General features: G+C 47.2%; 5 protein-coding genes and 1 long non-coding RNA gene across 8 annotated transcripts; 4 read left to right on the top strand and 2 right to left on the bottom strand.

Annotated features, from left to right (window-relative positions):
- Positions 1-14,109: 14,109 nt before the first annotated feature.
- Positions 14,110-27,440, bottom strand: LOC126538718 (uncharacterized). The gene is made up of 4 exons (XR_007601130.3): positions 27,290-27,440; positions 25,621-25,696; positions 21,227-21,374; positions 14,110-14,245 (listed from the first exon to the last, which is right to left on the bottom strand). It is a non-coding gene; the product is annotated as an uncharacterized lncRNA (long non-coding RNA).
- An 8,651-nt stretch (positions 27,441-36,091) lies between these two features.
- On the bottom strand, positions 36,092-83,871 carry LOC126538719 (2-Hydroxyacid oxidase 1-like). 3 transcript variants are annotated; one of them, XM_055074918.2, is made up of 10 exons: positions 83,650-83,871; positions 66,816-67,002; positions 61,447-61,598; positions 55,597-55,697; positions 53,013-53,170; positions 51,200-51,348; positions 48,781-48,872; positions 41,207-41,365; positions 40,577-40,646; positions 36,092-36,489 (listed from the first exon to the last, which is right to left on the bottom strand). In XM_055074918.2, the coding sequence occupies exons 2-10, from the start codon at positions 66,986-66,988 to the stop codon at positions 36,422-36,424; spliced, it is 1,122 nt and encodes a 373-aa protein (XP_054930893.1). In that variant the 5' UTR covers positions 66,989-67,002; positions 83,650-83,871; the 3' UTR covers positions 36,092-36,421. The 3 variants fall into 3 exon arrangements, with proteins under 3 accessions (XP_054930893.1, XP_050041399.2, XP_054930894.1); XM_050185442.3 differs by lacking the exon at positions 83,650-83,871 and adding an exon at positions 70,305-72,779; XM_055074919.2 differs by lacking the exons at positions 40,577-40,646; positions 83,650-83,871 and adding an exon at positions 70,305-72,781.
- A 7,152-nt stretch (positions 83,872-91,023) lies between these two features.
- LOC140212975 (uncharacterized) lies at positions 91,024-99,048 on the top strand. The gene is made up of 6 exons (XM_072284097.1): positions 91,024-91,074; positions 91,861-91,993; positions 92,526-92,657; positions 95,583-95,761; positions 97,057-97,232; positions 98,898-99,048. The coding sequence occupies exons 1-6, from the start codon at positions 91,024-91,026 to the stop codon at positions 99,046-99,048; spliced, it is 822 nt and encodes a 273-aa protein (XP_072140198.1).
- A 2,259-nt stretch (positions 99,049-101,307) lies between these two features.
- LOC126538686 (sodium-dependent dopamine transporter-like) lies at positions 101,308-116,867 on the top strand. Its single transcript, XM_055074956.2, has 8 exons — positions 101,308-101,400; positions 104,747-104,850; positions 105,270-105,394; positions 109,515-109,627; positions 114,511-114,639; positions 115,208-115,307; positions 116,172-116,272; positions 116,850-116,867. Exons 1-8 carry the CDS (start codon positions 101,308-101,310, stop codon positions 116,865-116,867), a joined length of 783 nt encoding a protein of 260 aa, XP_054930931.2.
- An 849-nt stretch (positions 116,868-117,716) lies between these two features.
- On the top strand, positions 117,717-127,259 carry LOC126538687 (uncharacterized). The gene is made up of 4 exons (XM_055074920.2): positions 117,717-119,251; positions 119,750-119,890; positions 120,770-122,269; positions 124,062-127,259. Exons 2-4 carry the CDS (start codon positions 119,756-119,758, stop codon positions 124,779-124,781), a joined length of 2,355 nt encoding a protein of 784 aa, XP_054930895.1. The 5' UTR covers positions 117,717-119,251; positions 119,750-119,755; the 3' UTR covers positions 124,782-127,259.
- Positions 127,260-131,531: 4,272 nt separating this feature from the next.
- Positions 131,532-140,410, top strand: LOC129386763 (uncharacterized). The gene is made up of 6 exons (XM_055074967.1): positions 131,532-131,663; positions 132,508-132,640; positions 133,963-134,094; positions 136,698-136,876; positions 137,405-137,580; positions 140,220-140,410. Exons 1-6 carry the CDS (start codon positions 131,577-131,579, stop codon positions 140,368-140,370), a joined length of 858 nt encoding a protein of 285 aa, XP_054930942.1. The 5' UTR covers positions 131,532-131,576; the 3' UTR covers positions 140,371-140,410.
- The last annotated feature ends 3,769 nt before the right edge of the window (positions 140,411-144,179 follow it).

Below are 144,179 nucleotides of genomic sequence, written 5' to 3'. Positions count from 1 at the left end.
CGTGCGCCTGTTGGTATGCATCACGCCCTACCTTTTCTTTTCTTTTTTTGCTTCTTTATTGTGGTTCATTCTCACAGAAAAAATGAATAAATTGAGCTATGCGTGCTTGCAATCTCACCCTCGATGAAGACCGGGCCCCCGCCGAACTGTCGAGATTAAATGTTTGTATTTTCCTCGTCAACGTGCACATGCGCTTTGTTCATATACACAGGGTGGTTCAGCGAACACTTTCGAAAATTCTTAAAGGTTGCCTGTGGCAGGATATCGCAAATGTATTTCGCGAGGCGGTCTACTATAAACGGCGGATACCATTTGCAAAGAAATTAAAATGCATAATAGACTAATTCACGAAGATTCGCTAATTGACATTCTAACTAATTATCTCGCGACCCACACTGGAATTTACAAATTCTAGCCGAGTAGTTCGACAGGCGGATCCACTTGGAACGAATTCTTAGCATGACACCAGTTTGGAGATAATTCCAGAAATTTGAGGAGAAATGCACTGGCATTTATTGCCGTTACTTTGGATCTTGAATGCATTAAATGACGTCATATTATATATATATATATATATATATATATATATATATATATATATATATATATACCTCGAGCGTCCAGGCGCGCGGCAATTTTGCGTGTACTCGCGGGCTTCTTTCATGCTCGGAAAAAGCACATTTGTGTAGCACCACGTAATGATCAACAGAAAGCTGTATCGGGACTATTTCATGTTGCTCTACAACTTTCCCTTTGGCACTTTTAATCTAATTATAGTGTGAGAAGTTGACTACTAATTGATTAAGACTTATGTAATTAGGCAGAACGCAAAAGATACTCTGAGTATCTCCAAACGAAGACAAACTAAGTTACCTTGCCATTTACGTAAACTACCTAATTACCTAAATTAGGTGGCAATTGCATAACTCAAATCTTGGTGCATGGTAGTTCATATATGCAATTTACTCCCGCACATGTAGCACTTAACCGAGGATGAACCTCATTTGGTAGCACTATGCTTACAAGTACGCTAAAACATGGGACCTTTTATTAAGGTATACACATTTTCACATTTCATAAATAATCGGCAAACTTTTATCATTTATGATGGCTACAGCTGAAAAGTACGAAGTACGTTCTCATCCTTTTTATTTAGCTCCGAAGATGAGCGTTGGTGATATGCATGCACTACATGGGCAAGAACTACGTTGCGGCTTGGCATCACGTTGTTGTAACTAGATGCCTGGCGCCATTGTTAAAGGTCACCTGCAGCAACATTTCTCAAAAGCTTAGTTGTTTTTTTAGTGGCGTATGCGATTGAATAAATAGAACAACTGCAGGACTGGTAATTTTTTCTTCTTTCTTCTAATATGGCCCATTAAATAGCACTTAAACGACACGTTCATGTGGTTGGCGGATACGACGCAAATTCCAAACATGGCCCCCAAGATTTGTAGCACGCTGTGTGCGCCGCCCAATCAGCACCACGGAGGCGGGCTGGTTTCGAACATTCCGTATTAAGCGTTGTATGTAAGGACCACCCGTCGCGAAAGCATTATCTTTATACAGGATAATGCACATAGAAAATGTGTCACGCATCAGGTAGGTGTCAGGAAAATCTATGCAGCGTCTGTAGCAGCTACTCACCTGTAGAGCGAGGTCTCTGAAGAACTGCTCCACGTCGTCATGGAAGCCACGCTTGGCCTTTTCAGCGCTGCCACGCATCTTCCTGGCGAAGGCTTCCAAGAGCCATCTCCATTAACTTCCAATTATCCAGGTGGTGCTTCAGGATCACCTGCTAGCGAGGCAAACGTTTAGGTCGTGCAACCACATCAGTTAATTCCTTCGGTCACCTTCAGAGAGTCAAGACGTATTTAGCTAATGTAATGTATTCAACGAATGTAAAAGCGCTCTTCTTTTGTGCTTTAAGTGCATGTAGAGAAACCCAGGTGGTCCGAATTATTTTTTCGTAGCCCCCACAACGGGGGTACCTCATAATAATATTATTGCTTTGCCATATGTGAAACCACATTTTTTTCCTGTCTTCGCCGTGCCGTTAGACCCCGTACGTGGCCTTCGGATGCTAGACGCTACGATTTCCACTGTATCATTTATTCTGCAAAAAATGCAGAAGCGCAAGAAATAATGACCTATGCAAATGTTTTTCCGCGGAATGTGTTCATCTCCAGAAAGTTGTTTCAAATTTTACGCAAGACGACCACATTTTAGGAGGAGGCACTCGGAATCACTAGTTATTCCCCGGCCAGTGGAAGATCTCACTAAACCAGGATTTCAAATAAAAAACCGCTAAGTATATTCTTTTCAATTTTGTGACACCTTGTTGAACTACCACGTTATATAGGACTGAGGCGAAGATGGTGTAATCGTCTGAACACAGAAAGAAATAGTACCTTAATTGGTGTGTTTTCCCAAGAAAAAAGCCAACTTGGTGGTGGCTACACTGAATAACACTTTAGTATTTATGTTGGCCAATGTTTATACAGGACGTACGAAATGGAGATGGAGAAAAATGGAGATCTAAAACTTAAAATCTAGTGATTTATGGTTTTAAATGTTTGATTTAGATCACCAACTTTTTATTAAACATTACAAAAAATCGCAAATTTTCAGAAAACGAAACTATCAAGCTTACAACTCTACCTCGGCAATGATAAATGATATCACAATTCCCTGAATTGCATCTACTAGCACATCTAAATCGAAAAAAATTAATATGTTACACATGATTCTAAAAAAAATGTAGTAATATGGGAATACAGCTATTGCAGAGCCCTTGAACACAACGTGACCAATTCACGTAAGATACAAAATGACCTATATCATTTGTCCGCTTTCAATGATCTAATGCGTGCCGTTTACATAACCGCGATATCTGTTCTTGATGCTGAGCTATTATTTGTAAACTTTGTGCTTCTATTCTTTTTTTTCAAGCTCTCGAAATTAAAGAAATATTTTTAACAAAATTCTGCTTCCGACAGTCACTAGAGCTTAACTTTCTCCCTCACATCCAACAAATTTGATTAAAATCGTTCCAAGGGTTATCTGAGTAAAACGTTTTTGCGTTTCACGTGTATATTAATAGGCTGCGTCGGAAATGGGCCTGACCTAAAGCTTCGTGGTAAGAGTGGAGCGCGAAAGCATTCAAAGATCCCCGATTGCTTCTCGCGCTTCCCAGTAACTGCACCTTATGTTACCGAATTGTTTACTGGCAAACGCTGGCGGCAAACGCTATGCCCGAAGGCGAGCCTCTTGGGCTGGCCGATCCTGGAGGTTGTCCACGGCCCCGCCAAACAATTGCATCGTTTTCGCGTTTCTGTTAATGTTTCGCACTTTTAATATTTAAATCTCAAATATAAAAGGCATGCGCTATCGGTGTTTTGTTTCATGACATTTGTTTGTGGGCTGTCATTCTCAAAATTCCGAGGAACAAGCCCGACAGCACGACTTGGTCACTGGGCGTTAAAAGCTTCAAGAATACAACATTTATGGTCCTATAAGAGTTCGGCGCCATGCACCAAGACGCCGATTCCCTATCACATCATCCCGTGGACCCTCCAGACTCCCCTAACAACGATTCCGGCATCTGCGTCATTACCGTCTCCGGCTTGGGTGATATACGCAGTGAACAGCTCAGCGATGCAAACTTGTGGTCCGTCGTCGATCGTCCACGCTCTAATCACTCCGACCGGTCCCTCAGCTGTTCGTGCTCCGCGACAATATCCTCTACGGTCGCAGTACCAACTCCGGCGGTCCCGAGCTTCTGCTCGTAGGGGCTACGACCTTCCGTACTATTCTCCACCAGCTCCACCTCGGAGTATCCCGTAAATACGCCCGCGTGCGGTGTTGGTTCTTCTGCCCAGGCCTTCACTGTTCTGTGCACCGATACGTTGCTAGTGGCGAGTCCTTCCAACGCCACAAACGTTCGCGCTTGGAGCGTGCCGGCCCACTATGCCTATACACATTCCAGCTAGTCCGTTCTACAGCATCGGCCATGTCGTCGTTGGACCATTTCCGACAAGCATTTCTGGGAACAAGTCGATCACCGTAGCTACTGACTACGCGATACGATGAGCCATCACACGGGTACGGCCGATTAGTTGCGCCCCTGACGTTGAAGATTTCCTGCTTCACGACGTCATCCTCCACTACGGCGCTCCACGACAGCTGCTGACAGATCGCGCTCACAAGTTTTCCGATGGTACTCTTCGCTTGCGTTCCACACGTTATAATCTAGCCACTGCCTACCACCTGCACAATGTTGTTTGGCCGCTATCCCCGTTGTATTTTGAGACACTACTTCCATCATCTACGCACGCTTTTGCAGAACATTCCCGTGACGCTATTGCTCGTACTCAAACGGCTCGTCACATGACTGAAAAGGCACGTTACGATAGCAATCACAGAAACGTTCATTTGAAACCAGGCTCCTTGATTCCTTCTGGACGCCTCGCCAGCACGTCTACCCATCTTCGAAACTTTCCCGTACTCCAGGCCCTAACAGGCACCGCGCCAGCTACGCCAGAGTTCACATACTAAATCACTCCGTTGGATGGTCACTCGTCATTTTTATTTTCGTCCACCGACATCGTGCGTGTGTGCCGTATCAAGTCGTACGCTTCAGCCTAACACCCTTTCCTTGTAAGTGCCTAGACGGCATTCTGACCTTCGGCGGTGATATCCTACAGGCCATTCCCGCATTCTGAAGAAAGCGCTCGGAAGGACGACGAAGATATTCGAAAAAGCACGTTTGCGTTTGTTGTGCCATCTTGTATGTGAATTTCGTGCATATATTTGTAAATTTCGCCCACTCTTTATGTCACAATATAGGTACATATAGACAACATTCTTGCAACATGGTTCGGACGGCCTTTGAACGGTGGTGGGAACATATATGAACGAGTATTGTTTAAAAATGATTCACAACTCCTTTGTGTCCATAAAAGGCAGTGTTATCAAAGTGACTCACCGTCGACGGTTCCCTGGAATCCAGCGATCACGATTAGCAATCCACCGAATATTGCCTTCATTCCGGCCGGCGGTTCCTGGTTGAGAGAAAGGCGGGTTGTGCTTGTGAGAACCGCAAACAATGTTCCAAATTTCTCACGGTGATGACGGCGTTGAACTATGTCAGCGTAAACCAAAACCTTGGTGCGAGCACACGGAATAATTAACACCTTATGCCTAAGATCTAATTTGCTTTAAATATCTGCAAAACAACAGCTTTTCTCCATTTGCGTCCCGCACGAATACCGTCCCTACTGCCGGCAATGGCCATAACAGCGACCCTTTGTTTCTCAGGAAAATGCCACAGCCATAAATTTACAGCGGCGTATCTTGCATCTTAGTACCAGGAAATTATTTCAAGAAACGCCTAATAATGGTTAGGCGGGCAAGCACATTTCCGACTGCACATGACTGCCGCCAGCCGAAATTAGTTCCTGCAATAGAAACACTAAACAACGCTTTAGTTGGCATGCATCCTGAAGCATTTTCTTTCGGGAAATTGTTGTCATTGAAGGATCCACCGACCGCAGTGGCACAGGGGCTATAAAGCCTTTTCCTCTTGAGAACAAGGCTGGAGATTCAGTTTATGGCCTGGGCACCCACATTTTTACGGCTACAAGAGTGAAAAAGAAACGCTCGTGTACTTGGACATAAATGCACGTTAAGAACATCTGGCGGTCCAAATTGTTCAAGAGTCGCCAACTGCGGCGTTTCTCGTAGCGTTGTGTTGCTCTCAGACGTGAAACCTGATAATTTCAACTGCATCATTCAAGCCTGCCAGCACCAAGGACAGGCCCACGCAGGAGACTTGCCGATGTCATAGCGCGTATGTCTAGATATTCCTACATCAATTTGGGGGGCTACGTGCCTTGATTTGTATTATTTTCCCGCGAAGTCTCAATGAACGCTGATTCACACATTTACGGGAAAGCTATTTCGTCCCCGTAGTTCAGGGAATGGCCTCAGGATTGCCACTAAGCGGACGCCGCTAGAGCAGCGATCGATGGAAATTCAACATTAAACTATTTTCGGAATAGTAAAGGTCTTTTTCCCGTGATGCAATTTGGCCAGGCTAATGGCGGCATAGCCGCTTTCTTTTTGCAAACACCGTGCGCGAGTTCAGTTTCCTTCTCTGGTGACGTGTAAAGTGCTGTTGTAGGTGTCGTTATGAAACGAGCCTATTCAAGGGACACCAGCATGTGCAGCTAGTACTTATATTTCGTTTGAACCACGACAGGTGCTGCCATTAGTAGGGCAAGTATGCAATGAATAGAAGCGCACTTGCGAATTAGGAAAACGGACAATTACAACATATCTACGAAGCTCTTTCGATGGAACATTTATTTCTTGAATTCTTAAGTGCTGATTACTAAGGATTGATATAGTCTTCGTCCTCGTTTCTATTCCATAGCAAAAAAGATGGACTCGTAATCCCTACTCTACTGTCATTACGGTCTTAAAGTAACCAATGTTTGTAACTATGTAAATAGGTAAAGATCCAAGTGTAAGATACTAATATGCAAAATAGAAATTAGCCCTGTCTAGCCAAAGGGTGGAAATTATTAGGACATGTTCAGCAGATGGACGTCTAACTACGTCATATGTGCACTCGACATGTCAGAGTCATCCATAGTTAGGCAGGCGTTTAGGAACGTCACTTATAAATACCCACAAAAAATAATTGTTCACTTTCTATCTCTCTGCGCAAAAAAAACAGACACGATAAGCATACACAAAAAAAAATGTGCGGGAAATTTTCCGCAATCTAGGAAAAGCACCAGGCAGAAAGCTGGGATGGCCTCAACCCAACGTTTGGTATAGCTTTGTTTGGAATTTCCACAGACAGCTCTTGTCTTTTCAAAACAATATGTGCACATTTCTCATTGTTTACACTGCAGCGGGAGAATTTGATTGATCTGACCATTTTTTAAGAAAAAGCTCTACGCTCTTGCCAAGCTTCTTCCTCACCATTTGTGCCTGCTCTAAACCCAAAAATTATTTTGCTGCCTGTCACTCGCTGTTCCACAAAGACTTTAGTCATAAAATGTGGCCTTAATAACGGACTTAATCATCTTTTGTGGATTTTTGTAGAGACATTTCAGTATTTAGTACCCAAGTGGAAGCATATAGACGACGATATAGTAGAGAAAGAACTGGCTAACTTGTTTTGTTTAAAAGAATGTTCAGTTAACAAACCGAATCTTTCAGAAAGCCTTTCAGAAAGCACAGCAGCGTAAACAAATTCTACAGGGCCCTTGCACCGGCCACAGGGCACTTACAGGAGAATTTTTACACAGAAGTGTCACCGACACCACGACCCTAGGGCTGCGAAAAAATCGAAACGACCTTGCAAACGCCAAGGACACACATCTCTGCGAGTTGTACACCGAACGTTTCCCAAGTTCATAGCCGTAACTTGAAACGTTGACAGAGGCACCTTAGTCTCCTAGGTGCGTTCAATGCAAAATAATTCTGATTCTTCCGCGCGATATAGGATATAGGAGCGATATAGAATGGGTGACCCATTTTTTGGGGTGTGAGCCAAGTCAATTACAGGAGGGGACCAGGTCGGTTTCGAACTCAGTTTTCGAATTGGCCAAAGTCAATCTTGGGAGTGGGCGACAGAGCTTTTGAGGGTGGGCCAAGTCAGATATAGGAGTGAGCCAGGTCAGCTTTAAAACATGGTTCAACTGCATTTTCGTATTGGTCTAAGTGAATTTTGGGGGTAGGTCACCCAAATTTTGGACTTGGGCCAGGCTGGTTTGGAACTTGGGTCAACTCTATTTTCGAATTGGGCTAAGTCATTTTTTATGGGGGCCAAGTCAATTTTGGAATAGGACCAGGTCGGTTTGGAGCTTGGGTCAACTCAATTCGCAAATTGGGGAAAGTCAATTTTTGCGTGTTGGGCCCGGGGTGCGTCCGACGCCGTGACTGTTCATCGTGGGATTTCGCAGTGCCACCCGCAGAAGTTTCAGCGCCAGGTGCGTGACTTCGTCACTTGATCACTGGGTTTTTTGTACCATCGGTTGTTATCGCCGGAAGGACGCCCTTCGGCTTCATGGGGAATATGAGGCTTTCGCATTAAAAGATCGCGCGACCGCCACCGGGAGCGACATTTGCTTTCCGGCAAGCGTTCAGGTATGACATGGCAAATACGAATTGCGCACTTCGAGTGTTTGTAGCTCCGCTCGTTAGGCCTGTTTCACGTATTCGTTGTAAACCAGTCTTGTTGCGGTCGCAGCACCAGCGTCCGCCAAACCTACCCCTCGCATTCCTTGGCTCGCGGCACATGAACCAAGGGAACGTGCGTTCCCTCCAAACCCTCCTCATCCACGCCCTCTCCTGTTCCGCCTGAAACCAATGCGCGCTCCCTCCTCCTTTCCACTTGCCTGGGAGGTAGTGAAGGGCTAATGGTGGCACAATCATTTCGCTGACCTCGGTCCATAGAGGTGAACGAAATTTCGCATACACTAGTTTATCCGGTACAAAAAATTACCGACGATTACGTTACTTCCTAATGCGAAATTTGAGCGCAGCAAATAAGCTGTTTCACCTTTTCGATAGATTGAGGCAAAGAAATCGAGCAACACATGTATGCGCTATCACAGAATTTTTTTTTTTATTTTTCACACGTATTCCTTTAACAAAGACTCCACTAACAGTTCTTGACAGTCATGAAGGAAGCTTTGTGGTCGGAGAAATAGACTGATATATGTTCGACTTGGTACACCAATGCTTGATTCTCAAAGGCGAGATCTATACAAGTGCCTCGCGAGGTTGTCACAGCCGTGGGACGCGTTACGAGCGAGAGGAACGGGATGTTCTCCCGCATAAGTGTTAGGAAATTGCTGTTTGTCTTTATGTCAAGCCGCCACCGATCTGGCTCTCTGATTGCCACCGCACAGGGCGAACGGCAGCGGCAATTTCGGCTCGGGCGGTGCACATATACAGATCCGCCGCCACCGATCTGGCTCTCTGATTGCCACCGCACAGGGGTTGCATTGGAGGAGGAGCGAAGAAAGGAATTAAGTTCGAGCCGGCGCTTTGACAACCGGAGACTCGCAGGAAGAGGGGGGAGGGGGGCGGCGTGTACACCCAGCGGCAAACGATGGGGGCAGAAGCGCGCGCAGCAAGCGGACAACACGATAAAGGGAGGAGGGAAGAGATAGCAGCGACTGACTGATGCCGCTGACGCCGATAGTGAGTCAACCCCAGCTGCGGAGTTGGTTTCAGGGACAACGCCGCCGATGCCGACACAAACAATATGATACCCTCGCTTCCGCAGCGCTAAGAAGCAGGTCTAGCCGTGGGAAGGTGGTCACGTATTCGTCGACGTGCCGGGGCCTACGTGAAATAACCGGCGCGTCGGCAACTGAAGAGCACCCTATCCGCCACACAAGAACAGGGGGGGGTGGGGGGGGGGGGACCCTTTCCTCCTCTTTCTGCATGGCGGCGACGGTGTTCTATGCAGTCACGTTATCTTGACTCTCTAGCGGCGTCAGCGGCATCCAGCGGTATCAGTCGGTCGCTGCTAGCGCTGGGGGGATGAAAGGGGGGCGGAGCTGGTTACGAGGCCGACGACAACGCCGACGACGACGCGAAACCCAGGAACGGACGCCAAAGAGCTGCGCTCTAAAACACGACAACACAAGCCTTCTTAGAGAAGGCTCCCTCGAAGCGAGACATTTCTCGTTAAGCGAATTGCAAGGTATTTTTTGTCTGTTCTAGGAAGCCTGCTATGTTCAGGGCTCCAGAAGTATTCATACACAAACGACTGCTATCAGGTGCTCCTGCAGATGGCTCCGCCCAACAGTTGACGGTGCTGATGACACGCCAGCTCACTGATGCATCTGGTTTACAATCCGCACCAGCGCTTTACTGTGGATTACGCCGCACTGGAGAGGCACATAAGTATAAGTGTATGAGACACGCACGATGCGTGCGGCGAGTTCTGGGAAATTGAGTCAGATCTATGACCCCGAGAAACATTACTAGTTTAGTTACTAGTTATTACTAGCATTAGTTTTCAAAAAAAAAGCACGTTAATCAATGTCGACAAATTTTATTTTTATTTATTACCCATGACACTAGAAGGCATTACAGCGAGAAAAACAGTCTACTGCAATGGCAACTGTTGGTTTCACGTATATTTGCAACTAAAACTACTTGTAAGCTGCACAAATTCATGCACAACCCGGCACAAATTGCGCAGAAAAAAAGAACTAAACAAAAGTAAATTCTCAACGTGAGAACTTCTAGAGGCGCAACTAACACCTACGGAAACTGCGCGCCGTTATTTGCAACCATGAAATATTCATGTTGTATATATGGAAGAATATAATGCACATGGACGTTTCCAGGTCGAGAAAATGCCATTCAGAGGCACATGGTATAAGAACAAGATGAAAGAGGCAGTTGATATTAGCACGACCAAAATCTTGTAATAAAAAAAGGCGAGAAAGTTTATAGAACCTACGTTTATCTGCGCATGCCGCAAGATATAAGTAATCAAATGTGGATCCTTTTTTTCTGCTCAAATTCATCCTCACCAATACTATGCCTGCGAAAGGAATTGGCCGGGAGTAGTTGCCCCACCAGGTGAGCTATCCAAAGCACTAGCATTATTTCACGCGAGGTGAAAGTCACTGGCTCCTTGAATGTACGAGTGTAATTTTACTTTCAAGAGCGAATGTACACAATACATTTATGCGATCTAGTCAATGTGCTCTCATCACGAAGAAAACAGTCCTCGTTTTAACGCCATTTTCTTCTCAACCATTTTGTAGCATTCATGTAACCGCTTCACCAAAATTTCAAATCACTCATATTCCAAATGCTGGATGGGGGTAACGTTCTTATACTGCTGGCAATTCCCATAACAATATGGCCATTGCCAAGGAATTGTGAATTTGTGTCCTCCTCAGCGACAGAGCGTTATATCCACTGGGTCACTCGAGCGGCCGTACAAATGATGTCCCTGAAGTATTTATTTATTTTTATTTATTTTTTGTTTTCAAATACTGTTGGCCGTCTTGGCCGTAACAGGGTGGGTACAGCAGGTTTGCACAAAGCGTAAAAAATGTAAACACTTTAATTAATTAATTATGGGGTTTTACGTGCCAAAACCACTTTCTGATTATGAGGCACGCCGTAGTGGAGGACTCCGGAAATTTCGACCACCTGGGGTTCTTTAACGTGCACCTAAATCTAAGTACACGGGTGTTTTCGCATTTCGCCCCCATCGAAATGCGGCCGCCGTGGCCGGGATTCGATCCCGCGACCTCGTGCTCAGCGGCCCAACACCATAGCCACTGAGCAACCACGGCGGGTAATGTAAACACTTTACAAACGTAAATAGGACATGAAGCAATGAATGCTGGAAATACAATGCAAAACAAATAACGAAATACAAATACAATAGTTTGGCTAAGAAATACATGTTTCTAACATTCTGACAGTGATATTGGAAGCAACATAAAAGAAAGACTATTGTATGTATTTCTAGAATAGTGTGACAATGTTTGCAAGGCACCATTATTTCACAATAAATAAACCTGCATACGGGGATGTGGGAAAAATTTTTGTCTCAAATTGTGCCTCAATATCAAGACTGTTCAACACGACTCGCACGCAACCACCTCATCTTTATCCTCCTCGAAACTGCGTAGGTGGACGGGAAGCAGGTTCAGTCGGCCCATCAAGTGAGCTTGTCAGAGCTCTAGCAGTTATGGTCATGTGAAGGTCCCTGGTTCATTGACTGCAGTAGTGTAGATTTACTTTCAAGCGTACAAATTTGTTTCAGAGGAACCCCTATAAAACATTCTATTCCCTATAGTTTCTTGTGATGTAGCCGGGATGTCAACTTGCCGTTTGACCAAAGGGCTTAAAATGTTCAATTAATACGATACTCACTTCTTCTCGTTCAACTCTTCCGCCAAGCCTGAGCGCTGCAAACGAGTGAAAGAGCGAGAGGACCGGCCGTAATGGTGAGCGAGGGCTCCACAAAGCCTAATATGTAGATACTGAACACGAAATAGATAATAAGTAGCATTAAGACATAAGCAACAAAGATTGTGTTGCTGAAGGGGACTTTTTGACAAGTACGTTTGCCGGTGTTGTACTCTTATGCGTAGTTGACGTTCCACCATTATTACATAGGTGAAGAAAAGAATAATCTGCTGCATGGATAGAATGAGGGAAGATATAGCGGTCAAAAAGAAAAAAATTCCGGCCGACCCCAGCTTACGATAGTTGTCGACGTTAATGGCAGTAGTAATAAAGCAGCCAAACGACACACTGTACTGCATAGATGCCATTGATCGAATTTTGGCATTCGTAAATTTCCGTGGTAGTGGCCCACAGAGAGCCAGGAGGGGCGCGTTGCAATTTTTATATTTTGATATTAAGCCTGCTCTGCCTCCTTTTGAGGGATTCGTACGCCCTGCATTAACAATCAATTACCGTTAGGCATCGGCACATAAGCAGCAACAGCAAATGTGGAATATCAAAGATGACAAAAAAAACTTTTTTCATAACACAGACTTTTTCGGCTAATTTGATGTTGCTAATTCCACCTGTTCTATAATAAATTATCTACTTTAGGAAGAGTATAAGCTAGCTGAAAGCAACTGGCCCCATTTACGTTATCTACAGATTTTCCTTCATCTTCACGTCGCAATTGTTTCGGAAGTTGAGTCAACACAATTATTTCAGTCAACTCGCAACCACGCTGTCGTAACTGCCTCCTATGTGGCTATGTGCCAGTCCTTTCGGCAGTATACGAGTATTTAACCCGATTGCGATTTCAACCCATGTGGTGTCCTGCTCACTCCACATGGAGGGTGGAAAGTCTCATACATGTTTCGCCAATAATAATAATAATAATAATAATAATAATAATAATAATTATTATTATTATTATTATTATTATTATTATTATTATTATTATTATTATTATTATTATTATTATTATTATTATTATTATTATTATTATTATTATTATTATTATTATTATTATTATTATTATTATTTGGGTGAGGCGAATGTTAGCGAACGGTATATCGTTATCATATATCGCTGTTGGGACTGATCGATGTTCAAACGCCGTCCAACGACGTTACCGAAATTTTGTTTATTAGTACGAACTCGTGGGATTATGACCAATGGAAATATCCGAAATCGAGCTCCTTGAAAACCCATGTTGTATATGACAAATGCTGTGCACAAAATAACGAAGGCTATAAAGCAGACAGTCGAACAACGAAGACTGCGTTAGAGGCAGCGAATAAGATTCCTACGTTAGTTACAGCAAAATACTGAAAACGACGGCGTTAGAACCTCTAGTTTACAAAGAACTCTTCATAGTCTATCCGTGTTCGCACATTCTTACGCACCAAACTAGCTCGTGAAATGCCTACCTAATTCGGTTTATTTTTCACTGTCTTCGCTCTTGAACAATACTTGTATGCTCATCCTCACGCATCCAAAGTACGTCTGCGAAGGATTTCCGCGCCAACGCTGAAGGCTGCCACACATTGAGATTTCGTGCCGTAAGAAGCACGGACTGTGCGTCAACAAATGAGACAACGATCCTGTATTTATCGTACCTAGACCTTTATCGCGACCCGTTCCTTCTTCCGAGTGTGCCAACATCCTGAAGAAATCGGAGCCCATTGAGTTGCGCACATGTCGATATGACATTCAAACGCACGTAGGGCTTGTGTGTCTCATCGTTTTGTGTCCTCATCTGTGCGCTCTATAGCGTAAAACACCGGTGTGTTTATTCACAGAAGCCTCTTACGCAGCAACTCATCGTAGGAGAAAACTCCAGCAAACCCATATGCTGGACATACTAGATAAAATGAGCTAGCCAATGGCAAAAAAGCAACGGCAAATGCAAATCATAGCGAATTAGGGCAGAGCTGCTGCAGTGAAGAACGATAAGGTACGGCAAACACCGCGATTTATGTTCCGCTCCGTTTGCGTTTTCCGTCTCGGCTCTGTGCGTACATACATGTTGTATTAGAATGAAGGCCAAACTATGGGACATCAGCGTTAGCTACGCCTACCTTGCGGTACGTCATTATTTGGCACCAACAAGGCGTCCAAGCGCCGGTGGACACTGATGAAGGCTTGTTGCAAGGTATAAGTTGCAGCACCTCCAGGGGCTAGTGGCATGGCCCCTGGAGGTACAAGTGAACATCCTTCGCTTCGCAGCAACCTGTCGAGAGAGGAAATATTCCGCAAGCTTCTATTGATGCCTCCTGCTCTGAGCTGTTCATTTCTACAAAAACAACATTCCTTACTACGTACACACTGTCGTGCGCGCTCGTTACAGACTTCCGGCGGGGTCTCCAGTGTATATCTATAGAAGCATCTACACTCAGAGCGTGTGTGGAGCTCAAAACACTGCGCAAATTACAATGCCCCGACGCCTCACTAAGCAGCAGTGGTGAGTGCGCCCAGCTCCCCAGTCCATATTATACTATATATATTAAACTTCACAAATAAAGTAGTTCGAACGTTAGCTCCTTTACTGCGGCAAGAAACATTTCGAAGCTGAGTGTACGCTGCGGCGCTCTCTCCGAAATTATCTGTGGATATATATATATATATATATATATATATATATATATATATATATATTGTTACGCGCGAACGAGACCGTTTATAACCCTTACGGATGAAGGGGACCGTTTACTTTAGGTCGCGAAGGTGATCGCAAGAGCAGCCAGCTGGTTAATCAACTGAGCGTCGTCCTCTTCTTCCTTCCTCCACTCGGGACCGCAAGCACGTTCACCGTTCACCGTTCACCGTCGCAGACGAAGCCCGCCGGGCTAGTCAATCCATGTGTCTTGACGTGAACAATTTCAAGCGGGCGACATGGACCACTTGTGTCTTGGCAGCTCTTCTACCGCTCGCCGTGAGGCGAGCTATGTTATACGTGACTTCCGTGATTCTGTTAATAATAACAAACGGTCCATCGCAGGTGGCCAAAAGCTTTTGGCATAACCCGCGTTTCCGTACTGGAGTCCACAGAAGACTAAATCACCAGGGCGATAGGTTACCGGACGGTGGCGAATGTCGTAGTGTGCTTTTGATCTGTCCTGCGATGCCAAAGTGCGCAAACGAGCAATACGACGAGTTTCTTCGGCGAGGCAGAGAGTCTCGGCGACAGTGGGATTTTCGTGACTGCAGAAGGGGAAAATAGTGTCGATTGTGTACCGGGGTGGCCGTGCGTACAGTAGGAAGAAAGGGCTATAGCCGGTGGTCTCGTGCTTGGCGGTGTTGAACGCGTACGTGATAAAAGGCAGTACGTCATCCCAGTTCTTGTGGTCGGATGAAACATACATAGATAGCATGTTTACAATTGTTCGGTTGGTGCGCTCCGTAAGCCCATTCGTTTGTGGATGGTATGGTGTCGAGTGACGCAAGTTGGATTCACACAAACGAAGCAGCTCCTCTACAACGTCCGCTGTGAATTGTCGCCCACGGTCGCTGATGATCACGCGAGGCGGACCATGTCGCAAAATCACATATTGCAGCAGGAATGTTGAAACGTCAGTGGCAGTTGCGGAGGGCACGGCCGCCGTCTCACAGTAGCGTGTGAGGTAGTCGACGCAAACAACTATCCAACGGTTTCCCTTGGCTGATTTTGGAAATGGGCCTACGAAGTCAATGCCCACTTGTTGGAAAGGCGTGCTTGGAGGCGGGATCGGCTGCAGGAGACCAGCTGGAGCAGTAGATGGCCGTTTGTGGCGCTGACACTGCATGCAGCTGGCCACATACGTCTCAACAGAGTGTCACATTCCAGGCCAATAAAAGCGTTCCTGAATCTGGTAGAGCGTCCTCGCCGAACCCAAATGGCCAGACGTAGAGTCGTCGTGCACAGCACTCAGAATCGCTGTGCGAAGGCTCTCCGGTACCACTAGGAGAAAACGTGCGCCAGTGCCGGAAAAGTTCTTATACAGGAGTCCATCACGTACACAGAAATGGTTTGCTGTCGTCGAAGCGAAGAGCGGTGTTAATTTCTTTTAAAGCTGTTCGGCTTTGAAGCAGTCGAATTCTGGAAAACGCGGCGACACAGAAGCCACGAGGTGATCGAAGTCGTCGGCGTCACAGTCCGTAGTGCTAAGTGGCACGCGCGATAGGCAGTCCGCATCCGCGTGTCGTCGACCGCTCTTATAAGAGACGGTGAAGCTGTATTCTTGCAGTCGGAGCGCCCAGCGCGCAAGGCGGCCACAAGGATCACGAAGATTCACAAGCCAACACAATGAGTGGTGGCCGGTGACCACTGTAAAGGGGCGTCCGTACAGGTAAGAACGAAACCGCTGAACCGCAAATATTACCGCGAGGCATTCTTGTTCCGTGACAGTGTAATTCTGCTCGGGCCTACTTAATGAGCGGCTTGCATATGCGATCACGTGTTTGCGGTCACCGTAGCGTGTAACTAGGACGGCACCAATACCTATGCCACTGGCATCCGTATGGAGTTCCGTCGGAGCTGAAGGACTGAAGTGTTGAAGAACCGGTCGTGACGTCAGCAGGAACTTCAACTGACGAAAAGAAGAGTAGCACTCCGGAGTCCACTCAAAGGGGGCGTCCTTTCGTAGCAGGCATGTCAGCGGATACGCAACGTCGGCGAATTTAGGAATAAATCGGCGGAAATAGGAACAAAGCCCCAGAAAACTGCGGAGCTCCTTGACAGAGCGCGGTACACTGAACGCTTCAACGGCTGCGGTTTTCTGGGGATCAGGGCGGATGCAATCCTTGTCGACGAAGTACCCAAGCACAAGGGTTTGGCGTTCACCGAAGTGGCATTTCTTAGAGTTCAAAACTATACCAGCGTTTGTGATGCAGTTCAGGACAATATCCAGACGCGAGTTGTGTTCGCTGAAGGTGCGGCCAAAGATGACGACGTCGTCGAGGTAGCACATGCAGATGTTCCACTTCAAGCCGCGCAGAACAGTGTCCCTAAATCTCTCGAAAGTTGCCGGAGCGTTGCACAATCCAAATGGCATCACATTAAATTCGAAGAGCCCGTCGGGGGTTACAAAGGCAGTCTTCTCGTTGTCGTCAGGATGCATCGGAATTTGCCAATAGCCGGATCGTAAATCTACTGAGGAAAAGTAAGCGGCGGAATGAAGGCAGTCTATTGCGTCATCAATACGTGGGAGTGGGTACACGTCCTTTTTTGTTACAGCATTCAAACGCCGATAGTCGACGCAAAATCTCCAAGATCCATCTTTCTTTTTAACAAGAATCACTGGAGCTGCCCACGGACTCGCTGACTCTTGTACGACTCCCTTTTTCATCATTTCGTGCACCTGTTCGTTGATAATCTGGCGCTCTGACGGCGAAACACGATATGGCTTTTGTCTAATCAGATTTGCCGAACCAGTGTTGATGGTATGGCGCGTTCGGGACGCAGGGATTGGAGGTATTTTGTCCTTCTGCGCAAAGTCGAAAACCGAAATGTGGTTCGAAAGCACACCCACTAACGTTCGGCGTTCACTCGTGCTGAGCGATTTATTTACCATCGACAAAAAGGCCGTTTCCGAACTGTGGCCATCAGGTGCTTCCGGCACATCTGTAAGTTCAGCCACTGATAAGGATGCGTGCTCCCTGACGAAGGCTAATTTCATGCCGTCTGGTAGTATAACAGGCTCCTTAGAACAGTTTACGGTCCATAAGCCAGTGCGTCCGCCTTTGATCGACACTACACAATGTGGCACCAACACATTCTTCTTCACACAGTTAAAGTGTATCGGTTCTACGGTAGCTTCGAAGCTGTCGTAATCGGCGCCGCAACAGACAACGGGAACGCAAACGGTAGATGATGCAGGCATGACCATATCACCACAAACACACAGTGTAGCTTCGCGATCTACAGGGTTCTCCAGGAGTCCTGATGGAATCTTACCCCCTTCCCTGTGCGGCAATCGACAGTAGCACCACACTCCCGCAAGAAGTCCATGCCAAGAATAACATCATGGGTCGACCGAGGAATAATTACAAACTCTGTCGTAATAACATGGCCTCCCAAAAACACGTCAGCACTACACACACCAATAGGTCGCAACGGCTCGCCACTCACTCCACAGAACTTTGAATCTTCGTCCCATTTAAACAAAACCTTTCGCCCTAACACGTGTTTAAAAGAGACACTCATGACCGAAATTGTTGCGCCTGTGTCCACCAGAGGCATCACAGGGACATTATCTACAAGAACGCGTGCTTTGTTTTTCAGCATCAACACAGGAGGTATTTCTGTCAGTAGCACGTCACCAGCGACCTCACCTCCATCGGCCGCGCTAGATTGCTTTCCGTTGACGAAGGGGACGTGGTGCGACGCAGCGGTGAGTGAGAACGGGGAGCACGACGTTGCGGTGGGGGTGTCAAACTCCTGTCAGATGGCGGGGAGCGATTCCGGGAGCTTCTCGGCCAATACTCGTCGCCAGACGATACGTGTGCTGGCCACGGGGCACCATGTGGCCGTTCGGAGGGCCGAGAAAACTATGAGGGCTGGCCATACCACGTGGTCATACGCTTGTTACAAAACCGCGATATATGACCCGGGACACCGCAGGAATAACACACCGGGAGAGGTCGAAACCTTTGCTGTTCGTCGATGAAGCGGATATTATCATTTTCCCGCGTGTAGTGGGTTGGTTCGTGGCGTGTGTCACGAAGATACATCGGGCGTCGACAAGGCGTGCGCTGAGCGCGTTGGTCATAGCACGGAGTCGGAGGGCGTGTTGTCATCCTCGACTGTGGGGCTGCGCTGTAATTTACGGCCGCTGCGGTAACCATCGGTTGCCAAGGGGCCGAATGTGGCACCGTCATAGCCTCACGTGACGTGTACACACCATGGTGGTCAGCAGTTGAATGCAACAACTCTTCGCGGTGGGAAAGTTCCTCGCGGACAATCTGTCGGATCGTCGAAGGAAGGTCGAGGCAAGGACTCGTGTCCACACTGGCAACCGTCGTAACGTTTGCCAACCGACCAAACTTTGGCGCAATCCGACGCATCTTGAGCGTTTCAAAAGTTCTGCAGTGCCGAATGACGTCGGACACAGAACTGAGGCTCTCCTTTCCAATTAGAAAATTGTGCACAACGTCAGCCACTCCTTTCAGCAAATGTCCAACTTTATCTTCTTCCGACATGCGAGCACTGACCACCTTGCACAGCTTTAACACTTCTTCGATGTATGTTGTGCATGTCTCACCTGGTAGCTGCGCCCGTTGCGACAGTGTCTGCTCCGCACGCTTCTTTTTGGCGACTGAGTCCCCAAAACACGCCTTTAACTCGTCAACAAAATTTTCCCACGTCGTCAGCGCGTCCTCGTGGTTCTCGTACCACACGAGGACGGTATCAGTCAGGGAGAATACCACATTGGTGAGCTGAGCGGTTGCATCCCACCCGTTGGACTTGCTCACTCGTTTGTAGTGGACGAGCCACTCGTCGGCATCTTCCCCCGCTTTGCCTCCGAAGGTGGGTGGAACTCGGTAGTATGGCAGTGGACTGCTCGACGCTGCCCTCGGAGCGGCTACTTCTTCTGGCATCTCGAAGATGGTCACGGCTGATGGCGGGAGGCCGGCAAGTCGACGGCTTCGACGAAGCTGCGGCGGTGACGGTTCCGTTGTTGTGAGCGCTACCTCGCACCTCCACCACTTTGTTACGCGCGAAGGAGACCGTTTATAACCCTTACGGATGAAGGGGACCGTTTACTTTAGGTCACGAAGGTGATCGCAAGAGCGGCCAGCTGGTTAATCAACTGAGTGTCGTCCTCTTCTTCCTTCCTCCACTCGGTACCGCAAGCACGTTCACCGTTCTTCGTTTTCTTCATGCGTAACAATATATTCTCAAGACGACACCCGTTTTGAGATATTAATGCCAGAACGTTGCGGAGAAATGCATTGGCGTTCGAGTTACTTTTGCGCTTGAATGCATAAAATGCCGTTTCATTCAAAACGATATATATATATATATATTTACCTCGAATGTTTAGTCGCGCGGCAATCTTGCGTGTATTCGTGGGCTTCTTCCACGCTCAGAAATACACTGTGTGTAGCATGTATTGAGCAACAGAAAGTTCTATCGGGAGTTTTTCATGTTGCTCTACAACTTTCACATTGACACTTTTTATCTAATTATAGTGTTTGAGAAGTTGACTAAATAATTGATACTCATTACGTAATTAGGCAGAACGCAAAAAGATAATCTGAGAATCTCCAAGCGAAGGCGAACTAAGTTACTTTGCCATTTACGTAAACTACCTAATTACCTAAATTACGTGGCAATTGCATTACTTAAATCTTCAAGAAAAATGAAATTATGGGGTTTTACGTGCCAAAACCACTTTTTGATTATGGGGCACGCCGTAGTGGAGGACTCCGGAAATTTCGACCAGCTGGGGTTCTTTAACGTGCACCTAAATTTAAGTACACAGGTGTTTTCGCATTTCGCCCCCATCGAAATGCGGCCGCCGTGGCAGGGATTCGATCCCGCGACCTCGTGCTCAGCAGCCCAACTTAAATCTTGGTGCATAGTAGTTCATATATTCAATTTTCTCCCGCGTATGTAGCACTTAACCGAGTACAAACCTCCTTTGGTAGCACTATGCTTACAAGTACGCTAACCGGCAAACTGTTATCCTTTATGATGGTTACAGCTGAAAAGGCTCTGACGTTCTGATCTTTATTTAGCGCCGAAGACGGGCGTTGGTAGTAAAACACTACATGGGTAAGAACTATGTTGCGGCCTGGCATCACGTTGTTGTAACGGGATGCCTTGTGCCATCGTTAAAGGTCACCTGCAGCAAATTTTCTAAAAAGCCTAATTGGTTTTATTTGAGTGGCGTATGCGATTGAAGAAATAATACAACTGTAGGACTAGTAGTTTCCTGTTTTTCTAATATGGGTTATTAAATAGCGTTTAAGCAAACGACACGTTCATGTAGCTGGCCAATACGACGCAATTTCCAAACATGGCCCCCGAGATTTGTAGCACGCCGTGCGTGCCGCCCAATCAGAACCAGGGAGGCGGGCTGGTTTCAAACATTCCGTATTATGCGTTGTACGTAAGGACCGCCTGTCGCGAAAGCATCATCTTTATACAGGTTAATGGGCTTAGAGAATATGTGTGACGCATCAGCTGGTGTTAAGAAAATCTATGCAGCGTCTGGTAGCAGCTACTCACCTGTAGAGCGAGGTCTCTGAAGAACTGCTCCACGTCGTCATGGAAGCTATGCTTGCTCTTTCCAGCACTGCCACATATCTTCCTGGCGGAGGCTTCCAAGAGCCATCTCCATTAACTTCCAATTATCCAGGTGGTGCTTTAGGATCACCTGCTAGCGAGGCAAACGCTTAGGTCGTGCATTCGCATAAGATCACTTAGATCACATAACATCATTTGGTCACTTGCAGAGAGTCTAGAGGTATTTAGCTAATAAGGATGCCGAGCCTATAGACCAATTCTGGACGTTGCCCAATGTCTATGTTCTGTATTTCGAAGGTAACATCACATCATCATCAATAAACTTTCTTTCCTTTGGATAGGAGGAGTACGGGACTAAAAGCTTGAGCAGCTTGGCGAAGTCCCGACCCCGTTACAGTTGGCAAAACAGCAGGATCACTGTCAGTCATACACAAAGAGTTCAAATAAATCGGCGACTATTACATAACATGCAGTAACACAAAATTTTGCAACAAAGCGCGATGCAATACAACCCATTTGCTTAGGCTTGAAATGGCATGAACATAAAAAGCAACATCCTTGGACAGACATCCTCGGACATGTTCTGAGGATGTCTGTAAAGCTATGCTTAACTGACACTTAATTATCCCATCAGTCAATATACTAGACTAACTATACCGCCACGTTGGCTCGATGGCTACGACGGTTCTGTTGCTCAGCTCGAGGTCACTGGTTCGACTCTGTGCTGCGGCGGTAAAATTGCAAAAAAAGAAACGCTCGCGTACTTAACGTTCAGGTGCATGGCTATGAATATTAAATGGTATAAATTACACCGGAGCCAATCCACTTTGTCGTCTACCCACGGTAGCCCAGTGGCTACGGCGTTGCTCTGCTGAGCTCTAGGTTACGGGTTCGATACTGGCCGCGGCCACCGCATTCCGACGAGGGCGGAATCTAAAAGCGCTCTTCTTCACTGCTTTAGGTGCATGTAGAGAACCACGGGTGGTCAGAGTTATTATTCCGTAGACCCCACTAAGTGGTGCCTCATAATAAGATTATGGCTTTGCCATATGAAAGCTCATACTTCTTTTCCCTCTTTCGGCATGCCGCTAGACCCCGTATGTGGCTTTGGGATGCTATACTCTACGATTTCCACTGTGTCATTTGATACGCAAGAAATTCAGGAGCGCAAGAAATGTAGACCTGTAGCAACTGTATTTCCGCACAATGTGTTTATCTCCAGAAAACTTTCAAATTTTACGCAAGACGACCACGTTTTAGGAGGAGGCACTCGGAATCGCTATTTATGCCCCTGCCAGTGGAAAATCTCCCTGAATCACGATTTCAAATAAAAATCAGCTAAGTACATTTTCTTCAATTTTGTTACATCTTGTTGAACTATCACGTTATATAAGATCGAGGCGACGATGGTGCAATTATCTGAACACAGAAAGAAATAGTATTTTAATGGGTGTATTTCTTTCCCGAGAAAAAGGCCAACTCGGTGGTGGCGACGCTGAATAACAATGTAGTATTTATGTTAGCCAATGTTTATACAGGACGTAGGAATTCGTCCTCTCCCGTACAGTACGGTTGATATCGCGAAAGCACTTAGAGCTACGACTTCACGGCGCTCTCATGTACAGCAAGCTTCTCATATACAACACCTTAGCTTCGAGATGGGTTGGTAACGCAAAATCTTGAATTCTAAAACGTTAAGGTAGTCCACGACCAGCAATATCAAAATAAAAACTTGAAGTACACTTTACCTTTGCCTTTAGGTTGCCTTTAAGAGAAAGCTTTAGCTCGGGTGCTCCTATCTAAATACATGGAAAAGGAGAATTCGTTTTTCTCGGCAACCACTGCGCCAAATGTTTGATTTAGATCTTCAACTTCTAATCAAGAACTGGAAAAATTGCCAATTTTCAGAAAACGAAGCTATCAAGTTTACAACTCTACCTCGGCAATGATAAATGATATCACAATTCCCTGAATTGCATCTGATAGTACATACAAATCGGACAAAATTTATATATTACACATGATTCTAAAAAAATGTTGCAATATTGTAATACACCTATTGCAGAACCCTTGTGCACAGCCTAACGAATTCACGTAAGATACAAAATGGCATATATAATTTGTCCGCTTTGAATGATCTAATGCGCGCCGTTTACAAAACCGCGATATCTGTTCTTGATGCTGAGCTATTAATTTAAGCTTTGTGCTTCTATATTTTTCAAGATTTCGAATTTTTAAAAATTTTCTTAACAAAATTCAAACCCTAAATCGATAATCTGCTTCCGAAAGTCACTAGAGCTTAACTTTCTCCCTCACATCCAACAAATTTGATTAAAATCGGTCCAGGGGTTATCTCAGAAAAAAACGTTTTTGCGTTTTACGTGTGCTTGAATAGGCGGCGTCAGAAATGGGCCCGAGCTAAAGCTTCCTCTTAAGAGTGGAACGCGACAGCATTCAAAGATCCCTGAGTGCTTCTCGCGCTTTCGGTAACTTACCGAAAGTTACCGGTAACTTACCGAATGTTACCGTATTGTTTACATGCAAACGCTGGCGGCAAACGGTATGCACGAAAGCGAGCTTATTGGTAGAAACGCTGCCTCTTTGGTTGGCCGATTCTGGAGGTTGTCAACAGCCAGGCCAAACGACTGCATCGTTCTCGCGTTTCTGTTAATGTTTCGCACTTTTAATATTTAAATTTTCTCAAACATAAAAGGCATGTGCTGTCGGTGTTTTGTTTCATGACATTTGTTTGTGGAATGTCATTCTCAAAATTCCGAGGAACAAGCCTGACAGGACGACATGGTTACTGGGCACTAAAAGCTTCAAGAATACAGCATCGGTGTCCCATACAAGTCCCGCGCCATGCACCAAGACACCGATTGCCTATCACATCATCCCGTGGACCCTCCCGACTTCACTGACAATGATTCCGGCATTTGCGTCATTACCATCTCCGGCTTGGGTGATATACGCAGTCAATAGCTTGGCGATGCAAACTTGTGGTCCATCGTCGATCGTCCACGCTCTAATCACTCCGACCGGTCCCTCAGCTGTTCGTGCTCCGCCACAATATTCTCTACGGTCGCAGTCCCAACTCCGGTGGTCCCGAGCTTCTGCTCGTAGAAGAGCTACGACCTTCCGTACTATTCTCCGCCAGCTCCACGATGCCCCAACAGCCGGACACCTCGCAGTATCCCGTAAATACGCCCGCGTGCCACGTTGGTTCTTCTGCCCAGGCCTTTACCGTTCTGTGCACCGATACGTTGCTAGTTGCAAGTCCTTCCAACGCCGCAAGCGTTCGCCCTTGCAGCCTGCCGGCCCACATCAGACTACACATTTCAGCCAGTCCGTTCTACAGCATCGGCCATGTCCTCGTTGGACCATTTCCGACGAGCATTTCTGGGAACAAGTGGATTACCGTAGCTACTGACTACGCGATACGATGAGCCATCACACGGGTACGGCCGATTAGTTGCGCCCCTGACGTTGAAGATTTCCTGCTTCACGACGTCATCCTCCACTACGGCGCTCCACGACAGCTGCTGACAGATCGCGCTCACAAGTTTTCCGATGGTACTCTTCGCTTGCGTTCCACACGTTATAATCTAGCCACTGCCTACCACCTGCAGAATGTTGTTTGGCCGCTATCCCCGTTGTATTTTGAGACACTACTTCCATCATCTACGCACGCTTTTGCAGAACATTCCCGTGACGCTATTGCTCGTACTCAAACGGCTCGTCACATGACTGAAAAGGCACGTTACGATAGCAATCACAGAAACGTTCATTTGAAACCAGGCTCCTTGATTCTTTCTGGACGCCTCGCCACCACGTCTACGCGTCTTCGAAACTTTCCCGTACTCCAGGCCCTAACAGGCACCGCGCCAGCTGCGCCAGAGTTCACATACTAAATCACTCCGTTGGATGGTCACTCGTCATTTTCATTTTCGTCCACCGACATCGTGCGTGTGTGCCCTCTCAAGCCATACGTTTCAGCCTAAAACCCTTTCCTTGTAAGTGCCTAGACGGCATTCCGACCGCCGGCGGTAATATCCTACAGGCCATTCCCGCCTTCTGAAGAAAGCGCTCGGAAGGACGACGATGATATTCGAAAAAGCACGTTCGTGTTTGTTATTCTGCCATCTTGGATGTGAATTTTCTGCATATATTTGTAAATTTTGCCCGCTCTTTATCTATGTCATAAAATAGGTAAATATTACGTTTCAAATATCTAAGTGCTACATATGGACAACATTCTTGCAACATGGTTCGGACGGCATTTCAACGGTGGTGGGAATATATATAGTCGAGTATTGTTTAAAATGATTCACAACTCCTTTGGGTCAAAAAAGGGCAGTGTTATCAAAGTGACTCACCGTCGACGGTTCCCTGGAATCCAGCAATCACGATTAGCAATCCACCGAATATTGCCTTCATTCCGGCCGGCGGTTCCTGGTTGAGAGAAAGGCGGGTTGTGCTTGTGAGAACCGCAAACAATGTTCCAAATTTCTCACGGTGATGACGGCGTTGAACTATGTCAGTGTAAAGCAAAACCTTGGTGCGAGCACACGGGATAATTAACACCTTATGCCTAAGACCCAATTTGCTTTAAATATCTGCAAAACAACAGCTTTTCTCCATTTGCGCCCCGCACGAATACCGTCCTTACTGCCGGCAATGGCCATAACTGCGACACTTTATTTCAGAAAAACGCTACATCCATAGATTCTCCGCGGCGTATCTTGCATCTTAGTACCCTCGAAGCGAGACATATCTAATTAGGAGCATTTCAAGGTATTTTTTATCTGTTCTAGGGAGCCTGCCATGTTCACGGATCCTGAAGTGCGAATACACAAACGACTGCTACCTGCTGCTCCTGCTGATCGCTCAGCACAACAGTTGGCGGTGTTGGTGGCACGCCAGATACGGTTTCGTTGATGCATATGGTTTGCAATCCAGAGCAACGCTTTACTGTGGATTACGTCGCATTGGAGAGGCACAAGCGAATATATTAGTGTACGAGATGCGCCCGATGCATGCGGAGAGTTCTGGGAAATTGAGCTAGAACTATGGCCCCGGGAAACATTACTAATTCATTTATATAAATACACCAAGAACACAAATTCTGGGCGTAAACAAGAAAAAGGGTGAATTTCTCCCGTGCTCTTTCTTTACTTCCTGTTCCTATTGGTCGCAAATGGTTGCTTTAGAGTTTACCGGGGTAAAATGTGATAACCTGTAGAGTAACGCCATGCGGAAGGAATAGCTTAGACATGCTAGAACACGTATAGGTAATGAAACAGGCTTGTCGTCGTGCCTCTCATCAAGTGCAGACTTGAACTACTCAAAGTTGTGCGCGGCCACAACTGCCACGCCCTGTAGAAAGGTAGGAGTTGTGGTTTTAACCAGGCATAACGTACGTTGCACCTGTTTAAAATTTTGGTCGCGCTACAGATGAAAATTATAATCGGCTAGCAGAGTACTGGTTTGAGCGAGTTGGTGCCATTTTATTATGGGACGCTTCTACACACAAACTACAAAACCAAGAAAAGAGACTGTTGCGCTTGTCTACATGTCTACAGTTGTCTATTTGTCTACATGTCGACATGTCTACACTTGGTGCACGAAAGCCTACCGCGTAGGAGACCGCCAGTCTAAAAACGCGAATCTTGAGTTTTCGACGTATTAATGCATGCTATGAAAGTACCGATTGAATACTCTTCAGCCTCCAAGACAGTACGAAAATTTCGCTTCCTTATATTCGATAGATTTCTAGCACCGCAATGACTACTAGTGTTTACTACATGCGAACGTCAAGGTGGACCAGAAGTGACCTGAACTTACACAATGTAGTCTGAAGTGATGCTTTCAGATGCTTCGCAGTGTGCCCGTTATGAAAAATCACTGTGAAAGACTCATGAACGGTCACTTCTGATTCGCTGGTTAAGACGAAGTCGCCGTCAACGAATGTTGACGCTTATTTTGAATGGAAAATGTACATTTACAGTAGGAGCTTGGCTCGGTCACCAATCAGAGCACACTGACCTGGATAGGTTTGCATAGTACATCAGGCATGGCGTCCACGAGGTACGTGGAATGATTCTCGACAGGCTCCTGGGCAATGCTGACGCGATTCTTTGTAAGGATGCTAAGGAAAGAAGAATAAACAATACAAATACGGTTGACACGTCGCAAAATATCCGATATGGTTAGAGTAAAGAAAGAGAAACAGGCAAGGTGCAAGCCAACATTCAGAGATCCCCATAATTAAAGAAAGGCCAGTAACCCCATGCCATATATGCATCCACTGTCAGGGACATGCAAATGCCCTGAACGTTGCAAGTTGCGAACATCTACATACACCTGTGCCCGACCGTACGCAATGCGTTTAGCCGATCCAGTTTGTGAGCCACGAGAACGAACAAATCGGCGCGGCTCCGCGACTTGAAGTAAGACACGGACCACACCGCACGATGTCGTCTTTTCGTTTCAGCGCAATTTTCTCATCGATCGTTTCGTAATATCTATATAACCGCAGCACCAAAATTTCACATCAATCATATTCCCAAAGCCGGATCAGCGTGATTTTCAATATACTGCTTTCAGTACTCATAACAATATGGTCATCGCCAAGGAAATTGAATCCGTGTCTTCATTATTAAAGCTTTCAAAGCTTTTATTATCCTACAGTTTCTTGCAAAGTCACGAAGGGGTTAACTTTCTGTTTGTTTCACCATGGGGGCTTAGGACGTTCAGTTACAGCTATATTCACCATTTCCTGGTCAAATTTATCGGCGCGGCTAAGTGCTACGAACGAGAGAGAGAGAGAGAGGAGGGTCAGAGATAATGGAAGAGGGCTCCCCCGATACTATAGATAATTAACACTATATAGATAATTCACAGTATTAACATATTAATTTGCAAAGATTCTGTTGCTGGAGCCGACTTCTTGAGAATTGTCTGCCATGGAAGCGACCACTTTCCTGAACATTGTACTCCTTGATGGTCCATCGGTATCACTTAGGCAAATAAATATAAGCTGCTTCATGAATAGAATAACGGAAGAACGAATGCCGGCGGACCCAGCTTACGATGGCTCTAGGTGTTAATGCGAGCAATAATCCAATTAATGAAGCAACACACTGTACCACACAGCTGTCAATCTTCGACCGGTAAAATTCTCACAATTCCGCGGTTGCGACACAGTGCTGGGGACGGAAGGGGGAGTTAAGGTGTTTCCATAGTTTTCTGTGGATCAAGCTTGCTTTGAACACACGTATCTTGAGGCGTGTATATGCACTTTAATGACGATCATTTACCTTCAGACATTAGCACAGAAGCAGCATCAGCAAGGGTGCAATAGTAGAGACCGACGAAGTAAGGCATAGTTTAGTAACACTAGCTTTCTGCAAATCCGATGTTTTCAGAACTTGTTTTTCAGAATCCTTGTTTTCAGAACATTTAACTTAGGAAGTGTACAAACCAGCTCGAAACGAATGCCCCTCTCGCCCGTGCAAGTTATCTTGACATATTCTTTACCTTTATCTTTAAAATATTTTGTCAATCTAATTAACCTAATATTTTAGCCAAATTACAACCGCTGCCTGAACTGCCTGCCTAGGGGATATTTCTCAGTTCTTTCGCCAGTATACTTAACCTGATTGCGATTGCAGTGATTGCCGGATAATCGTTCTCGCACATTCTAAAGCACCAGACTAGCTCGCGAAAGGCATCGTTGATTTGATTCCTTTTTCACTGTCTTCAGTCTTTTTCGCAACACTCTCATATACCCATTTCTATACAACTAAAGGATGTCAGCTAAAGATGTCCGGGCTAACTCTGAAAGCTGGCACATATTTGGATTTGGTACTGCAGAGACTTTGTCAACAAATGTGACAACAATCTTGCATTCCACATGCCTAAACGTTTATTCCGACTACTTTTGTTCCGGGTATGCAAAAAGCACAACTCCGAGGCTATTGAGTTGCGGACTAGTCGGTACTACATTGAGACGCACATAACATGTGTGTGTGTCACCTTTCTTGCCCTAGTCTGCGCACTTTTGCGCTAAACAAAAGTGTGAATTCACAGGAACCATTTATGTAACAATTTAACGTAAGCAAAAATTCCAGCAAACGCTGATGCTGTACATAATAGTAAATTCATCTAGCCAATGACAAAGAGCACTTTGAACTCAAAGCTTTGTCAATTAGTTTAGAGCTGCGGAAAAAACAAGTTACGGTTAAAGCGAGAACTCGATTTACACTCCGTTGCGTTTGTCTTTCCTCTCCGTCTGGGCTCTGTCGGTACATCCATATTAAAAACAAAGCCGAACTCGGATATCAGCGTTAGCCACGCCTACCTCGTGGCACGTCGTTACTCAGCACCAGCAGGACGCCCTGGTTCCGGCGGAGACTGACGAAGAATGGTTGCAGTGCAGGAATGGTGACACTTCCAGCAGCTCGTATCATAACCTTTGCTGTGACGTTCCAACACTCAACATCCTTCCCTTCGCCGCACCCTGCCAAAAGAGGAAATATTAAGCAAGCTTATCTTGAGCCCTCCTGCTCTGAGCTGTTCCCTTCTACGAAAGCAACACGAAGTCAAAGTTGAAACCTACGTCTTCGTAACAACAATATTCCACTTGCTAGGCACAGGCTGTCGTGCTCGTCCATTGCAGCATACTGGCGCCGAGGGTCTCTCATTTATCCAAATAGACGCAACTACACTCAAGAGCATCAGCGGAGCACAAAACCCCGCACAAGTTATAATGCAACGATACTTTCTTAAGGTGCAGCGGTGAGTGTGCCCAGCTCCTCAGCGCACCTTTTCACATGCGCGTGAGTTCGCATCCCTTTAGCACTCACCTACAAAGTTCTGTGCACACATATATTGCGAAGAACACGCGCCTCTGGCCAGCGGCATCGCCAACGCTCCGCTTCGCTCTTCTCGCGCTTCTGGTTGCTGGTGTTTTTCGAGTCGGTGCCTCACGCTGCTTTGCCGTTTCTGCTCCCAGCGTCCTTGAAGTAACGCACCGCCAATAAATCTCATCAATTGTTGGATGTTACTGGACTTCCCCCGTCGCACCCTGGAGCTTCGCCGCGAACGCTTCCGCCCATCATGGCCGACAGCACAAACCCGCTGGCGCCTTCGACCCTGTCCGTCATTTGCACCAGGGGTCCTCTAGAACGTGATCCGAAGGTCCTCAGTGGTACAGATGACACCGACGCGCAGGACTGGTTTACACCTTACGAACGGGTGAGCGCACATAAGTAGGACGATGCCACGAAGATGACAACCGTCATATTTTATCTGAATGGCGTTGCTCAACTCTGCTTCCATAATCAGGAAAGTGATGACCGGACGTGGTCAACTTTCATGACGTCCTTCACGGACATTTTTGGTCGACCTGCTGTCCGCAAACTGCGAGCTACGTTGAATAACTCGTCAACCTTTCTAAACGTATGAACGCTGCCATGAATGAAGTTGCTAAAATTCAGCACATTCTGGACAGCGCATTATGACAGCGCATTCCAGACGTTCCTGGCCAGGAATCCGCGAAGCGTTCTTGAAGTGGTCACCTTATGTCAGAGCTAGGATGAGCTGAAGGAGCGACCACCTTGACTAGGAAGCTTCGGTCAAACGCCGACTAGCTGTCGTGCCTTGTTACCGTTCCCGAGTACTTTCCACTACTTCTCCAGATCAAAGGTTTCGCGCGCGAGGAAGTTGCCCGTCAACTTTCCTTGCGCCCTTTCACTCAGCAGCCTTCTTGCCTAACAGCTACGCTCCGCGCTGTCATTGCTTAAGAGTTCGCTCGAGCTGCACCCGTCGCTCCCCACCAGCAGCCTGTGACCGCCCCTTTTACCTACCTATGCACAGGCAGTGCAGTCTGTAGCAGCGCCTCTTACGCATGCGCAGCTAGTGCGTGGGCTTCCCCTGCCGCCTTTCTCGACCCTGAAACAATATGGTCCTCCCGCCCCTCTTATTGCAGCTCGGGCCGGGCCGAGAGTAAGCTTGGCGGACCCCTGACCATCATCCAGTTTGTTACGCCTGCTGCTCTTCAGGACACGTCGCTCGCTATTGCCACCGTCGCCTTCAAACTGCCAGTGACGCTGCCCCGCTTTTCCCGTATACGTCATTCAGCCCATGCGGCAATCCGCTCCTGGTCCCTCACAGCGGTATAGCTGTCCTGACTTCCCTAAATTTCTGTCACGCCGCTTTTGATCTCGTCAGCTATCGCTCTCTCCAATGCGCCACCAAGCCACACCCTCCAGCCAGGAAAATGAAGCGCCGCAGTTCTTCCAGAGGCAAGAACTGCGCCGTCTTCGAACTGCCCAAGTCCTCACGTCTCTTCTTCTAACATGGTCGAAACATCTGTCGAAAGTATTTCAACTTTTGCGCTAGTTGACATCGGCGCCGCTGTTGCTAGTATAGCCGCCAAACTCTGCCGTTAACCGCTCTAGCTGACCACGCCGCTCTCTGGACTGTCTGTTCACTCGGCGAGAGTGCAGCACGTTACACCTCTCGCAGCCTGCACTGCACTTGTGCTTATACAAGGCATTATGTACACCCTTGCAATTTTTTTAACAATAGCACGCGAGCGTTGACGGTAAGGCGTGTCCGCGGCCTTGTAGTGGCCAGGGACGGCGGGATTGGCAACTTTATGTGCGGTCGTGCAAGGCGAACTCTAGTTCGAATGTGTACTGCTGCACTGTTAGCTTCAGGAGTGCCCCTCACCGCTGCAAGGCCACTGACACGTCATGTGGTCGGCGCTCGCGCGTTATTGTTAAAAAATTGCAAGGGTGACATCGTCGAGCTTATTGTCCTTTCTTGTGTGCTCGCATGACGTCATTTCCGGATGGGACTTCCTTTCTCGTCATAATGCCGTCATCGACTGGGCACGCGCTGAAGTTCAATTCTCGCCGCTTTGTGACGCACCATCCCGCGAAGCTCTTCGTCGACCGGCTAAACTGGTCGTGCACGAAGACACCGACATTCCGCCTGGCTTTTTTACCTTTGTCTGAATCTGCTGCTGTGCCGTCCCTGATGCTGCGGTATTCTTGACGCCGTCCGACATCTTCATGAGTCTCAAAGCCCCTCCACTGCCTTTTGCAACGCTTGACGTCGCCGCCAGCGTCAGAAAAAGATTGCCGTTAAAGTGACGGCTGGCTTTTACAGTCAGCACTCTAAAATGTGATCCTTCTTCGCAACTTTAAAAAGAACAGTGCCGCGCTAAACGCCCTTCTTTTTGTCATTGATGTGAGGCAAAATATATATGTCGCTGCATATTAGACACGTAGCTATAGCTATGTGTCTATAGCCAGTTAGCGCAGGTATGCGAGACAGTAGCCCTATAGGGCTACTGTCTCGTGTACCCGCGCTAACTAGCGGGCAGACGCCGTCTGCAGCCGCTAAAGAAAGCTATGGGTAAGACCTAGAACGGGGTGTCATGTAGATGAGCATAAACGGGATAACATAAAGCTAAGGCAGTGAATATTAGTAAGCACTCACAGTTGAACGGGGGCAGCATTGGATTGAGCTGGGCGGCGCGCACTGGATCACAGTGTCCTCCTCGCGCACAGTTCACGCGCTGACCACACGCGTGAACGTGCTCCAAAAGACGACTGCGATGCCAAGCCTAATAAGACAACGCGCAGAGAATGTTGCGCACACAGTGCCACGCACTCGCTAATTCTTTCGCGGCCAAAATTGTGCTGCGCATACGCGTCAAAATCATGACAGCACGACAACGACAACTGCAATGGCTGGAGCGCACCTCAAGCGTCCGTAAATTGCTACTGCAATAAAAGTGACGCTGCATGGGACCAGCGAAGAAAACGCCATCTCCTGAAATACGCCGATTTTGCCGCGGCGGAGGGTCGCTTAGATGACGCTTATTCGAACCGCAATGCTGTACCCGTTAGGCCTACCCCCTTGCATTACCGCAATCTGCAGCCGATTGTTGGCCCGCGAGGCCACTAGGGGGAACAGAGCATCGTGCAGATGGATGAGAAAACAGAAAAGTAAGCTAGCGCGAAAGACGTGAGCACTCACCCATAATGGTGTGAACTTGGCGACGAGCCGGGCTGCGCACTCTCGGTCGGATCGCCCGTTCGGCTCTCGCGCTGGCACCTCGCGCTGACGACACGCGTATCGCGCTCTGATAGATGACGATGATTGCGACGCTGGCGTGAAAAGACAGCGCGCGCACAACGCCACCTGTACACTCGGTCGCGCACCCACTGATGCCTGGAGTATTAAAAATTATGCAGAGCCCACACGCGGTGCGAATCAGTGTACGCGAAGCTTTCTTTGATCAGCCAGCAAGGCGAAATGGCGCACCATGCGACGAGAGACGCGCCGCGCACTTAATGATGAACGATTCCCTCAGCCACCATAGTGTAACTTGCAGGGGAAGTGCGAGCTTTAATTATCATTAAAACGCGTTGAATCTCGTGGCACCATTTGCTCGACCTTGTAGAAACGCCCCAACGCAGCTCAGTGCTATGAAGAGCCGCACAGCAAACGTCGGCGACCAATGTGTTCCGTAACTTCCATGTCCATCGTCAGCAAAAAAAAAAAAAAAAAAAAAATACGCGCGCTCACTTTTTAAAGTAAATTGCTGCCATGCAACATTGCTTAACGCGCCAAGGATCTGAAACCGCTGGGTTGCACGAAGGAAACGCGTGCAAACAATTGCCCAGTGTAAATAAACAAGATGCCTTGCCGCAACGCACACCAGAAGAAAAAACTTTGAGGACACTTAAGCTTCGCCTTTGAGAGTGGAACGCGGTAGGATTCAGACTCCCGACTGCTCCTCCCGCCTCCCGGCGACTGCAGCTTATTTAACGGTAATGTTTACCGGGAGACGCTCGTGGCGAACGCTATGCCAATGCCTCCTTTGGCTACGCACGAAGGCGAGCTTTCTGGTAGAAACGTTGTCTGTCTGTTGCGTGGGCCGATCCCGGTGGTATGCAGCAGCCTCGCCGAAGAAAAATTCATCATTTTCACGTTTCTATTATTCTTTCTCCCTTTTAATATTTCATTTTGAGAAGATTTAACTTAAAAGGCACTTGCTGTCAATGTTTTGTTTCCCGACATTTGTTTGTGGGCTGTCATTCTCGAAATTCCGAGGAATAACTTTGTCAACATTGTAAGACATGGTCGAGCGTAAGTTTGGGCATGTTGGTATTCCATAACTTTTGCGGTTTCAGCGCACGAAAAGGGACGAGAGACAGAAGTACGACGCGGACATAGCGCTGTGTTCGCGTTGTACTGTCTCTCATCCCTTTTCGTGCGCTAAAACCGTAAAAGATATGGTTGAGCAACTTGAGGTGTAGAATGGTAGGAAAATATTACCCGTATATACCACATGCCATATAGCAAGGCGTCGCACATAGATATACATAACATATATATATATATATATATACATATATATATATATATATATATATATATGTAAAAAATATATATATTTATATATCTTTCTTCTAGGGCAAATCTATATTTGCCCCCCCCCCCCCCTTACGTAAAAAGTGTGTGCATGGCACTAGCTGTGACACTTGGTAAATACGACGTTGGTTGGCTGCTTAAAAGAAATGTTTCGCTCTTTCAACGCCTGCCTCGATGACACATCTTACTGTCTTTAAATACAGATGCTTTGGATACGTGCCAAACAGTCCTTTCTTCATTTTTTTTCATGTATCAACTGTATGTGCCAACACGGGACATGCATTTTAGGGTACGCAGAGGATCGCGTTGGTATTGAACGCTTCCGTAGGAACTCGCGCTATAGTGACAGCTGGAGAAACGAAGCTTCGTGAGTGCAGGGCTGACGTGTTCGAGAAAGAAACAAAACTAAAGAAAAGTAGGAGGAAATGTCACCAAATTACCTTGACAGTTAGACCATTACTGTATGCAATGTGCCACGTAAACTGGTACTACAGTGTATTTTTCTCATAACACCGCATATATTCAGGGATTACCATTCGGTTCGAAGATAACGACGGTTCGATTCCTGCAGCTATTACTCCGCTCAGTTGCTATCTGGATTTGTCGGATTCTAGTTATATATATAGTCTAGCGTTCGGTCTTTCACGCTCATTGCATATCTATCTCGGGAATTTTACGCTAGTGCAAGAAGGTCATGGTATTCTCACAGGCAGTGTATAGATGCACTTGCTGCTTCTCGCTGGCCTTCGCTGGACTGCGAAGGAAACGTTACTCAACGTGCGCCCGTTCGAAATGGCACGAACTGGCAAGTGTAAACAACAGCCACATCCATCACTACCTCGCGTCTTTTCCAGCCGTACTATCTGGTTGGAAAATGAGACGACATGAAGTCTTGGACGCGCTGAGCTCTAAGTCCCTGTATCGAGAAACGTATGCTCGTCCTCACCTTCCGTGCGACTCTGTTTTTAGTGAAGCTGTGCAAGCGTGAATGCGATGCATTTAAAGCGCGAATGGCTGCGTCTTCGACTGTAACTATGGCCGGTGTTTGGCAAGAATTTATCGCGCCCAGCTATACACTGTTGTTACCACCGAACGCTCACGAACGTCTGGTTATTTTGATCATGAAGGCGAAGCGCCTGTCGCACCACACACGAAGCGCTAAGCAAAAGCATTTAAACAGAGTATTTGCATTATCTGAGCATAAGAGTATTTCAAGGCTACTCGAACATTTGAATAGAACGTTGGCTCAATTATTCATTGACTATGGTCCAGAACCTCGCGCAATTCGCTCCTATACACGAATATTCCCGATACTCCACGCTCAAAACTACCCCTCCTCCCTCGCCTCCACCAACCCCCACCCCTGCCAAGAAAATTGGAACAAACTCGTAGTGCAAGTTTTATATTCGCTTTATTTATTTTTTATTGTCATCAGTCATGGCACTTTACTGCATCAAGACGGCAAGTTGAGCCAGTTGGTTAGGATTCGTTGTAAAGTTCGTAACGGCGCAACGCAAGACACGGACAAAAACAAGGCAAAAACACACAGCGCTTCAGCGCCATGTTGTCCTTTTCACCTTCTTTTTGTCCGTGTCTTGTGTTGCGCTGTTACGAACCTTACAATGGCGCATTACGCCTCGAAGACAGGTGGTAGCAGAAGTATATAACAAGAACGACCATAGTCGTTGTTCCAGGGCCGTCGTGGAGACTGGCGTGCACCCATCACAGCTTAGCTAACCGTTCAAGGCGAACTACCATGCCCGGGTGAAGTTCGCTTACAGAACGGCAACCTGGAAGCAGAGAGAAGATATTCTGCCTTGAGTATGACGAGTGGCATGAACCAAATGTTCTATCACATGAAGACACCGACTGTTTTGTTATATATTTCTGCAAGGACGCATATAATCGGTGCTCAGTTTGTGAGGTCTCAAACACTCACCAGACAATGAACGAGTGATGATATGAGCGTGGTATTGCTGGTACCACCACACTCGCATGAAGCAATACGTAATATAGAGTGCGGAGAAGACCGGGGCAAGGAAATCGGTCTTTCTGTTATTTCTTTGATAGACGTATTTCATCACATCGCCACCACTGCAGTAAAGCATCCCGGTAGTTGAACTTCTTAGCATGCTCAAAGGTAGATATAGCAAAAGCGCATCGACTTTTAAAGCGAAACTTTCTTTGCCCTTTCTACTCACTTTTTGGGTTCTGGCTGCTGCTTTGCACGACTGGCCGGCAACGGACATGTGGAAAACGAGGCGGCCCGAAACGGCCGCTGACGCAAGTAAGCGCGGATGTGATCTTCGACACAAATATGTCGCTGTCGTCATTCCGCCGTCATTCCCAATTCATCGCCTTCATGTCATTCTGGTCATTCCTTCGTTGCCATGTCATCTTCATTGCTCTGCCGCCTTCGCTCTGTCGCCCGTCATATCGTCAGCATGCTGCTCTCGTCGAAGCGTCGTCACCGTACCGTCGTCATTGTTCAATCGAAGTTATTCGATTGTCATGCCGCCGTCGTCATTGCTTATTCCTAATAGTCACTGTCCCACTGTCGTCGTCCTGCCGTCCTGATCTTTTCATCGCCGTCATTCTGTCGCAGTGATTCTACGGTCGTGATGTCGTCATCTGTCGCTCTGTTAGGATCGGTTTGAGAGAAACTTTCACTGGAGTTTCCGAAGAACGCTGTTTATGTTTAGCGACAATTTTAAGTAGTGAGCACAGGACCAAGTCGAAATCATTTTGATGCGAAGTATCATATGCTCCATTACGCGAAAATCTGTCGTGGTCGGCGGCGTGACCGAATGATGGTACCAAAATGGCTGACGGCACAAAGAAATAAATTGGACTCCAATCCAGGCTCTGAAGGTGGTTGGCCCACGAAGCTGTTGTATCACCTGGTGCACGTTCTACTCCCGTATGCCACGAGAGTGACGTCCTTTCTTTATCAGAGATGTTCTCTAAACTACTTCTGCAAAATAACTTGGCTCGAGACATTGTCGACATTCGATCATTTCAACAGGCAGTCGCGTGTCGTTTGAATGCTTCAGAGTCCTGTCTTGGTGCATTAGAATGCTCACCTAATAACTCTAGTTCAATTTGTCAATAACTTGCAGAAATCAGCTCCTTTTAAAATTACCAAGCTGGTCTTCTGAAAGAGCGCCGCTCGGACAGCGACTGCCTCAAGGGGAGTTCGAAGAAGTAACTGCTGACAAGCAAAGCCTTTGTCCACTATGATTGCGACACCACCCGACGAGGCGAGTGCGTCATCGAGGTCTTTTCGGAAAATGGCGCATTGCCTAAGGAAGTAAGTTTGTGTTGGTTTCAGGTGGTTCTACTGAACACACAGCACCTTTGGATGGTATTTGTGTAGAAGCTCTTGAATGTCATCGAGGTTGTACATAAGACCTCTCACGTTCCAGTGTAATATCTGTGTATCCATATTGTTTGTACTTTTGTCCCATGTGTCAAGAGGATTCAAGTCGGCTTACGGATGAAATCACTTTCAAGTCGGCTCGCAACACAAGTGAAATCGGTCGCTAGGCGAGTTCTCTTACATGTGAAGGTGCAGTGACGTCCCTCCCTGCTTTGTATGCTACAGTTTCCGCTTCGTGGCAACTTCAGCTTATGCAGCCGTAATCTTTAGTGGGAAATGCTTGCGGCGAACGCTGTGCGCGATGGCGAAGCTTCTGGTTCTATTCACACGTAAGCAGTCTTAAGTCTGTATGCCGAATTTTTTTAGTGCGAACCATGTCGCCGAACATCAACTTGTGCCGCTCGATTATGCACATCCCACGCTGAATCACGATGACGATCATACGCATCTCACGAAGGAAGGAGGATGGGACCCAACGATGACGGCGTGATGACGATCTGACAACGCAGTGACGATGGCAGAGGGAAGACGGTCGATTGACGACGATGCATTATAACGAAGGAATGACTGCAATGGCATGAAGGGCATGAAATAGCGACGATGGCATCACCATGGCGGCATGCTGGTGCTGGAGATTACATCCGTGCTTACCGGCGTCACCTGCCGCCCTAGGCTGCCTCGGTTTCACAATTCCTTGTGCCTGTTTGCAATATGACCGTTAACGACGAATCGTGCAAGACAGCAGCCTACAGTCAGAACCGAAATGTTGGAGGGAAAGGCAGAAGAAAAATATTTGCTTTAAAAGACAGTTACACCAGAGCATACACAATGTGAATGGCACAAAGAAAAAGTTCATCGTGGTGTTCACGTCAGGAAGTTGTGCCTGGTAAAAGCAGTACACGCCACGAACAGATAAGGTCACTATGTACCATTGAGCAAGATTTTTCACAACTGTCCTTTGTTTATACGCGCAGGAATGGCACTCTTGAGATTTCCTTATAGGTAATACGCACTTATCAAGGATGTCAAGACAATCACAAATGCTCTACCGATGACCACAAATTGTGTGAGTTCAATGGGTTTGCGCTCTACGGAAGCGCCGGGGCTACCGCAATATACGCAATCTGAAGAGGGCCCTTTACGTATTCGACATAAAACGCGGGCTTTGCGCCAGTTGGAAACGCAGACGATGTAGGAGTTCGCATAGCGCCCGTTCTATATGGCCGTTTAGTCAGAAGCACATTAAATGGTCCATTTTGTGCAAATGAGGCGATTTTGTCGTTTCACCGAAACACATTGCGTGTGATCACTTCCGCACTAGTTCCTGAAGTACTGTTTTGTGTCGGGTGTAGCAAATAGTGTTGGTGTACGTTTATTCAAAGTATCCTTCGCAGCAGTCATTCTGTCAGTATTTCAATACCCGTTATTCCAATATGGCTTCGGATTCACTGCAAACGAATCTTATGATCGGAACAAGAGGCTGGGTGCAATATTTTTTATTAACTTAATTGAAAATCCAAGACTTGTCACCTTGAAAATAGCGTTGCATTACTGCCTTCAACGTTGCTTCGGAGTCAAAGTGGTGCGTTCAATTTTGACTGTGAACGCTTTCGACCACAGTTATCGTTGCTTGTATACTACCAAATAGTTTGGCTGTTGTACATGATGTTTTGTAAAACAGGTGATAACTTTTGTTTGATTGATATGAAAAGATGTAAAATGCAGCCATCGAACTTGCATCTCTCGTTGGTTCACTTACGAAAACGATCCCTTTGTTCTCCTGTATTCGCTTGCAGGAGCGCCAGACATTTTGCTCCAATGGATGACTTGTATACATAATTTCTACACGAAGAGCTTGCAGCGTCGTACCCTCCAAATAGGATGATTCTTGCGCATGTGATTCTGTTGGTGCCCTTACTGTGTCTTGCCTCACTACGCAACCACACACGAAAATCACACTATTTTGTTCTCCTTCAATCATGCGCCAGCGGTACAAGTTCACAAAACTACAGCATTTGCTACGCATTATTTGCTTCTAGCATACCTACGCCTGAATAGCTTCTACTCGCAAGTTTATCCTTCCTTGATATTCATTCTGTTACTGTAATGTAACTGCTTCAGTGTGACACTTGTGCCCAAGTTCACAGTGTACAAAGTAAATCGCTGTCAAGAACGCGAGAATGCCGGCCTGTTTTCTCCTCTAAACTCCCCTGTAGCTTCCATCGCTGCGTCTTCTACATCTTGTAACAAGCACAGTCGTAGTCTATCCTGCGGGTACTTGCTGTTCTTTTTCTTGTGCTGTGTATTCTTAAAGCTGTAAACATATTCACAAACTTCACTGACAAGAAAACACTCCCTTCGCCGTAATACCCGATATGAAATTGATGAGAGCTTTTTAAGGTGTCTAGTCAAAAAAACAACAAATTTTTATGCATCTGGGTTATATACCTACCGCCTAACAGACAAGAGGCAACAAGTTAAACGCACAAGTTTCTTACCCATAAGAGCCATGGCACGGTCCGTCTCTGCCCTTAAAATTTCGAGAACCTTGAAGGCGCCCTGCTCGCCCTGTTGAGGTAATCATAAAAGAGTTGTACGCAGGGTGTAATTCCTGAATTTTTTTTAATAACACTGCAGGCAATATTAGTCTTTGCACATTAGACAATTACTCATAACCAATAGTTTATAAGGAATATCTTATTATCCTTGCTTTTTCCAAACATAGCCACTGTAACCGACTTGTCCTCACTCGCCACCGCCTAAAGTTCCTCGCTATTATAAGCGCCTTGACCTACAATCTCGAACATATCGAATACGTTGACGTATTAACATTTCGGCATCCGTCACAAAACCTAAGGCGGGCGAAATTCAACCGGAACTTCCCACAACTGAACCATCCATTGACAAACCGCGTAATTTCGCTGTTACCCCACAAGCTATATTCTCGCTTCGCTTTTGAACGTTCTCAATCTCCATACTCAGTGGATTTATCAATGATTACGCTGGCTTTTACTGCTTATCATTAGCCTATTTCTGAAGTCTTAGTTGCCCAATAGACAAGAACAAAACCAACGATACTAAGCAATTCGGTACATCTTCGCGAGAGGAGGGCGAGATTAGGCACTCACCCTGTAAGCTAGGCCGTAGAGTACAGGCCTTCCAACGAACACTGCGTGCGCGCCTAAAGCGAGCGCCTTGATCACGTCGGTACCGAGGCGGACGCCTCCGTCAACGTACACCTGGCAGCGGTGGCCCACGGCGCGCACAATATCAGGCAGCACATCAATCTGAAACGCAATGCGTTGTTTTTTTAAAAAGATTTCCATGGTTAGCGAGAGTGTATGCTACACACGGTTGGCTTACAACGATGTTTCGAAATACTGGGTGATTCTTTTTAAGTTTTACGAATTTTACGAATTTTTCGGAAAGCGCTCGCGGTAGATAGCACTATTTTTTGTCGTTGGGCTCGTTTATTCGAAGAGGCGGTCATTACTCGCACGAGAAACTCAAACACATATTCAACTAATTAGTGAAAAATTGACTAATTAGCTTCTTGATCATTTTACGGCAGATATTGCAACTTACGAATTGTAGCCAGGGAATTTGCAAGACGCAACCACTTGAAATTAATTTTCAGGCTGTACCAGTTTCGAGATATTTCCTAAAGTCTGAGACGAAATACATAGGCGATCCAGCTACATTTGTTCTTCAATGCATAAAAGAGCGTTTTGTTAAGAAGTAAGGGAACCAACAGTGCATTCTTACGGCGAGTTTGATGGCGCAAATCTCCAAACTGGTGTCAGTTTGAAAATTCGTTCAAAATAAATTCGCCTAGTAATCTCGCAGGCTATAATTCTTAAATTGCGATATGTGCCGTAAAGTAATTAATAAATTATGAGGAAGATAGGGAATTTCCCATAATTAGTTGAATACGTCTTTCCATTTTTTTCTGTTAAGTAATGTCCGCCTCTATGCACAAACCTGCTCAAGAACTAGAAATATGGTATGTTCAACAGGCGATTCTTAAAAATTCCATAAAACCTCATAATGATGACCCTGTATACGTAATAGAAGCAGCTATTTCTTTTTACGCGCACGGTGTTTTTTTTTTCCTTTCCTATATTCACTACAGGCGTGCTGTCTCAGTGCCCCAAGGAGAGCAGAAGCTCCGGTGGCTGGGGCCCAGTCAACGAGGACATTTTCAAATGTACGAAGCGCTTTCCCTCACGTGTCGGTGATTTCGTTTTCTGAAAGCTTTCAAGCTAATGTTAGCCACAGGCGCGCCGCCGCTGCAGTAGGTCTGAACCTTCGAAAGCCTCGGTACATCTGCCCTCGATCAAGCACGTGCTTTGCTCTCGTATTCACAGGTTTCGCGACTTGAAGTAATATGAATCCTCCTGCATGCAATTCCTCTGGCTGCAAGTTCACTGCAGAGACCGATATGACCAATATGCATTGATGTGCGCCTGTAGGAGCCAATATATCATGTACCATATGGATTCTTATTATTAATTAGTGTTTTATGGCGCAAGGGCTACGACGGCCAAAGAGCGCCAGCAACGATGTTTAGTAGTGCGGTAGAATGTTATAAACATGTCAGTGGGTATAATGGGTCGCAATGCCTGTGACGTACTGCGGTGGCTGTAAAGGCCTAGGAATTAAAAACATAAGGCTTGCATTTCTTGGGAGAATTTAAGATGATTATGTCGGATTTTGGGTAGCGTAGGGAAGATGAGATTAAAAGCGGTAAGATATATTCTTCAAAAAATTCACATCATTAAGATAACTTAACAGCCGGTCGAGGGGGAACATCGGCTCAGCCGATAGGAAAAATGCAGGATGCATAGGTAAATTGGTGCGGTAAAATTCAGGAAAATATTTTTTTTTCGCGTGGCTTCCATGCTAGGGCATTGTATAAGAACATGGATGACTGTGAGTTGATTTCCACATCTAATGCAGACCGGTGGTTCAGTACCGGCTAGCAAGTATGAGTGTGTTGCATGTGTGTGTCCTATCCTCAGTCTCGACATCATCACTTCCTCCTGTCTATGCCGGTGTACAGGTGTTTGGGTAATGTAGGGTTGGATGATGTGAAGTTTGTTATTATTTTCTGTGTCCCAAGCTTCTTGCCATGCGTCACGCAGTATTCCTCGAACGACAGGTTTCATATCTGTACATGGAACATAACTTACATCTATTTGGGGCCTTAGACCTGCTAAGGCCGCATTTGCGTCTGCCGCTTCATTACCAGGTATACTAGTACGGCCAGGTACCCAGCAGATTATAATATGTAGCCCTCTCTTGTAGGCTGAGGTTAAGCTGCTGATGAGAGTGTTTATCACCGGATTCTTTCTTTGTTTCCCAAGGTGTATTGACCGGACCACACTTAAGGCATCTGTATATATTATCGATTGATTGATCTGTTTTGTTGTTATTTCTTTAACTGCGAGGAGTATAGCGTGTGCTTCAGCAATGAAGATACTTGTGTATTTATTTAATCTTAAATGGGCTACAAAATCTGGACCGATTGCAGCACATGTTGTTTCAGCAGTTTTTGAAGCATCAGTGTGAAATTCTGGACACTTGTACTTACTCTGTAGTGATAAGAAGTGTTGTTTTATAGCTTCTTGGGGTGTATGCTTTTTGTTTGTTTCTGCGAACGAGAAGTCACAATGTATGGTGACTGATTCCCATGGTGCTACTAACTCGTTAGTGGTATGTAGGTGAACGTCCGACAGCAATATGTTGTTTTCTTGACATAGCGACAGTGCTTTCAATGGAAATGGCTTTGCTAATGATGGCCGCTTTGCAAAGAGGGTTTGCGTTTCTGTGCTCTTCAACATTTTGTAACACGGGTGTTCTCGGTTGGAACTAATCTTAAGTGCGTACATAAAACTACAATACTTACGTTGTCGGTCTAGGTTCCACTGATTAGCTTCCACGTGCAAACTTGGAACAGGGCTAGTACGGAATGCACCTAGGGCTAGTCGCATGCCAAGGTTATGTACAGGATCCAGGATTTTTAAAACAGAACGTGAAGCTGGTTGGTAAACAATGTTCCCGTAATCGATACGTGTTCTAATCAAACTGTTATACAGCGAGAGCAAGCATTTCTTGTCAGTTCCCCACGACTGGTGTGAAAGAATTTTGAGGATATTCATAGTTTTTAAGCAATTCATTTTTATGTTTCTTATATGTTGCACAAACGAGAGCTTATCATCCAATATAACGCCAAGAAATTTCTGCTCCTTTTTTACACTAAGCACATACCGGTTCATCGTAATATTCGGTTCAGGATGTATGCCTCTTTTCCGAGAAAATAACACGCATGTCGTCTTTTCTTCATTAAAGCGAAAGCCATTCTTGTCAGCCCATTTTGAAAGCCTGTTCACTCCCAGCTGAATCTGCCTCTCGCATATGGACAGATTGCATGATTTAAAGCTTATCTGTATATCATCTACATAGACTGAGTAGGATATAAATGGTGGGAGTGTTTTTTGTAGTGTGTTCATTTTAACTAAGAATAGTGTGCAGCTGAGCACTCCTCCTTGTGGTACACCGTTTTCTTGCACAAAGACTCTCGACACTGCAGTTCCCACCCTTACTCTGTACTTTCGTTCGGACAGATAGCTTTTTAATATGTTAAACATGTTGCCTGACACGCCATACGACGCGAGGTCTTGCAATATGCCATAACTCCAGGTAGTGTCATAAGCTTTTTCGAGATCAAAAAATACTGATAGACAGTATTGCTTATGAACAAATGCGTCTCGTATATAACTGTCAAGTAGAACTAGGCTATCTGTTGTGCACCTTCCTGGTCTAAAACCGGCTTGGTGGGGATCCAGAATTCCATTGTATTCCAAAAAGTACATTAATCGGCGGTTTGTCATATTTTCAAATACTTTACATACACAGCTTAGAGCGATAGGCCTGTAGCTCTGTACACAGGAGGGGTCTTTTCCATGCTTTAATATTGGTACTACTATAGCTTCCTTCCAACAGGACGGCAATCGACCACTGCAGAAAATTTTATTGAACAGGTATAAGAGGCATTCAAGTGTTTCCTCGGGTAGGTGCTTGACCATCTCATAATTGATACTGTCAAATCCTGGCGCAGACTTTTTGCAGTTGCGCAAAGCTATTTTTAATTCTTGCATCGTGAATGGGCAATTGTACCCATCGCTATGGGATTTTCGGAACGAGAAGGGTATTGACTCAGCTAATTTTTTATATGTGAGGAATGCTTTTGTGTAATTCGCGCAACTCGATATGTGCTCAAAGTGTTCTCCCAAGGAATCTGCTTGCCCTTCTAATGTAGTAGCACTGTCATTTACCACGGGCAAGGGTAGTGTGGTATTCCCCTTCAGCCTTCGAACCCTACTGTACACTTTCTGGCTATCTTTGTATGAGTTTACTGAGCCGATATAATTTCTCCAACTAGCTCTCTTGGCTTCCCAACGAATACGTCTTCCATTTGCTTTTGCACGTTTGAAATTTATAAGGTTTTCTTCTGTTGGATATTTGGAAAACGTACGCCATGCTTTGTTTTGTTCCTTTCGTGCTTGCTTGCACTCTTCATTCCACCAGGGCTTAGGGTTCACTATATTACCAGAGGTTCGTGGTATAGTTTGTTTCGCGGCATGAATAATGTGTTCAGTTATATAGGTGGTCATTTCTTCAATGTCAAGCTGCCTTATGGATTCAAGGGATATACATGCGAGTTCTTTGAATTCTGCCCAGTTTGCAGCATTTAGCTTCCATTTTTTTGGATTCACAGGTGGGTCATACGTCTGTATCGCCTCTAAGAGAACTGGAAAATGGTCGCTTCCAAAGGAGTCTGTGAGAGCTCTCCATTCAAACAATGGCAGAAGTGTTGCAGAACCAACCGCCAGATCTATTGAGGAGTAGGTGTTATGTGCAGTGCTATAATAAGTCGGGAACTTTTTGTTAAACAGAGTTGCTGCAGAGCATAGAAGGAATTTTTCAATTACGCGGCCTCTTGCATCACAGCGTGAGTCCCCCCAGAGTCCACTATGAGCATTAAAATCACCAACCACAATATACGGCTCAGGAAGCTGGTCTATTAGTTTTTCAAACTCATTAATGTCGATCCGTTTGTCTGGTGGAATGTACAAAGAGCATACAGTAACAAGCCTATTAAGCAAAATAGCTCGTACGCCTACTGCTTCATAAGGCGTGTTAAGTTGGAGATTTTGGCATGCAACAGTCTTTGATAATATAATTGCCACGCCACCTGATGCAGCATGTCCGTCATCACGGTCTTTACGAAAAATTCCAAATTGAGTTAGAAAGTTCGAGTCACTTGATTTTATGTGTGTCTCCTGAACACAGAACACTCTAGGCTTATACGTAGATAACAATTCTTTGATGTCATCTAGGTTATGCAAAAGCCTTCTGGCATTCCATTGCAATATCTGAATACCCATTATGATAAAGGTGTTTTTGGGAGTGTTCTGTGTAGAGTGATAATATTATTTTGGTTTTGGTGGAATTATTCGAGGGTTTTTTTTTCTTTTTTACGTCCCTCAAGCAAGCTACGTTTGTCTTTTGGTGCCGCTGGCACCGATGTACTTGCGTCAACCTCCATCTCCTTCTCAGAGGCGGTGGAGGCGGGGTCACGAGGCTCTGGGAGACATGTCTCGGGCCTCGGTTTTTGCACAGTAATGCAGCCCTGCGAGAGCAAGGTCTGTGAGTTGTTGGATTTCGCAGCACTGGGTGCTGCCTTTGTGGGGGCAGAAGAAGTCCCCCGTGGTTCACTGCGGGTGACCAGGCCGGGCTCTTTAGGCCGTTGTGAGAGGGCCCCCTGCCTCGTCACTGCGGCAAAACTTTCGTTGCGAGGAAATGTAAGTCGCTTTCGCGCTTCATAGAAGGTAATGTTTTCATTGATCTTAAGTGTAGGGTAGCCAACCGGGCTCAGTCCTGGTTAACCTCCCTACCTTTCATTTATCATTTTCTCTCTCTCTCTCTCTCTCTCTTAAGGGCAATAATTTCTTTCTCTTTTTTTCAGATTGGGCATGACCGTGAGAATGCAGGATGATCCCCTTCACAGTTCGTGCAGTGTGATACAGCATTGCAATTATCAGATGGATGATCGTTAGAACTGCATTTGGCACACGTTAATTTTCCTCGGCATGTCTGAGAGCTGTGCCCGAACCTCTGGCATTTGAAACAACATCTAGGATTGGGGATATAAGGCCTCACACGGATTTTCACATAGCCTGCTTCGACTGAGTCTGGTAATGTGGTGGAGCCAAATATTAGGATTACATGTTTTGTGGGAATTTCGGTGTCATTCCGACGGATCATGATTCTTTGAACTTTGGTCACATTCTGTTCTGCAAAACCTTCAAGCAATTCTTCCTCACTAAAATCAAGCATGTCTTCATCAGAGATTACCCCACGAACACTGTTCATCGAACGGTGCGCCGTGACAGTTACTGCTATGTCACCAATGAATTTGAGGTCTGAAAGCTTTTTAAGTTGTTCTTTGTCTTTGAGTTCCAGAAGGATGTCGCCACTAGCCTTCCTTGTAGCTTTGAAACCTGGGCCTAATGTGTCTCTTAGGCACTTCGAAACTTTGAAAGGAGATAGTTTTCTGGCTGTTATATTGCCGTCACTATGGATCACATGGTACTTTGTAAAGTTGTCATAGTTCTTGAAGAAAAATCGAGTGGTTGCTTCGTTGCGCCCCCTTTTTAGAGGACGATCAGTTTGAGAAATGGAAGGAGTAGCCATAAAAGTATTTGTCTTCGGCAGCAGCGCCAGCCGCCCACCACCGAGCCCAACATGGGGACGCCACAAGGCTTGTATCTCAAGACTTGCGCACGCCAGCTGTACGCCACCACTATAACCGTACATGGTGTAACCAAGGCTGGTTAGCCACACAAGGTTAACCCTCGCCGCCAGGAAATTAGAGTGGAAAAAAAAGATAAGGAAAGGAGTGGAGAGAAGGAAAGGTGCAGAAGAAAGATTATAGATGGAGAGGGGGACAGGAAAAGGCGACCGCCGATTTCCCCCGGGTGGGTCAGTCCGGGGGTGCCGTCTATGCGAAGCAGAGGCCAAAGAGGTGTGTTGCCTCCGCCGGGGGGCCTTAAAGGTCCAAACACCCAGCATCGGCTCAACCTCCAGGATCCCCTTTTCCCCAGACACGGCTAAGCCGCGCACGGCTACACGCGGGAGGGTCCAACTCTCGTGTGCTCGGGTACGTGGTGTCGATATGGATTCTTTTGCGCATCGAATTATTTTAACATCATATACCCATGTTTCTGCTTTTCCATATTACACATCTTTGATTTCTATGCATACACATTGCTTCTGTAAGACGCTTTCATCTACACCTAGAATGTAAATTACATTTACATTTTCCAGCAGATGACGGCTTGGAATTTATAAAATTATTATGTACCATGTGATCTTGATACAATATTATTGCGTTACAAGCTTTGTTCACAAATACTGATCTTCCGTCTGCTGCCTGTTTGGTCAAAAAACGCAAACCGCTTAGAGCAATTAATTGAATGGCGTCTGTAAAAATGATATCTGATTGATTGAAAGGTTCATTCATTGATTCATTGTGAAGACTTCCGCAGTTATGCCTGCCATCGTACCGGCCTCTAGCTACAGCAAAATTCAAATGATGCAGTGAAATGAAAGCGCCCTTTGAATTAAGACAACTTACGGTTGCCGGAACACAGTCAAGTTGACGCCCTCCGTGATTAGACACCATGATCGCCGAGGCACCGTGTTCAATGGCTTCAATGGCCGCTTCGACTGCGCAATGACGTGAAGAATTCACAAGTATCGTTGTACTTACAATCAATACAATTTATGACCAAACTCTAACGAGAGAAGTTCACGAGTAATTATTCTAAGCATTAGTTACTCGAGTAGGTGAGCTAAATTGTGGGTGTTTTGCGATCAAGCAGCGCTAAACACATCACACAGAACAATAAGGCACACGACGCAGCGCTGACAACCAGCTGACAAGCTTATTTCGGGAAGAGTGGGGGATATAAACTTTAGAAGGGGACGAAAGAAAAACGGGGAGACGTAAAAGCCCTTCATTAGAAATTAGAGGCATGACAGCTGCATTAATTTCATAGTAAAGCAAATTCCCTGTCAGGAAAGCAAACATAGGTAACGGTGACACGCGACGACCCGCTGCGATGCATAGCGAACGACGCAAAAAATATCCCGTGGACGTTGCTCGTTAATATAGCCAATTATGGGTGGATTGCGAAACTTTACCACACTACCGCATCTGGAACAGTGGCTAGCCGCACTGCTGCCTGTTTCTGCTTAATCGCATTCGCGCGCTCGCGCTAACCGTCGTTGCCCTGTGTAAGAACGGCCGCGCAAAAGTAGAACTGCGTATACCACACTCGTTTTGAGCGGGCCGAATTCCCGAATGTGGCTCTTTCCCCTGGTTTTACGGGACGAACTGGTGGTATTAACTATTGGGAAGAGTGATCCAAGCTTGTTCTTGACAGCGATAACTATCGTAACACAACTCCACGCTACACTATGACAACGTCATCCTTTAACATGAGAGTTCACGTACTGCGCGTTTTGCACAACTTTAACCACTTTTCCAACCTGATTACCCAGTAAAAAAAAGTGGCCAAACACGCCTCACGATAACTGTCGACGGTAATGTGTTTAGCGTTGAATCAATATAGCGACACAACGTCGTGCCACCGTCGAAACGAGTTATGTACGAGGCGAATACTGCAGCTGCACTCCTCTTTGTCGCTTTGCAAGGAACACTCGGCGCCATCTCGCGCCGCGGCCTGGAAGCCTGCGCGTGGCCTCAGAAATGCGTGGTGCGCCGGTGCCAGCGAACGCTGAGAATTCTTCGCTCGCTTACCGCACACTCAATAGTACGTACTCAATGATCCAAGTTGGCGAGAGACTCACTGAAGAGCGGTACATAACCAGAACATTCATGGTACACCTCGCTGAAGCTTTGGCGTGAAAGGCGTTCATTGCGGCGCATTTTTGCCCAGTGAATTTGTGGCGCGGGTGCCACTGCTTCGGGTTGCTGTGCCTGAAGAACCCGTGTAACGTGGTTTCGATTCAGCTCAGCTCAGCACTTGCAACGACCACAAATGACACCGTGACCAAATTTTAAAAAATAAGGGAAGACGGTTATGGCAAATCTGTATGCGAAGGCAAATGTCTGCGGAATAAATACTGCTTTTGTAAAAAAATTTCTTAAGCAAGGGTTCGTAAGTGTCACGCTAGTTATTATGCTACGCTTCCGGATGTCCTGAGATAACCTCATTATTGTTAGGTGGAAAGAGGGGTCGTGCTGAGTGCAATGTTTGACGAAACCCTAACGTTCCTGGCCTGATTAAAAGCGCTGCAAATAATCACTAAACCCTTATTTTCTCTCTTTTCTTGCATTATACGAGGTTCCTAGTAGAATTCCCCGGTTGCCACAGTGAAAGAAAAAGGGCACCTTGTTTTATTTGTTAGGTACGAGGGGAACGTCATGAATAATATATAGACGAACTTTAATCTGCGTTGACAAATTACGACCTTAGCTTCAAATTACGTATAGAAGCTATCCGAAGCGTACTAAACGTGTTTTACTAACAATGCAAAATTGAACCTGCTGCCCAGAGGGAATAATAATAATAATAAATGCCACCAACACCCCACTAGTAATAGAGAAGAGGGGGGGGGGGGGGGGGGGTTATATCCAACGTTCTCGCAAAGTGACATGTGTGTGGATGAATTACGGCCTCTATAAAAATTTTTAACAAGTGCTGTAAAGCGGTATATGCAGGCAAGTTTTGTAGCGGAGCAGTCATAAAAAGCGTAACGTCATAAATTGTGATTTTATCACAGGCCACACACATCCTTATTGCTACTGCGCGAGAAAACACAAAGCTTCGCTGAAAATTGGATTGTGATTCTGCAATGTCGAACAAGTACGCTGTTTCCTTTTTTTCCCCTCAATAAGGTCATTATTTTGTGTTATACATTAGCATAAATACGCAATTTCATTGTTTACAGTCGTGTTTCTACGTTTTCTTTGTTTACTTCAGCAACAGGTTGCGCTCGCCCGCCGCCCTTCCCATCTAACCGCCTACCAGTAAGGATTCCTTTGACGACCAGGGGCAGCTTAGTGAGGCTCTTGAGCCAGGCGACGTCGGCCCACGTGGTCTCCGGATTCATGACCTCGTGCGACGGAAATCTTCCAGCAGAGTGGGTGACGTCCTCTTCTATAAAGTTGGCGAACCTGTGGCAAATAGCAGAGAGACGAGAAAGCAAAGACGCTGTGTGAGCAAGAAAAATGTTTTGTTTGCGGAAAGAGAAAAAAAAAATGTCGGCCTGGGCGCCACTGGGCTCTAACATGCAAAGATGAAAGTTCGAGGGAGAAACGTCATTGCTTATCAAATCATGCGAGCCTCGGAATGTGTCGCGCACAATGGTGCGTCAAAAGAGAACGCGCGAGTACATCACACAGCGTGATTGCTGAAGCGTAAGACTGCGATTACGACAGGACGCGAAGGAGGCAAGACAACACGTATACCGCTGACAAGGCGGAGCCGTTCTGCAGCAACTGAAAAGCCCCGTACGGGTTTCCTTTGCAGCTTCGCGCTATGATCGGGTGGAAGGCGATTGTTCTTATTTTGTGAACCCTCCTACACACTGCAGCATTTCGTAAAACTGTTTTGCCATATTCGGTGTCCCTGCGCTTGGAGTTGTCCGTTGCTCTATTCTTGTGCTGCGATCTGCTTGCCCCCCTGGCGAGCTCAGGTGGCAGTTTGGCGTTGGCCCCGTGTTGCATGCTTGGACCGGGACGACTTTTTCCTGCAACTACGAAGTTTCCTTTGTGATAAACCCCACATGGGTTAACTTTCTATCACGGTGCTGTACTCTAGTGGACCGCAATTTATTCCATTTCATACGGATGAAAAACAACCAGAACCTTGGCCACGGGTATAACGTATAATAATTCTATTCTAATATTCTTCTTCATGCTTGATTAATTGTCCGAGCGGCTCCCAAGTTGTCACCGAGATCGACTAGTCGGGAAACCTGTATAAGGAAGGAATAGATTCGGGCAAGAGGAATATTTCCGTTCTTATACTGGCCCTTTGTTCGATGAACGGGAAATGTGCGCGGAAAAAAACGCACGTTTACCATAAATTTTCCTTTTGCTTTTTAATGACAACCTCACTGAAGTCCTATGAGCATGCCTGTATGTGATGGTAGGAGGTACGCTATACGGTGATCTTGTGCTAATCAGTTTACACGACCTTGATGACAGACTGGGTTTTATCAGAGCTACGAGTGTGATCCAGAGTGGCCGCGCCTGAGAAACCTAAAATGGTCTTTGTAGCCATTTTGGGGAATTTCATATCGTTCTGCCATTCCTGGCTCGATAAGGAACTGTGTGCGTGTAAGAGATAAGACGAGGGAGGAGGTTACATCGCTATAGTCTTTGTTAATCTAGCTGGAGTGAATCCAGCGATAGCATTTCCACAACTTGCGTTCACCTTAAACGAAGCGCACCGTGCGTGAACTGCGTTCTCTGAATGCACTGCCCGCTCACTTGCAAGGGTGATTTAGAATGACCGTGCACTCGTCAACCCTCCAACTGCCCATCCGCTTATTTGCTTTACCAACTCAATTACCTTGACTGCAGTCGGAGCGAATTAATTCAAGTACTCGGGCCTTCATAATACCATATTCCATGTATAATACCAGTTGGAGATAAGGAACGACACGCGAAACGTGATCAATGGTTGTCATCGTTGGCCGTCGGTCTATGTCAATTTTCCATGCAATAATTCACTCTAGCAGTTCTCGTATATTAGAGCACCTTCGTATAACGCGCCTTGAAGAACGTATCAGGAAATACAAGAAATAATTCGGCAGAATACGTTACTAGATTACCTGAGCTCCTTTGAGTAATCTCTGAGGAAGTTTCCAAACGTCGCGGTGTTTGAGCCACCCACCGGTATGTCTGCCGTGTAGACGATGGCGCTGTAGCCAGCGCGCTCTGCCCGCCTTACCAGTCGCTGCGTTATTGCACGGTCCCGAAGAATGCAGAGCTGCAGAAAATGTCAAGAGGAGTAAAACTGAGCAACACTTTTCTCACAACGGCTTCTACGACTACGTTGAAGTGGCAAGGCTAGCGCGTAAGATGCATTCACATGGTGGCGAAATGTCGATCAACAATATGGCTGAATTGTCTTCCATCACAGTTCTCAAAGGGGAAACCCGTGTTGCCCTGCAGCTCTAAGATGTTCACTAACGTCTTGATACACAAGCGCACTGATATGAACCTCTTTGTAAATTGCTGAATTGATGCTAGGCTTTATTTATTATTTGATGTCCTACAATAATGCAGACAACGGGTCCAAGCAGGAGAGGATTGTACCAAAATATATTCAGTATAAAAAAGCAAGAAATTTTACAATGTTATTTAATGGCGGTGAAGTTCGGTGCACTGAATTCCAGTTTGTGCAGTCAAGGGCCTTTGCAACGAAGTTCTTAGGACCTTCGAAATCATTTGTTATGTAAAGTCGCGCACTGTAACGCTCATTATAAAGCATGATATGCCTGCATTCAACAAAATAAAGCCTTTATGTAGCATTAATTCAAGAAAGTCTTCGTCAAATAAGTTGCTGCGTTCTATACGCACCCTGTGTCGGGCCGAATCTGACACTGCGCAAGGGTCCCCAACATCCTCCGCTGCGAAACACAGGAACTATACGCAAACTAAAGTCGCATATTGTCGAATGTCGCTATCGCCTCTCTTGCCATCAAAATGCTTGATTCTTTTGCACGATATTGATCACTGTTGCCTTCGCTGACATTCACGTCCTTTCGGTCCTATAGATTACATTGAAGGCGCCATCAGCCATGAATCATCAGTTATGATTGCACCATCATGTCGTCATGAACTACGACAGATTAGTCGCCGTCACACCCGCCCATTCGTTACGATATGCAGCATTCGCGATAGCCATTCCTGGAGCTGTGCAGCAGGACCACTTCTGACACCGGCACGACCGTCAAGCGCCCGCTAACGCTAGGAAGCTTTTAAACGCACATGCGCTGAAGCGCTGCTGAGGGCAGCGGCGACACCGCTACGTAGCGCTCATTGTCAAGCAACAAATTAGCTGTCAGGGGCGCCTAAGTTTCCTCGTTGTGTAGGGAAATTCGTTGTTCTGGTCTTTCTTAAAGAGGCATTTACAACACATATGAGAAACAGGAATTCGGCCGAGACATAATCAAACCTTCGTTATACACGTCTTTTCGCTGTAGAGGCGTCCCGCTGTAATTGTTCGCGGGGAGAATGAATATTTGAATGAGCTAGGTATTGCAGGCACAGGTTGCATGCGACGGCTATGTTTATGGCGCGATGCTCAAGCGGTATATTTGACTACGTAATCCCGTGGCTCAATTCCAAGCTTGTCAAAATGCAACGTGGGCAAGAAATTTAGATGAGCAGTTTTCTCTTCTTTCGGCGGGATATTCAAGTTAGTCTGCAGCATAGCCGTCTATGAGTCGTGTCGTTTGAAGTATTTGAAGACATAGCATACTGCTAAATACAGATTTTTTTCGGTATTCGCTAGAGTAAATAGTTCTAAAATAGCACTACCATGCTTAAGAGAAGCTCTGATGATTGTTTCATAAATCGTCAGCCTTATCGAAGTAGAGGTAGCAGCCTAATTTGTGATTCAAATTTAATTTCTTGTGGGCAATAGAACAAATATCGTCGATATGTCTCATCAAGTTTAAGCGACTGTTCAAAGTTTGTTACTTTGCGCCGGTGAAGCTAAATGTAGCGCAATCTCAAAATCAGTTGACATGGCTGGCGTGTAAGCGATAGCGTTGTGAGCACCGAGATCAGTGTGATTTAGGAAGCTAAATCAGACCAATATCGGCGTTTTCGTTTTCTCTTTTTTTATTTTCCTGCATATGTAATCATTTCCTCGCTCTTCTTTTGTCTGCTGTCGTGTCCGTACCGTCGTTTGATAAGGAGAACTAGGAGGCTGGGAAGGCCCGGTGTAAATCAAACGCGCGTTTGGTTTGCAACCTACTCTTCATTTGACCTTCTAGCTCAGCAAAAAACAAAATCATTTACAATCGAGGATGAATTTTTGTTCATGTTTGGTTTTGCAGGCCCACTCCTTCACTGTCAAGTAGACAGGAACCGCTTTCCCTAAGAGATGCCGCATAGCATCCTACGGCAAGTTGTGGAGCCACCTGACCATGGTCGTTAGACTGCGCTGCAGAGCTCAAAGCTGTGGATTCAATCGAGGCCACGGCGGTCCCACTGAGCCAAGTTAGGGTACAGAGTTTGCGCAGCGTGGTGGCAGCTACTACTCAAGTGTGCGCAAAGTCGCCCGCGTTCGCGCTCTCTGAAGCTTTCTGATACGGTTTCTAACCCCTCTGCGATGGCACGCACAGCCAACTTTCTCGCTCACTGCTTGCGCGAGAGAGCAATGAAGCGTTGTTCTCGACAAACCTGAAACCAAAGAATGGCGTTGGGCGCGGCCTCCCTGACGTCCTCCATCGAAGTGGTGCTCGAGATGCTGACGACCATCACCGTCCCCGCCGCATCCGCAGCTGCGAAGGTGCAACGAAACCATTAGAACATCCTGGATGACGCAAACCAGTATCTGCACGGAGGCATTATTGCTCTTCCTCTAGTGGCGAGACACGCCGACATGGACTCAAACGCGTAAATTAACGGAGTGACGTGAACTGAACGGGAGTTGAGCAGCAAATCAAAAATTAAAAATCGAGCCCCTCGATTTTCTTTCTTCTCGTTCATTACATTACGAGGGTCTCGAATCCGGCAACATTGATGCCTTCAGGTAGCATTAGTGGGTTTGTGGACCGTTTGCCTTCACCCAGAAAGATCCCGTACTCGTGCTCAACTCCAGCGAATGCAGCTACGTGGCGTATGAGCCGTGTTTTGAAGTCATAACAGCAGCTGCGCGCATTCGCTGGAGTTGATTAACACCTTGGCCTAACGCGCGAGGACGCGCTGCTTGCTGCCATTTCCCATAATCAAATCTAAGTGACAAAAATGTTCCCGTGACGCCAGAGGCACTGCCCAAAATAGTTAAAGAAAAAAATAAACCGCAAAAGACACTGTTTCGACTGGGAATCAAACCCGGGACCGCAGCGTGGCAAGTAGACATCACTTTACCGACACTGCTGAACATTGCCGATCTGCTATTCTAGTTGTCATATTAAGCTCTGCCTCAAAATATTTAGCGCTCTTCCCGCATTATTAAGGCGAAGCTTTGTCTGCGAACCTTCCCGGACTTTCCTGACCTTGATTGCCACTGTCTACTGGTGCTGCTGGCGCTCGTGCATTATCGTCTAATAACTCACACTCGGATGGATCGATGGATGGATGTTATGAGTGACCCCTTTGGAACGGGGCGATGGCTTGCGCCACCAAGCTCTTGCTATTATACTCCCTAATGTTCTAACTAGGTTAAACACTCGGTTGCAAAGCGGCGGCGCCATCTAGGAGCGCTTGGCCACACTACTTCGCCCGCAGCAGTGGAAAGTAGAGGCAAGCTGTCTTACTGGTGAAGCAGCGCACTGACACGGACACAGTGAGGACACACACGAAAAGACGACACTCGCTGCTGTGTCAGTGCGCTGCTTCACCAGTAAGGTATGATGACTCATCACCAACTAGCCCAACTTTCCACATTACAGAGGCAAGCTGGCCTGCGCAGGCGCATCGTTGGCTGCTGGTGGAGAGGGTGAAGGTGCCGTTATGCAGGGAGACGCGATGAGACGGGAGGGGACAGAGGGAGCCGACCTCACGTTGCGCATGCGTTGCACCACCTGGGAATAGCATGCACGGTCGTCTCTTCGCCTCAACGGGGAGGTCCGGTGCCACAAACAAATGGCGCTTGCTAAAGATGTGTGGAGATGCAACGCACAGATCGGAATATATGTATACGCAAAAGAGAGAGAGAGAGACACTAGAGAGTAAAAAGGCATGATGACGATGTATGGGATCTTAAGGCGCAAGGGTTAAATACGGTCAAAGAGCACCATGCACGTGGTGGTGAGGTTTCGATGAACCATTCATAAAAATGGGGAGGACGCTTAATCTTCACCTTTAAGAGTGGAACGCGATTGCATTCAAAGATCCCTGACTGCTTCGCACGCTTCCCGGCAATTGCAGCTACGTAACCATAATGTTCTGGAGACGCTGATAGCGAACGCTATGCAAGAAGGTGAGCTTTCTGGTTCTTTCTTGTCCCCTCCCCCCTTGTATGGCTCCGCCGCTGCCGGGGATGTGCGGAGGCGAGCGCCATCTGGATGGTGTTGCAAGGAACCGAGCAAGGTGTGCCGCTCAAAGTAAGAGCGATCTCAAACGGCAAGAGGAAAGTGGTCTTTGTTTCAATTTCCGCGTAACAAAATTAGGTTTTCTAATACATTCAAATTACAATCCCACGCTATGATGTTTGGAGCTTATGTGTAAGTCGTACTTTATGAATTTTCTTGCACATTTGACTGAGAAATTATATAGTTCAGTAACGCGTCTGCACCACGCAGAGAGCCTGCGTGAATCGGGATGCGTGTTTCGCGATAATTGTTTTCATGCAGACAACGTCGTCGGCACCGACGCCGACGCTGGATTTTCCGCGACACAGGGCCCTTTACGCTATAGCGTTAATAAAAGTATGAACTGCGAATGGTGCCTGTAGCATGACTGTAAAGAGGCCTAAAAATTCACTCACAGTAACTTGCGTCAAATATATCAGTAATAAAATAATCACAATGACTACGGATGTGTGATATGACTATAAATGTCTGTTGCGAAAGGATGATTTAGTAAAACGAGTTGGTGGCGGTAGCACTCGTGTCTTGAACGCAACGTCTGAGAGATACATACTCTGCAAAAATGCTATCGCAGCATCAGTCTCTGGAGAGAGGATGCTCTACGAATAGGAGGATAATTACCAGTCAACGGGTGAGAGTGTGTGGCATAAATGTGGCCAATTTCGAGACGGCAAAGGATGATCCCAGTTCGTCGTATTTTTGTTATAGGCTGTCGATTTCCTAGGTTGGGCTTAATGACGAAGTTTATTAAGTGTTTCGCTGTCCCACATACTCTCACAATGAGTCCTCGATTTCTTCCGTATAGGTAAGGCTTGAAATTTGTGACGGGTAGCTACGGAAGGGGCGCTATCTCTCGTTGTTGTAGACGTGGCAATACTGTCCGCAGGAACATTACCCTCGAGGCCTCTATGCCCAGGCACCCAGCATGTTGTGACTTGTTTAGATGTGTAAACAAACCATATTGATGAATATTGGTTGGCAATCGCGGGTTTATTATGTTATTGTGGTAATATTACAGATTTAACGATGCTTAAGGAGTCGGTAAATATTACTGCCTGTTGGAGTTTAATTCTGTTGCTGTGTTTTACCACCGATAATACAGCATAAGCTTCTCCTGTAGAGATGCTTGTTTGGGGGTGGAGTAAAATGCACGCTGAGAAGAGTTGACCCACTGCCGCATAGGAGACGCCAGCGTTTGACTTCGATGCGTCCGTGGAAAATTCAGGTCAAGGGCACGTTGATTTCAATTATCACAAGTGCATTTGGATGTGTGCATCTGGTGCGTGTTTTGTGATTTCGATAAACGATGCGTCACATTCTATCAGCTGCCACTGCCACGGCGGTAGCAGCTTGGATGGATTCATGATGTGCTACTGATGTACGGCAGCACGCATTTCTTCACTGAGCTAATAAAAAGAATCCCCTTTTCCCCGGACACTGCTACGCCGACCACGTTTACACGCGGGAGAGCACGACCCCCATGTACTTGGGTCCGTGGTGTCGCAACACACCAGACGTCTGCTGACGCAAACGCTCCTGCGAGGAACATAAAAAAGGCAGAGAAATTAACCATACGCACGTTCGATTGGCTACCCTGAAGAATGGGATACATAGAGACCAAGAGATAAGGAAAGGAAAGAACACAAGGTATAAACTATCACAGAGACCTGCCGATTTTATGTACGCCAGTAACACTCTTCAACGTGAAATATTTAGCGCGTACAATCGACAAGGACACAGTGAAGGGGGACACACGAGCGCTTGCTCACAACTGTTTATTTTCGGAAAGATACAGAACATGAATACCCCAGCTATCAGAACTGAGCATGTGCAACAAGAGTGGTCAGTATGAGCAGAAACAGATTAGAAACAGATTAAAAAGGTTCAACCAGTATTTAAAAAAGCAAATTCATTGTCAGTGATTCCGCGAAATATTTCACTATGAATTCTTACCAACTCGCCCAACTATGAGTTCTGCTGCACTAACACTACTTGCTTTCAGCGCAAGTGATGAGCGGCTACCGTCCAATGATCTTCGCTTACGAAAATGGTGTTGAATCTAGCCGATTCAATGCTATCTGAAAGGAAGCGTTTGTTATGTGCTGTGTAATCAATTGATTGTCGCGTCAATATGATTGTAGTTGCGATTATCGAATCCTGGCCATGGCGGCAACCTTTCGGTGGGGGGCAAGATGCGAAACTTAGATTTAGGTGCACGTTAAAGAACCCCAGGTGGTCAAAAGTATTCCGGAGTCCCCCACAACCGCGTGCCTCATAATCAGATCGTGGTATTGGCGTGTAATACCCATAATTTATGTAGCCGCGATTATATTTTGTAGCGCCTAGTGCTTGCCGTTACGATTGTCTTTTCCTATGACCCGCAGCGGTAGCTTAGCAGCAATGGTGTTGCGCTGCTACTCACGAGGTCGCTGGGTCAAGTTCCGGCCACGGCGGCCGCATTTCGAGGGGGGGTGAAATGCAAAGATGACTATCTCCCGTGCATTGGGGAAAAGGTAAGGATCCCCTGGTGGTGCACTAAAGGATCCGCAGTCCCCCATTACAGCATGCCTCATAATGAAATCGTGGTCTTCGCGCGTAAGACCCTAGAATTCAATTCTTTTCGAGTGTTTCATGGTCTTTCGTCTGTCTTCGTCACTGTGTTGTTTCGTCATCACACAGCCATCGTCACACATTTCGATCGTCTTCACTCGATCGTCATAATGCTATCATCGCCATTTCACCGCCATCATACAGTCGTCAACATGCATTCGTGGTCATAACATCGTCGCGTTGCCACCGTTCCATCGTCGTCATGTGGTCGTCACCATATCAGATTCGTCATCCTATTACCGCCATACTGTCACCGTTCCTACCGTCGGCATTTCGTCGTTGCCCTACAGTCGTCGTAATGCCGTCGTGGTCATTCAATCTACATTCTGCCCTAATTATAGCAGTGTCGTCATGTCATCGTGATAATTGCGTTGTCTTCAAACAATCGTCGTCATACTGTCGTCGTCGTTCTGTGCTCGCGATTCCATTGTCATCCCGCTGTTCTCGTGTTATTGTCATCACTCTGTCATCTTAATACCGACGCCAGCATTCCATTGCTGTCATTCATTTGTCGGCACGCGTAAAAGGTGCGTGATGGAGGGCCACAAGTTTATGTTGGGGCTAGGCGGTCCCTGTGAAATTGTCCCGAAATTTGTCATGTGATTTGTGCTTGCAAATGGTCGCTGAACAAAAGCAGCACTCTTCGCAAACACCTATAAAAGTTTCGCTTAAAGGGATTTCCCACAACGCGTGGAATCCACAGGTTTTTATTAGCTCTGGGAAATATAAATCTCGGCCAATATTCGCAGCTTTCAAATGAAATTCACTCAGTAATTCGAATGCTGCATACATGATTTTCGGACGCAAAGAAACCTTCGCTTGCGCAAACGCACCAAAAATGTGCTCGCTTGGAATTTAGTAGCACACCAAAAAGCTTCGTTCCTCTCGCAAAGCTGATAATTAGACAATTTCGACTGCATGTTGCTCGAGTTCTACAGCCAGTCCTCTTACAATATGGGACTGTAGCAGCATAGCCATCGCCTACATGTTGCTCCAGAAGAAGGCAATGCAGAAGCCATGCGTTGTGGCAGCAACAACCGATGCCACATTGAGCCCACCGCATCAGGGTTCCTTCGCTGATCCTGGCCGGGGCTTCCACTACAATGGACGTCTACCGCCACCCACGAAAAACTGAATCACACTCGTTTCCGGAACTTTAATATTGTTACGTGTGGAAAGACACAGACGAAGGAGGCTATTTACAGGCTATTTGCACTGGAGCCAGAGAGCCAGGCCGACACTCGCTCGCGCCAAGGGCACATGCCCACTTCGTCGTTCTCGCGGCGGCTCGTCGCTTGGGCATCTCGCGGATAATATCGTAACAATATCAAAGCACCAACACACTGGCAAAACCGTTTACCTACGCGGGCATGTCTAGAATACTCACCTTTCGCAGTGGCGGCTTCTCCGTCGGGATGGGCCATCTTATGAAAAGCTGTGGGTGCTATGCCGATGGGCATAGAGACGCGCTGTTCCAGTAATACACTCTCCAAGCTTCGGTGCGCTACGCCCCTCAGGAGCCGCGGCAGAAGGCGGAGCCTGCATAGAGGACGAATACATAAATATCACCGCATGACCTAAGAAACCTTCCACGCGGCGATACTTTGGTGGAGCGTAGGCGAACCCCAAAGCTTCACCGGCAGAGCAACCCGATAATAAAGTGAACCTTGTGGAGTGAACTTTTCTCCAAAAGATGTTCCGAGGCGAACGTTGTGGGGACACTCGACCCTCACGCGTCCTCTGCTGTTTTCCCCACATGGCTCCCGCGTCATAGCTCTCGCGTCTTAGCTTAGCGCCGGCGGCGGTCGGTGTGGTTACGGCACATTATGAGAGATGGCACGAGTGCTGCGCTGCTAATGCTACTTAACGGTGGGGTTACTGGGGCGCGATTACGAGTGGGCTCTCCCTCTTTGACCCTCTTTGACTTTAACCGCTCTTTGAACAAAATTCTTGCTTTCCACAACGTGATCACTGCATTTGGGTCGTGTGGATTGTCTTCCAGAACATGTCCATCACTTGCCTTTTGCAATAATGGACCCTCAGCTTTAGTTTTTCGTGAAAAGGCACTCGTTCCATTGAAGACGCACTAGCTTCATGCCGGGGCCGCTTGGGGCGCTAGATGCATCCAGAAAAGCTGGATATGATGATGGCTGTGATGACCACGGTGCTCTGGAGCACAATCTCAATGTGGAGGCAACCTTGGTTCACCATGGTCGTGGAGCCTATGCATCATACAGCGGATTTCGGCCGGTTGCAAGTACATTTCGAATATTAAACTGCGTTCTAGAAGGCTATTTCTCAAGCGACCTAACTTGTAAGTCGTTTAAATACCGCCAGTTGTTCATTGAAGTCACTAAATAAAGTCGCTTATTGCTAAATAGAAAACTCTGTTGTCAACAGACCAAAACGTCACTGAATCGCGCAATAAGATCGCGAAATAGCAAAACCAAGTACGTGTAAATTATAAAAACAATCTGATTTTATGTTTTCGAAGATGATTACGTTAGACAGCCCCAAGAAACACAGGATGATGCAAGAGATGGTAAAACGAAGTTGTTTTGGGCTACCCTACGACAGCTTTCTCAGCAATTCAGGCTTGCAAGGCACGTCTCACAGCCGTCTCGCACCGCAAAGAGCGGTAACCCTTAAAGGGCCCCTCACCAGGTCCGGCCATTTTGAGCTGACAAGCGCAGAACATACAATGCGCTCTAGCGATCGTGTATGCAAAGTATTACATCGCTACGCGCCGCGGAAAGATCTGAAATTTCAAACCGAACACCGTTTTTCCTTCTCGTAGCGGCCACCGCGCTCCAAGCCGGAGGATGACGTACTGGCGTCTCTGTGCCTACGTACTCTTGTCCGCAGTGTGACGTCGCTCGTAGTGACACGTGAGTTCGAGTATTATTCAAGTCACCATCTGTTATTTGTGTAACCTGTTGCTTGAATTGACGAATTGAAGTTTGGAAAAATAATAAACCACACAAATGGAACGTCTGCACGCTTATTCTTGCTTTACTTCGCACCGAAGCAAAAGATGTACTTCCGCTTAGTCTGCTTGTTCCCACGGTCGTGCGGTCACGTGCGCAGGTACCGAAACTATGCCATATTCTACCGTGTTCCAGCACGTGATCATGCTCTGCAATCCGCTTGTTCTGCCTCAGTATTCGTGTAGAACTGAACACATGCCACTAGTCATGTGTCCTTGTGCACAGCGCGCAAAATCGTGCGCTGCGCGAAACGATAACAGCTCGCGCGCAACGCCGCCAGCAGAAATGCGCATCGCCGAAAAGGGAACCGAGGAGAAATAAAAAAAGTGAAGGCGGGGCCCGTGCCATATGTGTCACGCCATCCTTGATATCCGGTCCGACTTGGGAAAACGCAGGGAAGGAATTTCGCTTGCGAAGGCTAGACGGGGCGAGTGGAGAGGGAGTCTCGCTATGCAGTGGAGCCCGCCTGCAGAAATCATAGGTTGGTGGCACTGAAATATTTCTATCTCGGCAATTAATGAGCCGACATGAAAACATTTTGCTACAGAACGATCCCTTGAGGACAGGTAACAACTTCCAGCGTATAACCAAAATTTTCCATGGGGCCTGGTGAGGGGCCCTTTAACTGCTTAGTGCGGCCAGCCGTGTGTAATCTACTACAGCACGTGAAGGCGACACGCGAACAACAATCCTGGCTGCCCGAGCAGCGGATACGTGATAAGAAGTCGTACCTATGTGGGCGTAATTCTGAGCGAAAACCTGGCATACGCTGTCTTGTTAGATTTGTCGATGTGCAGGTGACAGTGCCCGCTTTCAGAAGTGTGTGTGTGGGTGTGTAGGGCGGGGGGCGCAAATGTCCTACTTTACCTTTCCACTTCTGACTGGGGGAGGGGTGTTAGAGGCATGTCTCCCCACGAACCGGCAGATACGTCTTACAAGCATGGTGCCATGCAAGCACAGGGAAATATGAAGGCATCTCCCTCGATAACCTCGAGTACTCGCTGCGACAACGCTGGCGGGATGAAAAGAGCTGGGAGCGAAAAGTGAGCATTTCGTGCTGCCTCAGTTTCACCGCGAAAACACCATTGACGGCCAAATAATTGAAAACAGTCTTGAAACTACTGGGAACTTTAATTGCACTATTGAGGTTCAGTTGTACTACTGACCGACCAAGTAGCCCAAATCAATGCCTAGGTCAAGACTTAAAGGACTATACTGCAGACTTGCATAGGTGGCGAAATTTACCATCTGGAACCGAGGTGACCCTGTGTCCAACATACATACTGGCAATGAGTGCCCTGAAGAACCTATTTATTTATTTATTTATTTATTTACCCACAGCGCCACAGTGGCATTACAGCGGAGGTGGGGGGGGGGGGGGTTGTACAAAAGAAAAAATATTACAAGGGCAGTCACAATGACAATGCAAACACTTCATTGTCAGTAATATTAACAAGAAATGAAGATAAAGCATTCCATTCCAGAACAGTGTGAGGAAAAAACGACATCTTGAACATATCGGTTCTTGACCTGAATTCACGCACTTTATGCTTATGATCAACCCGCTCGGATCTGTAGTGTGGATGAAAAATGTACTTCTCCCTAGGAATAGCAATCTTATCGTAATATATGTTATGAAAAAATTTAAGCCTTAGCTTTCTTCTTACTTCAAGGGGTTACCATTCTAATTCCTGTTTTATGCCAGACACACTAATGTATCTGCTATAATTCCCAGAAGCATAGCGGGCCGCTAAGTTCTGGATTCTTTCTAATTTTTGTCTGTCGGTCTTTGTCGGCGGGTCCCATACAGTACAAGCATATGCCGACGCGGACCTAATATACGTTTTAAATAGTAAATCCCTAGAGTCTTGCGGAAACAGTCTCGTGTTACGGCGCAAGAAACCCAACAGTTTGCAAGCTTTCCCAGCAACATAATCAACATGTCGATGCCAACATAGTGTTGAGGTGATGTACAGTCAACAGCAAAAGTTTACGGGATGCGGTTTCCCCTTGAAATGGGAATTACTGCACTGTTAGGTCATGACACTTCTAATTTAATGAATCACTGTTTAGGTGTCGAAGGCTACTACATGCTGGAACATTTAACTCGAGGCTGTGTGACCACGCTTCGCGAGAATTCGGCTTCTTGGCAGATCCTGCGTCCCATAAACTTTTGCGGTTGACTGTACACACCTAAATACTTATATTCGAGAACAGTTTCCAATAAGTGGCCGTTTATGTTATAGACGTAATTAGGTACATTCTTTTTCCTCGTGAAACACATGTGCAGTGTTTTTTGCAAATTCATACTCATGTGCCATTGTTCGCACCACCGGTGCAATGTATTTAGGTCTTCCTGCAAAGTAAGCGAATACTGGGAATTTTTCACTTCTCTGTAGACTACACAGTCATCAGCGAAGAGTCGCATGTGGGAAGTAATATTCTCTGATATGTCATTAATGAACACAAGAAAAAGCAACGGTCCCAAAACTGACCCCTGTGGGACGCCTGACGTGAGGCAAGTTACATTTGATTTGGCTCCGTTTATTGTGACATACTGACACCTAAAACCCTAATATTCCCTAATCCATTCAACAACCTTCTCATTCACATTTAAACAGCGCAACTTGTGGACTAAGAGACCATGATCTACTACGTCAAAAGCCTTTTTAATATCAATGAATATGCAGTCAATGATGCTACAACGATCCATAGCTTCGCATACCTCATGAACAAACTCGGTTAGTTGTGTAACACAGGATGTCCCTTGCCGGAAGCCGTGCTGATTTGGATTTAATAAGGGATTGAGATGATTCATTATGTTCGTATATAGGATGTGCTCTAGAGTTTTACAGACATTACTTATTAAGTATATAGGACGGTAATTAGAGACCAATTCCCGAGGCCCGGTCTTATGAATAGGGACCACGCAGGCAACCTTCCAATCTACAGGAAGAGAACTAGTGAGCAAAGATTTCTTGAATAGGAGAGCTAAAAAGGAGATACAGATTCGGCACACAACTTTAAAAGGCCATTGGACAAACCATCAGGGCCTCCAGCTTTGGACACATCTAGTCGTTGAAGTAATGCAGTAATTCCCCTTTCATCTATTTCTATGGGTGCCATAGGATTAACCAGCTGGTGGAGAGGCCAGAGCTCCATTATCGGAGCTTCAAGTGGCTTTCTGAAGACTCGAGTGATCTTGGTCGGGACTTGAGGCACTGTATTCCCGGCTGACACTAACGCGAACAAAAACAAATTACGACGGAACCCCGTTTCACGTGGTCGCATCGTTGCTCGCGATTTTTTTTACCTGCGACGCCGCAGGTGCGGTAAAATGCACCGTCAACTTCCGCACTCTTGCGGCTTTTTTTGTTGGCAGTTGCTCCACTTTCGAAAACACTCGCGTCGCCATGAAAAGAAAAACTAATAACAAAGCGGCTTGTATGACACGACAAGGTGACCTCTCAGCCTCGTAAATTTCGGTCTGGTGGAATTCCGGATTTGAACAGGAAATTTTTCTGCGCAAATACTTTTCATTTCTGTTGATTTCTTTCCGCCAAAGAGGAGTGAATAGGCCGACTGCAACAACTAGCGCGAAAAATGGCGAACCTCGAAAATCTCTTCGATCGCTGCAGGCATGCCAAGCCTCCAAGCGCGCTTGTCGCCGTGCACTGAAACGCAGTGCCAAGATCACTTCGTGTGAACCGGACATTGTTTGCATTGATAAAGAAGAGAATAATGGGCTGAGAGTGCACGAGAAAGATACCTCTTAAAGGCGTTTACGTTCTCCGCCAAAGTCTGCTTCTCGTCAGCACCCATGCTGTAGTAGAAACGGGGTCCGGGGCAGAGTTTTGCGAGCCCCATCCTCTCGATGTCGGCCAGGCTTCTGACAGGCTCGGGACTCGTCGATGGAGAAACAGAGATGCTGTGGTTATCCATGGCCGGAGTCTCGCCTGTCATAAAAGTATGAAGAAAGGACGTGCTATGAGACTCTTCTACGATTGTACATGCAGCGGCCTTTACAACGTCGTTCAATTTAACTGTTCATCCTATATGTCCTGCGGTTTTTTGCGAACATACACTCCTAACAGTGGCGCGACTGGGGAGGAGGGGTGGGCGGACCAATAAGTGCGCAGCGCTCGGGAGGATGCAGCTAGGTAGGAAAAGGGCGGGGGTTGAAATGACGAGAAGTATTCGTCAAAGAAGCGAAAAGACACTGAGTGGCGCAGTGGCACTTTTCTCTGACTGCACAATAGAAAGATGAACGGAAATTTGTAGGAGGGTGCCCTTAGCAAAGCTTCATGACTTTAGGTACTCCAGGGCGTGGAGTATAAATGAAATATAAAGTAGAAGCGTCGCCCCTGAGACGTGCATTATATGTTTCGCAGGTACACGCGCGTAGGGCTTGTTGTAACTGCTGTAGAAATACTGTCCGCCACCCTCTTACCGAGGTTCACTGCGCAGCAAATAATGCGAGATGAAAAATGAATAAATGTGTGTTTAGTGACGCAAGGGCCACGTATGGCCAAAGAACGCCATGCCAGTGTTAGTGATTTCGCAGTGGAATGATGAGTTCCATGAAGTTGATGTGACGTGGCTGTAAAGGGGCCTAAAAATAGCAGCTGTAAAATGCGCAACGTCTACGTGTAATATGATTATAGCGATGACTAATTACGTGTACTATGAGCCTTAAATTGCATTGCGAAAAATACGATACAATATACAAAACATGCCGCATGCGAAAATTGCCTAGAGCACTACTGCCTCACCAGAAACGTACGCAAGAACTTGTTTTCGTGGACCCACTTGGACACTTTGTTCAAGCCTTCTTGTACCTGTCTCTCACGCACTGCAAGGTTGTGGATTTGAAGCCTATTTGAATGTCGTCCACATAGATTGAAAAACAATTTTCATTTTCACGATAAAGGGCGGGCAGCTAAGAACGCTTCCCTGGGGTACACCAGTTTCTTGTATAAAAGGCTGCCACAATACGCATGCATGCATGCATACATATCACATTGCCTGTATCACATTGCCTGTATCACATTGCCTGTATCACATTGCCTGTACATACATACATACATGCATGCATACATACATGCATACATGCATACATACATACATACATACATACATACATGCATACATGCATACATGCATGCATACATGCATACATGCATACATGCATACATGCATACATACATGCATACATGCATACATGCATACATGCATACATACATGCATACATGCATACATACATGCATACATGCATACATACATGCATGCATACATACATACATGCATACATACATACATACATACATACATACATGCATACATACATACATGCATACATACATACATGCATGCATGCATACATACATACATACATACATACATACATACATACATACATACATACATACATACATACAGGCCCCTCGTGAAATGTACGTGGGGAGGCTTTGTGCGTACTAAATCATAACCATTTTGACTTTGATGACAGCCATAATAACCGCGGGGGTTCAGCGCCCCGGGTGCCGTTGACCCTTACGACGCCACCGACTATTAGGAGTAAAGGGACCTTTAACTAATTTTTGTGAGAGGAATGTCTTATACTTTTGACGCCGTTTTTCAGGCGTTCTACTCGTCGGTGAAGTTCAGTTAACTCTTCTTGAATAGCAATGGAGTCAATATGCGCCGCCACGAAGTGTGCAAGCTCTCGAAAGCAGAGTTAACTAGGGAATCACCTACTGCTAAGGCATGCCTAACCAGCCCCTGTGACAATAGTCAAGAGGAGAGAAGAGTTTATGATATTAATTACATTTGAACATTAAAGGGAAGCTGAAGAGTCTGTCGAATTCAATAAGACGCTCATATACGGATGCGGGAACCTTATAAACCATGTAGGTAAAATTTGGGGTTTTTTTTCAATTAGGAGCGACGTAATCGTCGGTTAAAATTGCGCTGTAGCTCCGCCCCCCGTCGAATGCCGCGCGCTGCTGCTGACGCTGACGATGCGAGCGGAGACCGGAAACCGCGGTGTTGTGACGTCAACACTAGTGTTCCGTTCCTTCGCAGCCTCCGCGACCGTGCCTGACCGTGCTTGTTTCTGCGTGCGTGCCATCGTAATCTGCTTCGATCGACCCTGCATTCCTTTGTTGGTGCGTCTGCGTGTATGTAGAGGGGTAGTCAACGTGCGCAGCATCAACCGAAGTGGTGGGCCGATCATGCCGGCTTTCCACCAGCGGCCGCGAGGATGTTGTCCCCTATTACTTCCCACAAGACAAGAAGCTTTTAACGAAGTGGGAGGCTGCTGTGAAGCGAAAGAATTTCAAGCGTTCAAGAACAACAGTGCTGTGCTCCAACCACTTCCGTGACGACGATTATCACCAGAAGTTATCATTAATGCGTGCGTTGGGTTTGCCAGTCAAGTCGGCTCGTCTAAGGCCCGGCGCAGTGCCGTCAGTGTTCGCGTACACAAGGAGCTCGTCACCGCTGTCAAGGCCAGCTTTCGCAATTCGGCCTGCGCAGTTGCTGTATATGGCCACAGAATGAGAGAGGACTACTTGCCACTAGCAGGCTTTCTAAACGCAGCGCGAAAAGATCGGAACAACGAAAACAAAGACGGCACGAGTGCGGACTCACTGATAATAACTAGGGTTGGAAGGCCTTATGAATACACGAACTCGCCGAAACCTGGATTTTGATTTACTGCGAGCTCCTTCGTGTTTGCACGCCGAACGGAAGGTGCATGTTTATCTCCCGCCCTTGACGCAGGTTTCGTCGCAAAGCGCCACGAATTTTCTATTTGCACGTGTGTTGTAAAACAGCCTGCATGCAGCTACCATAACGCAGTGCAAATGTAGAGTTTGCATGTGCTGGAAAGCCGGCGCACGCCAGGACGCTACGCTCCCCACTTCTCTCGCGCACAGCGAGAAACCGACCGTCTCACGTAGCCGACGGAATTCGCCGCCTTTACGACTTCGGTTACGAGTAGTGTGCGGATGGCGCACAGATGAAGGTCACTACACGCACTGCATGAACCGGGAAGCTTTTAACGCGTTTAAACCGTCTTTGTAGATTGCCGACAGCTTTGGACAGCGCACAAATGCCGACGATCGCATCCCCCCTTACGTTCCACGAGGAGGCATGCAGGAACACAACACTACAGTTGTTTGACCGGAAACGAGCTCACTAGATCGGCGAAAGATCGGCGAGATCACTAGATCGCTTTGCAAAAAAACATACTCACCAAAGAGCATTTCCAACACGAGGAGATCCCAAGACTTCGCTTTCGTTCGCGTGGAAAGCACTGCTCGCACCAGCATCGTTTGCTTCTTCGAGAGGCCGGCTCTTCGCAATCGGCTCGTACATGTAGGGAGTAACGCCGAACTCCTCAGAAAAACGCAGCCTCTCTAAGTTTTCCATTACGATCTCAGAAAAACAGCACCAAACTACCTGGCACCGCGCTTCATGTGTAGCGGCAGCGGTCGGTTCGGACGAACACTAGTGTTGACGTCACGAGGCACCCGACCAATCACAGGCGGAAACGAGACGCGCGAGCTGGGCGTGTCCGCTGCTACACTTTTCGTCGAAATAAAATATATTTGCGCTTTCTTTCACTCAATTTCGATACGATATTCGAATTCGGAGGGTTGAAAACCATTATGTACAGATGTTCTCATTTTTTCTGGAAAACCTTTAAGCTTCCCTTTAACCCACGAAAGGAGTCGCCAGCGCCAATTTACCTATATCATGTACATTATGCTGAATTCCTGCAACAACCTGCAATAATCCATCCTAGTAACCTTTTCTTCTTGTATATATTAAAGATTGCCTAACATACCAACATCTCAACGGAAGCTTTTCGCTAACGACTGCGTCATATACGAACAAATATGACCTTTCTGATTGTCATGACCATCGATCAGATCTTAGTAGTATTGTTGGTTTGTGTAATGCGTGGCTCATGAATCTGAACGTAAATAAATGTAAAGCAATAAGAATGACATTGAAAGCCAATCACTTTACTGCATTTAATTATCTCCTTAATTTCTCTCCACTTGCGTAATTTAACACATATCAGTGCATCCATGTTTTTACATGGTGCCCCACATAACATGAGCCAAGAATTTAAAAATGAAAGGCGCGTCAGAAGGGAATTAACCGAACGCATACTATTCGCAATAGCCTATAGTAACACAGATGATTTTTATTTTCCCCATAACTCACGAATCAATTAAGTTTAATTACCCAACTTTTTAATTATTGGCTGAGGACCCCCAGTATTATACGCACATTGGTAAAGTACCTTCAGAAATCACCGGTCAAGTTGTTTCCCTTACGATACCTCTCGCGTAGTCCCTTTTTCTGGGTTGCAAATAAATCCCGCGAAATATGAAAAAAGCAACGTGATGGCGCACTTGCGCAGTGGTATTGTGCTTCTCCAAGCGTGCGTTCGGTGAACAAAGTCGCCTCCCGTAGGATGACGGAGAAAGTGCATGCGGCTGGCCGAGCGCTGCCGATGAGATAAAGAACGCCCTGCCGCTTCCTCGTCGCCAGTCACGATGCAGCCGCATCGTGAATAGCGACCATCACCGACTGGCGTCTTCATTGCCGATTCTTCAACCTTCCAGCATGCTTTAATTGATCATATTGTTTAACGTCCAGGAACGTGGAAGCGCGTCGAGCGATACAGATAGCGAGGCCACTGAGTTATGCTCGAACAGCTACGACTCCTCGGACGATGACTTCAAAGTCGTGATGAGTAGAACAGCAAAAAGAAGACTACTGCTGGCACCTTCTAAAGGCTTGTACTATGAAGAGTACGCCGCAGCTCTGGCCGCACACTGTGCTCTTCATGCCCCTGGACCCGACGACCAAATTGCGGCTCTTGAACAGACAGCTCCCCCATTCGTTGCTCGAGAAAATGGCACCAAATGAGATTAGAGACGTAAGAATAAACACGCGACATGCCCTAGCAGTTGGCGTGTTACACCGTAGCACCATAGAAAGCCTACTTAATATAACAGATCGACAACGTAAAGGTGCAATCAATGATGCCTACAGGCGGCGATTGTAGTGCGGGCGTCATTTGGCACGTTGACGTCGCCATCCCGAATGACGACTTACCAATACTGATCAAACCAACGACAGAAGGCACTTCCATTACGAAAATTTCCAGATTGTGAAACACACGTCGTGTGGAGGTGTTGTTTCAGGAAGCCAGCCTTCCTTCTTATGTCAAAGTAAGGCATGTCCGCCCTCCAATACGACCATTCGTGCCGAAGCTCCTCTAGTGCATCAAGTGTTGCAAGACTAGCACCGTAAAGGGGGTGTGTGAACAACGTCGTGTGCCTGCAGTCCTCTGTGCCACATTCAGAAGACGCCTGCCGCACAGACATTCTAAACTTCCCTAACTGCAGTGGTGCTAACAAGGCCTCATCTAAAGATTGTCCGTGGGTGCGGAAGGAATTCGCGATCCTCAAACGAATACTGCGGGACAATTCAACGAATCTAGAGGCTGCTGCCGCTCTTCGGCGACGTCGGCGTCGACACCGAAGACGTTCACGAAAAACAGCAGCTGCAGATAGTGACATGCCATCCACCGTCAGAAGGGGTTGTCGCACCAACGCCGTAGCACCACCAATGCGGATACAAGAAAACAAAACAAAGCGGTAAGACTCGACCGCCCAGAAGAAAGGCCGGAGCTACCGAGAGCATGCACAACGCCATTCTAAGTTACCTCAAAACGCACCGACCTCGTGGCTTCGGCAACTGTTGAAACGACGTCGGCTGATAAACTCCAGGTCATCAACATGTTGCGGTCTCTCATGAGTGCCATTCGCGCTGAAATAACCAGCATGAAATCATCTGCGCAAGGCGCGCTACAGGGGCTGGATAGCATTGCTTGGACACCAGCGCACTAGTCCACTACTTGCAGCGCTTAGTTGAAATCATGGTAATAAAATGGAATGAAATGAAATCTACCGCTCTCACTTCGTTGCCGTTCCATTTGCAAGTTCTCGCTAAAGCTACGTCGATGCACAGCGCAGCTGTGCAGAAAGGTGCCAGTGCCACCAGCTGCAAATGTGGGTGATTGTACATTTGCCGGATGATATCATCTCGCACGTGCTTCACACTCGTTTACTTCCTCTAAACAGAGAACTTGGCTGTAAACAAGTCTTCCGCGTCAGGCTCGTTTCCCGGTGTTAAGCCAAGAACAGGCGCCTCCAAGCGCTTCCTGAATTCTCCGCGGTAATGCAGGTTAGACGCACCTCGTCCGTACTTCAACATTCCAAGGAAAATATAACGCACTCGCATAAAGCAAATTATTCTCTATACCGAACACGCGACTCTTACCGACTGATACTATTGTAACATAACTCAGTAATATTTAGCTTGACATTGGTTATAGTTAACTCGAGGCGCCCGCTGACATAGCAATGAAACCATAAAGAAAAATGGACTAAGGTAGGCCGGCACAACCTCGCGCATCTGGAACGCCATGCTTAGTGACGCTAACAAACACTTAAAAGCACAAGCACGATTCAGTGTCATCCACCACGTCTGCTTAGTGGCTATGGTGTGGGGCTGCCAAGCACGAGGTCGCGGGATCGAATCCAGGCCACCGCGGGCGTGTTTTCGATGGGGCGAAATGCGAAGACACCTGCATACTTAGATTTAGGTGCACGTTAAAGAACACCGGGTGGTCCATATTTCCGGAGTCCTCCCAACTACCGTATGCCTCATAATCAGAACGTGGTTTTGGTCCGTAAAACCCCATAATTTAATTTTTTTTTAGGGTTCAGTGCATATTGAGCATACTTGTGACGAAAAGAAATCAATTCTTAGAGCGCAGCTCTTAGGTGCCCGTTCCTACGTGGAGCGTCGGCGTGTCTGTGCATCGTTACTCGGTGTAGTCGAGCGAACGAGCACAGCGAAAGATGAAAGTGAACGCGGAGTACAGCGGGAGGCGAAGAAGAGCGAGCGAGGAGGAAAGGGGAGGCGGAGATTACAGTGAAAGCACGAGGCGGTAAATGGAGGAGGAGAGTATGGCGAAAGGGGTGAGGGGGGAAGCAGAATGCCGCACGAGACTACGAGATGGCGCCGTAGTATCTGTAATCTAATGGCATACGCGTCGCGATTCGTGTGGTACTTTCTGAAAGACACGCGATTACGATGGAACGTTGGACGAGTCACGTAGAAAAATCGACGCGCTTCACCTTGTAGATCAGACTTTCCACGATCGCTGACTCTGCTCGCCGCTATCGTAGTGCTTGAGTGTTACTTGTTTTGCTGGGCACAAGTACGCTCAATAAGGAGTTAAATTTGTAACTCACAATTTCGACACTGTGTCGTTCTTCACTGTCACTACCACGCGACAGTATAATCGTAATACAATATAGCGTCAGGCGGCTCTGCCTGGAGAATGAACGGCGCGACCGGTGGAAGTGCGTCGGTGGAAGTTTGCAAAGGAAGTGCTTCGTCGGCCGCAGCTGGTAACCGAGCTGCCCGGGCAGAGGCTCAGCGGCGCCGACGTCAGAATCCAGACTTGCGCGGCACCAAAGCAAAAGCTAAGCGCCCTCGCCGAAAATAGAGAATTATCTGCAACTCTACGTACATACGTGTCTCTCTCAAATTCCTTGCTTCAGTACACATATAGCTAAATAAATACACGTGTAAAGCTGCGTTCAAATTTCGCAATAGGGAAATCGTAATCGGCGGAAATTTTTTCTTTGTTCTTTTCTCCGCTGCAGACAACCTCGTTTGAAGCCATCACAAAAATTTCGTTATAGGCGGAACCAGATATACAGAATCATTCCTTTTTTTTTTTTTCGCGCATAAACCTGTTCGTTACAACCGGGCCCTACTGTAGCTTCGTTTCGGTCTGTGCTTCTCAAATGAGCGAGCGCGACGTGTTACCTGAGATGCTGCGAAGATCAAATGCGTTCGCCGGTCTCCACCAAGAGTCGGCCTGCGCAGACGAAACTTCCTCACTTGCAGCTGCGAAGTCCAGCGTCAGGGTCGCAAGCAATGCGGGTTGTTCTCTGACGCTGTTTTACCCCTCTTGCCGGTGAGCAGTACGGATGCAGTAGACGTCCGTGCTGCGAGTATGCTTTCCGCATTCCGTGACGTACTTTTTGCGATGCAGGTTGGGAGACCCAGCCCACTATTCGCGATGTGGCGCCGTGAGACTGCACGTCAGCGCGTGACAGCTGCCTATCGAATGCTGCAGAGGCAGCCGCCCGCTTGAAAACAAGTACGGTGTTACTGCTCAGCGCGTGCAAGTGTATTTATTAATTTATTTAAATTAGTTACTTATTTATGCACAGGGTATTCTACGTAACTTGTGCCAAGATTAAAAAGTATGCGAGTGCCACGTAGCCGAACAGAACAAAGGTAATGCTGTTTGTCGTCGCTTGGAGCAAGTCATTTTATTTCGCCTAGTTACGGTATTAATTGTTGCGTATTTAAATTTTCAATTGTTGAAATGAGAGCAAAGTTATCAATTGGAAAATGTGTGCGCGTACTAAGCTAAGCTTTATTACTAAACTTGAGTACTAAACTCCTCGGACGGTGATCTAACTATACGTAGGTCTGACTAACGCGGACGCGACACACGCGGATGCTGCGAAATTTCTAGGCACCCTCTCCTCAAGCAAAGAGCGCGCCAAGGTACACGCTCCCTGCGTACCTTGGCGAGACGGGCCCCGTGGCCCAGCTCTAAAGCACCAGGGCTGCCTCAGCCTCGTCAACCCCTGATGGCGATGCTGAAGAGGGGAGGATGACGTGCTTTAACAGCTGCGTTGCAGCGACAACCTTAAAAGCTTTAGCATGCCGAATAGGACCAGTAATGACATCGCAAAAGCGCTGCTGCGATGTTCGTAAAGAAACGAGCCAGTAAAAGGGCATGGTTTTCAATAATAAGAACTGCTACCGTTCTGCACTTTCAATACTTGTTAGGTCGAGAAGATCTAAAATCATGGCCATGCGCCGTGAATGTTATGTTTCCTGGCCTGTGTCTGTGGGCTGCCATTTTCAAAATTTTGAAAAATAATTTAATCATGAGCGCACGTCCTGGTTTGGGTGCCATTGGTGGTTGAACAGTATAGCATCTACCTTGCATGTACCGCACTCATATAGTGTATATGTACCTGAATATATGCGGAGCCTCACGGAAACGCTGACGGCCACGATGGCAATAGGTTTGTCCAGAGCGTCCATATAGTGGCTATCGCAATAATATTAAACTTTTCATGCACAAATTCACGGTACACGGGTGTTATGGCATTAGAGATTGGATCCCGTGATTTCGTGCTTAACAGCGCGACGCTACAGCCGTTAAGAGACCCCGGCGGATACCCCGGAAGGTAAAAAAGCGCGACATAGGTCGCACGACCGATCGTGACTGGAGACCAAGGAGCGACTCGCGGTGACAGTTCACACCGGCAAGCTCGACATTCCCATCGTCACGTCGTGACACAGATTACACGCCGGTTTATCGTCCTTAGAAAAAAAAATTATGGGGTTTTACGTGCCAAACCCACTTTCTGATTGTGAGGCACGCCGTAGTGGTAGACTGCGGAAATTTCGACCACCTGGGGTTATTTAACTTGCACTTCAATCTAGGTACACGGGTGTTCCTGCATTTCGCCCCCGTCGAAATCCGGCCGCCGTGGCCGGGATTCGATCCCGCGACCTCGCGCTTAGCAGCCCAACACCACAGCCACTAATCAACCACGGCGGTTGGTTTATTGTCTTTTCAAATAGCTTACACACACAGCTGTCAAAGCATTGAGTCATTAGCTGCTAGATAAGGACGCGTGCTTTGCTTCTTTAAGTGTGGCGATTGCTATAGCTACTGTCCAAGAAGATGGAAGGTACCCGCGGCAGTCCACGTGACATTACAGGACACTAAAAGCCAGGGCACAGGTATGTGCGTGCGTGCGTGTGTGTGCGCGTGTGCGCGTGCTTCACCATTTAACAGATGATGCGGTCACCACCTGCTGCCAAGCTGTTGCAGCAAGTGAAACAAGCGTAAGTTCAGCTAAGCTAATAGGGGGTTATAATCTTTATTTCGTGCACATTTTCGATCAAGGGGCTGTCACTCTGCGCTTTCTTTCAACCTCTGGAATGTTTGTGTGTAATGGAATGCGCGAGAGATATATTCAAAGTGCTCGTCCAGACACTGTGCCTGATCTTCCAGGCTCTCACCTTGGGTACTTCCGAACAGTGGTGGGCTTACCTACAGGCCCTTTAATTTTCCCACCCTATTCCAGAATTTCGCCTCGTCCGTGTAAGAGTTAACGCCCAGAGATGCTCATCTCCCGACTCTCTCTCGGTCGTATTGAGCACCGTACTAAATTCGGGAATGGCTGACGTCAGATATCTCGGCCAGTCAGCTAGCATAGAATAGTCCATGCGCAGCATTTAGGTGATTCAACCAGGTGCTGCTGCCCGTGAGATTAGATTCTGTCCATGAATGCAAAACAGGAAGGTTTTGTGAAGTGCTGTCCATCCAACGGGCGTCGCACTGCTGCCGCTGCCAAATGTAACTCAGTCGTTAGTTGCTTCATACAAAACTGCGGAACACGGTTTCGCCTCACCTCGTTGGCAAGGGGCTGTGTTTTATCGGAATGGTTGCAGGAAAATGCTTCTTTAACACGTTTATTTTCTCCCAGGCAGATTTTCGACATTGTGGTTGCTTGAAACATGTGTTAGAAAGTAGGTACCTAAGAACAAGGATTGCTGTTACATGCTGCAGATGTCATCGTTGTTAGATTTTTCATGAAAACTGCGCACATTGTTTATGAAGCCGGTTTACGCCTTGACGCTGTGTGACCAGACTTACCGCACAGAATGCTTTGTTTGTTTGACGGATGAGTGCCTTCTTGCGGGTGCATTTTGTACTCCACTGAATTCTTTTTTGTTTATCTTTGGCGGCGTAGGAATGCGATGCCTACGCCGCAAGGAGCTAAACCCGTCCGTGCCGCCGGGGCCCGCCAACCGTGGTCGGTGCTACTCCGCCTTTTAATATATCGTGTGGCTTCGCTCTTTCATAGCTGCAAAAATATTCAGAAGTTTGTACGACTACGCTTGTACGTTTCCAAACATGTCACTAAGTGACTTTCAAATTACGAAAACTGCAGCGGAGAAGGGCAGTTCGTCGACATGCGTAGCGGTGTCGCAGCCCTAGCTCGTGTATTCACCTGTGCCTTTGGTGACTTTATTCACTAGTGTGCCCAATTACTCTTCTGGAGCCGACTTTGATGAACTTATGCGGCGATCCCGGCCACGGCGGCCGCAGTTCGATAGGGGCGAAATGTGAAAGCACCCCTGTAGTTAGATTTAGGTGCCCGTTAAAGAATCCCAAGTGGCCAAACTTTTCGGAGTACCCCACTCCGGCGCGCCTCATAATGAGATCGTGGTTTTGGCGCGTAAAACGCCATAATTCAATTCCTTTACCTTACCGACTACGCCGGAACTTATTTCCTGCCGAAAGGTAGGGAATAAAGGGAAGGGAACTCCCTTTCTAAAGGCAAGGAGGCCAAATTGTCGATACTTTCCGTCGAGAATATCCTCCTGCTACATGTTGCCCCAGAAGTCCTCATCACCGACGGAGGACCGGCTTTTTCAGTGGAGCTTACCCAAGCGATTCTGCAATACATCCGAACAAGCCACAGGAGGACAGCTACCTACCACCTGCAGACGAATGGTCTAGCAGAGAGGCTGAACAAGATCCTAGCCGAAATGCTGACAATGCATGTCGACGTCGAATACAAGACGTGAGATGCCGTCCTTTCATATGTCAGCTTCGGTAGCAACACGACGGGGCAAGAAACAACGCACATCACGCCGTTCAAACAAGTTTACAGATTGAGATTCATTGATAATTGACAGCTTTCTTGATTCGGTAGATGGGCGTGCATGGCCGTTCTTAGTTTGGAGCGATTTGTCTAGTTAATTCTGATAACAAACGACACTCTAGCCAATTAAATAGGTGCGGGATTCCCAGCAACTTACAAACTTCTTTGAGGCACCAGCGGCTTCTAGCCGCGCAAAACAGAGCAATAACAGGTCTGTGATGCCCTTAGATACCCGGGGTCGTACGCGCGCTACACTGAAGGAAGCAGCGTGTCTTTATCCCTGTTCGAAAAGACTGGTTAACCCGTGAAACTCCTTTCGTGAATGGGATAGGGGCTTGCGATTGTTCCCCTTGAACGAGGATTTCCCAGTAATCGAGTCATAAGCTCGCGTTGAATACGTCCCTGCTTTTTGTACACACCGCCCGTCGCTACTACAGACTGAATCATTTAGTGAGGTCTTCGGACCGGTGTCCGCTGTGGCCTTTCGGTTGGGCCGGTCTGTTGGAACTATGACCAAACTTGATCATTCAGAGGAAGTAAAAGTCGTAACACGGTTTACTTTGTAGCAGTTGCTACGATTAGGTGGACGTCTCATTTTCCCTTAATTACTTCTTTCCACCTTGCGGGTTTCCGTAGAACTAGTACGTCAAGTAAAACAGCACAACGTGTGAGGGAGGCGCATCAATATAGGCGAAGTATATGAACGCACCTTTCTGCACACTTTAATATTGGCATTGTATTGCAATTGATAGCGGCGTCCCTGCCCCTCCATATAGTGGGCTCTGAAAAGAGATATTTATTCATAACGATAATCTCAAATAGAGTTGTCTTTTCCTTCCTCGTCATGCGTATATATGTAACTGAGTAGGAATTTCATTTTTGTTTGGTGAATCAGCGTCTCGTTTGAATTAAAAAGCGCTTTTCATCTTTCCCAATGTTTGTTCCCTCCTGACATAGTCAGGCTTCAATCGCTGCACCCATAACCACCCTTGCTGACGTTGCTGACAATTGGTTCTGAACCGTTTTTCGCTCGGATCGACCTTGATTAATATGTAGAAGCCGGCGCGCTTGACCCATTGATAACATTTTCGGTGATCGCCCACTTTGCTCACCGCTATTGTTGTGCTTGAGTGCTACTTGTATTGCGGGTCAAAAGTTCTCCATATAAAGGGTTAAATCTGCAGAACCCACGCACGGTGGTTACTTAACAGCTATGGTGTTCCGCTGCTAAGCACCAGGCCGCGGGATCAAATCCTGGCCGCATTTCGATAGGGGCGATATGTAAAAACGCCCGTGTCCCGGTCGATGGGGGCAGGTTCAGGAATCCCTCTGGGTCAAAATTAATCCGGAGTTCCGCACTACGGCTTCCCTTATAATCATTTCGTGGTTTTTGCACGTCAAACACCAGAATTCGATTCAAGTTTGCAAAACTCACCTTTTTGACACCGTGTCGTTTCTCACTGTCACTACAACCTAACATGTTGGTTTGTACCAACAAAGTCTGGCTATTATTGGCATGCAGAAACAGTACTGCTGCAAGTGTAGAATTAAAAAGAACGATTGGAATGCTGAATTATTCAACATAACGAAGAGAATACGTAACACGAGCATCACTTTCTAGAAGTGAGATTCGTCGCGATTTTCTGCGGTATCCACCTAGCACGCATTGCTAACTCCGGTCCACACGCATACAGGCCCTCACCTTTACTGCAGATGTTAACACTGAGGTAGCGGTCAGGCTATTCAAAAAAGGAGAAAATCGCAGCCGCGAGCTTCAGCCATCCTTGCTGCAAGGTGTCGTCTGCTACTGCATCCCGAGTGTACTTTCAAAGCGCCCGCTGGGTGGCTACCAGTGGCGCCTCTATAGAAGGTGCACTATGCGTATAGCACCAAGCTACAGAGGGGAAACAGCCGAGAAACGTGTCCGTGTGTTGATTATGATGATAAGATGATGGTGACATCTATACTTCTATACAACTGCCCATACCCACGATGGGGATTGGCTAAAACGCGGGCGTTAAGGCGACAAATGCGTACAACGGGAAATTAGCCGTAAGCTGGGCGGTACCTATCCTGCCAACGCCCACTAGCTCTTTGAGATGATCACCGCGTGTTGATGGTGATTTTAATTTCCATACTAGAGCCCCGCTATAAAAAAGATAGGGGGACACTTAAGCTGCGCCTTTAAAGCATTCGTCCACGTACCTGTAGCTAAATTCCTCTTGAATATTTTGATGATAACCTGGGGGAATACCGACATCCTTACGCAGTCATAAAACTCAGACCTATTGATGTCCATATGTGGATACAGGTATCAGTATATAGATTTAATGCAAGTACACTGCGTAACACTAAGTATGGAAGCATAGAAGCTGTAACCTTGACAAAAATGTTGTCGCACTTTTTATCAGAACTTCGGACTTGTTCACAGCTAGCTCAGCAGAAGAGAATGATCTGTTGCCTAGCCCATTACATGAATGAGAAACAAGCGTAAGAAATGCACTTGTGAACAAGCAATGAGATGTACACATAACCTATAACATTCTAACATGGAAATGCTTAGTTAACTCTCGCTCCCCTTATATGGAAGTAAAAAGTAACTAGAAAGCATTCTTGCACAGAGTAATCTTTAGGACACAACGAAAGCACAACCTCTTAACATATGTTGAAATACAGCATAAGATAGTGAAAAGAATTGCGTTATAAGCATTAGCTGCGTGACTATAAGATGTGAGACGTGACAACAAAAGAGAAATGCACTGAAATTCACACAGCATAGTCTGTCAAATGGCCCGGTACTTTCCGCTGCCTTTTGGAATGGCGACGCACACGCGTGTAGAAGTACGGGCTTTTGCCCCTTTTCCGGAGCCGACATAAGCTCAGGCATTGGCAAAGTCGAACCTTCAGGCTCGACTAAGCACTCCCCAGACAATGCTGGGAGTGAACATGACTAGAAAAAGTCAGTAGGCTCACTTGAGCGCTTCTCAGTAGAAAGTGAGGGTGAAAACTCATCACATACTGCATTTGAGCTCGATGGTTCGGAAAAAATCTGTTATTACAATAAGAAACCTATGCGTGATAGCTGGGAAAAACAGGCATTTCTTTAAAAGGTCCTTTGGAATACATTGGTTCGGTTACACGCCCATTTGGCCAAGAACTGGAATCAGTTTGACTGAGCAATTCAGCCGAACATTGCGCACTTGCTTCGACAAAACCTGCTGGCAGGGTTAAACACCTCTCAGCTGACACTGCGAATGACGCACCGAGACTGGGTACATCTGTTAGCATTACCAATCGCTTATCTCTATTTTGCCTTTCGGCCGAACGTATGACTGCTGTACAGGAATAGTGATTCGAACTTGGTTAAAACATGTTGGCGGGCTGGCGGGGTTGAATTCATGATGGAATATTTAAACGCGACTGAACGAGGACGTAGAAAGCAACATACATGCAGAGACAGCCACTACTTTCAACAATGGGTTTCATTTCCGCAGGCATCGACAAATAAGTACCTAACGAGCGGAAACAAACGCGACAAAAGAAACGTTCAGTGGCGCATGTCGATGAACCGTACAGGGGTCTACGGCATGATCAAAATATACACTGCAATAGTTACAGCGATAAACCGAGGAATCTTATCGCTTTTTCACATAGCGACACTGATGGCATGCTTCCATATCTTCCAATTTTGCAAGTTCGTAGGCCTCCACAATCTTCCTTGTAATCCTGATATAAACCCTATACAAAATAACAGTACTTTCAAACCTGCGTTCCTAAAGACAATCTCGGCAATGAATGCCCAAATGGCACTAGCGATTACTCTAGTGACGTTATACTGATAGTGTTTGTCTCTTATGGATGAATCTGCCAGTTTGACCGACATACGTTGTTCCGCAAGAAATGGGAATGGCGTAAGCAACGTTATAAGTGCAGGTTACAAATTCTCTGGACGAATAGAGCATGCGTTTGCTTTGTTCTTCTCTGAATTAACCTGCTTGTATAGCTTCTGAAGACGCTCAGGGGCAAAAGAAACCACGTCCACCCAAAGTGGCAAATGCATCAACCAGGGACTAAAAGAGCATGAGTATAACGTCACTAGAGTAATATCGGGCCATTTGGCCATTCATTGCCGAGATTGTTCCTGCAAACTAATGTTTGAACGTACTTTTATAAGGCTCATATCAGGATGACAAGGGTGATTGTGGAGGCCTATGAAATTGCAACATTAGAAGAAAGGTGTGTGAGCAAGCCATCACTGTTGCTGCGTGAAAAAGCGGTACGATTCCTCGGTTTATCGCTGTAACTATTGCAGCGCACGTTTTGACCATGCCTTGATCTGGTGTGCGGTTCATCAAGATGAACCACAGAACGTTGTTTTTTGTCCCGTTCGCTGCCGCTCGTCCTGTATATATTTATCGCTGCGTGTGAAAATAAGATGTATAATTTAAAGCAGCACTGTCTTTATGTGTGTGTTTCTTTCTACGTCTTCGTTCAGCCGCACTTCCGCTTTCTCTCACTGATTCGAGATACTTCAGTAACTGCATAGGAAAATATCCACGAATGAAAAGAACCGCATTACTATGCGGTTTTTCCTGAAGTAACAGCTGAAGTATTTCCTCACTGCTTGACAAAAGAACTAACTGCAGTGACATATGCAATTATAACGCGTATGGCAATAGAAAAACCTAGTATCGATACAGTCAACACGTGAATCAGTTCACAGTTCACCTGATTTTAGAGCGCAGCTCTTAGGCTTCCGTTCCTGCGGCGAGCGTAGGCCTCGGGGGCAGCGTCGTCGGCGGCGTAACCGTGCTCAGCGAAAGAGCGAACGCGGAGTGGGAGATGAAAGACTCGAGCCGCGAACGGCGGAGACCAACGAGAGCGGCCCCTTCAGTGACGGGCACACTGCAAACTGGCGCAATGGGGACCCACCCGACCACTCGATGCGCACTCGCATCTGGTATCAGCCAGACTGCTCGTTTCGTACTATCGTACACTCGCAACAGCTCTCCCTCGCGTTTGTTTGGTTTGCTTCGTTTGGTCTCGTGTGCGCTGTTTCCATTGTCATGGTTTGCGATTGCTTTGTAATCTGATTCTATGCACGACGCGAATTGTGTAGCACTTTGTGGAAACCACGTGGCACCAGCGATCACACTGGAACCTTCGATGAGTCATGTATAAAATCCGATGTGCTTGACCCGCAGATCAGATTTTCGATGATTACCGAGTCTGCTACATGTCTCCATCAAATTATTTGCCTCAATACCTCGCGAAATAAAAACACGCATAGAGCTGCACTCAAATTTCGCATTACGGAGCACCGCAATCGTCGATGAAATTTCTGCTGAGCCTGTGGTTGCCACATTTGACACTGGTTGACGTTCGCTAGCGTTGAAAAGTCCGCTGCACTGCATAAGTCCACTGAAGTAGGACAAGGTCCCGACACTCGACACTGCTTCGCTCTCACTGATGTTGAAGTCAGACAGGCCTTGTTATGCTGTATATTTTCAAAATCCGCTGCACTGTATAAGCCCACTAAAGTAAAGCGACATTCAGTCCACTCCGAAGCGATGTCAGAATCCAGTGGAGTTCTCGGCGAAACATGCGCACAGGACAAGGTCTCTCCATAGATGATGATCTTCAATGCTTTGATCGCATCAAGTCTAAGGATTGAATAGCGCTTTTTGGTAAAAAATTGGAGGCTTATCAAGGTTAAGCCCAGTGGATGCGAAGCATCCACTGGGCTTAACCTTAGCGTATCCTTAGCGTTTGGAGGCATCTTGACCGCATACACGCCCGGCGCAAGGACGCTGGCGCGGTTGCGGGCACAGAGACTGACGCGACGGCGGGCGCGCGCCGCTTCATCCCTGGCGTGACGTCACATATCACGTGATGCAGCGATGGTGGCGCCGCCGCCGCGTCGCGCGCGACAGCGCGAACCGATGCGTGGAGGCCTCCGCCGGGCGACGTCCGACGGCGCGATATGAGGCCCCATCTGCAGCCGGTGTGACATCATCACGTGACGTCACATCATGTGATCTCACTTCAGGGTCAATGGTGGCCACCGCCGGGAGGCGACCGACGGCGCGATATGAGGCCCCATCTGCAGCCGGTGTGACGTCATCACGTGACGTCATGTCACGTGACCTACTTGAAGGTCAATGGTGGCCACCGCCGGGAGGCGACCGACGGCGCGATATGAGGCCCCATCTGCAGCCTGTGTGACGTCATCACGTGACGTCATGTCACGTGACCCCACTTCAGGGTCAGTGGTGGCCACCACCGGGCGTCGCGCGAAGGCCCGAAACCTACGTTAATATGCTTCGCATAATAGAACTTGATCGATGCAGGCTTGTCTTGATGCTGGACTGTCACCTTGAAAAGCCACAACTTGACTGCTTGCTCAGAGCAGTGACATTTCTTGCCGTTTTTCTTTCGACTACGCCGTGACTTTGTGCTGAGCGTAACCGTGTTAGGGTTCGCGCGGCGAGGCATCGCTCGCCCGCCTCTTCTCGTCGGAGGATTTTCCACTGATTTTGTGATGAAGTGTGAGGTGGAAGGGGAGTTTTTAGACCCCTAGGACTTCACTAAAGAACTCCAGGAGGCAGCTCGTCGCCGCCAGACGTTTTTCAATAAGAATGAGAAACGCGGCCAATGCCTGTGCCGTCCACGTTCAGCATAACGCCGGTTCCAGCACTCGGGGCCGCGCCGACCACGCGGGCAATAAAGGCAAGATCATTCGAGGGGCCAGGATGCCTCCGATGCCCAAGGAAGAGGTAAAGATCGTCGCGCGACCCAGGGCAGGCCTGTGTGTCAGCAAGTTCGGACCTACCGCACTCGCCGACGCCATACGGCAGGCTGCTGCGCTTGACTCGACGTCGCGGGACACCGACACGATGTGTCCCTACTTTTAACAAAATATAATGGTGATCAGCACACCGAACAGGGACAACGCTGCACGCTACGTCGGCAATGAGGGCATCTCCGTCGCTGGTCAACAATTTGAGGATAGCGCTTACGAAGCCGCCCCCCACTCCACGTGCAAGGGCGTCATCCGAGGCGTCTCCCTTACCGACGGGCCCGCGGCGATCGACAAAAAATTCGTCAACCCGAGAAATCCCACGGCGCTGGGCGCCAGAAGAATCAAGAACCGTGGTGGTCCTGTTCGAGGGGTACCGGGTGCCAAATTTTGTCTCCTACGGCGGCACTATCGTCAGGTGCACTTTATTTCGCAAGCAAATGGACGTGTGTTACAGCTGCGGGAGACTCGGGCACCGCTCTGACGTCTGCCCTTCGCCCAACGACGCCATCTGCAGAGGATGCGGAGAAGCAAACCCCGACGCTCAGCATAGATGCGATCCGAAATGCAAGCTGTGCGGAGGCGACCACCTTACCGCCGCCAAGGAGTGCAAGCGACGGTTTCAGACGCCATATCTCGTCAGGCGCAGACGGGGGCAACGCTCCCGCGCCCTCAACGCCGAACATTTGCCGCCCATGGAGAGCGCGAATCAAGGCCGGCAAGCATCGCCTGAACGCCAATACGATCGCAGCCGCTCCCGGTCCAGGGGGAGATCCAGGTCTCGTGGCCGCTCTAGCGGTCGCACCAGGAGCCGCTCCGTCTCCAGGGCCAGGTCGAGGTCAAGATCTCTGCTGCGATCCAGATCCAGGTCCAGATCCTGTTCCAGGGGCCTCCCGGGTTCCATAACCCAGCCAGCATCCGGGCCTCAGCCCGCCTCCACACGTTGCGGAAAGCAGCCTACCCTTCTTTGGGCCGATCTGGTACGACCCAAGCCCGGCGCTAATACCAAGGCTGCTCCGGCACCTCGTAACGACCCGCCCTCAGAGCAAGCTAGGGACGCGAAAGTCATTCGCCTAGGCAAAGAGAACGACGAGCTCAAGAACACGATCAAGAGGCTAGTTAACGAAATGGCAGAGGTCACGAAATTTGTTTCGAATATGTCGGGTAACCGTGCGTAAAACAGGGCCACAGAACCTCCAATCCCAGCTCCGGTAGACGGTACTGCGACGTGCTCCAAAAGCAGCGCAGTAGTCAAACAAACAGGTGAATCGTGAGCGTTGTCCGCAGAAGTCAACGAGATTAAGCAAACTCTCATTGGGCTGGCAGACGGCCTCAAACAGGCCATCGCTAGCATCAGTTACCTCACCAATAGCGTTCGCCAAATTCAGGTTGCGCTCGGAGACCCCAACAGGGGCCTCGGACCTCTCGCAGGTCTCACTGACGCCATTTAGGCACGAATGGCTTCATCCGCCTCCGTCGTACAACCGCTAACCGTTCCCGCCATGCGAAAGGAAGCTAGACTTCAGTATCCCCCCAGCACGCTAACAGGAGGTCTCAGTCTTTGCGCAGCCCTAACTGCCCGGTTAGGTAGTTGTCCGTCCGGTTCGCCATAATGAATTGATCTAAAGAGAGTTTTCGCATTTGGCAATGGAACTGCAGGGGGCGTTATAACAAAAAAGCCCCTCTGTAGCAGTTTTTCAGGTCTTTCGCTGTCAAACCTCAGGTCATTGCTCTCCAGGAAACGTTAGTCTCCGTTACCTGTCAGGTCATGGTGCGCGTTGTCCTCAACAGGCTTAACGGGTACCTCGAAGACAACGAGCTGCACATGTACAACATGACCGGCTTCCGCGCCGGACTCTCGACGCAAGATGCCATGAAACTAATCACGCATCAGATTGTGGATGGTCGTTCCAGAGACGTCAAGGCTCTGCTCGGTCTGGACCTCGAGAAGGCTTTCGACAACCTGCTCCACAACTTCATCGTCAAGACCATTTCATACCTGGGTCTCGGTTCCAAATTCCACAGCTACGTCAGCTCTTTTCTAACTGACAGGAAGGCCAAGCTTCGCATGGGAGACTTCCGCTCCGAAGATGTGCCCCTCGGAGAGCGGGGCACTCCTCAGGGCGCCGTCATCTCCCCAACATTGTTTAACATTTGTAGGATTGGTCTTTCCGAGAGGTTCGCGAGCGTCGAGGACGTCAAGCACACCATCTACGCCCACGAAATCACCATATGGTGCTCCGGCGGCTGCGAGGGCAGAGTCGAAGAAGCCATGCAGGAGGCGATCGACGTGATCGAGGAGTATCTCCGCCCTACCAGACTTCGATGCTCCCCCACCAAGTCGGAGCTCCTGCTTTACAGAAAAGATAAGGGAGGCAGACCCAAAGATTGGAAGCCAGTCTCCGAAAGCAGCATCATACTTCGCACTTGTGGCGGGCGGGCGATGCCCAGGGTCGACGTTATTCGGGTCCTGCGCATGTTTGTCGAATTCAACGGCGGGAACGGAACTGCTCTCCGCAAGATCATCGCAAAAACGGACAACGCTTTCCGCCTCGTTTGCGGAATCGCAAACCAGAATCGAGGCATGAAGGAAAACAATCTTCTCAGGCTGATCAATGTCTTCGTACTCTGCCACCTCACATACACGATATATATGCACAACTGGCTCAGATCGGAGCAAGACAAGCTCAACGTTTTCATCCGCAAAGTACTAAAGAGGGCTCTTGGGCTACTCATCAGGACCCATACCGCGGATCTCTTGAAGCTGGGGGACATAACACCGCCGACGAGATTGCCGAAGCCCAAAAACGCGCGCAACTCACTCACCTGACCACCACAGCAGCAGGTAAACGCATCCTTGAAAAGCGGGGTTACCACCCTGCGGGATTTCCGATGGTCAGTACCCCGATCCCTAGGTGCATTCGAGACAAGTTCGTGGTGGCCCCTGCGCCCCGAAACGGTCATCACGCCCACAACGAGGGCAGACGCAAGGCCAGAGCAGCAGCCATCCTCAAACAGATCAAGCAAAACCACATTAGAGCAAGCTTCGTCGACGCCGCAGAGTACAGTGTGACGGGTAGACCTTTGCCGTCGTTGTGGTCGACTCAAGCGGCAAGATTTCCAATAGCGCCTCGATTCGCACTTCAGACCCCGGAGTCGCCATCGCCCTCGCCCTGCTACATGGTCGTGGGTCCGAAATCTATAGTGATTCCAAAACAGCAGTTAGGGCTTTTTAGAAGGGTTGCATCGCCAAGGAAGCTGTTCGTCTTCTTAGAGGCTCGAGTCCATAAGCTCTCACAAACCATTCAATTCACTGGTTTCCCTCTCACGTAGGGTCGGTCGAGGGTGCTCCCCCGAACCTCAATGATTCTGCTCACGAGGCTGCGCGTAACCTCACCGACCGCGCTTCCTCTATAAGGAGCACTGACTGCCCTCCTCTCTACGGTCACAGGGACGCTCCCGCTACTCACAACGAGATTATTAAATATTTCTACATGTCCAGAAGGGTCTTTCCACCCCCTCACCCCAAGTGGAATAGGGCGCAAGCCGTTTCGCTTAGGCTTCTACAGACCAGCACATATCCGCGTCTGTGAGCTCTCCACGAGGCTTACCCCGACGTGTATCGCGACGACGCTTCCCCGTCCTGCGGGCAGACCTCTGCTCTAGGTCACATGCTCTGGGAGTGCGGGTCGACATACCCCATGTTCATCAAGGAGGAGTGGAACTCGCTTCTGCGTAGCCCCGCTCTAGAAAAGCAAATCGTGGCCGTTCGGCGTGCCCACGACCGGGCCGGTGGGCTAGACCTGCCGGTCCTGACGTGGGATTAGCCGGCTGCGCGATGAGTTCGCGCCCTCGCCGGACCGCCAATAAAGTTTTTTTCACTCAGTCACTCACGGGCCCTGTCGCCTGAAGTAGCTAGCGAGTTCAGCGACGTTATCTCCGCTGCCCGTGCCGGCACACCGTGCGACCATGTCAAGGCGGTTGTGTTAGCACGCAAGACTCCTTCGGAGCGCAGGCGTCTACCACGGCTGCTATATATGGAAGAATTTATTTTTTTTAATTCTCATGAGCACATGCGTTCCTAGAGGAACCCGAGCATGGCGCAGGAGCGTGGTCAAATGGGACAGCAACCGATGATGACGAAGGAGCCACTATAGTAACTCCGGTACTACTGTCTTTCGGAGCGTTTGTGCTTGGGCACTCACCGAGGAATGTGTGCACCGCTATGGAGAAAAATTATTATTTGATTAAACCGATTTCGTTGCTGACAGAATTATTCATTTTATTCTTCTCTTAGTGCCTCAATTATATATACCTGTTCGTTGTCGCTCTCTCTCTCTCTCACTGTACATTTTTTTATATTGAATTACTGTCTACTGAACCGTCTTGGACATTATAGATTTCTAAATTTATTCCTTTAACAGATACGTAAAATATGCCCCACTCTTGACCAATCCCCGTGAGTGGGTATGTGCCAAAGGCATTAAGGTTATCGTCATCATTATATACTAAATATTCGCTTCTGCAGCGCAGCGTTGAAACGTCGAATACTGTGCTGTCATGGCGTATGCCCTTCATGAAGCATTTGACCGAGGTTGCAATTTCTGAAATTGCTTCATATAATGCGATAGATAGATAGATAGATAGATAGATAGATAGATAGATAGATAGATAGATAGATAGATAGATAGATAGATAGATAGATAGATAGATAGATAGATAGATAGATAGATAGATAGATAGATAGATAGATAGATAGATAGATAGATAGATAGATAGATAGATAGATAGATAGATAGATAGATAGATAGATAGATAGATAGATAGATAGATAGATAGATAGATAGATAGATAGATAGATAGATAGATAGATAGATAGATAGATAGATAGATAGATAGATAGATAGATAGATAGATAGATAGATAGATAGATAGATAGATAGATAGATAGATAGTAGGTTACCAATGCTTATCGCATAAGTAAGTTGTAAAAATACGACATAGAAGGGTCCAGTTTTTACTTTTTTCTCCTGCAGTTACTGTGTTGAGCTTCATTCCTGTAGTTACTACTATTTTTATGCGGGTTTGTTGCCGCCAGCCAACTCCCGGCCCACGCACCGTTGTTGGCGCGTGTCAAAATTAAAGGCTCATCATCGTCAACGGTTGCCACTGCTGCCTGCGCGTGAAGCCACGGGGTCTTTTCTCCTGCTGTCAGAAGAAGACTGCCTTCCAGCGTGTCCCCAAGCATTCTGTGGGCCATTCTTGGCATGTCCTCAAGCTGCGCGCCAGAGAATACCGTCGCCATGACATCATCAAAGCTCACGAGCCCAGCCGACAATGACCAGGAAAGTAAGGTACGCTTTCTGTCAGTCTTCATTGTACTGTTTCGTTTATTATGTGGGGGCTGGTAAATTGTGCCAGAAAACGCTAAGGCGGTCACCGAGAATTGATTGATTGATTGATTGATTGATTGATTGATTGATTGATTGATTGATTGATTGATTGATTGATTGATTGATTGATTGATTGATTGATTGATTGATTGATTTTATCGTTCCTGCTTTACGCGGATGCTGTAAAAGATGCCATAGTGGAGGACTCCGGATTCACCTTCACTATTTGGGATTCGTTAACGTGTAACCAAACCACTGCGCTTCCCCATTCCGCCAGTATTCCAATACTGCCACTGCCACTTCGAATTCAAGCAGCGAACTCATATTGAACAACGGCACATAAAATTAGCCACCTTCACTAAGCCACCGCCACGAATCAGCCGACGAAGAAACGTCAGCACGTACGCCGAGTCACGAGAGATGACACGAAGCGGCTGGTGGGATCGAGAACTGAGTCTAGCCTTGCCTTTACAGAAAGGTGCCCGTTATGCTTCGATTACATAGTAAATTTTATTCGCAGTGCCGCCTTTATATGCCTATTCCGACTCTAGGACAGAGAATAGGTTTTAAAGCGGTATTCCACGCACGAAGCTATTCACGCTCTATTCTCAGCAGAGCTATCGGTAACTGCAGGCTTACAGTTATCATAGGCTTGCAGCCATCATACCTGTGGGTATGTTGGTTGCGAAGTGCCTGCGAAGCAATGCTAATGAATCGAGCACGCCGCTCTTTTCGCCGCATCGACAGGGACAGGCGGAGGGGCAAAGCGACACTGCCCGCTTCCACAGCCGCGCTCACAAGCTGGCCACGCTCATCATGATGACCACGGGAAGCGCGAACGCGGCCATGTTTCCCATGATGGTCATCTTCTACGGAGGAGGTGGGTGCCACCACTCGCCACCACGTTCGGGCAAGCACCGAATTCATGCCGCATGAATTAAACGCCAATTGCAAAGAAAGTTCAGATTCGTTTAATTCTTTGAAGTGAGCAGTATATGTAACTGAAACAATCTTGGCAAAGCAGCTGGCCTACTAATTGCATAGCTTTGTTGTTAGCAGCCGTTAAATAGCACCTCTGCGGATGACGCGCGCACATGGTGGTTTTCTATATGACGCAAGTCCAAACACGCCGCCTCCGAGATGCTGCTCGGGAAGTAGTATTCTCGAGCAGCATATAAAACGCTATCATATGTACCGATAGTTGATTCGGCTCAGTTTTCTTTCCTCTCGCAGTCCCTGTTGGCTCAGGTGATTTGCTTCGGGTATGTGTACATTTTGTTATACAACTGATCATACCGGCCAAGTCGAAGAGCTACATTTAACCGATAAGCGGCCTGAGCTGCTATACTTCGCATATCGCGGTCATCCTAAATCGGGGCACTGACACAACCACCCACTTCGCGCACGCGCAGTGCCGTTCCTGCTGGCGTACCTTGTCGTGCTGGCGACCGTGGCGATGCCCATGCTGCAGCTGGAGAGCAACCTGGCCCAGTTCGCCGGAGACGGAAACTGCGGCGTCTTCAGCACCGTTCCGCTGTTCCTCGGTGAGCGCCGCAAGTAGAGAGTCGTGATTATCTCACATACAAACGTATAACCGTATTCGTGCAGAATTGTGCGTCACACGTAGATGATGCACATTCATGGCTTCCGGCTCCCGACCAAAAGAGAAGGAGCTGTTGATCCAGTGAGAAATAAAATCGGACCTATCGTTGCTTGGGGTCATTGTAGTCGACTGCAACAAGTTACAAAAGTTTGTGCACATTGACATTGAAGAAACCAACATTCTTGCTATACGTTTGTTCGATTCATTTATCTTTTACTGTACTATCGAGGTACTTCAAAACCTTGAGCAACTCTCCGACCAATCGTGACCGCGGGCATGGCATTACTAGTATTGACCTGCCGATCACAAGAATATGTTTTCATAAATTAAGGGGCTCACGAATTCAGTCCCTCTTGCCCTGTGACGCGCGTTTTAAGATTGTGTTTTAACGTCCAGCGACCCAATCAGTCAAAGTGCACATTTTGTGTTTCCCCGTTTGTAAATTTCGAAGGGCACCGCCGAATAATTTAGGCGATGCGTCGAATCGCGAGTGTGAAATTTTCGAGATATGCCAAATGGCCAAAATTTTTACTAAATCGACGAAATCTGAAACTGCAGTTTTCAAGCTACTGCTCTTCGCGGAAAAATTGGGCAGCGCATTGAGAAGCCATCTACCAATAAGTTCCATCAATTTTCTTTATCACGGTAACATTGGCAAGGTTGAATAAAAAAAAAATTATAACTACGACGGTGTGCATGTCAGGCAGGTAATAAATTAAGGTGATCCCACGCACTGTGGGAATCGATGTTATTCTAAGCAATGTGCAGGTAACTTGCAGGTAACTTGCAGGTAACTTCAGCAAAGCGCCGCCAACCGGACCAACGTGTTTGGGTTAGGCGGGCATTTGCGCGCGACACGAGGCAGCGTGACGACGGCTACAAGACGACGACGAGGCTGACGATGATCGTACATCGGCGACAGCGTGGTTTCTACTGTGGCCGTTTTACGCGATTTGATTACATACCGATTATTCGGGTCCCGCATTGTTTGTGCTAGGTACCAGACGGGCGTCAGGGAGAGCAACATAGATTGTGACGTCATCTGCGACTAAGTGTTCTGCAAGCTACGTTCGCGTCTACATGCAATGCAGCCTATGCAATAACGGCGATCGCATTTGTCCTCCGGCGAAAAAAAAAGCGTCATACACTGTTCGACCTGGGCCGATCATTAATGCAGTAAAATGTCGCACATCTTCAACACAGTGTTAGCTGCTACGATGAAAGTACTGGGGAATGTGGGCAAATCCAGAAGGCAGTGCAGTTGAACACACCATCTCAATGCACTACCTGTGGACAGGGAAGAATGCGAGACAACGAGACACACGCGCCAGACGTCTCAAAAAGAACTAAATCACTTACGAGCGAGAGGGGTATGTGGGCGAGGGTGGATAAAGAGTGCAAAATAAAAAAAAAAGGATTTTGCCTAATGAATAAAGCATGGAGCTGCTGCACTGAGAGACAGATCATCAATAAGGCAAGAATCATAAAAAAGGTTTGAAACGAGGCGAGGCAGGAGCCTACCTATCTACCACCAATTGTCTGGGATGATCCAAGAACACATTTCATGTAATGGTAGACACATAAAGGATAACGAAAAACACAAACTTGGGAGAAATATTTCGCCGTTTCGCCCGGAAGAGGAAACACCGATTGCGATAGCAAATTTGCGGACAGCTGTGCGAAATGCGAACTAGTTTTAGGGGCCCTATAAACTTGTAAAGATTCACTTACTAACTAAATTAACATAAATAGAAAGTGTAAGCGTGACTGAACGACGACGTAGGAAGAAGCAGGCACGCAGAGGCAGCGTTGTGTTTGTGAGTGTGATTCTTTCTATGTCTTCGTTCAGTCGCACTCACAAATTATATCATGGATTCAAACCAACCAGCCCGTCAACGTGTTTTAACTAAATTAACAAGCACGGTGTCTCGGGCGCAGAAGTGAACATTATCACACCTTGCTCGATAAGCGCGGAAACGCGCTGCGAAAATGCTGGAGCGAGGAATCGCGGCAGCAGCTGCGATCGAACTGACCCTTTTGCCATATGTCGCCTCGACGCGAACGAAACTTCGCAAGCACTGCGCATACGAAGCTACCGGCACTACGCGCACTCCGCAAATATTGCGGATCGCTGTGAAGATGAAGCCCGCCTGGGCGTGCACTTTGGCCACGTCGCCGATTGCTTTTAAGACACACGAGCACCGGCAACGCGTCCCTACGGCGCCCGCCAAGGGCGTCTACTATGCTGTCCGCCATTCGCGTGCCCAACGCCGTAATAGACGCCGCGGTTGTCTCCACTCTGTATGGAGTGGCGGGCGAGGAGGACATCGATGCGCCTTAGCAGCCGCCGGAGAAGAATGTCCTCTCCCCTCGCCTGACCACCCTGCCTCGCGCGCCACAGGAGAGGGTGCGCGTCCGAGCCGCGCTCCTCGCTTGCACACGCGAGATTGAACCGCGTTCGCCGGCTCGCCGTCGAACGCTTTCACTGACACATACAGCATACGGCGCGTGGCGACGGTTTTATCGTCCTTGCACCTTATACGCAACCTCACGGTGATGCCGACGCCGACGGCAGATATGCGTTTGGAGCGTCCACATAATTGCTATCGCAATAATAAATGCCTGAAGCCGCAAGAAAGAGCAGCCTCAATGGCACTGTGGGCTTCAAGAGAAATGCGAGGAACGGATGTTGGCAGGGCTGAGCCTGCTGGCCAGGACTTCGGAGCCGTGACTTCTCCGTTAGTTCAATCGACTATGCAAATTCTAATGTTAATGTCCTAACGTCAATGTCCGCGTCGCACTTCTTTAGTTTGAAGCTTTTCGCGTAATAGTGCCGGCGTCGTGGCGTCTTCTTCACACGACGCAGGCACGGGCTACGCGCTGACGTTCTACGTAGTCCTGCGCGTGGTCGCCGACTCGTTGCCCCTGTCCGACGTGCTCCTGCAGATGGCCGGTGTGGGAGGCTCCACCGTCCCGTGGAGCGGGTCCTGTCCCGGCGGGTGGACGGCGAACAACCGCACCTGTTACGCCATCAAACAGGGATCGGTGAGCACGCCTGTTGGCTCAGCTGTTCCCGAATGGCGCAGACGCTGCGTGCTTCAGACCCCGGGCAACAAAGAAACACCAGGCGTCCCTAGGGCGCCACGTCCGCGGCTGGCGATGGACACACCAGAGAAAACTATACACGGGGTGACCATTTCTAAGTTTTATGGCATTTTGGATTTATGGAATTTATGGAGTTTTATGGAATTATGGAGTTTTTTGCACAAAACGCCCTTTTCTGCATGAAAGCACAAAAGTAACTGGAACGCCCATGTGTTTCGTTGCACACTTTAGGAAATAACATCTCGAAACCAGTGTCATCCTGGAAAATTATTTGAAGTCGATGCCTCTTGCAAGTTCACCACCTACAATTTGCAAACTGCAATATGTGCCGTAATCTAATTAATTGATCATCATCATCATCACCCTGGTTATGCCAACTGCAGGGCAAAGGCCTCTCCCATACTTCTCCAACTACCCCGGTCATGTACGTCATGTAAGTTAATTAGTAATTTTTGTTGATTATTAGAATGGGTATTTCAATGTCCTTTGCAAGTAATGTCCGCCTCTCAGAACAAACCAGTGCAAGGACTAGAATTATGTTGTCGGCAGCAGGCGATTTTTTAAAATCCCGTGAAACGTAGAAATTATCACTGTATACGCAGATCCAGCGCACATTTTGAAATATGTGTACCCAAGCTATTGTGAAACGGTTACGCGCTGTAAAACTAAATGACATATTTACAGCAATCTTTATTGCCATCCCCGACAATATGTGATCTTTAGCGATGCTCATGTTCATGCTTATGCTCAAGATGCGATGCTTAAACAGGCTTGCTACCGGCGCGTTTGTGCGGCCGATACCCACGCAGTACTTGCCATATATCTTCTTTGGTCACCATGCTCGTGAAGCGCTATTTCCAGCCGCTGATTTTTCGGGTATGATACTTTTCCTTTGAATATAATGACGTGCCATTCAACGAGGCACCACACTGGAGTCCCGGTCATCCTGTTGGTGCAGTCTAAAACTATGCAACACGAAAACAGCGCTAACCGTAAGCATGCCACTACTTCCATTCACTTCACACGGGCTTTGCCAAACTGCGTATAACTAAGGCGGCGTCCCCAAAAGTAACTTAAGAAACTATGGCCCCCGTTTCGTAAGGTTCTCGCTACATGTCTTTCTCTTCTCTTCCAGGAGCTTTTTTTTTTGACTGGCAGTCACACTACGAAGTGGTAAACAAAATCGTACGATTCCGCAGTCACCGCAGTCGCCTGTGCTCTGGTGACTCGCGCAGGTCCCGTGCCGATTGTTGCGCGGTCGATTCGTGGACTCGTTCCGACGCGTGGCACTAGGTGAAGGCCTGCCTCTGCTGCGCGGCGACCACGTGGTGCTGGTGCCGTCCAAGTCCTACCACCACGACGCCGCCGGATGCATGCCCGACTTGTACACACAGGCGCCCACCTACGACTTGTAAGTGCCGAAACAAAAAACGGCCGATAATGTCACCGGTCCCCCCATGCCGTTACATTATTGCTTTACAGGTATAAGTGTTATGGCCGCACTCCTTCCAGCTGTCGAGGCACCTTTCGCAGATGTACTATATGGTTTCCTCATTGATGCGCAAGAATTAGTATAAATGAGACAATAATTTGCGGCAAGCTGTACATTCCTTTCAACTGTGTATACATTTTGACTGCAAGTACCGAGTACTATATACCTGAACTTCGGAGCACGCAACTGGCCAAAAAGCCTCGTCAGTGCTACGTCAGAACATCAGTGATGCTCGTGTCGGTACCCTCGACATGCAGTCAGCCCTCATTATTTAGTACAGCAAGCATATGAAGACAATGCTGCCAACGAAAGCTTTCCTATCATTGGTTTGCCGTTGGCGTCGCCGACGGACCAGCTCTCGCTGTATGTAATGTCGTGTTGAATGATTAGTCACGTGTATTCCGGGTGACAGCTAGTGTTTACGCCGAACTAGGGAACAATCGACGACAAATATCACATTATGACAAATTTCAAATCAACGTGCAACTTATGTTGCGCACGATTTGTGTGAAACGAAGCTTACAGGGGCGGGGTGGGCGAGTCAGAATTTTCCATGGTTTAAGCGAAGCTTCATTTCGGCAAAGTGCACAGCGTCAACTATGTAAATAGCAGTGCCACCACTGAGGCTAGTTATTTGCACATTGCATATGTTTAGCACAACTGGTGAGTTAAAACTTAAAAGAAGACACGGAAGTGAGCGCAAACAAATTATGGTTTTAGGAAACGCTAGTCTTGTATTTATATGTGCGGATGCCGACCACAGGCGTAACCCTTTCTCCAACAACCAGAAATTGATGCGCATACGCATATGTAAATACCAGAATAACTGCATGTCCTTTCCTAAATGAGCATTTGTTAGCTTGCATTCCTTCTAATTTCTTGTCCTATATTTTTTTTAATCTACAACTGTGCGGTTAATCACCTTCAATGATGGGACTGTCCAAGAATACTTTTGATTGAATTTATTCATTTATCCATTCTCCAATCCATGAATGTTCGTTTTCGCCCTTTATAACTCCTCGTAAACTAACTATACATTTATGTAATAGTTGTGAAACTATCGCGTGCTAAAGCACGTTTAGTGCACTCATTCGAGTGTTTCGCGGCCAGTCTGTTTATATGGAGTTCCGGAAAACCAGACCTTAATTATCCAAGCAGCAGGTAACGAAGAAGCCTAGAAGATTAAGTTTGGTTTATCAATAATTTTTCGTAATGCAAATATCCTTCATCCGCAACCGCCACAAGCATGAAAAAAAATTATGTAACGACTTTTTTAATATCGTCCAAAAGACCTCGTCTGGTCTTCATATATATCGAGTGCCAGAACTATGGCTCGGGCCTCGCAGTTTCCAGTAGTAACTGATAATAGCATCGACGCAATAGCGGCAATGAGCTGGCCATCGACATCGATAAGTGTTGAACAAATTTGTTCCGAAAAAGCGCCTCAAGTGGAACGAAGGTCACGTAATATTGTATTGTCGGCTGTGCGCCCATTGTGCTTTCCCGTGAAATAAGTTCCTTGCAATTTTTCTTCATATTCCAGGCAACTTCCTTTCCAGTATTCTTGCTTATTTATTTTTGCAGCCGATGTCAGCAGAGTTGGGCGGAGCCCACGTTCGACCACATCCGGGCCCAGCCTCTGCTCTCGATGGCCGCTATCTGGGTCCTCGTGTTCGCACTCGCCCACGGTGGTTTCATCAGGCTCAAGAACGTGCGTCACGAGTCCTTAATTTGAAACAATTCATAATTTATTGTGACTGGACCTCCATTCGGCGCACTTGCATTATTTTCCTGAAGTCAATCACAAAAGGAGCTTCCCACGAAAACTTCTGCGCACGTGTGACACGCTAGAAAGCGCTGTCGCCAAAGGAGTCGAGCAAAGGATGCCTGTGCGCGAGTGCCATAGTCGAGAGAGAGAATAAACGTCTTTATTATGTGGATGTAGCTTTCGAGAGGCGTCCTCATTCCAGAATGCCCTGAGCTCGAGCCGCGTCGTGGTCCCTCGCGACCAGCCGTTCTTGATCCTCGAGGTCGGAGCTGGCCAAGGCTCTCTCCCAAAGATCGTTGGTGTGATAAGCGTTAGAATGTTTTAGTGGTGCCAGTTTGCAACCCCCTACTATATGCCTAAACGATTCGCGTTCTTCGAAAAAGCGGCATTGCTGAAATAATTCTGTAAGGGCCATGTGGTGACTTCTTTTTGGTTGGGGGAACGTACTAACTAGTAGAGCTCGGAGGAATCTCTCCTGCTCTCTGCATGGTGGTGACTTGTGGGGGGGATGGCATTTTCTGCGGGTTAGCCTATAATGTTGCCTGATCTCTGGGTACGAGACTAGAGGGTGTATACGTTCGGACTCGGATTCCTCGACGTCTGTTCGGCGGGTCAAATCTCGAGCCACGATGTTGGCGATCTTGTTGTCCGGAATGCCGTGGTGAGCTGGCATCCTGATGATCATGACTGGTCCCGTTGGACGCTTTTGATTGACCATTCTGAGCATGTTGGTATCAATTTTGGCGCTAGCGAAGCTGCGCTTGTTTATCACTGTGACTTCAACTTCCCTTTGGGAGAGCGCAGGAGCTGTCGCCGCTTCCTCTGCTTGGAGGCGATTGTTTCGAGGAATGAAATGCTTCACCGATGTTATTTATTCACAATTATGGTGGCCGTTGCGACTGCTCCTCCCGGGGTCAGACGCTGCATCCTTGCATCCTGGAGATGGTTGACTCCCGTATTGCTTGAGCACGTCCCGGGCCCGCTACTTCCTTCACTGCATGCGATACACTGGGTGCACGTTGCGAGGTACTAGAGGCATGGTGACGTTGCTCCGGATGGCATGACGTAAGCTTAGTCTGAGGCGGCGGATGGCTAAGTAGGACAGAGAGCCCCAGGCGTGAGAGGATGGACCTCCCCGTTTCCTCGACCGCCAACTTTGTTCGCTGGTTCGACAGATGTGCCTCGAACAGCTCTTCGTCCGTAATGCGCAATCATAGGTGGAATAGGCATTCCGTAGACGTATTTTTCAACAGACCCATCATCTGCTTATACGCCTATCTGATCATTGTTCATTTCTAAACCAGCTTTCTCTACATAGATGGTGGCGTATTTCGCAGCAATTTGTAGTAGTAGTGCGATTTGCCTCTTATATTTCCGGTTTAATCGTTTCCTTTTCCAACGCTTCAGCAGGCTACGCCGGGCTTCCCACATGTGGAACAAGCTAGCGTCAATGCATAGAGTGCTGGCGGATGCTTATAGTAATTTGGTCTCTGCCTTCACATCGTGGTGAAGCTCTGTGATCGAGACTTGAATGCACTGATGCTGTTGGCAGTGTTGATTTGTAGGTTATTATGCCATCGTCGAAATCGGTGCGAATCTTCGGTATCCGAGTGATGAAGAGAGCTCAGCTTTGTGGGCTCCAGTTCGACTAAAAAGCCGGTGATTTGCAGCATCCTTAGAGCGTGCCCTTACCTGGAGCTTTTTCTTACGCCAACAAAAGGATCTTGCACCACTTTGTTCAGAATGGCTCTAGCTATTTGTGTGACAAAGACAATCTGCACTGTCGCAAGGATTCGGTCACGGCACCTACGCGGTGTCAGTCTTCAATGTCAGTCTGCGATGTGTCAATCATATGTATGAAGGGTGCGCTGGGATAAAGCGCTGTACGAAGGTCGGGCTTAAAAGAACGAGTTGGGTCATCATTTAGATGCCGGGAAAATCGCAATACAGGTTAGTCGACCACTACTGAAAAATAATTCGCTCCCCACAGTCTAGTTCAAACCAGCCTCGAAATCCATCTTTTCGAAAACAAACACCCACGTTAGCAAAAAGGCTTCTCTTCATATACTGGCAACATTCGTGGACTTTCTAAAGATTCATCAGCTACCAAACCAATATTTTCATTGTCGCTCTGCGTGCTTATCTTACGGACCCTATTCGTTCACGCTTCCGCGTTTCGTGCAGTTCTTCTATGTGATGCTGGGCCTACACGTTACAACCGCCATCATGCTGCTACTACGGGCCTTGGCCTTGGAAGGTGCCATCAGAGGACTCCACGCGTTCGCCTACGCAGACTGGAGCCACGTAGTCAGCGTGGAGGCAAGCAGTTCTGTTTCATACACTGCCAAGCTGCGATGTAGAGATGTCGCTACCTGTATATATTTAGTATAGAAAAACGATTCCAGACCGATGCAGAGTCTGATAGACAGGTCAACCAGACACGCGTCCGATTTTCTACCCTCCACATGTGGAGAAGGGGTTAAGGGGTGGAGAGGGATAAATGAAGAACAGATAACACTGAGGGTGCTACGTCAGCCAAAGGTGCACATCGGCACCACCGTTATACACTGAGGTCTGTAGAGATCCGTTTCTGAGTTTTATGTATTGGTTCTTGCTATGGGGGCTGTGTCACATGCAGAACATGTGTGAGGTCCGTGCTAAGATACACGGACACTGCTGCGGTTGCTGCAGGTTGAAGAGTTTACGGATCGTAAGAGCTGCCTGTGCAGGTATAAACAATCACTGCTTTTTGCGCCGGATGTTGAAGAGTTGAGATGGATTAGCAGCCCATAGTGTAACTGAACTTGACAGGTTAAGTTGCAAGCCGATTTGACAAAACCTAACGACGTAAGGGTTAAATAAGAGACATGATACCTGTAAAAGCGATTCAAAATTTAATAACTCAAAATTGGGTCCTAATTGATCTCACTTTGTTGTCTTAGCTTTCGTATACGTAGAGCTAGCGCTTTCAGTAACGTGTCGGCCAAGCTTACCAAGAGGAAGGGTGGTGTGTTGGTCATGAGCCCACGTGCAGATTTTTGCGTACACTACAGTGGCATAAGCTCACACAAAGCTAATAATACAAAGAAACAATTATAAACACGTCACTTGAGTATAACATATGCTATATCACCCCTTACAAATACATGTTTCCTCTCCAATTAAAACGACTGCTGTATGCTACAGCTAATGATACCCTCAGCTGCAAATTATCGTTTCTCAAGTAGCTTCTCACTAAACAGACATCTGAGAGCTCTCATGTGTTGCGAGTTTCTTAGCCAGAAAGATGGTAGAAGTTATTTCGATGGCTTGACAAAGGCGACAATGAACATATAGGACATATTCGCTCGAAATTTTTTCATTGACATGCGTCTGAATGAACAACGCGAGAGAACTAGAACAACTATCACACCTCCAAAGGCGATATTTATTGCTCCGTGCGCAAGGCTTTCCAAACGCAGATTACAATCTACAACTATGTTCCTCGACAGAATTACAGGTATTGGTATTGGTAATCATGCGCAGAAACGTGCAAATTCTATCACACAGTGTCTCCTGACTTTTCATTGTGTCATTGTCAAAATAAGTAAACACTAAAATAAAATAGTGCTATACACTTTTGTTGTCCAATTCCTCTTCGACAACTAACCCTTCCGGGGACAAACTCGTAGGTGTTAAATAGGTCTAAAAAATGTTTCTTGCGTCTTCAAAAAGAGTAAAAATAAAAATCACTGTGCCCACCACAGTACCTCTCAGCAGTTCTAAATCATCGCCGACATAATCTGAAAACTCCACGAAAATTTCGCGTCCATCTGTCGCTATTTTCAGATCTATGGATATCATAATGCCGGTTTTTTGAGTGCGATGATGAATGTGTCCTACAGTGTGGCAGATAAGTTGGAGTGTTAAAGGTGGATGCCCCTTTCAAAAGTGACCCCAAAAAAGCGGCACAAATAAATAAATGCTGGCCCAAAGCAAGCTTAATATGCTTTATAGGGGATATCACGAGAGTCATCAATTATTGGAAAAATTTTATAACGTGATAAGTATGTAAGCATACCTTGCACACTTTCTTTGTGGTACTTTGATATCGATAATGGTAGAATGGATACTGAAAAAAAGAACACTGAGAAAGAAATTGCTATACAATACGCCGTCATGCTCTGAAAAATGTAATGAGGATAGACTTTGGCTTGCTTTTATCACACATGTAAAGGAAGGATCCCGTTAATGATCCAGCATCCAGTTAAGGATCCAGCGAGAATGCCACATTCCAGAAGTACTCATCACTGTTAGAATAGAAAAATTGCATTTCATTTATCAACAATGTTTGAACAGAGATCATCACAAGAAACTACGACAAGGTTCACAATAACTGCAACCAATTCGTCGAAAAGAACAGTTCAGTGTTTTTTGTGTGTATGTGAACCATAAGGACTGATAAATAACTTATTGATTGATTGATTGATTGATTGATTGATTAATTGATTGATTGATTGATTGATTGATTGATTGATTGATTGATTGATTGATTGATTGATTGATTGATTGATTCGTTAATCGGTTAATTCCAGGTGCCCTTATACATGTGGCAAGCTCAAATGTTAGCTAGATGTTATTGGTAAACCCACAGGCAGAACGCTTACTTTCAACTGAGGCTACTGTCATCCCAGGTGGCTATGTTCTTGCTTCCCTTTAATGGTGCTAGCTTCGTTGTGGTTCAGTCATATCAACGCGTGCAGAAGCACGGTAAGTGTGTATAGAACGGGTTTAATGAATAGGAGTACCTCCAATACAGCTGTACCTTCAAAAAAATTATGAACATGAAAACAAGATTTAGTAATCATTTTTTAAACGAACAATCGCAGTAAATCAAAAACAGGTGAGCTTAATCACTTCTACCACGAACGTTTTTTGTGGACAGTGTGTCTGCTATGCAGATTAGCGACCTCGAGTCCTGCATAGCCCAATTTCCAACGCGTTCCATATGTGAAAACATACAAGCAACAAATTAACATTTGAGTCTTAGTTTCGCCTTCCGAGCGGCAGCCCCACCACAACGTGTACAGCGGTAACGATACAAAAAATTTGGTGTGCTCAATTTATCAAAACTGGTAAACATATTCTGCATGAAACACTACCACCTACCAAATATAGTCAGATAAAAATGTTTTTCTAGCGTTTTATTCACTGCTGTAATTATCGCAAATGTCGCCCTCCTTCAAGGTTTTCTGAATAATGCAAATCCGATAAAAACAATAGCAGCAGTCTGCGCCCTAAACCTAATCGAATGATCTTAGGAAAATTATAAATTTGGATTTTCCACCGCTGAAATGGCACCCTTATGGTGAATAGAGGTGGTAGTGCGACACCACAATCACGCAATGGATCCTGCGATCGCATACCCTGAACATAAAGCTTATCCTTAAACTTGCACGCCTTCCATTATGGGAAGAGCTCGTTTGTTTTTTGATTTTATATGTGTGGCCTTACGGCTACATGTACAACATTGCCAGCTTTCTTTATGATATGGAGGTTCGGATATTAGAAGGTTAACAGTTGACCCAGTGAGGCAGCTATTATCTTCATTTCCCCAATGCGATTGTGACTTTGTACTGTGTTTACCTCACGTCTAATATCGTTGCCCTGGAATGTGAATGCGCAGATGTGGTCCCAGGCCCTGTACACGTGCCTTGAAAGCGTGGGCATCACGGGAACCATCTACTTGAGCGTCCAGAGGTTCAACTCCTTCAAGAACAACTTCCACGAGTGAGCTACCCTAGCACACTGACAGCGACGATATTCGCGTTTGTGATACCAACACAATGCCGTATATAGTTGATACGTCGGGCTCGAGGCGTGACATCACTGCTCTCAGGACGAAACGCCTCGCGTGTATAGGTGTCTTCCAAGCGCACGCGTCGTCCGAAATTGCCTCACCAAGGCGGAAAGCCCATGCGCTCGAAAAACTATACCCGCGAAGCTTAGGAAGTTGGCCTTCTTATATAATAAGGTAACCACGAGCCGGACCGGAAGCGGCGATTTCCTTTAGATGACGCGATGACGCGCAGGCCTCGTCTTGGGAAGTGTAGCCTTATATTTTACTCCAGTACGCAAAACAGTCGCCATGATGAACAGTACAATTAAATGCAGGCTGCTAACTAGCACCGCTGACCCGCTTGTCACAGAGACGTGATGGCTGTACTCGTGGCTGACGCCGCCTCCAAGGGCATCGGCACCTTAATGGCCTTCCTCTACCTCGGCTACTTGTCCGCCAGCATGGGCATGGATGTCAGGATGCTCATTGACTACGGTACGTAGTCTTGCGTTGTCGTTTATTTAAGGCCCTAACTGCGGTGCTTCCGAAGTTCGGAAAGCACACGTTTCTTTCCTAAAGGTTCTGCTCCTAAAGGTCCTTATTAAACACCATATAGAAGCTGTTCTACTAGAAGACGATAAAAGTCTTGAATGCTTGTGCATAAAAATTACGTGTTGGGGTCACAAATTCCTTTTGTACGCAATTTACAGACCTCCCGACGCATCACCTGAATATCTAGTCAAGCTACAAGAAAGCATGTCCCAATTCTAGTCAAACAAATTGTTACTTGTGGGTGACCTGAACTTACCTGACGTCATTTGGGAGCGTTTGCAAGCACTTTCATGGAACAATAAACATTTAAACAGCATGCTTAACATAATGCTAACGCATGACCTAATTCAAGTCGTTCAGGAACCCACACGTGTGCAAGGACCTTGCCGATCTTTGCTTGATCTGGTATTTTTGCCCAGAATGTTAACTGAATATACCGTTGCAGTTGTAGAAGGTATATCTGATCATCTACTTGTCAGTATCGATATATCCATAGTCTCTTCCACCCCATCTGAAAAACCTGTGAAGCGTTCCTTCAAGGACTACTCACGCGCAAATGATGCAGCCATAATAGAACATATGGAAACATGTCTCACCGATTTTAACGACAGTGATGTGACAGCACTCTGGCACCATTTTAAGAACATGTGTAAGTTCTGTATTGATAAATTTGTGCCTGATAAATACAAACTAGTCCGCAAACAAACACCGTGGATGACACGTGATATTATCCATATGACCCGCAAGATAAAAAGGTTAAAGAAAACGCGATTACAACCTGATCGAGTTAAAGAAATGAAAGAAAACCTTGCGCGTGCAGTATGCACCTCGAAGGAACACTATTTCAATATAGTACTACCAAACTTTATTGTTGAACAGCCCGAAAAGTTCTGGAATTACTTGAGCGAAAAAAAGAAGCCAGTAGCACAAATCTGCATCGATGGTTCAATCATTACCGATCACAGGGAAATTGCGAGTCACTTCAATTATTATTTTCATAGTGTATTTTCTAACTCTGGCATTAGTTCATCTACAGACAAAACGTTTCACCCATCCGAAGCTAATTTTATTTCATACCCTGGCATAGTTTCGATGCTAGTTAACTTAAAAACTAAATCTTCTTGCGGTCCTGACAACCTTCCGAACATTTTTTTGAAACGTTATGCTGAAACTATTGCAAGGTTCCTTCTTATTATATTTCATGCTTCGTTGCTTGCTGGAAAATTACCGGATGACTGGAGGGTAGCCAGAGTTGTACCCGTATTCAAGAAGGGCGACTGTTCATTGTTAGAAAATTACCGGCCAATATCATTGACATCCTCATGTTGCAAACTAATTGAACATATTATTGGCAATCAGATTAACGAATTTCTAGATAAACATTCAATACTGTCTAATTTTCAACACGGATTTAGAAAAGGCTATTCAACAGTTACACAACTTGTCACCGTAATTCATTCACTCGCCTCATGCCTCGATAAAAATGGTCAAATTGACGTCGTATTTTTTGATTTTAGCAAAGCCTTTGATACAGTTCCACATGACAAATTAATACTAAAACTTAGACATCTTGAGCTCCCTGAAATATTAATCGCATGGATAACAAACTACCTAACAAATCGCCGCCAGTTCGTGGAAATTAATCAGCAAGTCTGGCTGTCTTCCGGTCACCTCGGGAGTTCCTCAAGGAAGTGTCCTAGGGCCGCTGCTCTTTTTACTCTATATAAATGATATTACTACTTCAATCCATCCCAGCTTGCAAATTAGGCTGTTTGCTGAGGACTGTGTGCTTTTTAGGGAAATCACTTCAACCAATGACCAAACTGATTTAAATGCTTCTCTAGCTGGCATTACTGATTGGTGCAAAACATGGGGAATGCGGCTTAACGCTGAAAAGACGGTCTTTCTTCGCTTCACTCGTCAAAAAGCTCCACTAACCTTTAGTTACACGTTAGGTTCGTTGGCCTTGAAGGAAGTAACAAAATATAAGTATTTGGGCGTCACAATTACTAACAACTTATCGTGGAATTTACACATTGATAATATCTGTTCTTCAGCCTTGCGTAAATTATACTTTTTGCGACATAAACTTAGAAATTCCCCACTTAATGTAAAACTGCTTGCTTATTATTCATTAATTATACCTAAACTTGAATATGCATGTGTTGTTTGGGACCCGCTTACTAAACAAACCATTAAATGTCTCGAAAGGGTACAGAAAAAAGCCGTACGATTCATATATTCTAAGTTCTCTCGCTATGATTCCCCCTCACGAATAATGCATGATAATGGCATCGAAGTCCTTCAGCACAGAAGGCAACACTTAAGAATTCGATTTCTTACCATGCTTATTAATGGAGACTTATCAATTAATCCTGCATCGTATCTTTTCAGTACAACGTCTAGGCTTACTCGACACCATCATCCGAATTCACTAACACCTTATTTTGCACGGACGGATGTATTCAAGTATTCTTTTTTTCCCCGAACTATAACAGACTGGAATAACTCGTTGTTGCCTGTTTCAATTGTTTGACTCATTGTGTTACTGTTGTGTCTTACCACCTTACTTGATTGAATAATGCATTGTAATATTGTTGTGTTTAACCACCCTGCTTGGACCTGTTTTAGGTCTGCAGTATGAAATAAATAAAATAAAATAAATAAAATATATATATGCAGTCACCTTCCAAACAACGGCACAAAAGAAATGGTGCTACACGTTCAAAAGCTGCGCAGTAGGCTATGAGGGACGTCGTGGTGGGTGTCTCCGGATTAACTTTTGGTACCTGTGGTTCTGGGACTAATCCTCTAAAAAATACATACGTTCAAAAGGTAATGAAGAATTATGTTTCATCTCTCATACAGGAACCGAACGCCTTTTGTGTCTTTTAAGCTTTTATAGCTGTGATCGATGTCCGCATTTATATAAACGGCTGTGCCATGATTACTCCCCGAGGAGACGAGCTTTAGTTAAGCCCCAGATTTCAGTTGTTTCCTTTAGGTGCAACTAATACTTTGCCAGTGTTCTAAAATTCCGGTCCTCATAAGAATGCAGGTGCCGTGGTAGCGATTTCCTTTCGTTCTTTTTTTTTTTCATTTCTCCGTCCTTGTCATGATCTCCCTCAAACACCATTACCTTCCCCAATCCCCCTCCCTACAGTGTTGCATGCTTGCAGATATACACACGACCATGTGGATAATGCCAATGTGGCGTTATCCACACCCCGGCAAATACGAACACGCCGCCCAAAAATGACCTACTACATTTGTTATTCCCGACCACAAAATGCAATATCAGAATAAACAAAAGCGTGAACCAGTTGAGAACGACTAGAATATGCTTTTGCGTTTCGAGATTCAGCGAACCGACCACGCCCACAGCAGGGATCACACTCGAGAGCCAGCCCCACAAGCGATGATGAAGAAGAACCCCATATGAACCCCACATCATGATGATCATGTACAGATGACAAAGAATAGCTTATAAATTCCCACAATATATATATATATATATATATATATATATATATATATATATATATATATATATATATATATATATATATATATACACTGACGTTTCGAGACGCATTGTAAAGACTAGCGTTTCGGCAACAGAGTTCATCACTCTGGCGCATTGTTTTTGTCAACATCATAACTTCATTCTTTCGCCTTATTTATATTTTGTATTTTCTCTACCTTCCTTGCTTTTCATTTTTTTTTCGTTTCCTTTTCAAGTTATTTTATTTATTCTTTTCTTCAATTTTTTTCTACTTTATACATAAACACTGACGTTTCGACACGTATCGAGCCCACAGCGGTATGTGCCATTGAGCTTGAACCCTTTCTGCATAATCACCCGGATTGGCCCACATGATTATTTGTTTTTTGTCAGCATCCCGGACTCATTTTCTTCCAGATCCTGCCATAGACAGATTATCTGCAAAACTTAAAACATATCTATAAAAATGTATTCAGGGCACCTCCACCATAAGAACCGTTTAATGTCAACGATGAGTACCTGCTGAATGCCCCTCATTTATCTTGATGACTAACACAGGGTCCAGCTTCATCGTGAGCATCACGCCGCAAGCCGTGAGCCTAGCTCCTGACCCGGAGATCTGGAGCCAAGTGCACCTCCTGTGGCTGCTCTCAACGATCTTGCCGAAGTTCGTGAGTGCACTTCAGAGCCTGCGCCACCTATGTTCTCGTCACCGCCGCTCAGGAGTGTAGAAGCATACATGTACACTTCTCCTTTATGACTTCTCTTTTAGGGACTTCTACAAAGCTTTTCACAAGGTATAACTTAAACTGCTTCTGTACCCGCTGCACCGGCTTAACATAGACCTTAAACTGCTCACATGGCCTAGAATTATTTCCTACACACCGTTCCTAATCTGTGTCGGCGAACAATGTAGACTAGTAGCACACATGGGGCGCTATAAGGTAAGCCTTTTTGAAGTCTGTTTTTAATCAGCCCTCATGACGTCAAGCTTACGCAACTGCCGACGCAAGCATCGAGTGGTGACCCGCTACGTTGTGCGAAGCAGTCAAATGCTTTCCTAGTTTATAGGAAGTCACTTTTGTTTGGTTTCAAAACGATTAGCGCTGCCTATCACCACAGCTTTTTCTTATCTACTTCGCTGACAAAAGGCAAGGAGCACGCATCAGTGAGGCTTTGGTAGGACCTAGCTAGTGCTGTGAAAGTAGGTAACCGTGTGCGGAGGGTTGGTGCCGGCATCTGGCACTGGCCCACCTCCGCATGCTTAGCTTGCTGTGGTTGGTCGAAGATTGCGGCGGCGTGCAACGGAAGGTTAGAAAGGCCGCTGAAACCGATCCTTAGCGAGGACGAATTGGCGCAGCGATGTCGCAAACGTGCCGTAAGGCCTTCACAACGTGAAATCGTCCGGCAACAACGTTTAATATACGAAAATAAATTCATCATTCCCGGTACCTTCCAGTACCCAGTGTCCGAACGATCAGTAGGTAGCTATCTTCTATTCCTATCAGAATGGAGCAGTCTCCCACTATTCTGAAAAAAAAAAAAACATTCACCTTTGTTCGGCATAATAATGAATCCTTATTGCGCATACGTCACTTCGCCGTTTTCAGTTTTTGTATTTTTGCAACATCGCGCGGCAAACCAGCGAAATGGGCACAGCCCGAAATTTGTTTACCAGTGGCGGCGGGCTAATGTCAGAAGAAGGAGAAGTGGCAATAATTATTTTTGTTTGTTCGCTCTAATCATGCATAATCAATGTGTACATGTCTTAACAGATGGAAAGTTTTCGCGGTTTTCGTGACATCGCGTGAGAGACAGGCGAATTGGGACTGGCCCGAAAAAATTCGACCGATCGTGGAAGGCTGTTTGCATCAATGAACAGAAATAGTTGGGAATGGATGGATAGACTGATGGATGGATATTATGAGCGTCCCCTTTGGAACGGGATGTGGGTTGCGCCACCAAGCTCTTGCTACTATAGTGCCTAATAGCCTACGTAGGTTAAACAATGAAAAAAGGAAAAAAAACACTCTGAACTACCACGCCCAAATGTTCTGATCCCCTATTGCGAACTGTGCTTTTGTACGTCTCCGTCTTTTGTCGTTTCTCTACTTTTCTTCCACCAATCCTCCAGTCGCCTCTTACTAATGTCTATTGCGGACATGTTTGCTTTACCACTGCTCCCTCTGAACCCAAGGGCTTCAAGGAGGCCAGTGGTGCCTAAATCGACCGCTGGGTAGACGTCTTCACATTCTAATAAAACATGCTCCATAGCTTCCCTAGCTTTACCGAAGCAAGCACATGCTTCTTCCTTCTTATATCTCGCTTTATAGGTGCGTGTTCTAAGGCATCCCGATCTCGCTTCGAAAAGTAATGAGCTTCCCTTTGAGTTATCATAAATGGTTTCTTTTCTGATTTCGTTTTTTCTTCTTAAGTAGTTACTCATGGCAGGTTTCTTTTCCATTGCCGCCACCCATGAGATTAATTCAGCCTCTTTGACTTTCCGCTTGACCTTCTTTGTTGCTATGTTGTCCACCCTACAGGCGGCATACTTGCTGGTAAGCTTCCTAGTTCTTTTCCTCCACTGTGAATCAATGTTTTTCCTGTACAGATACCTGAACCCTCTCCCAGCCCATTTACTTTCTTCCATATTCCTCAGCCGTTCTTTATACTCAATTTTACTGCGAGCTTCCCTCACTTCAAAACTAGTCCAGCCCATATCACCCTGCAAAGCTTCATTTGTAGTCGTCGCGTGAGCGCCCAATGCGAGGCGACCCACTGACCTTTGGTTCCCGTCGAGTCCTGATTGTACCCCTGATTTAAAGCAAACAACCGCATTTCCAAAAGTAAGTCCTGGAACCATTACCCCTTTCCACATACCTCGGAGGACCTCGTACCTATTGTATCCCCATAGCGCTCTGTGCTTCATTATGGCTGCATTTCTCTTCCGCTTTACTGTTATGCTTTTTCCCTGTGTTTCCATATAACCATTGCCTTTGTTTATCCATATACCAAGGTATTTATATTCTGTTACCCGAGGTATTTCATGGCCCTGTATCTCCACTGTCTGTTCACTGTTTTCATTGAATACCATAACACCTGATTTTCTAACACTAAATTTCAAACCTAAATTGTTGCCTTCCTGTCCACAGATATTAGCCAGACGTTGCAAATCACTTTGATTGTTAGCTAGCAACACAATGTCGTCCGCATAAAATAAACGTGGGAGTTGCTGCTCTATTACTGTACCCGCCTGTTTGTATGAGAGATTAAACCCGATATTACTTCCTTCTAGAACTCTCTCCATCCTCACCATGTACATCATAAACAGCAGCGGGGATAAAGGGCACTCCTGCCTCAGTACCTTGTTGTTATCAACTTTCTTCTCGCTCTTCAGTCCTTCCCATTCAGCGCGAACGCATTTTCTAGGCAAATCTCTCTTAAAAGCTGTGGACAATGGTCGCCTAAGCCTTGCCCTTCCAGAATATCCCACAAAATGTTGCAGTCTACATTGTCATACACCCCTATAATGTCCAAAAAGGACACACAAAGCACTCTGCTTTCTACTCTTGATATTTCATTACACTGAGTAAGAACAAATAAGTTATCATCCAAACGCCTACCTCTTCTGAAGCCGTTCTGAAGTTCTCCCAAAATGCCATTATTCTCTGCCCATGCTTGAAGCTTTAATTTGATTGCCTGCATTGCTAGCCTGTATATTACCGATGTAATGGTCAACGGTCTATACGAGTGAATTCTGTCTTTCTCCCCCTTACCTTCATAAAAAATAAATTCATTCTACTTTGTCGCCAACTGTCTGGTATTCGTCTATCTTTTAACGTTTTTTTTCCACTGCTTTCACCAGAGCTTCCTTACTTTTTGGTCCTAGTTCGTTTATCAGCCTAACGGGAACCTGGTCTAGCCCTGTGGCTGTGCGCTTAGGAGTTTTCTCTTCCGCTTTCTTCCAGTTTAAATTTGTCAGCACCAGCTCCTTTTCCACTTGGGTCTCTTTCATGCTCTTTTTTTCATCAAGTACAACCTCGTCATTGACTTGGAAAGATTCGGCTGTTGGTTTTCGGATGTAATTTATGGCCGCTTCTCCTTCCAGTCTGTTTTCATCTTCGTCTAGGATATGTTGTTGTATTGTTGACTTCCTGCCTAATAATTTTATGTGATTCCAAAATATTCTAGGTGCGGTCTTCTTTTTCTCACGTATTTCTGACAACCAACGTTCACTTTCACCTTTTAATTTTGCTTGCACCAGTATTTAAACCACAGACTTTTTCTCCCGGTATGTTTCCCATTTACTGCTTACTTCATCCTGTGGCAACTGCGCCTTCTTTGCCTGCCTGTGCTCTCGAGATGCTTTCTGTCGTTCGGCCATCGCTTCTCGTATCTCCTTGTTCCACCAGCTTTTCGGTTTCTTTTTTCCTTTCCAACGAACATGTTGTTTCTCTTTCCGTATTTCTGTCGTTAATACACTTAGAAGCTCACCATATTCCCACTCCTTACTTGGGCACTTGCCAAGTTCTTCCTCAACTCTAGTGACTATATTTGCTATTTGTTCAGCGTTCAAATTTGGACTGGCCATTGGGCTTTCCTTGCTCTTTCCCAACTACATATCCCATTTTCAAAATGATGCGTTTATGGGAATACCTTTGCGTTATAGCGCCCCTACTGTCCGATTTTGGATACATCTGTGTAGATGTATATCTTCCACATATCTTCCATGAAATCAATCCTTGACCTGTCAACCCTTACACAACGTCGTAAGTTATCTCGTTTGTGCATTTGATATACCATATTTCATGATCCTCACACGCGCACTGAGTTTATATCGCCTACGCAACGATATTTCTTCTGCCTCAGATCATGCACAAAAAACATCACATCACAGACCACCAACCTGATCAAGAATGCCTTAGGTAGCCTTGCATAATTAGAATTGTAAATTTTTAAGCCGAAAGCCTTAGATCCTTAAGCTTCAAGGTCGCGTTGTGAGGTACAGAAAATATCACGCGACTCAAGGAAGGCCTGAAACAAACCAAAGCATGACCAGTCATGTATAAGAGATGAATAATGATCAGCAAGAGTAATTATGATAGCTTGGGGATTAGATTAGGGTGGATTAGGGTGGTTTCATATCTATTAAAGTCGATTGAGGTGTATAAAGGGGAATAACGTGAATTAGGGCGGATTAAAATGTAGAAGGAGGATTAAGGTGAATTAGGGTGAATTAACTTAGGCTTTAATAGGCTTTCGCCTTCGCGTCTCTTAGGCGATAGCTAAGGACACCTGGGTTTTTTTATGCTTTATTTTTATTGCCTAATCATTTGTACCCAACTCCTCTTTCTGCTGCCTTTGGACCTTAGGGTATGTTAATAAATAAATGAATTAGTTTCCCCACTCTGCAGACGGACGTATATGAATGGCAAGAATATCGACCATTACAAAATGTTGTCCGTTAATGTTTTACTCTATTTAATGTGTCTGTGTGCGTGCGGGCTTGTGCTTCTGCTTCCGGTAATCCGCCACGTACCGTTCCTCTGTGCAGCTGATTGTCCCCGACATCATCATCGAGGCGCTGTCGGCGCCGTACCCGTTGATCCTGCGGCACCGCACAGCGGCGCACTTCATGATCTGCAGCCTAATGTTCATCATAAGCGTCGCGGGATGCAGCAGTGTGAGTGCAGCACGTAGTAACACCCAAAAAAAAAAGACAATCAGCCGGGTGCCCAACTTCTCAAGGGATTTAGTTTATTCGGGAATCGCAGAGAGAGCACAGGTTGCCTGGTGTACTATTCTGGAGATATGGTCAAATTCCGCCATGGGGTCGACTTGGGCAATGGCTTTATTTTGAGCCATTCACAATAGCCTCTGGTCGGCTCAAAATGTCGGCGTTACCGAATTTGACAGCGTGGCGGATTCTGAATGTCCAGAATAGCAACCCAGGAACCCAAGTCAAGGAGTTTTAGAAATAGCGGTGCCACAATAAATGGACGAAATCCCCCGGGCGTAAAAAAATATGCAGGCAGAGTTTGGGCTCCTGCCCATTCTAAGTCCCCGGAATACGCGATTTATAAGAAATCTCCAGATTACCAGGCCAGGCTGCAAGGTTTTCCCCGGAAATGGGCCACCTGAAAACTGGGCTTGCAATATCTCACCTTAATCACTTAAGCTTCCCCTTATAGGGACACTTCCGTTGTGTGATAAGAAGCCTTTGCCGCGTTCGGTTATTTCTTTATGCACAGGGCGGCGCCAGCGTTGTCTCCGTGTTGGCCCACACACAAGGCCAGGGCTTCCGCCTCCTGATGGTAGCGCTTGAGTCGGTGGTCATCCTTCAGTTCTACGGTGAGCGAGCGTAACCTGCTAGGTTCACGTGCTTTTTGTCGCACTTGGAACTATATAAAGTACTATAGTAGACTTCAAAACTCATAAAGGACAGCTGTACCAATGCAAAACATTTCCGACATCGTGGCCCAAAATATGACGTGGTGTTCAACCTGCGAGTAGAGAAATATCTTAACGGACGTAAAGGACGTCGCACGGGAGCCCGAACGTGGCGCCTGCGACGATGGGAAACGAACTTGGTTATTACATGTCCTTCGAGATGGAGCGGCGTGCGCGCTTATGATGATCCTCCGAGAAATAGTTAATATCTCAGCGTTTCCAAAATGAAACCTCTCATCTACCATAGTCGTCATGTGCATCATAGGCAGCCCGTTTGTGTTGGCTGTTCAAGTTGCTTATAATTTTAAAGCAAACAATGCGGCGATGCTCTTATATTTGAGTACAGTGGTCGTTGCGCATTGTCTTTATTTTCTCAGATATTTTAAGTGAGCTATGGAAGACTGCGCATTGCTGCTCCTTGAGCTGGATTATTTGAAGAAGTAGCCTCGTTCAGTAGCACTGCTTCACTTTTTACCCGCAGGAACTGGTCTGTTATGAAAATACTGAACAAAGCTGCTCTTCCGGCTTTTAGTTAAAACTTCAACATGGGTTTTTTTTTTTTTAATCATTCACCAAGCCAGCTAGGAAAGTGCTGAGTGAACGTTCGCTGCTTCCAGGGCTGCCACCGGAACTGAATTTCGTTATAACCTGCGCAATTCAACTCTATAGCTCCAGATGCCTTGAAATTTCACTGTCTGTGCCGATCGATGCTTTTGCGGGGCACCATGCATTGCACACTCGAATACGTATATTTCATTTCCACAGGTGCGCGAAGGCTGTCCATCGATGAGCACGCCATGACCAATCGTGATCCGAGCACTTTCGTCAAGATCTGCTGGACGTCGGTCGTTCCGCTCGTCGTCGCTGTGAGTATGCAGGTCACAGAGACGAAGGCAGTCGTGTCGAGAACTCGAAGGCCCTCTGGTTTTTCGGCGCACTCACACAGTTGCCACACTCTCCAATCCAAAAACAGACGAACTTCGCTGTGCTTCCAGCCACCCTCGACACAGGCGCCCTCTGTAAAAGCGTCTTACGAAAGCGTACTCGAGCAGCAAGCGAGCGGCACTGCAATACTTCCTGTGTCAAAAAATTTGCGATTGCTGTCGATGGCACAGTAATTGGTGACTTCAGAGCCAGTGAAAAAAGTTGTATAGGCCACATCGGGATTTCGCGGAAGATGGTAGCATCGGCTATGGTAAAAGCCCATATTGATAAAGCCTTCTTTCCCATATATGAGAGTGGTTCGTACGAACAGGAGCCGACCAATCACGACAGTATTCATATTGTTCCCGTTAGTGTTCATCCTGTGCATGAACGAAGACGTTGCACCAAAACAATGGCGACAAAGTTGTAACTTATATATACTAAAGGCGGCTGACCAACGACAAAGTCTTTACGAACGAAAACCTTTGCGAAATTTAGCCCCATGATCTTTTAGCGCAGATGCTGACGCCGCCATAGTCAGTTGCTTCGAAGCTGCTGGGCACTGAGGGCCGGGGATCGATTGTTGTATTCATATAGGAGGTTGTGGCCAAGTACTGCACGCGGATGGCCAATCCTGCTCTGGTGAGGGAGTGTTACCGGTTCTGGCCACCGGGATGAGGCCGCACTCCAGGCCAGTTTAAGAAAGTTTATTAATACCCGGATTTTTTTTTAATCCGGAAGAAAATTGCGCGGCACCGGGATTGGAACCACAGTCCTCTTGCACACGAGGCGGATGCTCTACCTCTACGCCACAGCTGTACTTTGCACCGAAATCTGAATACACGAGGAGTTTTACATTCCGCCACGGTCTGATTCCGGCCGGCAAAAGGAACCCGCTACCTCGTTTTCAGCGGTTGAACGCCATAATCACTTGGCCACCGTGAGGTGTATAGCTTATGAACAACGATGCAGAAGGCGCAAGCACGTAGTTGGTTTCCGCAACTGACTTCTTCAAGTTTCTTTCGGGGTAGGTGCTGACACCCCGCGAATATATGAGCATCACTGGCCGGAAAAATTAAGATATCTCTTATGGCTCGCCTTTATGACAAGCATTCGTATCGCGTTGCCAAAAACTACCCCATGTTCTTCCAGCTATCGCTCCAGTAATAGTGGCAATTTGCACGCTTCAAAATCTACAGAAACCCCGTATTACCAGCAAGTATAACTCGAACATGCGCGCGCGCGTGTAACTATGAGTTTGCGCGTATCTTTGTGCCCCTGTGATGACCCTAATATGGGGCAAAGGTTCGTGTACTCAATGGCTCGGTTGGTTCTCTTAGGCGGAGCCTCCGAGAACCCAATTGAGGACAAAGCCGTTGGTTTGAACACACACACAAAGACTTTTAATCAAACTAAAAAGAGGCATAAAGTAAATAGAAGGAAACAGAAAGCATGCCTAAAATAAACACTCAAGCAGACATTGCTGCAGGGAACATATATAGGGCTTGCATGAGGTTAACGGGTGAGCGAGTTCGGGCTTGCCACGAGGGCGGGGACGCGTCACAGTCTCGACGCGGCGACGCGGCGACAAGCTGGCGAAAGGAGTGGTGCCGGTCTCACCATAGGTCGCGGTGTAGGCTGACCGACCGGGCGACCGGAGTGCGCCCGCTCTGGCTAGGCGAGGAAAAGCAGGCGGCTTGGTGGCGCGAGTAGACGGCGTCGGCGTTCTGGCCGGGCAGCTGGCGTAGAACTCGGGCCCGAAGCCCGACTGTTCTCGTCTCGCCCACGGGCGCAGAAGCTCACCGGCCTTGAGGAGCTGGCGGCCCGTTCAGGTAGACGGGCGACGCACAGGAACAGGTTGGCAGGAGGCCGCGGTCGGGTGAAGTCCTGGTGGCTCGGGTCCGGAACCCGACGGCCTGTCTTCAACGCCCGCTCCGGTGGTTGACCTCCTCCTGCCGTCGCTTCCTGGGACTCTCCTGGCGTCTCCCTTGCGTCTCCTCTGCGTCTCCTTGCGTATCCTTGCGTGTCCTCTCTTCTGCCAGCGCACCACGCTTTTTCTTCTGTCTGGCCGATTAGGCATTCTCAGATTGGCTGCCCGACGCCCCGTGGTCTTTTCTAATTGGTTGCTTTTCTTCTTTTTGTTGTCTTTCATGCGCCGCGCGTTCTCGTGCCGGACGCTCTTCGGCGTCGTTGTTTTCCTTCTTCCACCTCGGCGCGCGTGCACTCAGCGTCGTCTGCTCCTGACCGTCCCGATCACCGCACCATGTCGCGCACCACACATCACAGCCCCAGTGCCCCTTCCCGTATGTGTCTGACTAACTAAAGATGAAAAGTGAAAGAAACGCATATTCAGGAATCCTTGAGTTGACAGGTGTACCTGGCAGTCGTCCCTCGTGCTCCTAGTTTCGTGTGTATGCGTTATCTTTGTTTGTTTTCATTCTAGTTGACTACTTAGCAACTCGCCCAGCACTCAGCCTTGTCGTCAGACTCACATCGAATAGGCCTGAAGAAGACGACTGTCGCGCCAGGCCGCGAGCACGAACAGTGACGATTCCCTCCCTTTCCAAGACGAGAGCGTTCCCGGAAGTCTATCAATATACAGCTCCCATCATAAGCAACAGCTTGAGCCTTCGTCCGCCGTTACGAGCAGCTTGTGAAGCTGACCACAATTTACGTAGCGAACGTTTTGTTCGTTATGTTTTCTCGTGTCTACCTGGACTCTCTTGGGTGATCGACTTGGTCAAGCTCCAATAGCTTGAGCGGGTCGGCTTATTACCTGGTCAAGCCGGCGCTACCCGACGGACTCGGCAGCCCCTTTGCAATATATCTCTATTTAAAAAGTACCGTTTATGAGACAGAGTTCATGACTGTGCGCCAGGAGTTCATCTCAACAGCTCAATCGTGTCAGGCAGCGTACAAAGGTGAGTACAAGTTCGGATGTTACAGAAAAGAACAGACATTAAGGAAGACGAGAATGCAGGTGCTTACAGTAGTGCGTATCGTTAAGCTATTACGCGTCCTTGAGAAATCATCTCGAATATTTTTGCAGCGCGTAGCAAGCTTGTAGCGCAAGCATTTAACACATCGTGTGAGCAATGCAAGCATGGTTATCAGTTTCCTCTTACTTTATTTATCACTCAGAGCTATAGTAAACATAAGACATTCCTGAACAGTTCCAGTGCCCTTCCTTATCGCCGTTCACAACACATAAAACACAAACACACACACACATATCAGAATCCCTTGGTAAAACTCCGCGAGCAAACGGTTCGGGTTATGGGTCTTTTCAAGAACTTCATTACCTATAATTCCGTCAAAAAGGTTCTCTGGAAAGCACGCTGAATTGAGTTGATCAATCTTTGAACTGCATGCCGAAAAGCTCAACGTGTACGGACACATCATTTATTTGCACTTCGCAGGCTATCATGTGGGGCAAAGTGGCGAGCACTTCGTGGCACGACTACCCCGTGTGGCTCACGTTCATCATTGTCTGGTTCGCGTCGCTCGAGTTCAGCTTCATACCCGTCTTCGCGGTTACCCTGCTGGAGTGCACAAAGCTGGTGAGCACACCGCGTTCACTTCGAATGAACGTGCTGAGCAAACTGAGGCGACGGCTGTCACGCTTAGTCAAAAACCTAAAGTTACACCAAAGATAACTATATCACACGTTGTGCTGTATTAGTTAATTACGCTTCTGAAAAACAAATATAAATATAATTCTGGGGTTTTACGTGCCATAATCACCATCTGATTATGCGACACGCCGAAGTGACCGAATCCGGATTAGGTTTGATCAGCTTGAATTCGGGAACGTTCACCGAAATATACGCGATAGTTCTTTTGCATTACGATTCCATTGGAATGCAGCCACCCCAAAAGGAATCCAACCCTCGACCTTGAGATTAGCAACGCAGTGCCATAGCCACTAAGCTACCGAGGCCGGTGCTTCTAATCTTCTAATAAAGTAATCATACATCGTTGGCGCTGGACAAAAGTTACGTTTGCCACAAAATCTTTCCGTGTAGACGACTGCAATAATAGCAGGATTATTGGCGCGTTATACGCGTGCGTGAGCGTACACAGCTCACCAACAGTAACGGCTTTCGAGAAGACACTCAAATAACTACGCAAGCCTATGATTCTGTCTGCCCAATGTTGTGGCTGTAGCATCGTTCGCAGCTTGCGAGAAACTTTGGTCTTTATTTACACTAAAAATAGTACTTCAGCCTTAAGTGTTTCGTAAAAGAAAATGTACCGTGATGTTGGATTTATTATTACTGAGGGCGACCGGCCAATAGCGAGCAGCACTCAGGAACGAGACGTTTGGCAAATTCGGCCACATCGTAACTGCACATAAACTGTTGTTCAACGTAAAACATTTTTTTCAACATTGCCCTTCAAAGTTTCAATGTTGCTTCCCGATTTTGTCGCGCCTCCAGAAAGCCAAGCAGAGCATCGCTCCGCTGCCTGTGCGGGTACCGTCGAGCTGGGAGCAAGCCATGATCTACCGGCAGCAGATTGCGGTCGAAGTCATCGATAACCGGAAGGTGCTCGAGAAACGGAGCACGCTAATGGCAGCGTCACAAGTGGCACCCGGTCGACAGCCATCTCACAAAACGCGCGACCCCAACACGTCCCCGAACTCGGATACGGAGCACATGGCGAGCGACGTGTACGTGGCGTCCGATCGCTCAAAACGCGACGTCAAGTCGCCGAGCGACTGGCGCAACTTCTCCATAAGCGACGAGTCTCCTCCGGCCAGAAAGTCCAAGAAGAGGCGAGCGTCGCGCAAGTCCGCCCACGAAACGGGAACGTTGCACCAGTCCCGAAATTTGAGCTCGCTGCGCCGGTTAGCGAGGCGGGTTCAAGAGAAGCCAGCCAAGCCGACGAAGGGTAAGCCGGCCGCCTCTATCGAATCGACGCCGAGGTCTGTACTGGCAGAGGCCCCCAAGCCGCTTTACTTTCTTCCCCCCGTCGTCGCTCCCGCAGTAGCCGCCGTTCCGCCTCCAAAACCGGTGGACAAGATCATGCCCACGGCTGCAGAGCGCGACAAAGCCAGCGACGAAAGTGGCGACAGCTTCGATGAGATGGACTTCGTCGTCGACTCGGCGCCCCTGCCCATTGTGTCCACTCCGGTACCCTTCACGGATGCCATCCTTCCAATGCCGTCGGCCAAGCGGCTGCCGGTCATCGTGAAGTCATTTGAGGATGAAGGCGACAAGCCGGATTTCCTGCAGCGGTACCAGAACGCGGCGTCGGGCCCAGAACCAGCGTTCCGAGGGCGGCCCGCTATACTGACGAGCGACTTGCCCGTCGCCAGGCACACTCCGCCGACGGCATCTGCTACCCCTGCTGGAGCCGGTGCTACGACGTCTCTAGCGCACGGCGAGACCTCTCGCCCGCGCGTGCTACGAGCCGAAGCGGACGCAGTCACCGAGATGCGAGCAGCCGGCCGGATGGAAGAGCGTCAGGCGCCATCGATGCAGCCCGACGGGCGACGCACTCCCGTCAGGAGAGCCTCGCGCAAGCGATCGATGTCGCGAAGGTCATCGATGACCTCTCAGAAGCCGGGCAGCTTCGCCACCTCTGGCCAACGCGTGCCGCAGGTGCCACAGGTGACTACGCAGGCATCCTCCTCGGTCGCCTCAGCAAAAGCGCCTTCTTCCGGTTCAGTCACCCCAGCCACTGGCGTTGCCACTACCGGAGGGGCTTCAGACACTGCTGGAGCAAGCGGCAAGATTAAGCAGGCCGTGTACGATGAACCATCGCCCGCGCAACCAAGGCCTACCGGCAAGACGCTCCACAAGGCGGCAGCAGCATCTGAAACCGCGAGGTCAACCGGAAAGCGCACAGAGGGCGTCGAGGAACATCCTGGGAAGCACAAGCCATCGTCGTCCCAGCCTCGACAAGATGGGGCGAAAAGTGTCGAAAGTTCCAAGGTAAGTGACGTTAACAGAGACAGCGCTTACCTTGAGTCATTTTTTTTCGATAACCAACACCGATGTTTCTCTTTGAATACGCAGTGCAGAAAGTGGCTGTAGTAGTTGCACTTATATTAAACGTCATTCGCAGTGAGCGTGTTTAACAACGGTAGACGTTTTCTTTTATTATTATGATTCATAAATGTCTTGTCTGTTTATGGTCCTATTCAATAATTTTCCTATTACCATTGAAAGCACATCCTTCCCCAATGCATAGAGTTTCCTCCAATATATTAGAGGGAACTATGGTGCTGCAGTCGTTGTCCTGCCATGATGCGAAGTACACGGATTTGTCTTATCTTCGTGTTTTTTTTCTCTCTTTTTCCTTTTATTCCCTTTACCCCTTTCCACAGCACAGGGTACCCAGCCGGTATTTACACTACCTAACCTCCCTGTCTTCCCTTCCCTTTTGTCTCTCTCTCTCTGATCTTCGTGCTTGTGAACTCAGACGTTCTAGTGGCTTCTCTATAAACGCTATATAGATCTTACTGTGGTAAATTTCAGAGCAATCTATACTCTTCGAAGGGCAGAAGACACCGCGAACACTCACAATCGCTACTAATTGCAACGATTGAGCTTGTCGAGGTGGCCAAATCGAAACGCGCCAAGCGTCTCAAGGCGTCGTCTCAAGACCACGATAAATTTATGAGGGTGTTTCACATCGCTTCTCGATACATGCGTCCGTGGCTTGATGGTTTCAATGTCCGGTTTCTGTGCGAGAGGTGATGTGTTCAAATTCATAGCGTTTCATACAATAATTACAAGAGGCAACTCTGGCGCTAGTGTCTACTGGAGCTGCAATGGGAAGCGGTTGTACCAGCATGGGAATTATTGGAAATACATGGATTTGCCTAAATTTCGTCCTTCTGGCTTCAAATGCCTTTGTGCCTCTGTAACCTCGACATTTTCAAGAATGTACTGTGTGATAAGTAATTAAAAATGGCCAGGCTTAGCTTGGTTAAGCCAAGAATGCGTTGCATATTTGGGAGTTGGGAGGAGCGGGAGTCAGGTGGTGGCTGCGGCCGCGCGCGACCGCGCGAGTTGGGGCCCAGCTTTCCCTCCGGCTGTCGTGACGTCACGTCACGTGGTTGCGCTAAAGGTCAATGGTGGCTGCCCGGCCGCGCCCAAGGGCTGAACTGAGTGATTGCAATATGCAACGCATAATAAACCTTAATTGTTCGACGGCAGGATTTCAACACAGGACCTCTAGCACAGAAGCCGGATATTGAAACCCTTAAGTCACATACGCATGTATCGACAAGCGATGTGAAACACCCCTATGAATATATCACGGACATGAGACGCCTTGAGACGCTTGGCGCGTTTTGATTAGGCCCCCTCGACAAGCTCAATCGTTGCAATTAGTAGCGATTGTGAGTGCTCGCGGCGTCTTCTGCAGTCCGAAGAGCATACATTTCTCCAAAATTTGCCACAGTAAGATTTATATAGCGTAATATACAAAGCCACGAGAACGTCTTAACCTACACGCACGAAGATCAGACAAATCGATGTACTTCCCATCATTCCCATGCTGGTACAACCGCCCCCCCTTCAGCTCCCGCATACACTAGCCCTCTGGTAATTACCGTATGAAAATCTATGCCCCAATGTACTCGGCGTAGTTTTCTCGCATTCGCCGCCAGCGCGCCTTCCCAAATTTTATTCCCGCACAACGCATAACTTTCTGCAAACTCTTTGGGATGCCTGCATACTTCATTCCGTTGTGGTCCCTCTTTGCACTCTTCTACAGGCACAGCATCTAGATACTAGGACCGTGACCGCTGCCTCACAGCCGGAGGCTACCGACCACAGCAACCGATCCGGTGGCAAGATGGTCCGGTCGCTTCGCAAGCTCGCCGTCGGCCTCAGGCGCCGTTCACGTCGGCCGCCCCTCTCTCGCAAGAATCTCGACTCGAATCAGAGCATCGAGGACGCAGCTACTGCCAGGGCCGCCGACGTTTCGGCAGTGTCCGCCGAAAACGCCGCTCCGGAACCGGGTAACTCGGTTTCGCCGTTCGTGGCTTCCGTGGCCGGAACGTCGCCGACGCAGTTCACCAATCGCCAAGCGCTAGAGTTGGAAGCCGCGACAGGACTCTTTCAGCAGTGGGAGAGAGCAACTGCCTCTGGACAGCGGGCTATCGCGGATCCTCCACCGGCCGTCGTCGTGCACAAGCCAACCTCACAGATGCCGGCCATGACGACGTCCAGCGGGACGTCCAGCGGGACGCCCCATTCGTCGTCGCCCGCCAAGGAAAGCGAGCGCGGTCCCACCGCTGCTGCGGCTGGCGTCGAGGCAAAGGCCGCGGGGCCCTGCGACGCTGCTCCTTCCGCAGCCGTCCAGAGTCTCAAGGAATCGCGGGACGCTTCCGGGAGGACCAGTGCTCTGCGGAAACGCCGTTCCCGTCGCTGGAAAAAGGGGCGGAAAACGAGCGACGAACGGGGTGACCCCGAATCAGAAGGCCACCAGTGATTGATTGGTGGCACCAGCCTCCGAGATCTTTGTCGCTTGCGGCGTTCAGCGCCCGTTCCCAGAGACCATACGCCAGCGTATTCCGGTTTCGGGAACGCGCTCCACGAGGCTCCCGTCGCCGCGCCATAGCAGTGCCCGTAAGGCTTTCTTTCAGGCAAAGACCCAAGAAGCTGGAAATGAGGGAAAACTCGTGCATTCCTGGAGGGGCTACATTCCCGAGCACCGCTGTGTTTCGATCCGAGTGTTGTTGTTGTTCTTAGGGGCGCATTCAGATCTTGGCAAGCGCGCAATGGATGCTCTCGAATACACGAGTAGTTGTGCGTCCCTCTTACCCCGCCGCTATTTCTGTCGCTTGTACAGGACACTACTGCAGCGATCCTCAAAGCGAGCTAAACTGTGTTCATGAACTGTGCATCACGAGTTGTCATGTGGATCTGAAGCAGAGGCCAGTAACGCGCTTCCGTATCTGTAGGCGCGTCGAAGGCATTGCTAGATTAACTGTGCCTAGTAGGTACTTTAAATTATTTCTGATATACCTAAGAGCATTCAAATTCACAACGGCAGCTTCATCTTTGCAGGTGTATGGCCTGCAATTCGATATTTGTGCGGAATACGGGACTTCGAAGAACATGCGCCAAGAAATGTCTCATTTTGCACACTTTCGCTCAATCATTGGCTGCCTCATTATGGTCTGCATCATCCTGTGCTTCTACATACAGCGTCTTCATTTATTTTGTCACCCTGCTTCTTCGCACTCTGTCCTTTTCCTCGAGCATTTGAGCATCTCTGAGCACGTAATGCATAGATAACGCGATGTTCCGGCCGAAACTGTTCCCTTTTCAAGTGAACTTCATTATAAACTGCAAATTCGGCTAAGTGCCGCACATTACTTAGGTAGGCTTGATTCGTAAGCCGTCGTTTATGAGTACTCGTATGGGCACATTGACGAAGATGTGGTCAAGAATGTTTTCTTCTTATATTTCAATTTACGTATTCAAGTAAAATTGGTCATGCGCACGTGCGTGCTCGTGCACAGTAAGTATCTGCAGAGTTTTCTGCTTTTCGGGCACAGTTAGCGGCAATTTGAAGACGCTGAATATCGAGCGTACAGCGTTACTCCCATTAAAATGCACACGCCAGAGAGACTGACGCCATGGTTGAGATTCAACGAGTCATTCCGTGGGCCGTGCATTCAAATGGGTGTTCTGCCATAAATATGTGCCTAAATTGTGAACGAGCTGCAAACAAAACAAAAGGTCGCAGGAAGATGGAGATATTATTGAACAGGGACAACAAGCACAACCTCGCCGTGGAGTTCCGACAAAGCTACGTCGGCTTATCGGCCACCTTTTAGCTGCAACTGTTTTGAAACTGACCTTGGGCTGAGGTCACATTCCTGTGTTCACCAACTGGTCGAAAAGCCTCCCAAGGATACGCCAAACTCATTGTTCATTAAAGATTTTCGTCCACCCGGCTACAGCACAGCACGCGCGAGCTGGGGGATTAGGTGCGCAAAGTCATCTCAATTGCTCCGAGCTGCAAAGAAAACACATGTGGTTCTCACTAAAAAAGTTTTCTATTTGAAAAATTTGTCCCAGTCCTGGAATCGAACGCGGGGCCAACGCCTTTCCGACCCGGCCGTGTTGCTGTTTCACATAACCAGGCGGTTATCAGATCTTATAGCGAGGCTCAGTCGATAATTCGAAGCGAGGGGACACTGACACCAGTATTCTACAACGTTTGGGCACCCTTCAAGAGCGGTAGCCATGGTGCTTGATGGTCATCCACAGCAATCCTTGAAAAGTATTCAGTCAAGGAGCGGCACTGTGCTCAACTTGGTGGCATAAAAGAAGAGCTTCGGGCCAAGGGTCATTTGAGGATGTAGGTGTGGATGTGAGAAATCAGTTCTGTGGCAGCTCACAGAGCAGATCTGTTCTACGGGCCACGAGGATGTTTCCTTTCGTGATCCGCCTTGCGGGCTTCCCAAAAACTAATTTGCCAAACGAGTAGTTGCAGCCACATATAGAACGCATAAATGCGCAGCGTTCAGCGCCGACTAGCGTCCCAAGATGTGCGCATGTGTTAACGCCTACTGTTAGTACCAATGCCTCACGCAGAATTGCATACGACACAAATTGTGTCGATCCAACGCACTGCAGGAATCGACTTGACTTTATGCGAAGGCAGCGAGCAGACCATCCGGCATCGTTCGGTGTTCTATAGGCACTTACCAAACGGACTAACATATTTGTGTAAGACTTGACAACTTTGTGTGACACGAGCATGTGCATTTCGACAGCAGCAAGGTGCCGACGACTGTGATGACGATATTACTACAGCGGCGGCATGACGACTGATTTGCTGCTCCCCGTTGGGGAAATGTTAGGGTGTTTTAACGCACAGGTCCCGACATTACACTCCTCCAATTTTTAATGCATTGTTTCGGTCACAAGCTATGCACGACACATATAAAAAATATTTAAGCATCATGTTCACTTTTATCGAGAATGGGAACATAACCCGCGGCACCTCTCCAGTGGCCCATGCCCACCTAAAGACTTTCTCAACCCCCCAACAAGAGAATCTGAAAGTAAAGGGGAAAAGCGGATGGCTGCATTAAACAAACACAGAGCACTGTGGGGCGACAATTAGGTGTGAGGTGGTGCGTGTAATCTGCGAAGGAATAATGATGCCAGCGCCAACGTTCGCAAATGTCATTTTGCGTTTAAATTCGGATATTTTCTCGGGATTCGAAGTTTAACAAAGATCGGTAGGCCAGTTGGCTTTGGGAGCCCATGTTAAAAGCACAAATGAGGCACTGCAGGGTGACATGGGTTAGGCCTCTCGTGAAGTGAGAGAAGCGTAGAGCAAAATTAGTTTTGAAACAAGACTCAGAAACATGGATCAAAATAAATCGGCGGCTAAAGTGCACAAGTATCTGTAACTGAATAGCTTGGACACAGATTGGAAGAAGAGGTCAAGAAAGTTGACAATTGAAAATGTAAATAGACGACCAGGAATCACCAGAAGGAGAGTGACAAGAGATTTACAAGCATAGAAGAAACAAATTAGAACAAAATTCTCTCCTATGACAAAAAGGGCAGTTTGCTAATAACACGGAGAACAGCTTGCTATTTGAGGCTCGAGCTGGTTGCCTAAGGAGAAAAACATACTGGAACAAATATTCGCGACAAGATGGGGTATGTGTATGCTGCAAGAAAAATGCGGAGAGGTAACGCACACCTTCAAGAAGCGCTTGAATTTAAAGTGGACGGAAGCACCAACCGGTCTGCAGTCTAGATAAGCAAGACGTCTTTAAGGTATTGGCTGAAGAAAGCAGGGAAGAGATTGATAAGACCGGATCCGTTGCAGTCGTAGGTAGATACAGGGTGGATAGAGAGAGAAGTTTCGAGGAAGAGGCTATGGGGATGTATACAAAAAAGATAGAATGAAAAACGTATAGCACACAGGACTAGCTCAAGCAGGCTGCTAGGGCTAGTAGCGATACAAGACGACAGGGACAGACTGGTCACGTACCACGACCATATTGACTCACTATACGAAACAAAGAGAAGAATACCCACACCCCCACAAACAACTCGACAGGTCTCAAGAAACAGATTGGCGAAGGTTGCAAACCAGAACGTTCCGAAACCCAGTACATTTAAACAGAGTAAATTCAACACAATGCCCAGACGTGGGCTGCAAGCTCTGCAAGCACGAACACGCAGACATGGCACACATCTTATGGAAGTGCACAAAGATCGATATATGTAGAGGACAACATAGAACCGGACCTTCTCGAGGAGCGATGGCTAAGAGCTCTTACTAGCTCGGAACTACACGACCAACTATGGGCTATCCAGCGGGCCCGGGCAGCGTTGGAAATGCTATGCCTCACCGCACATCATGCCCGGGTGGCCTGAGCCCGGGCTGGCAACATCGCAGATCCTTTGCTCATTAATGTTTTTTCCGTCCGTCCGTCCGACTATTTGTCACCGCCCCGTTTAAAAGGGGATGCCAAGAAATCATCATCATCGCTGCGCGGGAGAGGGGCCCGACTGCATTACGACACGCCGATTGCGCAATCGGGGATTTAAACCAGCCGAATGTACCATTAAATATTCACAGTTTCACCGGAAAGGCGAACCACCGATTGCTGTAGCAAATTAATAGATAGTTGTACGAAGCAAGGATAGTAGTTTTTTCGGCCGTATAAACTCGTAAACATTCGCCTACTAACTAAATTAACAATGATAGAATGTGTAATCCTGACTCAACGAGGGCGTAGAAAGAAAAATACACGCGGAGACAGCTCTGTCTTTGTGTATCTGCTGCTTTCTACGCCCTTGCTCAGGCACCCTTATGCGTTATATGATGGATTCAAACCAACTAGCCCGTTAACGTGTTTTAGTTAACCAGCACGGTGTCAAGCGCGCACAGGCAAACATGAGCACACATCGCTCGATCACAGCGGAAACAATCTGTCAAAACGCTGGAGTTAGGAATCGCGGCTGCAGCCGCGAGCCAATTGACCTCCGTGCATCTGTCACTTGTACGAAACGTCGAAAGCACAGTGCATACGAAGCTGCCGGCACAATGCGCACTTGTGCAAACATCGCAGATCGCTTTCAAGACACACGAGTTACGGCAACGCGTCGTTATGGCATCTCCCAAATGCGTCTACTACGATGTCCGCGATTCGCGTGGCCAACGCCGCATATAATTTCATAGAATAATTACTAGAGCGGACTCTGGCGTCGCAGTCGTTGTACCGCCATGGGAATGATGGGAAGTACATGGATTTGTCTGATCTTCGTGCTTGTGGATTCGGACGTTCTTGTGGCTTTGTATATTACGCTATATAAATCTTATTGTCGTGTATTTCAGCGCAATCTATATTTTTCGAAGTGCAGAAGACGCCGCGAACCCACACAATTGCAATCAATTGCAATGATTGGGCTTGTCCAGGTGGCCAAGTCGAAATGTGCCAAGCGTCTCAAGGCACTGGCATGCCCGTGATAAATTTATAAGGCCATTTCATTCGCTCGTCCATACATGCGACCGTGGCTTAATGGTTTCAATATGAGGCTTCTTTGCTAGAGTTCCTGTGTTCGAATCCTGCCGTCGGACAATTTTAATGATGTTTATTTGATTATTTACTACGCAGTACATTGTTGAAAATGACGAGTTTACAAAGTCACAAAGTCGTTTGAAGCCAAAAGGACGAAGTTTAGGCAAACCCATGTACTCCCATAATTCCCATGCTGGTACAACCGTTCTCGCTGCAGCTCTCGTAGACACTAGCGCCCGAGTTCCGTGTAGTATTTATTGTATGAAACTCTATGCAACGCCGTAGTAGACACCGCGCTTGACTCTCCTCTGGACGGAGCGGCGGGCTAGGCACCCTAGCAGCTGCCGGAGAAGAACGCACCTTCTCCCTCGCCTCACCCCACAACATGCCTCACGCATTGCCTCGAGCAGACCTTTGTCATCGTTCTGGTCCACTCTAGTGGCAAGATTTTCAATAGCGCCTCCATTCACAATTCAGACCCCGCAGTCGCCGAGCAAGCCGTGATCGTCCTCGCCGTGCTAGACGGTCGTGGGTCCGAGATCTATAGTGATTCGAAAACGGCATTTAGGGCTTTTCAAAAGGGTTGCATCGCCAAGCAAGCTGCTCGTCTTCTTAGCAGCTCGAGTCCCTGGTTTCCCGCTCACGTAGGATCGGTCTAGGGTGCTCCCCCGAACCTCAATGAGTCTTCTCAGGAGGCTGCGCGTGACCTCACCGACCGCGCTTCCTCTGTAAGGAGCCCCGACTCATCTACGGCCACAGAGACGCTCCCGCTACTCACAATGAGGTTATTAAATTCTTCTACATGTCTAGAAGGGTCTTTCCACCCCCTCACCCCAAGTTGAATAGGGCGCAAGCCGTTTCACTTAGACTTCTACAGACCACCACATATCCGAGCCTGTCCGTTCTCCACGAGGTTTATCCCGACGTGTATCGCGAAGACACCTGCCTCTGGCTGTGCGGGTCGACATACCCGAAGTTCACCAAGGAGGAGTGGGGCTCGCTTCTGCGTAGCCCCGCTCTAGAAAAGCAAATCCTGGCTGTCCGCCGTGCCCGCGACCAGGCTGGGAGGCTAGACCTGTCGGTCCCCAAGTGGGACTAGCCAGGTGCGCGACGAGTTCGCGTCCTCGCCGGACCTGCAATAAAGTTGCTTCACTCGCTCACTCATGCATGCGATTTGATAGATAGATAGATAGATAGATAGATAGATAGATAGATAGATAGATAGATAGATAGATAGATAGATAGATAGATAGATAGATAGATAGATAGATAGATAGATAGATAGATAGATAGATAGATAGATAGTGGTTGTAGTACGTTAGCACTGCTTATCGCATAACTAAATAGTAAAAATATAGCATAGAATGATTACAACATTTGTATATTTCTTTCAGTATCAACCGGGGAATGAATCTTCATCATCTACATGCCGTGATTACTTAATTATGCGCTTCTGTTTTATGCCGAGCTTCGACTTTTATCCTGCTGCTGCTGTGTTGAGTTTCATTCCTGTAGTTACTACTATATTATGCGGGTTTGTTGCAACCAGCCAACTCCCGGCCCACACACTGTTGTTGGCGCGTGTCAAAATTAAAGGCTCATCATCATCGTCAGCGGTTGCCTCGGCTGCCTGCGCGTGAAGCCACGGGGTCTTTTCTCCTGCTCTCAGAAGAAGACTGCCTTCCAGCGTGTCCGCAAGCATTCTGTGGGCCATTCTTCGCATGTCCTCAAGCTGCGCGCCAGAGAATACCGTCGCCATGACATTATCAAAGATCATGAGCCCAGCCGACAACGACCAGGAAAGTGAGGTAAGCTTTGTCAGTCTTTAGTGTACTGTTTCGTTTATTATGGGGTGGCTGGTAAATTGTGCCAGAAAACGCTAAGGCGGTCACCGAGAATTGATTGATTGATTGATTGATTGATTGATTGATTGATTGATTGATTGATTGATTGATTGATTGATTGATTGATTGATTGATTGATTGATTGATTGATTGATTGATTGATTGATTGATTGATTGATTGATTGATTGATTGATTGATTCACCGTCCCAAATTGACGCGGGTGCTGTAAAAGATGCCGCAGTGGAGGACTCTGGATTTATCTTCACCACCTTGGGTTCTTTAACGTGTAACCAGAGCACTGCGTTTTCCCATTCCGCCAGCATTCCAATACGGCCACTGCTACACGAATTGAAGCAGCGAACTCATATTCAACAAAGGCCCATCATAACTAGCCACCTTCAATAAGTCGCCGCCGCGAGTCAGCCGACGCACAAACCTCAGGACGTACGCCGAGTCCCGAGAGATGACACGAAGCAGCTGGTGGGATGGAAAACCCAGTCTGGCTTTGCCTTCACAGAATGGTACCCGTTATGCTGCGATTACATTGAAACGTCTACCCACAGTGCTGCCTTTCTATGCCTATCCTCACCCTAGGACAGAGAACAGGTTTTAAAGCGGTATTCTACGCGCGAAGCTATTCCCACTCTATTCTCAGCAGAGCTATCGGCAACGGAACGCTTGCACTTATCATAGGCTTGCAGCCAACATACCTGTCGGTGTGTTGGATGCAAGAAAATTCAGCCTGCGAAGTGCCTGCGAAGCACTGCTAATGAATCGAGCACGCCGCTCTTTTCGCCGCATCAACAGGGGCAAGCGGCGGGGAAAAGCGACACTGCCCGCTTCCACAGCCGCGCTCACAAGCTGGCCACGCTCATCATGATGACCACGGGAAGCGCGAACGCGGCCATGTTTCCCATGATGTTCATCTTCTACGGAGGAGGTGAGTGCCACCAATCGCCACCGCGTTTGGGCAAGCGCCGAATTCATGTCGCATGAATTAAAGGCCAACTGCAACGAAATTTCACTTTCGTTTTGTTCTTTGAAGTGAGCAGCATATGTCACTGAAACAATCTTGGCAAAGCAGCCGGCCTAATAATTGCATAGCTTTGTTGTTAGCAGCCTTCAAACAGCAGCTATGCGGATGACGCGCACACATGTTGGTTTTCGCTATGACGTAAGTCCAAACACGCCGCCTCCGAGATTTTTCAGCTCGCCGCGGGTGGTAAGGACACCGCCTTATCTCGGAAGTCATGCCAAGGAGCCGTGCTTGCAAGGTCGCGCCTCACATTCGGCGAACGGTGATGAGGGCATTGTTTTTTAAATTATCCTATCGAGAACGACTTCTCTGCGAGCATTTCGTGGCGATTCAGCTCTTTTTTCAAACGTTCAATCTCGCACGGGGACTCCTCTATATCTGCGCTATCTCAAGCTACACGTTCAACGCTCTCCGAAATTTCATTGCTGTAGGCCTTTGATAAACAGACGCTGTGAGCACAACGGCGCTTTTGTGATTTCTTGAATAGCAAAAAGCGTTTGGGTGCTCCTTATCGCTTCTTTGTTATCGCTCACTGTACAATAAAGGCATCCTATCTCAACAGCTTTCTCGGCTTCGGCTTCAAGAAAAGACTCAGCTCGTGGAAAAGAACTGCCCGCCGCCTTTCTTATTGTGTGAGCAATACTGATAATTACGTCATCAAGGCAGCTTGCTTGTCGAATTGACTCTTCGTTCTGAGCAGTAGGATACCAGCCAACGAAATAAGAAAACAAAACAGGAAGCCGACGAGAGACAGAGTCTGCCCAGTTTCAACTTTATTTTGCCTCCTCTTGATTTCCTGTCCTGCTTCCTTTGTGTTCGCTGGAACCCGCCAACGTCTCCAACGTAGCCAGCCGCGTCAGCGTCTAGAAAGCGGTGTCGAAGGCGCTTGCATACTTACTGTCACGAGCACAAACTCCATGAGTGCTTAGTATTTGTCGATTTTGTTCGTAATACAGCAAAATAGACCAAGTAGTATTCTCGAGTAGCATATAAAGCGGTATAATATATACCGATAGTTCATTCGGCTCAATTTTCTTTCCTCTGACAACCCCTGTTGTCTCAGGTAATTTGCTTCGGGTATGTGTACATTTTGTTATACATCTGATCATAGCAGCCAAGTCGAAGAGCTAAATTTGACCGATAAACGGCCTGAGCTGCTATACTTCACATTTAACGGTCATCCTAAACGGGGCACTGACACAACCACCGACTTCGCGCACGAGCAGTGCCGTTCCTGCTGGCGTACCTTGTCGTGCTGGCGACCGTGGCGATGCCGATGCTGCAGCTGGAGAGCAACCTGGCCCAGTTCGCCGGAGACGGAAACTGCGGCGTCTTCAGCACCGTTCCGCTGTTCCTCGGTGAGCGCCGCAAGTGGAGAGTCGTGATTATCTCACATACAAACGTATAACCGTATTCGTGCAGAATTGTGCGTCACACGTAGATGATGCATATTCATAGCTCCCGGCTCCCGACCAAAAGAGAAGGAGCTGTTGATCCAGTGAGAAATCAGACCTTTCATCGCATGGGGTCATTCAAATCGACGCTAACAAGTTACAAGAGCTTGTGCACCTTGAGAGCGAGGAAGCCAACATTCTTGCTATACGTTTGTTCGATTCATTTATCTCTTCCTGTACTATCGAAGCACTTCAAAGCCTTGAGAAACTCTCCGACCAATCGTGACCGCGGGCATGGCAGTACTAGTATTGCCCGGCCCATGACACGAATAAGTTTTCATAGACTAATTGGGTCACTAATTCAGTCCCTCTTGTTCTGTGACGCGCGTTTTAAGATTGTGTTCTGACGTCAATCAGTCAAAGCACACATCTTGTGTTCCCCAAGTTTGTAAACTTCAAGGTGCATCGCAGAGTCATTTTGGCGATGCCTCCTGTCAGAAGTGGGAAGTTTTCTAGATATGCCAAATGGCCAAAATTCTCACCAAATTGACGAAATCTGAAACTGAAGTTTTCAAGCCAGTGCTATTCACGGAAAAATTCGGCAGCGCGTTCAAAAGCCATCGTTTGATTCCTTCGATTTTCGTTATCACGGGAACATTGGCAAAGTTCAATAAAAACAAAGTTGATGCTACGATGGTGTGCATGTAGGACACGTAATAAATTAAGCTGATTCCACGCAATGTGGGAATCGATATTATTCGAAGCGGTTTGCAGATAATTTTCCATCTAGCATCGCTTGACGTTCGGCAAAGCGCTGCCAACCGGACCAACGTGTTTGCGTTGGGCGAGCATTTCTGCGCGACACAAGGGCATTGTGATGACAGCAAGACGACGACGAGGCTGACGACGATCGTACCTCTGCGAGAGCGTGGTTTCTGCTGCGGCCGTTTTACGCGATTTCACTACATGCCGATTATTCGGGACCTCCATTGTTTATGCTAGGTACCACCAGACAGGCGTAAGAGAGACAAACGTAGGTTGTGACGTCATCTGCGACTAAGTGTTCTACAGGCTACGTTCACGTCTCTATGTAATACAGAATACGTTATAGCAGTGATCAAATTAGTGCTCCGGCGAAAAAAAAAAATCTTAGGCACTGTACGACCTGAGCCGGTCATTAAGGCAGTAAAACGTCGCGCATCTCCAGCGCAGCATTAGCTGCTATGATGAAAATAGTGGGGGATGTGGGCAAAGGCCGAAGGCGGTGCAGTTAACACGGCATCTCAAAGCACTAGCTGTGGACACATGTAATGGTAGACAGATACAGGATAACAAAAAACACAACCTTGGGACAAATAATTCGCGGTTTCGCCCGAAAGACGAAGCACCGATTGCGATAGTACATTAGTGGACAGCTGTACGAACTAAGGATAGTAGTTCTAGCGGCGATATCAACTTGTAAACGTTCGCTTACTCACTAAATTACCAATGATATAATGTCTAAGCGTGACTGAACGAGGCCGTCGGAAGAAGCAGACACACAGAGACAGCGTTGTTTTCGTGTGTCTGCTTCTTTCTATGTAACCGTTCTGTCACGCTTACGAATTGTATCATGGATTCAAACCAACTAATCCGCCAACACCTTTTAACTAAATTAAACAGCACGCTGTCACGCGCGTACAGGTAAACATGAACACTCGCTGTCAAAATGCTGAGTGAGGAATCGTGGCAGCAGCAGCGAGAGAATGGACCTTCGTGCATCTCTCGCTTCAACGCGAACGAAACTTCGAAAGCACAATGCATACGAAGCTACCGGCATTATTCAAACAATCGCAGGTCAACTTGAAGATGAGGCCCGCTCGGGCGCGCACATTGGCCACTTCGCAGATCGCTTTCGAGACACGCGAGCGCCGTCAAGGCCCCTACTACGTCCGCCGACGGCGTCTATACTACGCCGTCCACCATTCGCGTGCCCAACGCCGTAGTAAACGCCGCGGTTGTCTCCACTCTGTACGGAGCGGCAGGTGAGGAGGACATCGAGGCACCCTAACAGCCGCCGGAGAAGAACGCCCCTCCTCCCCCGCCTGACCACCCTGCCTCGCGCGCGACAGGGAGAGGGCACGCGTCCGACCCGAGGCTTTGAGCGGTGAGCGCCAAACTTTGTTTTCGAACACGCGCCGCGCAATATTGAGGACCTTGTACAGCATACAGCGCGCGGCGATGGTTTTATCGCCCTTGGACCATATACCGAACCTCACGGCGACGGCGACGGCAGATATGCGTCTGTAGTGTCCATATAGCTGCTATGGCAATAATAGTCTGAAGTCACAAGAGAGAGCAGCCTCAATGGCTTCTTGGGCAACAAGAGAAATAAGAAACGAGGAAACGGTTGTTGGCAGGGCTCTGAGCCAGCTGGCTAAGAGTTCGGAGCCGTACCTTCTCCGTAAATTCAATCGACTATGCAAATCCCAATGTCAATGTCCCATGTCAACGTCGAAGTTGCACTCCTTTAGTTAATGTTTGACGCCTGGGTGCGAGCGTCATGGCGTCTTCTTCACACAACGCAGGCACGGGCTACGCGCTGACGTTGTACGTAGTCCTGTGCGTGGTCGCCGACTCGTTGCCCCTGTCCGACGTGCTCCTGCAGATGGCCGGTGTGGGAGGATCCGCCGTCCCGTGGAGCGGGTCCTGTCCCGGCGGGTGGACGGCCAATAACCGCACCTGTTACGCCATCAAACAGGGATCGGTAAGCGCGCCTGCTGGCTCAGCTGTTTCCGAACGGCCCAGGCGCTGCTTGCTTCAGACACCGGGCAACAAAGAAACACCAGGCGTCCCTAGGGCGCTACGCCCGAGGCTGGCGATGGACACACCAGAGAAAACTATACCCGGGGTGACCATTTCTAAGTTACATTGAATTTTTTTTAATCTGTTCTCGCAGATAGCGATCCTAAAACTTGAGCTCAGGGAGGCGGACATTACTTGCACGAGAATTGAAACACACATATTCAAGTAATAAGCGGAGATCTGCTAAATATTTGTTAATTAATTCCTTGGCGGCACATATTGCAATTTACGGATTGTAGCCACTTAGTTTGCAAGGCATGCCCGCCACTTAGATTGAATTTACAGAATGCGCCAGCTTGTAGATATGCGCAATGAAAATTGCCCTAAAGATACACTGTTGTTTTGATCGGCAGTCACACTACGAAGTGGTAAACAAGATCGTACGATTCCGCAGTCACCGCAGTCGCCCGTGCTCTGGTGACCCACGCAGGTCCCGTGCCGATTGTTGCGGGGTCGATTCGTGGACTCGTTCCGGCGCGTGGCACTCGGTGAAGGCCTACCTCTGCTGCGCGGCGACCAGGTGGTGCTGGTGCCGTCCAAGTCCTACCACCATGACGCGGCCGGGTGCATGCCCGACTTGTACACACAGGCGCCCACCTACGACTTGTAAGTGCCGAAACAAAAAACGGCCGACAATACCACCGGTGCCCCCATGCCGTTAAATTATTGCTTTACAGGTATAAATGCTATGACAGCACTCGTTCCGGCTCTAGAGGCGCCTTTCACAAATGTACAGCTCCGTGCACTATGACTTGCAACACCCTTGCTCGTGGTCGAAGGGGCTCCAAGACTGCGCGGCGGCTCTGACATGCGAAATAGTAGTTCAACAAATACCACTAAATGAAGCTGTGTTTAGGTCTGGAACTTGCCCTGTGTCTGCGCAGCCGTACAGTCTTGAAGCCCCTTCGACCATGGGCACCGGTGTTGCAGGTCATATTGCACGTGACTGTATATGGTTTCCTTATTCATGCGCAAAAATTAGTACAAATGAAACAATAATTTGCGGCACGCTGTATATTCCTTTCAAGTGTTTAGTCCTGGCAACTGCGTATTCCTTTCAACTGTATGTTCATTTCAACTGCAAGTACTACGTACCATATACGTGAACTTCGGAGCACGCAACTGACCAATAAAGCCTCGTCATTGCTGTCAGAACATCAGTGATGCCCGTGTCGATACCCTCGACATGCCTAAACGCAAATGCAGTGAGCCAGATTGATCAGGAAAAAAACGAGGGGCTCGCTATTTATTATAGCAACCGTATGAAGACAATGCTGCCAACGAAAGCTTTCCTATGATTGGTTCGTCGTTGGCGTCGCCGACGGACCAGCTATCGCTGTATCACTGTATGTCGTGTTGAATGTTTAATCATGTGTATTGCGGATGACATTACTTTTACGCCGAACTAGGGAACAATCAATGACAAACATCATGTAATTACAAATTTCAAATCAACTTGCAACTTAATATTTCGCAATATTTGTGTGAAACGAAACTTGGAGGCGGGCTGGGAGAGTCATAATTTTCCATGGTTTAAGCGAAGCTTCGTTTCGGTGAAGTGCACACCGGCAATTATGTAAATAGCAGTGCCACCACTGACGCTAGGTATTATAACTGTAGTCTTGTATATATATGTGCGGATGCAGGCCACAGGCGTAACCCTTTCTCCAACAACCAGAAATTGATGCGTATACGTAAACGTAAATACCAGAATAACTGTATGGGCCTTTCTAAATAAGCATTTGTGATCTTGCATTCCTTCTAATATCGTGTTCTATTTTTTTTTAAACAATGCGGTTGATCACCTTCAATGATGGGACCGTTCAAGAATACTTTTCAAGAAGCAGCAGCCTTTCTCGCTCGGTTGGTATATTATCGCGCACACGTTTTCTTTTGCATGAGAAAGTAAAACTGTTCTTGTATAATTCACTTTTCCTTTCAAAACTGTACTATTGCTACCTTGTCTGGGGAACCACCACAATTTCCAACATTCTGAGGCTTTCTAGATTACAGAAAAAGGCTGTCCGTTTGGTTGTCAATGCTCCGTATAACGCACACACAGGGCCCATCTGTAAAAACCTAAACGTGATACCTGTTGGCGACTTGTACGATTCTTTACTAATGACACGCTACAAACAAGGCATTAAATAGCACAATCTGTGCTTGAAAGAACTTGCTAATTTGACTGAAAGAATGCATGCTTATGACACGCGGGAAATCACTTTTTGGTTTACACCACGGACCCGTACTAACTATGGCCCAACAAATGATTACATATACATTACCTACTCTTTTAAACAACCAGCATTCTTTTCCGTAATGCTGTTGCTGTTAAGTTTTGATATTGTGCTATTTTCATAAATTTTGATGTCGTACATAAAAGTAAAGTATTTCCGGTCTAATGGTAATTTCAACACTTTTAGTTTTATTTTTCAAACATATAGTTTTGGCATTGTAAGCTTATCGCATACGAACATTTCCTGTTGCAACTCTGAAAGTGCAACTATCGGGCACAGACCCCGTCAAGCTTCTGGCTTTTAGTCTGTGCCCCCAGCATTTTTCTACATGCTGTAATGTACCGTAATGCTGAAATAAAGAAATGAAAAAAAAAATAAAATGAATGAATTTTTTCATTTATCCGTTCTTCGTGCCATGAACGTTCGTTCTCGCCCATTACAACTCCTCGTAAACTAAGTACACATCTATATATTTGTTGTGAAACTATCGCGTGACAAGGCACGTTTGATGCAGACTCATTCAAGTGTTCCGCCGCCAGTCCGGTTATATGGAGTTCTGGAAAACCATACTTTAATTACCCAAGCAGCACGCAACCAAGAAGCCTAGTAAATTGAACTTGGTTTATCGATAATTTTCCGTAATACAAATATTGTTCATCCGCAACCACCAAAAGCACCAAAAGAAAGTATAAAACGACAGTTTGAATAACGTCCAAAAGATCTCGAATGGTCTTCAAGCACCTTGAGTGCCAGAACAATGGCTCGCGCCTCGCAGTTTCCAGTAGTAATTGATAATAGCATCGATGCAATAGCGCCAATGAGCTGGCCATCGGCACCAATAAAAGTGTTCAACAAATTTGTTCCGAGGAAGCGCCTCAAGTGGAACGAAGGCCACGTGAAACTGTATTGTCGGCTGAACGCCCATTGTGCTTTCTTGTGAAATCAGTTCCTGGCGATTTTTTTTTTCATATTCAAGGCAACAGTGTTCTTGCTTATTTATTTTTGCAGCCGACGTCAGCAGAGTTGGGCGGAGCACACGTTCGACCACATCCGGGCACAGCCTCTGCTCTCGATGGCCGCTATCTGGGTGCTGGTGTTCGCGCTCGCCCACGGTGGTTTCATCAGGCTCAAGAACGTGCGTCTCGAGCCCTTAATTTGATTGTTAACGAACACATGTAGGCTGAATAAAAAAGCATGTTTCCGAGATTTCATCGCGTGACTTGATGTCGAGCCAACTGATAAGTTGCCATGAACCTAAGCCAAGCTTGGGGGTGCATAAATGAAGAAACGGTGGGGTCAACTTCCTTTCAATCGAAATTTATGCGAGTGTGCGACAGTTTACGCACTTATAGCAGGAGTGTGAAAGGCAACAGTGCCTGACTCGACCCTCTCTCGCATAAAGTTAAACATTGCGCTTGAACGCGTCGAAGCCCTTGGCATATCAAGAGCAGAAGCATACATGATATAAAACGAACCGATAAATGAAGGCAATGCATACATAAACACATATACACAATAACATATACAAAATAGCGCAGCTGCAAAATAGATTGGTAAAATTTTTAACGAAAGAAATGCATGTTAGGCGTGGTAACCTCACACGTTTACTGAAGATGGTTCCTATAAAAAGTTACCTTTTTTTTCGCAATTGCCTAGATTTACAATCCCTTCAACAGTTCCTCTGGACCTTCGTTATTGTGTAGAAATTGCTTTATTTCATAATTTATTGTGACTGGTTCTCCATTGTGCGCATTAGCATTATTTTCCTGAACTCAGTCACAAAAGGCGCTTCCCACGCAAACTTCTGTGCCCGTGCGGCATGCTAGACCGCACTGTCGCCAAAGGAGTCGACCAAAGGAGGCCTGTGCGCGCGTACCATAGTCGAGAGAGAGAATAAACATCCTTATTATGTGAATGTAGCTTTCGAGAGGCGTCCTCATTCCAGAATGCCCTGAGCTAGGGCCGCGTCCTGGTACCTTGCGACCAGCCCTTACTGATCCTCGAGGTCGGAGCTGGCCAAGGCTTTCTCCCAAAGGTCGTTGGTGTGATAAGTGCTATAATGTTTTAGTGGTGCCAGTTTGCAACCCCCTACTATATGCCTAAAAGGCCCGCGTTCACCGCAAAAGCGGCATTGCTGAAAGAGTTGTGTAGGGGCCATGGGGTGATTTATGGTTGGTCGGGAGAATGTAGTGACTTCAAGAGCTCGGAGGAATCTCTTGGTCTCTGGTAGTGACTTGTGTTGGGGATGGCATTTTCTGTGGGTTAGCCTATAATGTTGTGTGATGTCTTGGTACGAGACTAGAGGGTCTATACGTTCGGACTCGGATTCCTCAGCATCTGTTCCGCGGTTCAAATCTCGAGTCACGATGTTGGCGATCTCGTTGTCCGGAATGCCGTGGTGAGCTGGCGCCCTGTTGATCACGACTGATCCCGTTGGCCGCTTTTGATTGACCACTCTGAGCCTGTTGGTGTCAATTATGCCGCTAGCGAAGCCGCGCTTCTTGATCACTGTGACTTCAGCCTCTCTTTGGGAGAGCGCGAGAGCTATGGCCGCTTCCTCCGCTTGGACGCGATTGCTTCGAGGAATGAAATGCTTCACCGATGCTATTTGTTCGCGATTAAGGTGGCCGTTGTGACCGCTCCTCCGGGTTAAGACGCTGCATCGTTGCAGCCTGCAGATAGTTGACTCCCGTAATGCTTGTGTACGTCCCGGGCTCGGACCTTCCTTCACTGCATGCGATACATTGGGTGCATGTTGCAAGGTGCGAGGAGCATGGTGACGTTGCTCCGGATGGCATGGCGTAAGCTTAGTCTGACGCAGCGGATGGCTGAGAGGATGGACTTCCCCGTTTGCGTCACCACCAACTTTGTTCGCTGGCTCGACAGATGTGCCTCTATCAACTCCTCGTCCGTATTGCGCAATCATAGGCGGAGTAGGCATTCTGTAGACGTATTTTTCAACACACCCATCACCTGCTTATACTCATTTCTGACCACTGTTCATTTCTGAGATGGTTTTCTCTGCATATATGGTGGCGCACTGCACAGCAACTTGTGGTAGTTGTGCGATTCACTGCATTGTGCGATTCACTGCACTGCATTACGCCGGGCTTTCCACATGTGGAGCAAGTGAGCGTCGATGCACGGAGTGGTGGTGACTGTTTCGGGTATTCGGCTTCCTGCCTTTACATCTTGGTGAAGCTGAGTGATCCAGACTTGAATGGATTGATGCTGTTGGCAGTGTTCATTTGTAGGTCATTGTGCCATCGTCGAAAGCGGTTCGAAACTGCGGTATCCGAGTGATGAAGAGAGCTCAGAACTGTGGGCTCCAGTTTGATTTGATTTTGATTTGATTTATTGATTTCCATTTACACACACACACATGTACAGAGGAGTGGTAAATGGAGATGGATGAGGAAAGAAAGCCGTACAGACGCGGCTTGAGGTAACCTCACGCCCTTAGGTACAATATGGCTGCATGGGGTAACACATCAAGCGCCATATAAATTACATTAATATAGTGTAACAGTTCGAGTGACTAGCTGGTGACTTGAAGCATCCTTAGAACGCGCCTTTACCTGGAGCTTTTTCTTACGCCAACAAAAGGATCTTGCACCACTTTGTTCAGAATGGCTCTAGTTATTTGTGTGAAAAAGATAACCTGCGCTGTCGCAAGGATTTGGTCACGGCACCTTCGTGGTGTCAGTCTTCAATGTCAGTCTACGATGTGCCAATCATATGTATGAAGGGTGCGCTGGCATAAAGCGCTGTACGAAGGTCCGGCTTAAAAGAACGAGTTGCGTCATCATTTAGATGCGGGGAAAATCGCAATACAGGTTATTCGGCCATTTCCAAAACATCATTCGCTCCCCACAGTCTAGTTCAAAGCAGCCTCGAAATCTACCTTTCTCAAACAAACACCCACCTTAGCAAAAAGGTTTCTATTTTTCATATACTTGCAGCATTCGTGGACTTCCAACAGATTCATTAGCTACCAAACCAATAGTTTCATAGCCGCTCTTCGTGCTTATCTTACGGACCCTATTCGTTCACGCTCCCGTGTTTCGTGCAGTTCTTCTATGTGATGCTGGGCCTACACGTTACAACTGCCATCATGCTGCTTCTACGGGCCTTGGCCTTGGAAGGTGCCATCAGAGGACTTCACGCGTTCGCCTACGCAGACTGGAGCCACGTAGTCAGCGTGGAGGCAAGCAGTTTAGTTTCATACACTGCCAAGCTGCGATGTAGAAATGTCGTTGCCTATATATATTTCGTATAGAAAAGCGATTCCAGACAGATGCACAGTCTGATAGACAGGAAAGGCAGGGAGGTCAACAAGACAAGCGTCTGATTTTCTACCATACACAGGTGGAGAGGGGGTTAAGGGGTGGAGAAAGGGAAATAAAGGACAGATAACACTGATGGTGCTACGTCATCTAAAGGTGCACATCGGCACCACAGTTATACACTAAGGTCTGTAAAGGTCTGCTTCTGAGTTTGATGTATTGGTTCTTGCTATGGGGCTGTGCCACATGCAGAACATGTGAGGTCCGTGCGAACGTACACGGACACTGGTGCGGTTGCTGCAGGTTGAAGAGTTACGTATCGTAAGAGTTGCTTGTGCAGGTATAAACAATCACTGCTTTTTGCGCCGGATGTTGAAGAGTTGAGATGGATTACCAGCCGATAGTGCAACTGAGCCTGACAGGTTAGGTTTTAAGCCGATTTGACAAAACCTACAGATGTAAGGATGAAATACGAGACTTGATAACTTTAAAAGCGATTCGAAATTTAGCAACCTGAAATCGGGTCCAAATTCATTTTACTTTGTTGTCTTAGCTTTCGTATACGTAAAGCTAGCGCTTTCAGTCACGTGTTGGCCAAGCCTACCAATAGAAACGGCGGTGTGCTGGTCGTCAGCACATGTTTAGATTTTTACGTACACTACAGTGGCATAAGCTAACACAA

The sequence above is a fragment of the Dermacentor andersoni genome, chromosome 8, assembly GCF_023375885.2.
Source record: "Dermacentor andersoni chromosome 8, qqDerAnde1_hic_scaffold, whole genome shotgun sequence".
NCBI lineage: Eukaryota > Metazoa > Arthropoda > Arachnida > Ixodida > Ixodidae > Dermacentor > Dermacentor andersoni.
This window is presented reverse-complemented; position numbering and strand designations above follow the sequence as displayed.

What these genes read in the sequence shown, in the direction of transcription:
- LOC126538719 (XM_050185442.3), bottom strand. Translation starts at nt 70,380, where the DNA reads ATGCTGGTGCGAGCAGTGCTTTCCACGCGAACGAAAGCGAAGTCTTGG. An exon ending in ACGCCATTCTTTGGTTTCAG is followed by an intron (nt 53,171 to 55,596) that starts GTTTGTCGAGAA and finishes CATTTTCTGCAG; the next exon opens with CTCTGCATTCTTCGGGACCG. An exon ending in GATTACTCAAAGGAGCTCAG is followed by an intron (nt 51,349 to 53,012) that starts GTAATCTAGTAA and finishes TATTTGCCACAG; the next exon opens with GTTCGCCAACTTTATAGAAG.
- LOC140212975 (XM_072284097.1), top strand. Translation starts at nt 91,024, where the DNA reads ATGACATCATCAAAGCTCACGAGCCCAGCCGACAATGACCAGGAAAGT. An exon ending in CACCGTTCCGCTGTTCCTCG is followed by an intron (nt 92,658 to 95,582) that starts GTGAGCGCCGCA and finishes CACACGACGCAG; the next exon opens with GCACGGGCTACGCGCTGACG. An exon ending in CAGGCGCCCACCTACGACTT is followed by an intron (nt 97,233 to 98,897) that starts GTAAGTGCCGAA and finishes TTATTTTTGCAG; the next exon opens with CCGATGTCAGCAGAGTTGGG.
- LOC126538686 (XM_055074956.2), top strand. Translation starts at nt 101,308, where the DNA reads ATGCTGCTACTACGGGCCTTGGCCTTGGAAGGTGCCATCAGAGGACTC. An exon ending in GCCACGTAGTCAGCGTGGAG is followed by an intron (nt 101,401 to 104,746) that starts GCAAGCAGTTCT and finishes GTGAATGCGCAG; the next exon opens with ATGTGGTCCCAGGCCCTGTA. An exon ending in GGTCATCCTTCAGTTCTACG is followed by an intron (nt 115,308 to 116,171) that starts GTGAGCGAGCGT and finishes TCATTTCCACAG; the next exon opens with GTGCGCGAAGGCTGTCCATC.
- LOC126538687 (XM_055074920.2), top strand. Translation starts at nt 119,756, where the DNA reads ATGTGGGGCAAAGTGGCGAGCACTTCGTGGCACGACTACCCCGTGTGG. An exon ending in TGCTGGAGTGCACAAAGCTG is followed by an intron (nt 119,891 to 120,769) that starts GTGAGCACACCG and finishes TCGCGCCTCCAG; the next exon opens with AAAGCCAAGCAGAGCATCGC. An exon ending in AAAGTGTCGAAAGTTCCAAG is followed by an intron (nt 122,270 to 124,061) that starts GTAAGTGACGTT and finishes ACTCTTCTACAG; the next exon opens with GCACAGCATCTAGATACTAG.
- LOC129386763 (XM_055074967.1), top strand. Translation starts at nt 131,577, where the DNA reads ATGTCCTCAAGCTGCGCGCCAGAGAATACCGTCGCCATGACATTATCA. An exon ending in CACCGTTCCGCTGTTCCTCG is followed by an intron (nt 134,095 to 136,697) that starts GTGAGCGCCGCA and finishes CACACAACGCAG; the next exon opens with GCACGGGCTACGCGCTGACG. An exon ending in CAGGCGCCCACCTACGACTT is followed by an intron (nt 137,581 to 140,219) that starts GTAAGTGCCGAA and finishes TTATTTTTGCAG; the next exon opens with CCGACGTCAGCAGAGTTGGG.